General features: G+C 41.8%; 3 protein-coding genes across 5 annotated transcripts in view; all 3 read left to right on the forward strand.

Annotated features, from left to right (window-relative positions):
• Positions 1-4,052, forward strand: part of OSTM1 (osteoclastogenesis associated transmembrane protein 1) — an 11,126-nt gene extending 7,074 nt beyond the window's left edge. Inside the window, exons 4-6 of the mRNA XM_015858764.1 lie at positions 1-77; positions 811-976; positions 1,291-4,052. The exon at positions 1-77 is cut by the window's left edge and continues 88 nt beyond it. Coding sequence (XP_015714250.1) covers positions 1-77; positions 811-976; positions 1,291-1,346 — 299 coding nt within the window. The 3' untranslated portion in view covers positions 1,347-4,052. The remainder of the gene's footprint in view (positions 78-810; positions 977-1,290) is intronic.
• A 16,755-nt stretch (positions 4,053-20,807) lies between these two features.
• On the forward strand, positions 20,808-65,438 carry SEC63 (SEC63 homolog, protein translocation regulator). The gene is made up of 21 exons (XM_015858596.1): positions 20,808-20,889; positions 27,046-27,145; positions 27,968-28,082; positions 30,719-30,831; positions 32,662-32,723; positions 35,916-35,974; positions 36,709-36,759; positions 39,323-39,431; positions 40,773-40,867; positions 43,525-43,657; positions 44,761-44,853; positions 50,464-50,618; positions 51,560-51,707; positions 53,023-53,105; positions 55,020-55,079; positions 55,296-55,454; positions 56,160-56,318; positions 57,306-57,407; positions 62,437-62,535; positions 63,402-63,506; positions 63,981-65,438. Exons 1-21 carry the CDS (start codon positions 20,808-20,810, stop codon positions 64,122-64,124), a joined length of 2,226 nt encoding a protein of 741 aa, XP_015714082.1. The 3' UTR covers positions 64,125-65,438.
• Positions 65,439-71,983: 6,545 nt separating this feature from the next.
• Positions 71,984-121,268, forward strand: SCML4 (Scm polycomb group protein like 4). 3 transcript variants are annotated; one of them, XM_015858810.2, is made up of 9 exons: positions 71,984-72,665; positions 72,982-73,109; positions 88,175-88,383; positions 91,770-91,899; positions 93,959-94,159; positions 95,609-95,803; positions 108,017-108,280; positions 115,645-115,790; positions 118,862-121,268. In XM_015858810.2, the coding sequence occupies exons 3-9, from the start codon at positions 88,183-88,185 to the stop codon at positions 118,985-118,987; spliced, it is 1,263 nt and encodes a 420-aa protein (XP_015714296.1). In that variant the 5' UTR covers positions 71,984-72,665; positions 72,982-73,109; positions 88,175-88,182; the 3' UTR covers positions 118,988-121,268. The 3 variants fall into 3 exon arrangements, with proteins under 3 accessions (XP_015714296.1, XP_032299654.1, XP_015714295.1); XM_032443763.1 differs by having other exon boundaries at positions 71,984-72,453; XM_015858809.2 differs by lacking the exon at positions 118,862-121,268 and having other exon boundaries at positions 71,985-72,665; positions 115,645-117,017.
• Positions 121,269-138,094: the final 16,826 nt, after the last annotated feature.

A 138,094-nucleotide genomic window follows, 5' to 3' on the forward strand; every position in this document is an offset into this window, starting at 1 on the left:
ACAAGTTGCAAAGGCTGAATAGACATGGTGATGAGTCCGGGCACCCTGCACACTTGTGTATTGATGTGGAAGATGCAGTAAGTATTTGTGAATATTCAGCATGGAGATCTTATAAAAGTCTTAGTTAATCTGAGCCATTTGTGCTTGCTTTGCTAGGGACTGCCTTTTCCCTTTTAATTAGGGACTGGCAGTAGTGTGGATATCCTGCAGGAGGGAGGTTAGCTCCTATCCTCAGTTGGTGCAGTGGGGTATGAATGAAGCTCCTGATTGCCTGGGCACATTCCTGTTGGAGTAGCTGCACTTTAATTTCTTGTTACTGTGAAAGGGGACAGATTTAAAGAAAAAAACAAAAAACAAAAAAACACCTCTTAATCTCCTGGCTTTTAATGCAGCGTTTGCTGCTGTTTTTCTAGACAGTGTAATATTGATTCTTTATTATGGCAATAAATTATGGGGTCTACAGGATTTGCAGCGTATGTTTGGATAAAGCTTTGTTATATTGTGGGGTTTCAAGTGATTGGACAAAAGGAGTGTTGTTGAAAGTGTGAGATTAGCCCCATCCCCACAGGCTGTCGGTGAGTTCTGTGGGACAAGCATATGGCAATGTATGCAGTATATGTGCATACTGTCTTATTATTAGCTTGGCTCTCTGTAAATGGTCTGTTTTGACACTTCCAGGGATTTGCTTATTTTTAATGGGAGATGTCATGTCGGGTCATGTTTGAACACTTGAATATCTTGAGACCTGAGCATCTGCACAGCAAGAATGTGTACACTCTCTTTCACTGCTTGCTTATGTCTTTCTTTTAGATGAACATCACTCGGAAGCTTTGGAGCAGGACTTTCAACTGCTCTGTTCCCTGCAGTGATACAGTTCCAGTGATTGCCGTTTCATCCTTTATCCTCTTCCTACCTATTGTTTTTTATCTCAGTAGCTTCCTTCACTCAAAGCAGAAGAAGCGGATACTCATTTTGCGTAAGTCATGTTGCTCGTTTTGCTATTAGAGTGCTATTAGCTGGGTGTTGCCAGGGACTCTCTTGGCTCTGGTGGGAGTGGGGGCCCAGCCGGCTCTGCCTGCAGCTGTGCTGACGGCGCTAATAGCGACTATTAGTCTGCTTCTGTCCCCTGAAGAAGGGTAGTAAAGAGCTTCAGCCATATCTTTTCATTAAAGTTTTTGGACGTGAGCAGAAAGCTGTTTGCGAGTCTGTGTTGAATAAATAGAGGGAGTGGAGAGACTAGTTTTGTGGAATTCTTTGTGTTTAATTTTCATATAATTTTTCCCTTTCTAGCCAAACGTATCCAGTCAAATGCCAGTCTTGTGAACATCCAAGAAAAATACAGCTGAGCTGCAAAACAAAACCTGAGAACTGCTGCTGGTATACAGTGGGTACAATTGTGTTGGAATGAGGCCGGCACAAAAGAGGAGTTAATTATGGTTTAGTGTAATGATACAGAGCAACACAAGTTAAACAAAATGCTGTCTGACTTCTAAGCGAGGATATTAACAAACATGACAAGGCAGGGCTGTGTGACACTGTATGGACTCCAGCTTTGAAAAATCTGTGTATTTTCCAGCCTCAGCCTGAAGCTGGTGTTTTTCTGTCTCTAAGCCTTTCTATTTCTCACCACTAGAATACTTTCTTGGCACATTTTTTTTCCTCTTTAATTTATTGTATTAACTTCACAGAAACCTGTCTGAGATTCTGAATCTTTTTAAGAGGATTTTCATAGACAGGAAAGACTTGAATTAGTATTTGATATTCCTGTTTGAAACATTATTTCCACACAATAGATGGCCTTGGGATTGACAGAAAACTTTGGAAAAATAAAAACTCCCTTCTGATACCTCTTCCTTGAAACATACTGCTGCTGAGTGGGTTGTAATGGTCTCTGTGGAAAAACATGAGATCTGCAATGGAAGTGGTAATATATAATGTCCAAAGCCAGCAACAAAAGCAACAGAACTGCCAACGCAGGACGTGAGTAGCAATCATTAATGACTACAGTACTGAGCTATTTCTGAAACAGGCAGCGTATTTACTCATTTGCACACTTGAACCACTAAGTAAAATAATTGCTCTTTAGATGTTATATTTTCAGAGGGTTATTCTAGGTGTGTGCCTGGATAATTGAGCGCATCACTTTTTTTCTATTTATTGTGTTGTTTCCTTTTTTCCTTTTAATTATAAGGGTGGGGTTTTTTTTTGTGGAGTTGGTTATTTTTGGGTGGAGAAGTGAGGTTAAGTCAAGTCACTGGAGGAATTTCCTAGCCTAGAGCTTGCTGTGGCTTAATACAGAGGTGTTTACAGGAATGTAGTGGGGAAAAACACAGTCCTTTTCTACACAACGTGTATTGTATCGGTACATGAGCCAGGGGATTCAAGTCCTGCAGGACAGTAAAGATAATATGTTGGGAATTGATGACTTTCAATAAATAGTTTTAAAAAATAGCTGTTGGAACAGATGAATAATTAATATAAGGTTGTAGGATTCCAAAGCAGGTTAAAAAGCCAAAAAGTGTTATAATAACTTCAGGGATGGACAGTGCTGCTGATAGGCGGTGGGTATGGTTTTACAGGTAGCAGCTGCAGCAATACCAGAGGTTCAGTTTGGCTGATGGTAGTGCTAACTTGGGAGAGCAGCGGGGTTAAAGTGGTTTATAGCTATATCTGAGATTAGTGAATGTCTTTGCTCCCCTTTTGAAATGTGTTTTTATAACCATGAGATCATAATGAACGGCCGTCTTGGCAAAAAAAGATCTTGAAACCTGTGTGTCTGACTTCTGTCAAAACTCCTGTGAAGTCTTATGTATTTGTTTTGCTTTAGAGCCTGATATGTTTCACTTTTCCTTTGCACAAAGGCTCAAATAAATATGTAGCAATTTAATGAAGCAATCCTAAAGCATTTTGAGTTGTTGTGGTTCTTTGGTTTTGGTCGGTTTCTTTTTGCTATTTTATTTTTTGGGTCAGGTCACGCTGTCCATTTTAAAGTCAAGTTGACAGCGTGTGTTTAACACAAAGTGCAATGCCACGTTACTGACTGGTTATGTCCACACGATTGGGTGGCGTGTTTTTGGCATTTTATAACAAAATAATAGTATTTGTACTCATCTGCCTTTGTTACATGTGAATTTCTAGGTCGACAGTCAGTTTGCTCTAGGTAGTGTATAACAGTAATAGAAAACTGTTGTTACTTCTGCTTATTACTTGGTTATTCTGCAACTGGGAAAGGCACGCTGCCTTCCAAGAGGAAAAAAAGATGAATATGTTTTTGTATCTTGATCTTTTTTGTATCTCTAGTTCTCAAACTTGCACTTTCTGGGACTTACTCAGCTGCCTGTTTTAATAGCATTACTTCGATTTGGGACATCATATGATTGAGAGCTGCTGAAAGCAATCTTTCATTCACGCAGATAAAGCCAGTTTGTATGCGCGGCATTTCAGAATGACAGCTTTTATACTGTAAGCAGTGGCTTTTTGAGCACATTCGTGCTAAGTAGGTCTCAAAGTCATTACTTTGGATGTGGTGATTAAGCACTTAAAAAAAACCAACAACCAAAAACGCCAGCTTTTCTTGTTTTCCTGGCTGCTAAGCCAAATGGAAACGCTCATGTGACTTTTGTTGGTTGTTGTTTTAAGGCAGCGGTGATGTTTACACTTGAGATTTTTCATCTTCTATCTACTGTTTCTCCTTTTTCTCCAAACTTTGCCCTGCTGCCTTGCTTTACAGTGTTATATTTTTGGTAGGGTGTTGCTTATAAGAAGGAATTGGCTGAATTCTCTTTGTACTCATACTTAGAGAAATGCAGGAGCATGCAGTTTGTGTGTATGAAGGAGGCCTAGAATTCTTTTTGCTGCTAATCTTTCTCTTCGGTTCATTTTGTTTCTCTTTGGTATTATATGTACAAAATGGCAAACTTTGGCAATGCTGGTTGTTTGTATTTTTTTGTGCAAATAAAGATTTCTAACAGTGGGGGTAGCACTTTGGTTTGTATTTATACCTATTAGGAAACTTCTTAACAGCCTTAATAAAGATTGTCAATAAATAGTGAGCAGTGTGGTTACTTAATTGCTCCATTTGCAGCAGTCTTATGCTCCCGCTGTTCTGGGTTTGTGTTTAGAGGCACCTGCTTATTATTCCTCATTATGCCATTTGCAGGGAAACAGGATCAGAAAGACACTTTCAAAGCAGCGCTGCGCTGAATTACGGAACAAATGAACTGCAACTGCTGAGAAAGGGTGGAGTTTGAGCTCAGTTCAAACCTGCTGAAGCATATGGAAGGACTGCTGTTAGTAGCAGTGGAGTTTCTTGCATGGGCATACTGGCGGTGAGGATAACTTGGTGTCTTTGTGGGAGGCTTTCGCTTGCTGCATTGGCTGCTTTTTCGGCTCCAACAGTTCCAGCTCTGAATTTCTGTTGAAACTGATTTTTCTTTAAAATGACAATGCGGTGAATCACGGTGGAGAGACTTGGGCATCTCAGCTGACGGTAGCGCTGAGGTAAATATAATCTCAGTGGGTTGCATGCTAAGGGACTTCCAGAAAGGCTGGGGGAGTATTCATGCCAGCATGTAAGGGGCAGCTTCAGCTGGAAAACTTGGTACTGTTCTGCTTGCATTTGTTCTTGGGAGTGAGTGTCAAGAGGGTGTAAGTATAATAAACTGATAAGCAGGAAGGGTGGAGAATGAACCCAGGGAGTAAAAAGGAGGAATTGAGGGTGGAAATGTGTGCCTGGAATCACGCTAAAAGCAAAGCATTTTGGGAGGAGAAGCTGCTGAAAATTCACAGGTGGTTGAGACAGCCTGAGAGAGGAGGGTACAGAAGGGGCTTGGCTGCAGCTGAGCTAAAAAGAAGAGGCTCAGGCACCTAGGTACAGGTGAGGTGGTGGACTGGCAACAGGGAGATGGAGGAGCTCAGCCTGTTTCCCCACTTGTCTCTGTGATGGCACATGTAGGCCAGGAACAGGAAGGAATGAGTGGTAGGATGACAGCAGGCACTTGTGAGTTGTAAAAGCAGCTGCATTCTCCTGGGATGGTACTTTGTGTGATGCTGCAGGTAGTGTTGAAGGAATCTTCATTCAAAGGTTTACAACAGAGCTCCTGTTTTATTTCAAACATAGTGTGGGTTACTGCTTAGCAGTGAATAACTGACCTGATTTTCCTTTAAAACAAACTAAAAAGCCTTGTTTTTTTGTGTAATGGTTGCTTTTTCTTCCTTCTTTATGACATGTCTGTTAGAATCACAAAATGGCTCAGCTTCTGAATGTTTTGCTTCTGGTTCTCCTTGTCCAGTTAATCAATTGCCATCAAAACTTGCAGTTCTGCTAATTTATACGTTAGATTTCGTACCCTGAGTATAGAGCTTCTCTGGAATTATAAACTACGTGATCAGTAAAATTACTGCTTCCCTAATCAGAGTGTATGTGTAACTTACTGCTTTTGCTTCATGTTTTTGTGTGAGGTTTTCCTTCTGGGATTAGGGTAAACATTTTTAGCCTGGCTGTTGTTAAGCTTAACCGTACAGGATGCACCTTCTGTGTTTATGCCAGGGTAGAAAGCTACACATTGGAACAGAAGAGTCAATCAATTCTGCAACTTCTCTGAAGCATTATGTCTCCCAGTACTGCAATTAGTGTCTCTCGTAACCTGCTGGAGTCAGCCAAGATGATGTAGGTGCAGCTAGCGGCCTCCTGTTGTGCCAAGAGTTGAAATGCAGCAACTATCTACTTGAAAGATGATGCTGGTCCAAATTATTTTCCCCCAGCATCTGCTTCAAGGTCTAAGGAGTTGCCTGGAACGCTTCTGATTTATGCCAGAGTGCTCATGCAGTGGTGAGGCCGTTTGGTATTGCAAAATGTTTTGCTCTTTTACCAAAGTCTTAAATGTGTTTCTTTCCCTCTTGTCAGCTCTGCTTCGAGGCTGCTGGAGGTCACCTATTCCAGCTTCCTGCAGGACTATCTCCAGAGTTGGATACAGCTGCACGGGACACACAGCTGTGTTTGATTCCCCAGTTTTGGGTGTTCCTGGGTCTGCTCTGAGCGAGGTTTTGCTCCCTGATCCCCAGCACACAGGTGCTGGATAACTGGAGAAATAAATAGGAGAAAACTGGTTTGCCCTGCAGCCTCAGCAGCCTCCTGGCCTGTCTGCTGTGATTCAAGCACATAGGAATGCTCTACAGCATGGCATAGCTTTGATAGGAGTTTGAGCTGTGTTTGTGCTATTTTGCTTCTTTGTATCCCCCAAAAAGGAATGACAGGGAGGGCAGGGATGCTGCTGCAGTGTTTTGCAGCCGGATGCAAGTAGTGTCAAGTTAACAACTGCTAATGATGTATTTTAAATTACTCAATGAGTTATGCTAGAAGTTAAACAGTTAAACGACCCCTGAAAATCTTTCCCTACTCCTGTCTAATGTGAAAGTGTTGGAAAGCTATTTCAAATATTTTAGTAAAGAGAGAGACTTGCTAGTAGTTGGGTTGAAGTTTTAACTTTTAATACTGAAAATTCCACTCTGGTGCCAGCGCAGTAAGTATCATGGATTGCTGCAATTAAACCAGTGCCTTAAGTTATTCATAATACTCTTTCTGGGCAGCATTCCCACCTGCTTAATCTGTGCTCTACAAGCATTTATTAGAACTGACTGTTGAAAAACGCCAAGCTAAATCGGACACTTTAAAAAAAAGTAAATCGATATGATGCCCTAAACTGGTTTAATATATCTTTCCTCTTCAATAATCCCACACATTGCTGATTTATTTGCTGCAATGAACATGCCATTCAACCAAAACAAGATTAGCTTAAACCGCAGCATTAGGCACAGAGCAACTTTAATGCTGCTTTATGTTTCGTTGTAATGCTCAGCACTTTACAGCATTGTCTCTTTCTTCCCTCTGAAATAGTTTGTGTGAGGATCACAAGGGGCTCTGGAGTGTTTCTTTTTTACAGTATTTGGAGCAATAAATTTGAGTTTGGGTTGCAGCAGCTCCTTCATCCAACCCAAGTTGGAACCAAACTGATGAGCAGGATTAATGCATATATTCCCTGCAGGACTTTTCCAGGGTTAACCATGAAATAAATTACTTTATGTCAAACTGAAGTCAGTGTGTTTCAGGTACAGAATCACAGAATGACCCGGTTTGGAAGGGACCTCAAGGATCATGTAGTTCCAACCCCCCTGCCTGGCAGGGCCTACAGTTTCGTTCATTCCCTCTGTCATGGAAAGGCTGCATTAGACAGCCCCCTTCTTGTTGGTTAAGAAGCAGGTTGTAGTTGTTATGTCATTTGTATGTTCTCCGTAGTTAAGAAAAATGGTTAGGAATTTTCCAGGGATGCTGTTTGCAGTATGAAGTTATCATTCTTTTTCTTTGCAAGACAGATGAGTTTCACGTGTATACTTCAGCAGCTTTTCTGGGTCTTGGTGTCAAGTATTGTAGAGAAGTGCGCTGAATGGAGAGCCATTAGTCAAACACAGGAATGAGAAAAATATCAAAAGTAGAGTGTTTGTGGTTTGCTGGAGTAGGTTATCGAGCTCCGGTTGTGTTTCTGACTGGAACGCGTGTGTCCCTGGTGAACTGGGAAATCAAAACTGATCTGACAAAGGAAGAGTCAAGAGATTCAAGGTGGCTTTTTCTGTAGGTGGAGACGCGCTCTGAAAGCCTGTTTGGAAGAGCAGTCTTAATTCTCACAGCTCCACTGACAAAATATCCTGAAGACGCTTTCAGGGTGTATGTCTGGATGATGGGTGCAGGCATGTAAAGAGAAGGCTGGTGAGCGCTGGCCAAGATGCTGATTTTCCTGGAAAAAACAGAACCTCAAGTTGAATAGGAAGGGGTGCTCTGAGGGGAAAACACATATTTGGAAGGGAAAGTATCTTTCCGATCAGTTGCAGTGAAGTTGGCCGTGGGATGAGTAATATCAGACATGCTATTTATATGAAATGTGGTGGTACATTTATTTCTGTAGTAATTAGAAGCCTCCCCAGTGCCATTTGTTATTTTGCCCAGACTGCACAGGTATAAATGATGGTTGCCTCTGCTCCCTGTGTTCTAACTGCTTTGTTTTGGAGCAGGCTGTTTCACTAGTGCGGAATGAACATTACCTAAGGGGTCAGAACTGGATGATCTTGAAGGTTTCTTCCAACCCAAGCCCTCCCGTGATCCTATGGGTATGTTTTTTAGTCTGTTACACAGACAAAAAATATCTGTATGCATAAGTCATACATACATGTATAAGTGTGTATGTGTATATATACATATGTATATATGAAAATGTATTTTTATGCCTTATTGCAGCCACTCATATTAGTTACTGTAGATCTGCCCATAAGCTCCCACATCTATTTTATTTAAAGACAAAGTGATTGGTAGGAACTCCCAAATCACAATGATGGAAACATGTGGACCGATCTTTTTGATGTCCAAACATGAGAAGGGACAGTGAGGGGGAAAAAAGGAATGAGAGAGGAACACCAAACTGTGTAAGAGAAAACAGGGTAGAATGGCCCTGGGAAAACCTCTGCCTGCCTTGGCTTGTGTAACAGGGACTTATACAACACGTAACCCAATCTGACCCTGACCCTGCCAGTGTTCAGGGACTATATTTTTACTAAGATTAAGCTTTTTTTTCTTTTTTCCTGGAACAATTTCCTTGGCTTTTAGCTTGCCTGTTGGCTGGCATGGCCAACACAACCTTGCCTGTTTGTTTATATGACACTTAACCAGCTGTACTTTGCAAAAGGCAGCCCAGTGCGTGTCCAGCCACCCCTGCAGTGTCCCCCAGCAGTGCTCACCGGGGACAGGTATGTAGGTGACTGAAAAAATAGATTTCTAAATGCACGTGTTTATTTTTCTGCTAAATGCCTCTTGACTTCAGAGCACATTAGTCAGCTGCTGTGCTGTGAGTCAGACGAGCCATAAAGTGCAGTGACTGAGCTACTGACTTCCAGGATCTGAGGTGAATGGAAAGGGAAAAGGAAATAACCATTAGAGGTCGTTAGATCTGAGACTAAGAGGTTCCATTTTACTCGCTGGTAGGAAAATAAATGTATATGCTGCTAAAAGGGTATGAAAAGAGCATGAATTGCAGTCAGATGTCCCTCTCGTGAAAAATGACTAATGAAACGGCATCAATAGGTTAAAAATAGACATGGCTTTATGGGAAAACATTTAAAGAAAAATGAAAACCCAGGGAAGATGAGCGAGTTTGCCTGCCTGCTTGGGCTATGTTATTTCTTGGAAGGAAATCACATTCTGCAGGTGGTTTGAGAGCAGTGCAAGGTATGGATGTCCCATGGACAATGGCCCTGCTCATGGCTGCAAGCACCTGGGCCTGCTGGGTGCAGGGTGAGGTGTTGGGTGGCACATCAGGAGGGCAGCTCCAAATTCACCCAGTGGAGGCACCATGCGAGGCCGGCACCAGTCCCTGCTTGTTATTTCTTAACCCTTTGCTTTTTCTCTTCCGCGGTTGCCCAGAAGAGAGATTTCTCAAAGCACGTGTCCAAACACCTGCAGGGTGGGTGGTTTTTCTTTTTAAATGTAACTTATGTACTGGAAACATGAAAAGGATGAATGCAAAGGGGAAATGTTTGATCTCTGATCAAATAACCATATCAAAAGCTCTCCTCGACTCCTTTTGTTGAAACTTATAAAAGTCGAGAACTCCCAGGCCGCAAGCCAAACTCATCTGAGTGCATGGCCTGGGCCATCGCCCAGCATAAGACAATGTCACTCTGCTGATCTCAGGGGCTGTGGGGTGACTTGCACCATGTCTGTGTCCTGCCTCCTGGGATTAGAGAGGAGCTTCTGTGAGCTGTGCAGTCTGCAAAGAAATGAGGCAATGCGCTGGGAACCACCAAGGATCCACAGAGCAACAAAGATGGGAGCACACGGGGTGCCCAGAGTTGGGTGTCCAGCCTGGCAGAGCCCAGGTGGGATCAGCCCTCCTCTATGGTGCCTCACAGAGCTGCAGCCCAAAGCACTGATGGCAAGTCCCATGTTTCTCCAAGGCAAGAGGATTTTCTTTCTTCTTGGTACCAGGGAGTTTTGTGCTGAACTGACTGAATAAGACCTTCCAGCAGAATAATTTCCCTGAAAGATTAGGAAAGTCAAATATTTCTTAGGGTGTCTACCATGTCTGAAATCTCTTTATCCTGAATGTGAATTACTCTTTTTCTTCTTTTCAAACCCCGAAACGCACTGATGCTGAACACGATGCTTTCCCTCCCAGCTGTTGCTGCTCAGCTGTTCTCTCTCCTCTCTACTTAAAAACTTGTTTTCTTCTTTTTTCTTCTTCTTTTTCTTTATCAGGGAGCCTGAGGGAGGTCAGATGGAGCATAAGTGCTCTGCTTTTTTCTTTCATTAGCACAAATGATGGCTACCCATGGACTTCAAATTTGTTTCAGTTCTTACCGGGAGCTCTTTGCAACCTGAAGCAGGCATTGATTGCTGCTGAAGAGCCTCTGCAATAACAAAGACAGAAGTCATACGGCAGAGGTCTGACATGTGAGCTGTCAGAGGTGATGCCACTGGCAGCTGACCTATCATAAGACCTTTGGGAAAAGCCACCGGGCGCCTTGCTTGGGAGTTTCTAGTGCCCTGCTCCCTGCTAGTTTGTGCTTGGAAACAGATTGACTAACATAATGGAGTGATTTTGTAATCTGTCATAATACCATAAGCTACAGATCCACAGACTTTGACCCCTCACAGGTATAATGAGCTCCTTTATTCGGCTGCACATGCTCTCTCGATGGGGGGTGGGGGGGTGCTTTTCTAATTATATATCCAAAGCATATGTTTTGCCCAGAAACAAAGCATTATATTCATTAGTAAAATCCTATAAGCTGGGGTCTTTTTATTAGCCAGTTAACTAATTGACAGTTAAGAACGTGTATTAATATCACGGTGTAACCACGCAGTCACTTAATCTGACAGCTTTATTAAAATCATAGCGTTGCCCTGTAAGTTGCAGCCATGAGAGGCTGTAGCATTCGCAGTGTAAACCCTGCTGCTCGGAATTGTGTGTACCTCAGTATAACGTGGTATGGACTCGAGCCTTGCGGTGGCCTCCCTCGGTGCTTTGACAGGGTTGGGAAAAGCACTGGAGGTCCTCCCTTAAAAACCTGTTCAATCAACCTTAAGTACACCTTTGGAATCACACGAAACAGATGTTGGCACATTTTCCCTTCGCTGTAGGAAAACACAGAGCACTGTGCATCTGAAAGCAGAATGTGAAGTGTTGAGCACAGTGTCAAGGCATCGCAAGAATCAATCTTGTGTGCTTACCTCATCCAAGCGAGATTGCAGTCTGACACCAAGGGCCATCTTACTCATAGTACTCTGTGTGTGCATCCTCAGTGGCTCATTGCCTCCTTTCTCTGCTGCACTGGAGATATCCAGGGCCTAGTCTTTGTAGCACCCATCCTTGGACCTGATGTCCACCAAACTAGTTTATGAACTAGCTGACGTGACCTGATATTTGTGTGTGATGCTTCTGCTTATGTGTAGTTTCCAAAGCCTTGTAAACCTTGAACATGTTCCTTCCCACTGTTCCCTGTGCAGGGTCCTTTCCTGCCCAGTCTCTCCTTGTGAGGTGATCATAAGATGATCTCGGTCCTTCAGTTGTCCTTCCACGTACCTCTTCTTTCTTCACTTTCCTCATCAGGTGTTCATGCCAACAGCCATTCACTTGCACAGGCTGCTCATAGAAGCTGTGATGCCCCCTCCCATTCCTGGAGGTGCTCAAGGCCAGACTAATATCACACTTACTGAGCATTTTCTGAGCAGTGCAGGAGTAAACAATACCTCTAATGCGAAATCGGAGGTAAAATGAATTAGGTGATGATAACCCTTTACAAAGAGAAGGTATTTTGTGAGTGCAAAGGCCACTTGAGCGCTAAGCTTTATAATCAGCTTGGAAAATAGTTTAGCCCACAGGACCTTTGTGACTTACTTCTGTCTTCCCCACTTTACGAGGTCAACTATCAAAACAGATACTGTTTGAACAACTCCAAACGCAAAGAAATAAGTATCATTTATAAACCATCTCCCACCTCTAAGGGAAATGCTACTGCATCATTTTTAGGCTGTGTTTAATACAGCAGCATAACATTGTTAATTTAATTACCTCTCTTGGCTTCCATTCATCTCTATACAACTGTGCTTCTGAAGCTCTTACAAAGAGCTATTTTGTCAGCAGCGCCCATTTCAATGAAGTATGTCACACAAATCTGTTATCTCCTTCCCACCTAATCACACTAAGAGCGTTCTTCCCTTCTTGGTTTAATGCCCCAGATATGGTGGACTTATATAACGTCAATCTGCATTTTATTGGAAACCAGCATACCCACAGAACTGGCAAATGGTTTGAAATACATCACCCTCTTATCAGATGGGTTTAGCAGCGGTGTAAGCTGGAGGGAACCCCAGAGCAGTGTCGGATCGCCATCTGCCGGCCGTTCCCTGCCTCTGGCAGTTCTGCTCCTTGGATTTCATTGCATTTCATCGCACAGTTGTTCAGGAAGGTTACAAGTACCCACAGCTGTAGGCATATCTGTGACACACCTCCACCTGGGGAGCTTTTAACCATCAGAGCAGGACAATTCCAGACCTGGAACAGGCTGATGGGAAAAGCAGAGACAGGATGAAGCCTGGAGTCCTCCAGCCCCGCATCACAGAATGAATCACAGAATGACCCGGGTTGGAAGGGACCTCAAGGATCATGTAGCTCCAACCCCTCTGCCTGGCAGGGCCACCAAACATACACCTTTACTAGATCAGGTTGCCCAGGGCCCCGTCCAACCTGGTCTTGAACACCTCCAAGGACGGGCTCCACAACTCGCCTGGGCAGCCTGTTCCAGGGCTAACCACTCTCCGAGGTGAAGAACTTCCCCTAACATCCAACCTAAATCTTCCCTCTTTCAACTTAAAACCATCTCCCCGCATCCCTCAGCCTTCCCTCACACCGGGGATGCTCCAGCGCCCCCTGGCGTCAGGAGGATCCGGCTGAAGGCGCGGGGCGGAGCCGTGGTTGGCTGCGGCTGCGCGCTGTGTGTGACGCCACAGCGGCGATGGTGGCTGCACAGTGACACGTCTCCCGGGGGCGGGGGCGCGGCGTCTCGCGGGATCCGCGCGGCTCCTGCCTCGGTCCCTCTCGAGCCGGCAGGGCCACAGCGGGGCCGCCGTGCGGCGGGGGCGGCGGTATCGCGGCCATGGCGGGCAGCAGTTCCAGTACGACGACAGCGGCAATTACCTTCTTCTACTTCCTCACCAGCTTCGTGGGGCTCATCGTCATCCCGCCACATACTACCTTGTGGCCCGGGATCAGCACCCGGTGAGCCCGGCGGAGGAGCGGGCCCCGGGACGTGAGGGGCGGCGGGGAGGTGGGTGTGGGAAGGCGGCCGGCGCGGGGCTGCGTGGCGCTGCGCTGCGGGGCGGCCATTGTGTGCGGGCGGGCGGCCCCGGCTGCTCGGCTGCGGGCCGGCGCGGCTGGGCCCAAGGGGGAGCTGCGGTCCGACAGCGGGGGGCACGAGGTCACGGCCGGGGCGGAGGGGCAGCGCGCTTCTCCCCTCGCTCAGGTCTATTGTTTCCCTATTGTAAGTCGCTGTTAGGGGTGCTGTGTGCTCTGCCCTCTGGGATGCCGCTCTGTGGCACGAAAGTTTCTCTGAAATTTGAAAATTCCCTTTTTCGCGGTCGTTTCCCCCCGTTTTTTTTTTTGTCTTTATTTTTCATAGACGGGAATGGAGCATCGTGGCACGTTTCCAACCGCACTTCCAAACAAACAACCCCCAACTATCCCTCTTTAAAGGCACTTAAATGCCCTATGCAACCGAGCTGCCCCGTGCTGGTTGCCGCTATTGGAAGCTATTGGAGTGTTAGGGGTGCTTGCAGGTCGTGGTCTGAGAAAAGTCCCTTTATCTCCCAGCACCTTTGGGTTCTTTCACGTTTCGGTATCTCATGGCACAGATGTGGTTTTGTGTCCCATTTGCAATGGGGTGCTTTGACTCAGGTGTCATTGCTGAGTACTTGTGTGTGTTAAGCTTCCATGTAGGAACGTGTTGAAAAGGAACCAAGAGAACAAATGTCGTTTTAGTGCTAAATCACAGCTGTTTGCTGATTGTCACTGCTGGGGCTTCTGCCAGGGCCCTTGCCAATGAGGGCTGCTCCTGCCCTTTGCTGCGACCTGTTGTGTAGGATTTGGTGCTTTCTGTTGGGCAGAAAGGCCTTGCCAAGCTGATTCCTGACTGGATCTGTGTGATACTTTGTTGCTTTTTCAGGAGCAGGGGATTGGAGACAGAAGGTAACTGTATTTGTAACTGTTCTCAAATGCAACTTTATTATTTAATTCTGTAGCAGTTCCGTGAAGGGTGGGAAGAGGCAGTGAATGAGGAAAGGAGTCTTCCTCTGATATGGTAGCATGCTTGCTCCATAGTTTTTAGCAGCTTATTTGGCTTGGTTGAGATACTGTGCAGCAGTGACACTGCTGTCAGCTTCACTGTTCCAGGGTCTGATAGCAGCACCAGGATCTATAGCGATCTTGTCAGCTTTGGGAATCCTTCCGAGCATTATGTTTGATCTTCGTATGTGAGATTATTCTTACAGAATGCTACGAAGTAGCAATGTAAGTTTGCAATATGACTGTATAGATCCTACGTAGTTTCCAGGTAGGTCTTCCCACCAAGCTTTGCTTATTTCTCCCCCCCCCAGCTAGCCTTGTCTTGTGTGTGCATGGAGAGCCTACTTATTGAAACACAATGTAAATTTATCATGGTGTTGGTACAGAAAGAGTAAAACTAAGTGAAACCACCAAGCTTTGCAATGACTGGAAATAAAAAGAATGATTTCTGCCTCATAATTGTCTTAATGGACTTTAAAATGTGAGTATATGGTCTTGTTTTCAGTGTACAATTGAATTGCATGTCCACAGTCTCTTGGCAGGTGCTGTTTTCTGTTATGTGTGGCTCTTATTATGTAGAAAGTTGAGGTGTTGCATAAGATCACACGTAGAGCTTCTGAAATCCTCTCTTGCTTCATCAGGTTGGTCTAGTTGTTCAAGTGCCTTCACGCAACTTTGTATTAAGCTATACCCATTCTATGACGTGAACCACATATAAGGAATATTTAAACCTGTGATGATGCTAAATACGTTTTTAGCCATGGCTTCTGTTTCGAGAATAATTCATGAGTTTAAAGACCACAAAATCAAAACGCATGTAGATAGGAAGCTAGAGGAAGTCTTTATCTTCAGAAGGGCCAGACTGAGTAAGTACCTCTCTGTGTAGAACTAGCTAACGTTTTTTGTTTCAGGAACTGTATTTCACCATAGCCATGCTAGATCCTCTAGCACCCTTAATGCTTTTACGGTGCTGGGCAGCAGGTTGGGTGCAGCTGGATATGCTGTTTGAGCCCCAGCTCAGCCTGTCTGGGAGTGAGGAGGTGGGACTGGAGTGAACTTTTTGAAGCAAAATGCACAGCTGCCTCACTTCAAGACCTTCTGCAGTGTGAACTAAGGCACCTTAAACATGTTGTGGATTTTTGGGGGGTTAAAAATAGATTGTAAGATATTCTTCAGCCACTGGTGGGGGTTTGATTTGAGAGCAGACTAGAGGTACTCTGGAAGAAGTGAGAAATGCTTATAATCACAGAATCACAGAATGACCCGGGTTGGAAGGGACCTCAAGGATCATGTAGTTCCACCCCTGCCTGGCAGGGCACCAAACATAGCACTTTACTAGATCAGGTTGCCCAGGGCCCCGTCCAACCTGGTCTTGAACACCTCCAAGGACGGGCATCCACAACCTCCCCGGGAGCCTGTTCCAGGGCCTAACCACTCTCTAGTGAAGAACTTCCCCCTAACATCCAACCTAAATCTTCCCTCTTTTAACTTAAAACCATTTCCCTGTGTCCTGCTATTGTCAGCCCTTTCAAAGAGATAATAATGTGGAGGTTGAGCCTTCAGTGCCCACTGTTTCATTGTTTGAATGCTGTGCTTTGGATTACTGGTATGTGATTCCCAGCTGCTTTCCCATGATAGCACTGCAGACCTGGGTGTAGCTGATATTTGCTAACATCTTACTGTTAGTTCTATGCTGTGGTTTTGTAATAAATGCCTGTAGAGTAAATGAAAGGGGGGAAAAAATAGTCAGTGTTTGTTTCTGCCCCAGTGTAGTTTGGGAAGTAGGAGTATATCTGTATTGATTTATTACCTTGAGAGATCTCAAGCTGTGTTACCTAATGCCTAGTTTATAGTAGGAGAACTTTTTGGCAAGCTGTTCAGGTTTTGATCTTTATTCTTTTTAGCATAAATTTTTGAAATGCTGTTTCAGCCCTCCTGTCTTAAAGAAGCCCATGACTCAACTTCTTGCCTCTCTCTAATACTGAGTAAAGCTTGACCTGCTTTGGTTTCCTGTGTTTCTGAGCTTGTTTTTCAGGGCATCGAGAAGTCCATATGAAAGTTGCTGCAGCCTGAAGTAGGGATTGGTGTTTGTATTTGGAGGAGGGGGCTTGCTGTCCTTTAGTAGTCACAGAACGAGCTATCCTATCATTTCATTACCTCGGCTTTGATAAACCAAACAAGCAGGTAATTGACTTTGTTAAACAGATTTGTCCCAGAGACTTTGTCTCCTCAGTGTTCATTGTCAGGCTAATAAGGCTGTTGTAAAGGTTAATTGTTCAGCCTTGTGTCCTGGGCGGTAGTTTCATAACTGCTTCAAGGTAACAGGCTCTAACAGAAGTAGTTTTGTATTTCTCCCTCTTGCTGTGTGCCAGTTAGGACAGCTAACTGTTGTGGTGGACTGAAAGAAAGAGCAGAGCTATAACTAATTTTTAGCCTTTTTTTTCCCCCCAGCAGTTTAATCTTAAAAGTTACAGAAAAAGAAGTTTAATCCACATGTATTTATACTGAAAGCAATTGGAAGCAAGTCCAATAGTGAGTAGGTTCTTAGTCAGGTGCTTATCCATCCCTGGCTGCTCAGAATAAACGTCAGCATCCAGCAAGGAAATGGAGAGGAAGAGGTGAATGAATCCAGCTGAGTTGTTGGCTGTTGCACAATGCTGATGCGTCTGCTGAACTTTGTGCACTTTTGGTGTATACCTGAGCTTCAGAATAGAGACGTACAGTTATAAAACTGTCCTGAAACAGGTAGCTGTCAGTTGTGGTGTGTTTTGTAGTGAAGTCTGTATACTTTGTCACTCAGCCCAGTTTGTGAGTGGAGCTAGGCAAATATTAAACAAATTACCTTGTTTTAGGGCACTGGTTGTTCATAAGAAGTTTAAAACCTGCTGGAAAGTATAAAGGACTCTATCCTAAGCCTTTTACATTCACTTGACCAGAACAAGCTGTTTAAAACAGTTCAAAACCCCTGAAGAATAACAGCTGCATGAGTGCTGAGATTAATGTTAACTTCTCTCTGTCTCTCCCATGATAGAAAGAGAAACGGCAAAGCTGTTCTGCTTGCAATGTAGGTCTTCTTCCAGCGGAGAAAGAACAGAAAGACCTACTGTGGGAATGAAGGGGAGGGGAAGGACAAGCTGCTACATTTTTCTTATCTAGGAACAAAAATACTGACACAAAATGGAGAAAAGCAGTTTAATTGTGATTAAAAAAGCTTTATAATGCGTGTGGTTTTTAATCCTGTCCCTCTCAAGAGCCATGTACTGTACTTGTGCTCACCTTCTTCCCCTGTGCCTTCCCTTCTCAAACATTTTGGTGCCTGAGATGATGCTGATTTTCTTGAGAAACAGTTGGCTAATACAAAGAAGTGCTTACAAAATCAGGTTACAGGAGGCTGTTCCCAGTTGTTGTTTGGAAATGCCATGTCTCTAGGAAGTAGCATAGGCAGTTTGGGAAATGCTCTTCTAGTCCAGCCTTTTTGCACTGAGGCTGGCCGACATGCACAAATGGATGTGTACATATATCTATATATAAGTAGCAGCGCTTGGTATGCACACTCAAAACCTCAAATAATGGCCTTCTATATCATCTTTCTATGTTAGGAACCATACCTCTCTGCATGCCTTCCCAGCATGCTGGATATCCCCATGTAGTGGTATAGGTTTCTCCATGACTATTTTTTGTGAACTCTGTAGATCTGAAGGCTCTCTTCAGAGATCTATATTATTCCACTACTTTAAGATGGAAGTTGAGGAGCTAAGACTCCAAAAGTTTTTGGCTCTTTAAGGACAAACAGTGAGTCTGCAACTTGGAGGTGACTCAAGCCAATGTAGAGGATGCAGACAGCGTTTCTTCTGTTGTTGTATTTGTAATGGGGTAATGAGCTCTTGTACCTAATGACAGCTGTGGGAGTAGGGGATCTCAGAAGTACTAGATGTGCTGCTTCCAACTCCAGAGCAGAATTCTGTGCTGTTTCTCATCCACCTGAAAGATAAAGTTGGTTGAAGTGCGTTGACTGTGACCTCCATCCTTGCCTCGCAGCTTGTTGGAATCTCATTAACTTCAGAAGTATTTCACAGTGTTTTTAGTGTTTGATAGTACAGGATGCCGGTAAGATGCAGGATAAATATGCAGGATATCATGCTTGCTATCAGTGATGGATGGGCAAGGGTGTGAAAACTTGTTATCTGTGAATTTAAGCAATTTCTGCCCATGTGTGCATGTATATAATTTCCTGTTAATATACACTGAGGGCATAGTGTCGGGAAGTGGAAGTGGAGCAGTAAAACTCAGTTATGCATTTAAGAACAGTTATTAGATACAAATTGATTTTTTCCCATTATTATTATTTTTTCCAGCGTTGACAGATTGAGCGCACTGTGGTTAACTTAAGCCATTCCAAGTTCAGGGAAATACAGCTTGTTAGGTGACTCTTTGAAGGGGGAGAACAGAATATAATGGCAATATTTAACACCATTTAAAAAATGTTTTTTATTATAAAACTGCTTTGAAGCAATGTTATTATTATTTTTAAAAACATTAGAAGAAAGGGCAAACATCATGAGATGCCTTTAGTAGTGCCTTGCAGTTATCTCTAAAAATACATTTCAACACAGAGCTTTTGGACGGTTATCTCAACTGCCCTTTTATTTGGGGAAAAAAGATGTGCCTTTTAATGGGAAGTTTTTTGAAGTATTGTAATCTTATTATGAGCATGGTAGCAGTAAAATCAAATTAATAACTCTGGGTTACAGATTGAGTAGCTTCAAGACTGTCCAGAGCTCTTAATTCTCAAAACCTCTTTGTTGTAAGACAAAGAACAAGCTATTACATGAACTTTATCTCTTGTTACATGGACATGAAAATAAAGCTATTTCTATTTTTTCTTAATTAAATCATTGTTATGGAAGCTTATGAAAACAGTATTGTACAAGTCGCTTTATGTGCCTCTCTGTTAATGCCCTACTTTCTGCAGGGATTCACTGGCTACTATGTGGACCCTGCTGAACTACTAGAAAATTCAAACTTATGTTATTTTACCCAATTCAAGAGTAAAGCATGATAGTTCAGTTATGGCTTCATGAGCAGCACAGAATCACAGAATGACCCGGGTTGGAAGGGACCTCAAGGATCATGTAGTTCCAACCCCCCTGCCTGGCAGGGCCACCAAACATACACATTTACTAGATCAGGTTGCCCAGGGCCCTGTCCAACCTGGCCTTGAACACCTCCAAGGACGGGGCATCTACAACCTCTCTGGGCAGCCTGTTCCAGGGCCTAACCACTCTCCTAGTGAAGAACTTCCCCCTAACATCCAACCTAAATCTTCCCTCCTTCAACTTGGATCCACTTCCCCTAGTCCTGCTATTGTCAGCCCTTTCAAAGAGTTTACTCCCCTTCTGGGTGTAAGTTCCCTTCAGGTATTGAAAGGCTGCAATGAGGTCACCCCGCAACCTTCTCTTCTCTAGGCTGAACCTAGAACCTAGCAGAACCTTCTTTCAGTAGGGACGGGAATCTGAAAGGGGAACAAGGTGAGCTTAGATGGGGACCTGTAGGGTTATGCTTATTTTCATAGCTTATTGTTTTTCTCACTCTATTGTGGGTATGACCCCCACTATAAACCTGATGAATTGGGTGATGTCATTTCAAAGATTAGCGCAGGTGTCCCATTAAAAGTTTTGTCAGCACAAATGGGATGGTAAACTAATAGGGAGGTGACTATGCATAATTGTAATGTGGCACCGTGCTCCAGCAAGGCTAACCACAAGCAAAAAATCCAAGACAAATCTATATCCTAAGTTAACTTTTAAGATGTTGAATCGTCTCATGATGCTATTCAGCAAAGTAGTTAGTAACAAATACTGTCTTTTGGTCAACAAATATATGTGTAACAGTATATGAAGTTAATATTAGGCTGTTTTATCCCTTAATCTAGTTGCTGCAAAACTTGTTCTAGAAGATACAGATTGCTACTAAGGCTTTAAAAGGATCTTCTTTCTTGGAGGGAACTGCTTGGAGTTTCAGAAGCCAAGAACATATTACTCAAACACTTCTGGTATTTTTTATTACTTCCATGTATATTTATTAGACAGAAAACATCTCTTGGAAGACAACTAGGGTCAGATTATTCAGTAAACATTTGGGAGGTGAGCTTGGACATAATCTTATGGATAATCTCAAGGTAGTCTATCTGTCAGTGCTCCTTGTTGACTGTTGAGGTCTGGGAAGACTGGAAGCTTGACGATGTAACTCCCATCTACAAGAAGGAGGATCTGGGAAACTACAGGCCTGTTAGCCTGACCTCGGTGCCAGGGAAGGTAGGAAAAACTCTTAAGACTTCAGCCTTTGCGTATGTGTCTGTGTATGTAGCATGGCTTAAGGGCTGGTGACTAGCTGTTGAACAAAATGGTAACCTTCTCCTGAACCATGTACACTTGTATGTACATGTACATGTACCATGATAACACTTCAACAGCAAACTCAAAAGCTCTCAAGAGGAGTGTTTATGGTGAGCCTTGTTACTCTGACTTAGTGGGACCAATTTACCTCTTAGGAGCTCTATGCACTTGGGTCGCAACCTTGTAACTTTTATTGAGACACTTATGCTACATACGTTACTTGTATCTTTTTTTCTTAAAGCAAACCTGTTAGTTGCAGCTAAAACAAGATTCTGATGATTAAAACTTTTCTGTACAATTCCACGTGTACATCCTTCTCACCCCTCTTTTCCAGACTTACACATCTCCAATAAATGTGTTATGTCTCATTCTTCAAGAGGCTGAAAAAAAAATGAGAGAAATCTGTCTTACGTTTTCATTTGAGTCACTTGTTGGAGCCCTTGGAATCTTAAAGATTAGGTCTAAAAAGGCATAATTTGCCAAGCATTCTGAAAGATAATATAGAGCTTCCTGAATCTTCAAAACCAAGTAAATAAAACTTATCAAGCACTTCAAATAGTAGAACAGCGATGACCATTTCTTTTCCGTTGTCAGAATGGAGTAAGATAGAAAGCATTTCTAAAGTGATGGATAGTTTAGGTTATCCGGTTATTCATAATGTAACAAACCTCTTTCAGTCCTGATATAATTGTATTACTTTATGGTGTTTACTCAAAGCCAATTTGAATCCTAAATCTTTCTTTTTATGTCTTAGCATAACTAAGTTTCTGGGTGATGTTGTCATTGCCCTCAGTAGTAGTACATCCTTACTGTAGGACTGCTTTTAACATGATTCATGAATTTATACCAACATTCATGTCAAATCTTTTTGTCAACAGAAATGCTTCTGTTCCTTAGCTGCCCAGCAAGTGTCCACATACCTGGTGTTCTCTGTATTCTATTGGCAGGAGCATGTCTGCACTGTCAGTCATCAGCACTGAGGCACTGGTCATACTGTGGTAAAACAACAAACCTTGGATTTTGAAGATGATATTTGTGTGGGAAGTCAAAGACTTTGCAATTTTATAATACAGTGGGATGGGAGGTATGTGCTGGAAAGCAAGGTATGGGTGTGGGGGTGTGAGCATCAGAAATGTATGACTAAGTCAGACTTGGCTGAGTTGTAGGCCACAGACTGTGTATAAGCTATGGAAACAGCAAATCCAGCCTGTGATTGGCTTCTTTGTGTTTCTTTGCCCTGTGTTCCTCACCCTGCCTGTGATGGCGGAATAGGTAGAAACTGAGACAGACATGAGAGAGGTTGGTGTTTTTTTTTGTTTTTATTTGTTTTTCCAGTGTGAGATGATCAAACACTGGAACAGGTTGTCCAGGGGGATATCTGTACTTGAAAATATTACAAGGCCTGCAGCCAAGATCCTGAGCAACCTGCTTCTCTTGACCCTGCTGTGAGCAGTGACCTCAAGGTCTGTTTGAGCCTTATGTACGCGGTGCTTCTGTGATACTCAAGAACAATGTAGTCTTGGTTACCCACCCAGAAAACTTGGACAGATCTACTTTGCTTATTCTGAAATCACTTCTTCTGAAGACTTGGATATTCAAGAAGAATACCTAAGTTCTGACAAAACAGGACAGGGTTAATTCTTTAGTAAAAAATACTCTGCCGATGTCTGGATTGTTATCTGGAATGTACAAAAGAGAAGCTCTGTCATCAAATGAAAGAAATAAAGACCAAAGATCAAACAGTCTTTTTTGGCTCTTTTTCTCTCTTTTAAAATAATGGCTTTGAGCTTGTTCAGGTGTTGCATGCCTGTTTGGTTTCAAGATACAGTGCACTTGAGTCCATTGACCAATGATGTCTTGCCATTATCTCATTAAGGTATGTAGCCAAATGGACATCTATCCTTAAGGAAGGAAAAGTCTAAAAATATTTTCCGATTATCTTCCTCCAAGGTATAGTAACCAGATCGATGTACAAATAAACTGTGCTTTTTTTCCTTTTTCATTTAGTTACCAATAGCCAAACTGTGCTGGGGTCTGATTCTGTTTTCACTAATATAAGAATTATAGACCATGTGGAGCTAGTTGATTAAAATACCAATTAGTATTGCTGGAGATGTGATTAACTGTTTCTGACTACATGAAATAGGTGGCCCTTGGATTGCTTTTTGTCCCAGGAATTCTTTAATTTCTTAAAAACCTAAGGAGTGTATTAAGATGCAGGTTTAGCTGGATGTCCGTACACAATAAGATACTATAATGGGCACTTCTGAAAAGCCAGTGAAAGGAGAAGTTGTGCTGACAAAAAATTGCACACAAATCTCAGGAGCTTTAAATGCATCTGAAACTATTTGGGAGGAAATAGAGGAACAGTGGGATGCTTCACTGGATCACTTGCAGAAATGAAGTGGCGTTCTTTATCCTCGTCTAAAAGAGGTGCTTTAGCAATACCTTGATACACAGATTATTGTTAGTGAGATTAATTCAGAAACTCACAGATGCATTATGTCTTTGCTTTTGAAAGCTCTCTATTACTGTTTTAGGAGAGATTCTCTATTGTTAATGACTTTACTCATCAAATGAGAGTTTATTTTGACCAGAGAAAAAGCAGTCCCCCCGCAACTCTGTGTAATCCCATGTCAAAGCACAGTGTGTGAAGTGCTCTTATGCTTTGGTGGAGAGCCACATTCTGGATCAAGAGGAAACAGACCTTTTTGACTGGCTCTGATTTTTTTATTTTATTTTATTTTATTTTTTTTTCTCTGACAGTAAGGATTCCACAGCTGAAAACAAAATAAAGTACAATTCCTACTGCATGCTGCTCAGGGTAAAGCTTTGCTGCAAAATATACTTAATCCTGAATGCTTTGGGTCTGTAGGATATTGCTGCGGCAGCACGCCAGTTCTGTGCAATGGCAATTCCACTGGAGTGAAAGAGAGATCCTTGGAAGAGGAAGGCAAAGCAACCGAACTCAAAAAACCTGATTTATCCCCAGCAGCTTGCTTGTTAGGATAAGTTGCTGTTTTTTGCTAAGAAAGTGCTTACCTGGTATTCAGACTCTGGCTAGACTTTTTTCTTCTGCAACCTATTTTTTCCTATCTGGATAAGTATTTTCTTTGGTGCAATCACACAGGATGTCTCTGAATAAATAGGAATTCTACTTTTCCTAGTTACAACAGTAATGTAATGTATTTGCTACTCGTGATGATGTTTTGCCAGTAGCTTTGCCTAAACTGGGGCACTTGCTGTCTTTCCTCTTCTTTTCTTATCTCAAGCATTTGCCTGCTTTTGAATTCCAGAAGTTAATGTGTGTTTCTGATTAATTTTATCAGGAGTGCCTAGGGATAGCAGGAAATAATTTGCATGGTCTAGACTTGCTTCAGCTTGGGAAAGATTTCCTTCTCTCTTTATGTTCCAGACAGATAACTATAAACGATCATTCATCTCTTTAATGCCCTGTAGCCTTGTGTGTTGTTAATCAAATGAGACCGTTGCAATCCTAAGATTGGAAAGAAGTTAGGGATGTATTTTTGCTCTGATAGGGTTTAATCAATTGTAATTAGATTTGATCCAGAGTTGTTCATATGCTTGTGTAAAATGCAGTGGCTTCTTAGCATCATGTCTTAATTTTGTATTAATCTGAAGGAGTCCCCCTGTGCAGCATTGCTTTTCCAAGACATCATTGCCAGAGACACTCTAACTGCCTTAGGCACCATGTTTATCCTTCGAAGGGCTTAATTTTTCTCTTCCAATTGCCTCGTTTTTCTTGATGCTGTTTTCAAACTGTTTACAAAATATTGTTCCTGTTACTAGAAGGGCATTCCAAAACCTCAGTTCTCTGGTTACTACAAAACACCTTTAGTTTCTAGCCTTATTTATCCTGTGGTCAGTTTTTATTTGACCTAGGGCCAACTCTAATTTACCTTACTTAATTACTATGTATGTATTTAGTTTCATTTTTTTTCCCTTCTGTGGTGCTACGAAGCTGGCGAGGGGTCTGGAGCACAGGCCTTATGAGGAGCGGCTGAGAGAGCTGGGATTGTTCAGCCTGGAGAAGAGGAGGCTCAGGGGAGACCTTATTGCTCTCTGTAACTTCCTGAAGGGAGATTGTAGTGAGCTGGGGGTTGGCCTCTTGTGTAGTCAGTGATAGAACTAGAGGGAATGGTTTTAAGCTGTGCCAGGGGAGATTCAGGCTGGACATTAGGAAGTATTACTTCTCAGAAAGGGTAGTCAGGCATTGGAATGCACTGCCCAGGGAGGTGGTGGAGTCACCGACCATGGGAGTGTTCAAGAAACGTTTGGATGTTGTGTTGAGGAATATGATTTAGCTGGGAAGTATTGGTAATGGTTGGACTAGATGATCTTCTAGGTCTTTTCCAACCTGTGATTCTGTGCTTCTGTCTTTCCCTGTGGGCATTTTGGAAGCTTTTTGGCTCAGTAAGATGAATGGTATTGGCTGTTCTTGCAGGGAGAGTGGAGGCAAAGAAAAGAGGAGAGGATTGTCTGGCACTTGTCAGGGCTGGACAGCGGGCAGATATGAGATCTGGGGCACTGTGTCACTGTACAGTATAGATTTTTCAAGGCAAGGCAGAGCATCTTGTTGAAAGCACCCTAGCAAAAACGTTAGAAGAAGTCACATCCTGTTAGGCTTAATTTTAAAGGATTAAGTAAAGTGAGCTTTGTTACCTCTAGGCCCTCTCCAAGTTCTCTTCATCACTTTCTATTTCTCCAAGTGCAATTACAATCCATTTTCACATTAGTTCTACGTATTTCTCCAAGCAACATGGTCAGCTAAGACAGTTACCAAGCAGCAGCATCTCTCAGTTGTGCTGCAGAAATGCCTGCAGGAATGTGCTGTGAATTGGGTCACTTAGCGGATCTCAGTCAGTAGGATTGTATTGAACAGTTGGCTTCATCTGCTTCAGCACTGCACAAACAGGATTATAGACAATATTTGGAATGAAAGATTTGCAAAATGATCACTTGTCTTCTTTTAGGAAGGCGATGTAGGTGTCTTCAGTAAAAGCATCACATTGTGGTTCAGAGTTTCACAGTGAGCATTTACATAATTCACAAACTCAAAATAGTTAATTTAATTACTTTATATTCATCACTAAGATGTTGAGACTTGAGGAGGAAGATTTCTCTCTTAATTCTTTCTCCTTTAAGTGGTCTTATTCTTTTGCTGGTCAGGTACAGTGTCTTCTGCCTGTACGTACTTAAGAAGCATTGTAGGTCAGACTGCATGGCCTCTAGATGGGTAAACTACTTAAACTACTAAAGATAAAGTAACTTCAAAATATATAATTTCAGTGCTTACAGAAATTGCTTTTCACCAATTTATTTTATTATTATTTTTTCCTGTGAAAGAATTCTTTGACCAAATATAACCTGGTCTTGATGAATGCTGAAATACAATTAAATTGTGTTAATGGAAATAGCTTCCATGTTTTGTCATGGTGATTATGACAATCTGAGTACAATTTCTTCCGAAGCTTCAACCTCCTTTCAGGACAGGATGGGGAAATCTTGTGGGCTGGCTTGATTTTAATGCATGTGTTTGTACTGAGCTACATGGTTTGCAAATAAGTATTCTCTTTCCTCCCCTGTCCCAGTAGGAAAAGCCTAAATGAAAGCAGCTTATAAAAGGCAAGCATTGCAAAGAGAATGGGAAATGCATCATAATTTGAACTGAAGAATTAGCTGTTCATCTAGCCTTTTTCTTTGGTTGCATAAAAACAGTTCTAGTCCTTTTTTTGGTACACAGTAGATGGTATACTGAAATGGGAGACTCATTGGAGTTGACTATAAAATGGAAGAAGAAATTGCAGGTGCACAATAGGCAAACAAAGGCTGGATTCACAAGTGATGGTTGCTTCATGGCAACTGAAAAATATTATGGATTCCTTTGAGGTCATGGGCATAATCAGGAGTAACTTGTTGTGGTTACTGAAGGTGGAGAATCATTTATCTGGCTCAAAAGCATTATTTCTTCCACTGTTGCTGGGTTTTCTGTTAGTCTTTAAAATGACCTTCCACTGCCTTCTGAAGGATGAAGTGAGCATGTGGGAAATGCGCATGGTCCCAAACCTGTCAGTGTTGAACGTTTGAACAATGCTTGTAGATGGGTGACCTAACACTTAGGTTGATCTTTGTGGAGCCAAAATTTGAACACGGTGATCTTTGTGGATCCCTCTAATGTTTCTGTGCTTGCGGTTCTCCTTTTTGTCAGATTGATTAATCAGAATCCTTTTCATTATTTTCCATAGAGCAAATTCGATTAAAGAATATAAGAAATGTATATGGAAGGTGCTTGTGGTATCGCTTGCGACTTTTAAAGCCACAACAAAACATAATTCCTACAGTAAAGTAAGTATGTTTCATTTGCATGACTTTCCACTAAAGCAATTCCTGTATCTTACTATTGCAAAAATACATCTGGAATTAATTGCATTGTGGATGTTTGCATTTTCCTGTGTTTGAATAACACTTAATCATTATCTAGTAGTGCTTGAAATAACGTTGAATACTTTGTCCTTTATAAAATACCTGTTAAATGAAACTATAAGCCTCAGCGCTAATAAATATGTAGACAGTGCATTTATTGTTTCTTAAAATGAAGTTCCTCCCTCACAGAAACTAATGCTGCTAGCAACATATTTTAATTTAAATATTTGATGTGTAAACATATGTATTTGAATATACAGTGGCAAAAAAAAAAAACAGGTATATACAAAGCTAAAGTCTTTGTATCCTTCAGTTCTTAGTTTTTTACTCTTACTCTCAATATTTTATCTTCTGTTATGTATCTTTTTCACCTTTTTTTTTTTTTTTTTTTTTTTTTTAAATAACATTTATCTGTGTCTAGAATGAGATTAAAATCATCCTTTGGAAGTACAAAATGCTGTTGTATACCTGCTGAAAACAGACAGCTAAAGAATGGAAAGATGCTTTGTTGACAGTGGCTTGCCTGGTTTTTTTTTGTTTTGCTTTTTAAATCAAGTGTCTCATCTGTGCCAAAGGTGCTGTTATCACTGAAATACTCGTACGTGCTTTAAAATTTCTGTAATATTACTTGCTATTTTAATATTGTGCCTTGTAGACTGATAACAGATGGCTTTACATGTTATTTCAAGAGTTACACTAGACCTAATGGATTTGTACCTGTTAAAAATTCTTTCTTCCAAACAGGAAAATAATCCTCCTTGCTGGATGGGCATTATTTTTGTTTCTTGCATACAAGGTTTCCAAAACGGACCGAGAGTATCAAGAATATAACCCTTATGAGGTTCTACATTTGGATCCTGTAAGTAACAGCATTTTTCAGTAGTGCATACTACTGTAATTCTATGCTTTGTCTAGTGTTTTGTGTCTAGATGCTGAATTTAAGATTAGGTTTTTTGAATAAAGCAACTTTGGTGAACATATCTCATGAGTTTGTTCTTCTGTGACATCTGAATGTTGCTGTTGTTCATAGAATCATAGAATGGTTTGAGTTGGAATGGACCTTGAAGATCATCCATTTCCAACCCCCCTGCTATAGGCAGGGATGCCTCCCTTTAGACCAGGTTGCTTACAGCCCCATCCAGCCTGGCCTTGAATGCTTCCAGGGAAGTGGAATCCACAATCTCTCTGGACAGCCTGTTCCAGTGTTTTGCCACTGTCACAATAAAGAATTTCTTGCTAATATCTAGTCTAAATCGAGACCTCTGGGCATCTGTTAGACTGCAAGTCTTGTTAAACTCTTTTTCCTCTTAACTGCAGTACCTCGAGCAAATTCTCTACTTATGGTAATTATTTCCTACTCCTTTGAGTATTAAGGAAGTCATCTGTTCAGTTCTGAAATTTAACATGTTATATTGTCCAGTTATGGAAATGCATTCTGAATACAGCTTAACACAAGAATAAGGAAGAACTTTGAATGTATATCCATCTGATTAAACTTGATGTGTATTGTTAGTGTGGGAAAATCATAATAAGAATATGAACATTCATAAATCCATCTCTTGCCATAAATGACATAGATTGTCAACATAGGGGTAGACATCACTGGTACCGCTTTTCTGTACTATGGAAGTCATTACAGCAGATATGTAAGCTTCAGCCTGTTTCTAGCAACTGTGGTAGAACAAGACTCATCTGTCAAGTGTGAAGGCAAATTAAATTCAATTTCTGCTCAGTTCCTCTGTGAATTGACTGACTGCTGACTCAGCTTTTCTGCTGACACACAAGCGCAAGATACATTTTTTACTACTGAACAGTATCTGTTGGAGCTGTGCAGTTTAAATTTCTGGGTTAACTTTGGTTAAACAAATCTGACCAGGGAGTAGGTCATTAGTGGGTTTTCTTTTGTGTTCTTTAGCAAATTTGTACAACGCTGAGGGGGAAAAGGTTGTGTATGCACTGAAATCTAACTTGATGTTTGTTAAAGAAAATTTATGAGCATAATCAAGACGATTGCATTGTATTCAGATGAAGAAGCCAATATTGGAATGCTCTCTGTGCATAGGTAGAGCATAAGGAAAGTTGAATTAAAACTAGAGATGTTTTATGCTTTCAGAGGATGTCTGTTACATCCCTTTGGAAAAACTTCCTAATTCAGCCTGTGTGAAAGCTCACAGCTACCTTCTTCTATCCAAGTAGAACCGTTAGTCATCAGCCCTACTGATGTATGATGGTTGTTGAAGTTGTGGTTACATAATGGAAATGCTGGTGTGGTTAAAAAAAAATGAAAAGAAACAAAACATAAGCCAACAACAGCAACAAGAAAATGAGCTTTGTTTCCTAAAAGTTGATGAAAGGGTTGAAGATGCTAGCACTTGGAAATTGGTGTGCAATCATTTTCTTCTTTGCATTCACATCCACTGTTTGTATTTTTGCACTTTACAGCTTGTGCTACTCATCTGACACTTTTTGTATAGTCTTGAAATGACTGTTTTTACTCAGTCTGATTTATTGCAAATTAAATTCATCCCGTGCCTCAAATGAGGCAGGCATGCTGTTAAAATAGCAGTGGAAAATGATTGGTACACTGTATAAAAAGACATGAAGCAACGTAGCAAATGAAGCCTTAGGGTAGGTTAATTTCTGGCTTAAATTTGTTGAAACAGTATAATCACTTTAAAGTGATGTCTTGTATGCTTATTATATGCTTCAACCTGATAGACCATCCTGTTGAAGAGCTCTAGGGGATGGTTCTGTGAAACTTTAACGAACTTAGTGGAAAAAACTTTATCTGCACTTGCTTTAAAATTGTGTGAGTTTACTTGACTAATGAATTTCCCCATCCAACCTGAAAGTTAGTGTATGTGGGATTGTGCTGGTGGCATCCAGCTGTGTGCTGTGATAGAATAAAGATTGATCTTTACCTCAAGTATAAGTAATGTATTCCCTTTATTCAAGAAGTTTGAAATAATTTGTGGATAGGATATTTCTAGTACAAGGCATTCTTAAGTAGCAGGGCTATATACCATTCTTGTGATAGACAAGACTTGCAAGCTGCAAATGGGCCTTCATACTTGATTTATGAATTCTTTGCTTAAATAGAATTTAAGCAAATTAAGAATTCTTTGTGTTCTTCAGTACATTCAGGAAAAGATGAGAATTGTTAAACTGATATAAAAGCCTTGCTTTTTTATATAAATGGATGAGCAAGTCACACAGAAAAAAAGCAAACGAATATCCAATTATCTGAATATCGTTTTGTTAGCCTGTGGCTTCTAACTTGGTTTAAAAATAAATTGGTTATAGAAATGTTATTAGCAAAATACTGTAATAGTGTTTTTATGAGATTCACATGTAGTTTCATGATCATATCGTATTAAAACATAATTCTTTAAACATGAGTGATTGGGAAGAATACTGCATGATATGCTTTAGAATATAGATATAATGAATTTGATTTGCAATATTTATTAGTAACATAAAATTTTCTTTTTTAAGGGAGCAAGTATATCAGAAATCAAGAAGCAGTACCGTGCATTGTCACTAAAATACCATCCAGATAAAGGAGGAGATGAAGTTATGTTCATGAGGATTGCTAAGGCATATGCAGCGTAAGTTTGTTTTCTGCCTGCAAAAACACTAGAAGGATTACACCTGTAAGGTTGTAACAAGAGTGACCTAAGCAGCCAGAGAATATGTTTTTGGACATATTGATGATCAGAACAAAATAAGTCAAAATGTGACCAGATTCCGTGCATGCCTGTCATGTGTACAAGCTAGAAAGAGTAATTTGTTTGTTTAGCAACTGTAACAATAATGTATTAATTCCTTGTATTTTCATGTCAGCTTCCACTGTAACACAGGCTAAATCTTAAAAATGACATAGAACAAAAAAAAATGTTGCAATGTTTAAGCAACAAATTCTGTTGTGGCCACTCTAAATCATCGCTTAGACAATAAATGTACTGTTCATTTCATCTGATAATAAAGCCACAATAAGAAGCAGTATTCTAATCCTGTTCCCATCTAGCAGTGCTACTTCATTCTGGTTCTGATTGTTTTCTCTGAGCTCTGTAACATCCCTTTTCCTTTGTACCTGGCTTGCAGACCTGTTTTCTTCTGTTTCATATTATCTGTACAGTTCTTGAAACCTGACTCCTTGAAACTTCTTTTTCTCCATAGTATTTTCTTGGTCAAACTTCTGTTTGTGCATTTCTTTTTCCTTTTTTAAAATCCAGGTGTAGATATGTAATATTAGAATTCAGTGTAAACAAAGCCCTTTAGAAAAATCAGGTTATCCAAAATGAAAATCTTGGTTTGATTCTTATAATGCCATTTTTACACCGAATCTTAATGTAACTGTCATCCAAGGACCTAGCAAGTTAGTTTTAAGTCAGTTGTTTATCTGGTTGATCTTACTGAGACAGAAAGCCAATACCACGCTCACTTTGAGTAGTTTTGAATTTATTCTTTCTGCTTTTAAATAACTGCATCACAATGGAATCTCTTCAATAGAAGACAATCATATTGCTTCCTGAACTCCTGAAAAATCTCACCTTTATATTATGCAAACTAGCAATAAATGATTGGTGAATACAGTTTTATGCATATGCAACAGTGGTGGCAGAGGCATATCTTAAAGAAAAATGACACCAGAATTCCTTGGCGCTGTTGTCTGGAAAGAATACATGTTATAGTTATGCTTGTTAATAAGGATGAAACTTAAAGATGAGTAGGAGATTTCTGACTCACTGGATTTCTTTTCTGGCAAAGTCTTCGGTATAGCAAATGTGCAGTTGTTTTTCCTAAAGCAGAAACTTGTAGTAACAGGAATTCTTTGTGAGATAATCTGTTTGGCTAAAAAATGTCAATATAGAATAGGCATAGCAACTGTGAGATCTGCCTTCACTGATATGAAACAAGGTACTTCCAGAAGGGAAAGATACAGCAACAGATAACCAAACAAATGTGCTATCAGGGGCTAAAAGTCTAGAGTAAGAGAATAAAAGCCCCTACAAACAACTTCTATGTTATCAACTCATCTTGAGTATTTACCTTCTTACCTCCAAAGGCTTCTTCAACCTTTGTTGTCTTTTGAAGCTTGTACTATAGCTTGGCACTGAAAGGTGTTTTTCCTTGAGAGTGAGCAGTCAGTCTCACAAAAGTGAGATGTGATAATTCTCTTTTACTGTGAGAGGCTGCACCCTTTTATGTCTGATTTCTTTTACTGTTAGAGTGCTAAGGGAAAAAAATTGCCTGTGTATCATAAGGGAATACAGCAACATTGTTTTTCAGATTTTATATAATCAATAGAAGTGTTCTAGTTTGTCAAAGCATCTCTGAAAGAAAGTAAAATGCCTCATTTTAAAGTTTCTGTATGCTAATCACTTAAAGAAATTTCTTAACTTCTGTATTAACATAGTATTTGTTCTTGAAACTAGCTTGACTGATGAAGAATCACGAAAAAATTGGGAAGAATTTGGGAATCCAGATGGACCACAAGGTAACAACTATGGTTGACAAAAGTGCTGTCGTTTCTGTTCATTAAGTTTTGAATTTATTAAGATGTCTAATCCCTGTTCATTTGAGGAACACTTCAATCTTAGAATATATGAAATATTTTTTTCCTTAGATTTGAAGATACAGCTGATCAATACTTTGCATGCAAAACTGGTACCAGTGTGGTGGTGGGAGAAGTGTGAAGTCAGGATAGAGTTTACTTTCAAGTTTCTTTAACTTTTTGCTAGAAAAAAGGAACATGGTTTTTTTTTTTTTTCTTTTCATTATTGATAAGCCACTTCCATTAAGTAGTTGTAGTGAATTGCCAGTGTTAAACGGAGTTATAAGCAGAAAGCAGTCCGTTAATCCTTGTCATTTTAAACTTTTTTTTTTGTATTTATAATCACATACTATGTATGTAAATGTATGTAAAAATAAATTGCTAGTCGTAAGACAATAGACATGATTCAAAGGGATATATGTGAGGATGTGTGTGTACTGAGATAAATACTGTACATACATCTGCCTCCCGTTCGCTGGAAGTTGTACTTTTTGAGTGTGCCTCTATGCCACTGTCATCTTTAGGATGATGATTATCTCTATGATGACATACTGTTCCTGGGTAGGTAATTTCATGGGAATTATCCCAGTGATGGTCTATTAAAACTATGGATTAGGTGAACCAAACTAAATCAGTATAAGATGAAAAGCCAAATTTTCTTCTTCTATTTACAATTCTGTAAGTCACCTGTGTAATATCCTTGTAACAGTTGTGTACTAGTAGAAGAGTATTACTTATTTCTAGCTGCTTCTAATACTTATTGCAAGTAAAAAGGAAACCTTCAATTTAATTAGACAGATCTCCTAGATTGGAGGTCTGGCTGTTGGTGCTATGCAGTTTGAGAGAGTAAGTCATACTGCATATCTGCATAGAATGAGTTATGGCCAGCTTGAAAATAGTAAATGAGTTTATAGGATAAAGCATGACGGAAAGAGGTGTTGGAAAATCTTCTCTCATATTATGTCCATCAACATGGGAAATTAGCTTTAGAAGGAAAAAAACAAAACAGCCCCTGAACGTGTTTCAAATATACAGTCTTTCCCTTCAAGAAATACAACTGAATCATACACTGACAAAAGGTGTTTCTAGTGGCCTTAGGTGGTAGGTGAGTATAAAAGCTGTATTGTACTACATAGGCCATTTATTTTAATTTTTAACTTCTGTTTGTTTACTTGCAAAGCAATTGGGAGGACTGTCCCTCTTGCTGCAAAATGCAAGTAAGATCTTGCTTCAGAAATGCTGTCACCATCAGCAAAATGGCACTATTAATATTATAGTAAAGCTTTCTTAAGAACTTTATTGATTTTTATGTATCCAGAAGCTATTAATCTATTTTTGCCAAAGCACAGGAATATGAGTTAGTCCGTATGTCAGAGTACTTGAAGGGACCTGAAGCTGTGACTTTAAAATAAGACTTGTCCACAAGCAGATGAGATTTTGAAGGTGAGAAGATCCTTGGTTTGCTCAGAGGGAGCTTTCACGAACTTAAGGAACTCGTGATTCTTGAATGGCAAAGAGAAGTGATTCTTTCATAGGACAGGAGTTCACACTGTTAACTTCTAGGCCTTCTGTTCTACTGAAACCTTAACTCAAACTGCAGTGGAATGAAAGCTCTCTGCTACTAGATCTTGCATTATTGCTTGATCTGAAGGGTTGGAAGAAGTCTGAAATTCTCCTTTTCCTATCTTATGTAACCTGGTTCCACACTGCAATGTGAGGAGCTTTCTTTCTCATTTAATTAAATTAATCTCTTCATTTGCACTCTAATGTAAAGAAACGAAGCTGGGTTACATACTCTGCTTTTTAATTCTGTCTAGTCACAGAAGGGAGACAGATCCTTATACAGGTATATTCTGGAATGAGGTGAAGCCTGTCTTACATGCCTAAAGTTAGTTGAGGTACATCCCATCCCCTGTGCCTAGCACAAGAGAAGGACAAACTATTCTATTCCCTGTCCAAATGAATTGGAAAGAAGGTTAGAGACAGGCCAACAAGTTTATCACATCTTCAATACGATTTGCTCCTTTAAGTAAAATACTGAATGTACAGAATAATTCGCAGAGTATTTAGAAGCAGATAAATAAACCTGGAGAATAAAAATATATGCTTTAGGAATGTCAGATGTAAATTGATTCCCTCAGTGCTTCATGTTGGTGAGCATGGTAGGAGGCAAGGAGGTTCTCCAACCAGAAGAAGAGCTTTTGTATTGAAATGCAGTATTCCTAGAACAATTTGGAGCTACAATCTTAACAATCAAAAGTATTAAGTTTAGTGTCTCACATTAACACCAGTAAAAGACACATTATATTTTCAGTAGATATCTTCCAAAAAGGAATAACCATTACAGTTAGGAAAGTACCATCAGATTCTATTTACCAACCAGGGCATTTCCCGTAACATACAGCAGTGAATTCACTCAGTGTTATTACACTGAACTCTTAAGCTAGAGATATGTGCTGGGCAGATGTTGAGTTTGATTTTTTAATAAATAGTAGTTTCCATCCTAAGGACTACTTAAAAGTTATGTTAGACTTGTACATAATAACTGGTTATCTGAATTAATGGCTGTCAGAACCTATTGGAAACAGTATCAGTAATTTCTAAGTACTTAGAAGATCCTAGTCTGTCTTAATTCAAGGTGGTGTAACTCATTGCTCACTGCTAGTAGTGAGGAAATGATTTTAAAAAAACCTATTTTTAAACAATAGATGGGGGGTTTAATGTAGGCCTTGGAAGTCATTAAAGCTGTGGGGTTTTGTTGTTGTTTTTTTTTTGGTCTTTTTTCAATTTATATGTTTACTGATCTGTGTTTAAGCTGTGGACAGCCCTGTAAAGCTGAGCTTTATAAGCCTTTCTACCTGCAAAATCTTTTTCTCCGTTTTGATTATGTTAATAAATCTTGCATGTCTGTTTCATTGTGAAATGCTAAGATAAAATCATTGGAATTTCAGATGTTGCACTCACAATTTCATCACATACTTGAATATATTACTAATTTGTTCTTTTTTGTTTTGTGAAATTTGTTAGAATTTTGCTTTATGATAAACATGAGTGATTTATTTTTAGTAGGCTTAACATGATTCAAAAATCATTCCTCAGTATTATAGAGTGAATTTCTTTTCTTCCATCCTACAGCTACAAGCTTTGGTATAGCTTTGCCTGCTTGGATTGTGGATCAGAAAAATTCAATTTTGGTGAGTTAGCTTAACTTAGGTTGGTATTTTAAGAAGGCTTTTCAAGTGTTCACCTTAAAACATATGCCTGTGCTTAATACTATGTCTGATTCAAAGCATGTAGGATGTCAGTGCTGACATTCTGGGCCAAATGTGTCTCTGAAGCAAGTTCCATGAGTCAAAAATAATAGAGTAGCTTAAATTTAACCATTGAGAGCAGACCATTAATGTGCTTTGAAGGATTTAATTGCAGTGATAATTAAGTGATGCTGTGGTTACCCCTGCTGCGAAGCATGTGTTTGCTGTGGCGAGGAAACACATATGCAATTATTTCTGCTTGATGGATTTCTGTAGTTCCATTTGGTTTGCTGTAGATGCTGTAATCTTAGTGTCTATATGCTTGTTCTTTCCATTACGTTTGTTCCTGCAGCATACTCAGCTTGCCTGCTTGCTCCTTATACATTTATCATCTCTGTCCACTGCATCACAATTTAGTTACCAGCTCTGTAATAATTAAATAAACCCACCAAAGACTTAAATGGATGTCTTAAATGATTACTTAGCTAAACAAATACCCCTTATTTAAGCTCTACCCATCAGATTATATTACTTTTAAGTTGTTCTTCAGAATTAACTGCTATGCGATAAGATTATTTTAACTTGTAGTAGATTTGTGGTAATGCTGCTTGATCTTATTTTGAAATAAACAAGAGTGGTATTAAGAAACTGAAGTTCCTAATGTGATTTCTTCCTAGGTTTTGCTTGTATACGGACTAGCGTTTATGGTTATTCTTCCAGTTGTTGTGGTAAGCGTTATTATCAGATTAATATTCTACCTTCTTTAAACAAAGCTTTCTCAGACATTAGTGGACTTGCTCATTCTTTCTTTTCATGGTGACAGAGAACTTCAGTTTTTTAAAGTGGGTGTTCTCTTTTTTATGGGAAAAAAAAAATTATGTAGAGTTTACTTAAATAATAATGCAATGCTGTGATTGAAAAGGACTGACTTAGGAAAGCAGTAGGTAATTACAAGAGTTAGAGATTGGGTTAGGTAGTTTGTCTTGTCCTTTCTGTCATGTGTCGCAAGATAATTAATACCATTTGATGAACAGGAGAGTTTATTCAGTAGTGCTACAGTAGAGCCAAAACAAAGGTGTTTTTAGCTTTTGGTATGGGAATGAGTTCTACTTGTGGAACAAGTTGTCTTTTCAGTTTCTCCTGACTGCCTTTATTTTCATAGTTTTAATTGTTGTTTATCTTCTGTACACTCTGAAGTGTTTGCTCTTGAGATTTCTTTGTGTGAGGAATCTATTGCAAGATGAGTGGTAATTCAGGGCTCTGGTATTGCTTCTGACCATTGTCCATTATCCTCAGAAAATGACTCTTAGACTCAGAAAACAGAAATTCCTAAACCTTCTTGCTCTTTGGAAGAAGATTTTCATTTGAAAAATTCTTCTGGTCTGTTGAGAACTGCTCGTGTCTTTGGGTACAGGGCATCAGCCTGGCATTTTTCCTGGTCTTAGGGAGTGTTTCTGCATCATTGAGGATCTAGTCTAATAAATTTCAGATGCGTTGTTTTTGATGAGGAGTTGAGTAAGAAGTCTAAAATGCAGTGTAAGAAGTCTGCCTACGCATCTTTCTTTTCTTTTTAGGTTTCACTTGGCACGCGTTGATGCTTTTTTGTACACTCGTACTTTTAATGATTTATACCAGGTTTATCGTAGCTCAAGTGAAAGTAAACATCCGTTCTGTTGTTGTGAAAAAAAATACCCTGAGCAGGATCAAAAAACAGTCTGCCTTCTCTTGTCTCTGTACCAGATGTAGACTTCTGTATTCAAACATGTTGTTGTAAATTTCTTTTATAGTCAGTGAAGAGGAACAGACATTTTTATGGAGCGAGCTATTTTATCATTTAATTCTAAAGTAGACATAGAAGATGATTCATGCCTTTAATAGGGCTGTTTCTCTTTTATGAATCAATAAAGAAGCCGAAGTTAACTACAGTGTAGTCATTTCATATCTGAGATAGGCATCTAAAATAAAACAAGACTAGTTCCATCCCTTTAAATCCAGATGTATAAAGGGAAAATACAGATATGCTGCTCTTTATAGACTTATGTTTACCAAAGTGTTTAAAGAATGTCCTGCATCCATATGTGAAGTGAGATAATCTGCTCCTGCAAAATGTAGATAGGACTTTTAAGACAATCTCAGTCATGTAGATTTTAATTGTCTATTAATAATGTTTTGCTTCCTGTACCTGTACTTAATTTGACAAAAGACATGGAGACTCTTGGGATGATAATACAAATTATTCTGTAGAAGAACTTTTTAGAAGTTCTGTATTCTTCTGTGTGAAGGTTCATTTATTCAAAACCAGCAAACAAACATATTTTTTTATGAGGAGGATTAAGTAAATTGCAGAGTCTCACTGTGCTATGGGAGTTAACACTATTGCCTAATAAATTAATAGTAGTAACCATTGATTGCTACTTCATTGCTTGCTGCTTTTCACTTGTGATAAAATTTACAACAGATGGAGATTTATCTTGGATGTTTTTCTCATGTTAGTGAGCTTCGTTTACAGAGAGAATCTTAATAACACTTTGCATCTTATACTCTTCCATGCCACTTTTCTTCAAATTATGGAGTACAGACACTGTTCAGTGAATTTTATAATTTGAAGTCACTGGTGTACTGATAATGAGGGACTTACTGGAGTGTTTGGGAAAAACCTTTGGTCATCTCAAAGGGGGTATGGCTTAGGCTGGTGCTGGGTTACCTCCAAATTCCTCTAGCAGAAGATGTGCCTGCCCATGCCAAGGAGGGTAGAATTTAAATAATTCTGAATTCCCCTTCTGAAAAACATTCTAATTGGGTCATTTCAAGTAAATTAAAAATAATAATAATAATAAAATCAGAATGAAAGTTCCCTTTTTGGTTTTGGTTTAGGCCGTTTTCAGCCTAAATTGAGTTTGATTTGAATGCTGTTGCACAATACTACTTTCTGTGTAACTGGTATCCAGTGGATTCACTAAAATAACACCATAGGTTAACAAAACCGTGTATATGTTTGTGTACACGCATGTGCTAGGGGGAATCTCTAGGCTAAAAATTGTCCCAGAATTTTTAACTTTAGAATCTCTCAGATGAATACATTGATGCATGTTTAAAGTTTGTGTCGGGGAGGATTTTTTCTTCCTTCTTTCTGAACTTCATTTGACCTTAGTGTAAGAAAAATTGTGTAGACTTAGTCTTTCTCTTTTTGGTGAGGTATGGGAACCTGTGAACACATATGAGATGATCTTGTGTAACTCTTTTGATACTCCATTGTGGCTGACGCCATGTTATTCATGCAAAATGTTTCAGGGTTCCTGGTGGTACCGATCAATACGATATAGTGGAGATCAGATTCTCATTCGGACAACTCAAATATATACATACTTTGTCTATAAAACACGGAACATGGATATGAAACGTAAGTGAAAGGCATCTTGACATCCTTGTGTGTTCATCTGGAAATGTCAGTTGGTGTTAAAATCCTTTTGCTTTGTAAGCTTTTGTTACATTAAAGTACTGTTTCTGGTTCTTTCAGAGTGTTTCTTAAAGTTTCATTTTTTGCAGGTGAAGAAAATTTTCTAGAGAGATGATTTAAATCACATAGTGAATTTGCTTTGCTTTTGCTTGGTTATGAACTTCATGCTGGTGAGGTATCAGTGCTAAAACTCAAGACTTAAGCTGGACCAATCAAACTGATCTAAGGAAACAGTGAGACAAATCTGCACGAGTTGGTTTGTTTTAGGTATTTTTTTTTTCAGGTTTCAAGACAAATGAGTTTATAAGACTTGTTTTCTGTAAGATCTACAACTGTGGAGCTCAAATAGTAGAGAAGCATTTAGATTTGTCTAAAGCTTTTTGTTACACTCTGCTCAGGAAGTAAATAACAATTGGAATAAAAATGGCAGCTAATACTCAGAGAACTTCTTTACCTTGTTAGTAGGTGGAATTCATTGAGCACTGCAATTGGCAAAGTAACTTTGACTTGCTCAGGAAAGAACTTGCTCAGAATTTAAGAATGAGGCTTGAATAACTGTAGCTGAAAAAGTTACAGTAATGGGAGCAAATGACAAGTTGGATTTTCTCTTGTTTGCTATGGCCGAGGTATCTGATACAATTACGAGCAGAAAGCTGTCTAAAATATTCAATTTGGCTGATTTTTAATCTTAATTAGATAAAGAAGGATATTTTGAGGTACTATGGATTTTTCCTAATCATATTTTCTGCGAGAAAATGACCAATGCATTATCTTCATGGGATTTGCTTGCAGGGGTATTTATTGAACAGCTCCTCTAATCATTAAAAGGACAAAGAATGGTGAATTCTCAGTGTCACTTGAACAGAAAAGGGAGTTAAAATTTTTCCTCTTATTTTGCTCCCAGTATCTACATTTTGGTACAGCCTCAAACATATATATTGCTGAGGCAAGTGATTCTGAAAGCGTGTATTAATGATCGGACTGCAGTGCAGTGGTGTCTGCCAGTCCTAATGAAACCTAGCTATGGTTTTTTGAAGGCATTTATTGTTTGATGCTATGCAAAATGGAGTCTTGAGTTACCTCAGTTACTTTGTGCCAGGTATTTGCTCATGCCAGCTTTGCTCTGTAACAGTATAAATGGATCCATTAAATAGAGAACATGAATATTCATAATTTTTGGGGAAAGAGTAGAATTAATTTTTGTGGCTGAGATTTCTGAACAAATTACTCAGGATATTGCTGATTTTCTTTTTTTTTTCTTCATACCTTCCATTATCTTTGCAGGGCTCATCATGGTTTTAGCAGGAGCATCCGAATTTGATCCTCAGTACAATAAAGATGCTACGAGCAGACCTGCAGACAATGTTCAGATACCACAGGTTAGTTACACTGAGAGGTTTTATAACTAAATGACCCCTTTAAGGAGGATTGAAATGGCTCACTTGTTTGACCATCTGACGGAATTCAAGTTCTCAAGGCACTACCTTTGTTGAGACTGCAACTGTACCTTTTCAGAAATATGAATTAGAAGCTAGACTGGATTTAGAATTAGAAAAAAAATAAATAAAATAACATTAACTGAATGTAAAGCTTAATACTGGTAGAATCGATTTAGTATACAACCTACTGGACTGTTTTTTGGAGGAGCAGTGGACTAAATAATGAATTTAAGTGTAAGTCCTCATACACGTTGTGTATCCGTATAAAGACGTGGCTGCTGTTTTATAGTTAGTATTTAGAACTAAAACCAATTTAATCAGTAGCACAGATTTGGTTAAATATGAAATATTGAAATAAAATTATGATCTTGTCTGAGGTAATAATATCTTGAAATATTATGAAGATTCACGCATGAATATCAATTCCCTTCTGGTCACCTTTTTTCATTTCCATTCTGTCTTCCCAGCAAAGTTACTGTAATACATAGTGTGGTAAATAATGATTGCTTGCAAAGATTAGGAAATATTATCAGAGACTGGCACTTTGGTTTAAAGCACAGTACATAAAATGCTTCACTTAAAAATAGTTTGGGTTCGCAAAATGAGGGAGTGTAGTCCTGCTGATTTAAACTTTGCTTGCACACAGTGAGATTTTCAAGTCGTAAACATGTTTTCATGCTCTAAACACAAATCATAGATCATAGAAGATCATAGATAAATAAAATACACTAAGGTATCTCCTTACTTAACTGTCCTCACCTCTTTCGAATTCTTCATCTTCTTTTGTAGACTGTGAGAAGGAGCTGGAATTACGATTAGGTGGCTTTCTTTTTTGTTTTTTCAGCCAGCATTTTACTTGAGATCATGTGGCTTGGGAAGATCATCCTGATCATCAGGTCTTCTCCTGTACTGTTGCAAACACTGGCACTGTACAAGCCCTTTACATTTGGTCATTTTTCATTTAAAAGACAGTCAAGCCTCCTGTTCCCGAACTTGCTGTTCTAGTGGTTAGCAATCTAGTTTGTGACCAATTTATAACTGTAGTTTTTGTCATCATTGTTCTTGAGTTTAAGTTATTCTTGCTGTGTGTATCCTAAATGCATTTATAGACAGAAACAATAAGCCATTTGTTTTCTTTTTGCCTTCATTTTGGTTGTACTAGGACAGCTGCTGTCTTTCAATACACTCTTTCCTAAAGGGCTCTTCGTTTCCCTCATCCTGCTATGTGCTGAATGGGGTACTGTTCACTGATGTATTTTTAAAGTTTACATTACTTTTCACTTTGGCTGATCTGAACTTCCCACAGTACTCCATGTTAAGTTTCAGCAGTGCCTTAGTGGCATTCCCTGCATTTCTGTGGGGAATAACTTTAAGCATACTGTTCTCTGCAACTGTTTCACATGGGTGGATTAAAGTAATCTTCAAGCCTTAATTCTTGTTACTGTGCAGTTGTCAGCCTTACGTTTTATGCTCCTGGATTTTGTTTGGTTTCTAAAACTCCGGTCATCAGTGTCATCTGTGTTCTTTATTTCTTGGTATATGCCAATACAAGTCTCTGAAGTATCAATGCAGAAAGATACTGCTAATCATTTTTGATAGTGCATCCTGCTTTTTGGGCCACTGTCATTGTTCCCATTTTTATTTCACCTTTTTTTTCATAAACCCAATATTGACACTTTTTGTAAAACATTTCTTATCAAAGTTTTACTCTCTTGGACTGGTGTGTTACACCAGAATGTGTTTATAAGGAACTTCTTGTTAAAAGATCCTTTTTTACAAGTGCAGGGAAAGTCTAGTCAGTGTAGCCTGCCTGTTGATATCTTAACTTCCCTTTGTGGACAGAGATTTTGGAACCTCAATCTCTCCTCAGGTGACTTGTTGACCTAAAAAATGAAGCTTCTGGGTTGTCTTGATTCTTATAACTATGAACTTCAGTTACTCAGCTTTGCAGCCTCTCTCTCCAGGGTCTTCAACAAACTCAGGTGAGAGACCTGTTTGAACTGTGCATCTTGGTCTGGTCAGGATCAAGTTAGGTCATCCTGAATAAAGAACACCAAGCCTTTTTCAAGTTGGTGCTGTTTGTAATTAAGTTAAAGTACTTGATCTTCAGCCTTCAGAGAATTTAGGCTTATGAACCTTCTTTCTGTGATACTTGAAAGTATTTCTGAGGAATCTGGCTGAATCTTAGAAGAGTGAAGAGTCTCAAGGTGACACTGTTACTGGTGCATAACAAGTGTAGTATAGACAACTAGCAATATGGCTGAGTCTAGTAACTCTTGGCAATAATATCAGATTCTTAAAATACTGAGCAAGCAATATAAATTTACTCAGTGCTCACTGAAGGCAAGTTTTTTTGCATGCAGATCTCTTCTCATCCCTTCACAACTGAAACATGACAATGAAAAATAACTTGACTTTTTGGAGCTGTATTATAAATAAAAATGGCCAATGTTCAGCTATACAGATCATTTCAGGGAAAAAATACTTGAAAGCTTGCATGTGTGAATGTAACATTTTTTTCTCCTTGTAAAATAACCTCCTCACGTTTGGTTTTCTTTTGCACTAAAATAGCCATTTGTTTAATTATTTTATTTTAGCTAATAAGAGAAATTGGTGGCATAAATTTAAAGAAGAATGAGCCTCCGCTTACCTGCCCTTACAGCCTGAAAGCCAGGGTTCTATTGTTGACTCATCTTGCCAGGATGAAAGTTCCTGACACCCTCGAAGAAGGTAATGGTGTCCCTCTCTAATCAGACACTGTTGGAACAACAAATTGCTTGCTACAATGCTCATAAATGTAGTTTTTATCCATTTAAAAGTTGCATGGATTTCCGCTCAATAATCTATACATAGAACACTTTGTTTTTCAGTTTGAATTATCCTTTAAAACATTTACTTAGCGTTTTATCATTCTCTTGATAGTCCTGTAATGCTAGTATTCTGGTCAATAAAGCTTCTTGGCTGCAAAAGTGACTTCATTAAAAATGGTTATTTTTCTTTGTAATAGACAAAAAGAGATTTGACATATAAAATATTTTTCTTTCTCAGAGGAAAGAAATTAAGAACCAGCTCAGTATTGCTCTCTATCGTTTCCATTCATGTCTTTTGTGTGTTTTTTTTAAACTCCCTCCCACTATATAAAGCACAAGAGATGAAAGTAAAACTTTAAAATATCAATTACATGTGAGCTTCAGTTTTGTATTTTGCAGTTCTTCATGCTTGTGAATATTCAGACTGAAACATTTCTAAATGAATTTCTTTCAGCCATGACACCAGTGGTTTCTAAGGCTGACAAGTAAACTTGAAATATTCTATATTTTAATTCAAAATTAAAACAAACAATTAAGGTTTTTTTTTGTTCATTTGCTTTTTTGGAAAAAAAAAAAAGCCTTCCCCTCCTTGCTATTGAGTTATTGGTTGTTCTTAAAACCTCACTGATCTTTATTTACAACCAGATAGTAATTTACAAATCATGCTGGTTTATCCCCAAATTGGTGCTTCACTTAAAAATCCAGCATTTAAAAATACAAGATTACCTAAAGGATGAATTGTCTGTGACATCCCGTTGCTTTTTTTTTAATCTAATAAGTACTTTGTGTGGAAGCTGTTTGCCTTGTGTATAAAATTTTTGTTCCTTCTTAGCAGTTGTTCTTTCCTGTTTGGCTAAGGAAAGTTATAGGTACAGCAGTGAGAATAAAGTGGTATTTTTTCAGAAATACAAGAATGAATGCACGTGAAGACTGCACAATTGAATGCCCATTTCATGTAAACTATTCACTTTTTTTTTTTCATAATAGAAGTACAATGTAACTGCAGCGAGTTTTGTTTTGCAGATCAGCAGTTTATCCTGAAAAAGAGTCCTGCGCTACTTCAAGAAATGATTAATGTGATTTGCCAACTAATAGTAATGGCCCGAAGCCGTGAAGGTAGGGAAAGAAACTGTATAATTAAAAACAGTAAATATCATTCTTCATTGCGGAACTTCAAAAAGAGTCTGTGGTTTTTGTGGAAAACTTAATCTGTGATATTTAGAAATGCCTAAATGCACTTTTTTTCCCCACTGTAATGAAAGAGCTCTCTACTTTGAAGGCTGAAATGCTTCTGTTTCTGCCAAGTCCTGCTCTGAAATCTTGGATATCTGAGTTCTGCTTTTAGTTTTTTTTACAGTTTTTGCAAAAGCTTCTCCTTGAATGCTTTAAAAAACCCTTTTCTTGAAGATCAGGTCCATTTTTAGTATCATTTTTAGGATCAAAGCGCTTAGTATAAGATGTATTGTATTTATCCATCTTTAAATTGCATTCCTTTATAGCTCTTTCTCTCTTATAATGTTCATCAGTTGTTTTTTGACTCATTTGTTAGCTGTCATTTCTTGGTTTTTGTGTTGCTCAGATTTCTCTGTTTTTCTTAATTAAGTTGAAGTTTTTCCTTTATCACAGCAAATGTGAGCAGGGCATTTTTAATGCTGAATCCATGGCTATCAAACAGTACTAATTAACTGGTGTTTTCTGGACCAAATCTCACTTAACAAATGTTAACAGCCTCCTAACAAGAAGGGTTTGAGGGAAGATCTTCCCCAGTGCTGTTGCAAGCACTGCTGAAAATGGTGTTCCATAATCCAATAAAATGAGAGGATGTGAACAGTGAATCGCTGTTTTACTACATTAAAAAAGAAGTATAAGTGAATTTATATTATATATTATAATAATATAATATATTATACAGTCTCTGAGACTGCTGGAGACCAAACTTGAAACCTAGAAAGAAATGGTAGCTATATTTTTCATTGTGTAATTTATTGTATCATTTTATTTACTAATGAGTATTAGATGTTCATATATAATGGATATGTTTTTTGTGAAGCTTCTCTGGGCAAGCACCATAACAATTCTGCATTAGTGCCTCCAGTGTGGTTTTAACACTAGAAAACCAACTGCATGAAGAACAAAGGGACAAAGCAACCCCAGATGTATGTACAGACTAGGGGATGAGAGACTGCAGAGGTGCTCTGTGGAAAGGGATTTGGGGGTTCTGCTTGATGGCAAGCTGAACATGAGCAGAGGAACTGCAAGAAACCCTCCTGGCAGCTACAGCTCCTCACAGGGAGTGGAGGGGCAGTGCTGAGTTCTGCTCTGTGTGACAGTGACAGGGCCAGTGTTAGGGGAGGGTTAGGAAGTGGTTCTTCACCAGAGTGCAGTGGGCATGGAACAGACTGCCCAGGGCAGTGGACACAGCCCCAAGTGCTGGAGTTCAAGGAGCATTTGGAGAATGCTGTCAGACATAGGGTTTGAATTTTGGACAGTCCTTTGTGGAGCCAAGGGGTTGGAGTAGATAATCCCTGTGAGTCAACTTGGGATATTCTGGGGTTATATGAAAGCAATGCTTTCAAACTATTTGTTTAATAGCTTAGTAAATAATTTCATAAACAGCAAAGTAGCTTTTTTGGAAGTGTGTGTTGTTCTGTTTGTTTGTTTAGGTTTTGCTATCTCAGCCAAGCTGAGTCTATGTATTTGAATTATAAAAAGCACTTGTATGGAAACATCTTTTTTTCCCCTTCCTTATCTCTTGTATATGCCAAATACAAGCATTTATTTTTACACAAAAAATAAGCCATCAAACTTCTGGAAATGTCTTCTAAGATGTCTTATGTATATTTGTAAACTAGCTATTTTTTTTTTCCACTTGTGCAAAATAATACTACCAGAAACGTATTTTTTTTTACTGCAGTCAACTGAAAGTCTTTGACAAATGAAGAATGCTTATATCTCTTGTAAAAGCTGAGATAAGATACCACCGTACATGATACACTCTGCAATTTGACCTCCAAGTAGCAGTATTCTTCTTCTTTAGATCTATGTTTACTTAAAGGTTCTTCTTTTATTTGGTGAAGTAATGAATATTTATAGGTGCAGTGTATTTAATAAACTGCTCAGAAGTTCCAGAAAATTTATCTTATATCTTACATTTAAAAATAAAAATCAAACAGCATTTTGGAAGACAATTATGTAATTTTCATGTGAAATGAAAGTTTGGTTTTTTCTGGTAATGAAGTGAAAATAGATTGGGGTTCCGTTGTTGTTGGTTTCTCTTTTAATCAATCAGTCATTAATAACCTATACTAATAATGTATCTAAGGATTATAGAGGATCCTACCAGCCCCAACGGTTCTGTGAAGATGGATGAGAATATACAGCTGTCATTCTATATGGTAGAAGTTGCTTCCATAGATATGGAAAAACAAAGTAGAAGTATATCACTGTTGGGCTTAGTATTACTTTAGTGTTTTTTTTCTCAAAAATATTTCCACAGCTTTAAAGTGTAAATATTTAGAAATTGAATCTGCCAAACCTTTCATGAGAATATTCTAACTGCAAAATATTAAACTTGATGTCCTTTGGGTAATGTGGTACCGAGTAGTTGTTCAGGCCAATGATGATGAATTTTAGGACTTAAAAGTGAACCACTTAAGAATGTTGGGTTTTGATCCAATGGAAAACCACCATCTTTGCTAATTTGTTGCTTAGCATATCTAAACTGTTGGCTCTATTTCTAATGACAGTAGATGCAGAGAGGGTTTTACTCCCTGCTGATTCTCTCATTGGGAACAAATGGGAAATTGAAAAGTTGTTTATTTTCTTAAGATATGAATGATATCCAAGCTCCATATTGTAATTTTTGAAGGCCATTTTTTCATTATCTTCATGTGATTTTAATTATCATAAAATATAAAATGCAGAAGTTCCTGATTTCAGTTCTAATTTTCAAGTCAGTGACAAGGTACTTCAAATTAATTATCATGTGCTGTAATTAGCAATAACTGTCCAGCAGTACTGGCCTTTAAAAATACAAAGGTGAAGGCATGAGTTAATATTATCTGAAGAAATATTCTGTGGATAAATCATAACTTGTGAAAGCTTAATTGATAGTTGGATGAGAAGTCTCATTATCTACTGCATTAGTTTGTCTTGAAAATATTAAGTGATATTAGCAGTAGTAAAATCTATGCATTTGGAAGTATCTGTAAGCATTTATGTATACTTCTTTGTAGTCATCTTTTGAAGAGAAACACCTTCACAATGAAGCTTGACAATTTTGATGCTTGGTTCCCTAGTTAATTTTTAGAATGTCCATATAGCATTTAACTATTGGTTCCGTGTCAGCTGTTCTTAAAGGAGGTACAAGCAACTCTGCTTGTAGGACAACTTACATGTACCTGCAATCATTCCAGTCTGGTCAGTGTTTTATTTACTGCTATGACTTTTTCATCCTTGTGGAGAATGTGGCAGATGTGAGCCACCTTCTGATAAATTGTACATCCTTGCTGAATTTCTGTACAGCCTGTGAGACTTTTTTATACATTCTACTGCCTGAAGGGGATGCCCTGTGGCATCCCTTGCTTGTATTATTTTGTGTTGATAACTGGTAGATCATAGAGGCCTAAACTATCTTGTTGCCTTCCTTGAGATCATTCTTTAGGTAGAAAGTTGCCCTGTCAAGTGAGGAGCGAGGTGTTTGTTATCAAAAATACGATGTGCTCTGGTAACTGTAGAGAGACTGAGAATCATCTCAGTTGTCTGCAGAAGGTAAATTTCATAATTCAGATTGGGAGCTGAATGTGGAAGTTGTGGTTTGACCCATTCTCTCACAAGTAGCTATTATTTCCATTAAAACTAGCGAATGACTTCTTTCCTGTCATATGTTTTGAATGACTTTGTGCTTCATAGATTTAAGGTCATCTTATTTTGCGTGCTTTTGACAAGCAGAGGCTGTCAAAGTGTTCAGTAATGGCATTCTTATTACGGTGAGGGCAGTTGGGTGTTGTTAAAAGCTTGACTGTCTTGCCCACTCTAAAGGGATATACATTCCTGCATTAGTTTTAGGGAACTAAAAAAATTTTTTTTCAACTTTAAAGTATTTCTACTGTTATGCAGATGAGTTAATGCTTGAAGGAAAACGAATTTCAGCTGTGTGGACTCAAAGTAGGTAAATTCCCTGTGAAAGCCAGCTTGATAGAGAATGTTTTGGACTCTTTTATTAACCGAGTTTGCAGCGTGACTTTCCTTAGCAGCATACCAAAAAAATAAAAATAAAAAGAATTATTAGGGAATGTGGTAGATAGGTAAGATGAAAGGTACATTTTGTGCTGTTTAGTTGGTATGTCAGTCTATCCAATACTGTTTTTTTTTTTTTTTGGAAGGTACGAGTTCTATCTTTGTTTGATAGACTTTCTAGCCATATGGTTCCCTTTGTAATCATCTGGTGTTATTTTTCTGTCTGCTTTGCATATTAATAAACACCGTGAAGATTATACCTTGTGTTTAAAATAAAAAGTCCTGTTGTGTAATTTGGTCTGACAGCTGATTATAGCTTGGTGTAATTCGTGAGGAAACGGGCCATGTGAGAGGAGAGGGTGGCAGGAGCAGAGATGATGATGCAGTGATCTTTCATATGCATTTAACAATCCATAGTAGGTGCATATAAATATAATTTATAAATGTGCAGCAGGGTAGTGGTATAAATGAAGGAGAAAACATGCTGAAGAAGTTTTTGCTCTGTTTTTTCTTTTGGGGAAGGGGGGGAATGTGCAGGTTATGGCCTATTTGTCAGATGCAAGTAAAAATGCATTTATTCACACTTAAAATTGCTCTGATGCTGTGTTGTTTGATCACGCAGCCCTAGCAAGGTGGATATATTCCATCTGGCCATCCATCTATTTATTGAAAAATGCCTTTGTGCCTGTTGTAATATCTCAAACAAAGCTGTAATAGTCAAATCCACCTATGCCAAACATACATATTTGTATAGACATGTGTACATGTGTATGTAGGCACACAAATATTTGTATTTATACTTACATATACTGAATATAGCAGTAACAGCCAAGGTAATTAATGGTTGATGTCTTCTGGGAAAAGTTTAGAAAAATGCATACAGTGGTTTATAGGTAAACTGACAGGCATCTTGAATTATACCTACATAATATGCTCTGCTTAGCTTCAGTTGTATTTTCTTTTTTTTTCCTTGGATTGGCTCCTACTTTCATTTTCATCTCTCAACATGGTCTTAGAACCTTTTCAAATCTTGAAAATAATCTTAGAAAATATTAATGATAGACCATATTTTATGATACAAAGTACTGATGAATGTGTTAAATATGTACACATATATTATATGAATGTAAAACAAGTTTTTCTTGCTGCATTTTTTTTTTCTGGAAATTTCAAGTGGTAGAATTTTTTTTCTGTAATTGGTAGCTGAGACACACTGTACTGTTGATCCCTGAGACTATTGGATAGATGTCTTTCAGTTTCTTAGTGTTCAGCTATGACAATGTAAGGGAAGGAAATGGTTGCTGAACTATGTGACAGTAATGAGAGTAAGAATGCTGCCTGATTAATCATGCTGGACATTGAAAAATAAGTCTGTCTTCTGCTTGGTTTATTGAAAACAAGATGGTCTGAAGTCAATAACTCAAGTATACATTGTGAATGTGTTCAGAAGGGGGAAAAAACGATGTATTATTTTCCTTTCTCCCCAAGAAAGGGAGTTCCGTGCTCCATCTTTGGGATCTTTGGAAAATTGCATGAAGCTTTCCCAGATGACTGTCCAAGGACTTCAGCAGTTCAAATCTCCCCTTTTGCAACTGCCTCACATTGAAGAGGACAATCTTAGAAGGGTCTCGAATCATAAAAAGGTATAAAACTATGAATGATGCTTGTTAATGTATTGAAGTGTTTTCTTCTTCAGCCTATTTCTCTATAAGGAAGCAAGGTCATAAATTAACTAAGGAAAAAGAAAATACTTGCATTCATTTATATCTAGGTGTGCGTGTATCTGTGTGTGTTCTCAGGAATTGAGCCCAGTGCCTCCTAGATCTGTGTGTTTGTTATTCTTTTGATGTCCATCTCTGTTAGGAGGTAGGAATTAAGACTGAAGATCTAAGTCTGAAAGAGGTGTGTTGACCTCAAAAACAGAAGAAACACAATAGCAATATATTAGGGTTTTTTTCCCATGCAATTCATTTTTTAAAACATCATAGCTTCCTGGATGCAGACATGAGAAGCCTGCCTGGAAGCATGAGCTTGTATTTAAAAAAATACATACTTTTCCAAAGTAACCAAGTTTTCAAACAATTTTCTGTTTATTTTGTCTTCGCTACTCTGCTCTGCAGATCTTAAAAAATAAAAATAAAATTAGAATTTATCTGCAATTCAATGTAAAAAGCTAAGTAACTTGAACTTAGTTGTTCCTACAAATGTAAACCACAAAGTACTAAGACATTCTAGTTAAATAAAGAACTCAATTAGTGAGGTTTCTTGGCTCAGCTTTCTGAAAAAGCTGGCTGAAGTAATGGTTTTGTAATAAATTTATTCCATTTTCTTAGGGATGGCATCCTATAGAACTTGCCAATATTTAAAGCAGTTCTGTTTATTAGGTTTGAATAGAAACTCTTTGCTTCATTACTTCTCAAAACAGACTTACTGGTTTTCTAGATAATTTCCTCAACAAGAACATATTAGGTGTGTATGTATTAGCAGTGTGGGGACACAAATTACTTGAATCACATCATGTCATTATGAGTTTTTTGTGTTCTCTACTACTATGTGATTTCTCTTTTTCCTTCTCTTAATGCAGTATAAAATCAAAAGCATTCAGGATTTAGTGAGTTTGAAGGGTTCTGATCGTCGCAACTTGCTGCATTTCCTGGAGGATAAGAAATATGATGAAGTTATGGCTGTCCTTGGTAGCTTTCCATATGTCACTATGGATATAAAACCACAGGGTGAGTAGCAGGTCTTTCCTGTATTCATCACCCTTCTGACATTTTGGTAGTCTATTGGCAGAAATCTTTTGGAGGCTTCTGAGACACAACTCATAGTTATTTATGTGCCTTGAAAATGGCATACTTTCATGAGTGACAGGCTCTTGTACATGAGATTTATAGTCTGACAAGATAAAAATACGTTACAACATTTAACAGATTCCCAAGCTACCTATAGTTTCTCCTGCAGGAGCTTATCTGATGTTTCATCTATTCATTTAATATTTCATGAGCAATGTGGAATTCTGGTTGAAATAGCACTTTTATTAGCTATCTTTAAAAATTATCCTTATTCCAGAATTTATGTTCAGTTTATTCCTGTATGGAGAGTCAGTTAAGAGATCTTTGAATTAGAGACTTTGACGACATGAGTTTCTTTGTGATCATCTTTGCATGGCTTTTGTATATGGTGGAACTTTTCCATGCTATGCTTAGCTACGTTTCAAAGAGTATATAATGCTCTTAATAATGCTTAAAATTCCAGTGTGGAATATTTATTTCCTGTATTTTGACAAACAAACCTTTTCTGTCTATGGTTTGTTACTCAGTGCGTTAAAGAGGAGTGAATAATGCACGTACTTTTCTGTTTAGTTCTGTATTAATATTTTATAAAATACATAGATGAAAAACTAATAAAGACACTTTCCTGGGGAGGAAAGTAAATAAAATTTCTACCCTAGGTTATAATTATATTCTTCCCTGAGGCATTCTCAAGTTCATAGACTGCAGAGATAAAGTCCTCAGAGGCCTTCCTGTGGGTTTTGTGTTTGATATTTTAGTTAAAATAATCACTGCTGTTCTTTTACTTTCCTTTGCCTTCTACTTAAAAAAGAATTAAATGCATGATTGTTAATGTGGCATTGAAATTGAGTTGTTAATCATATACAAGTTAGGAAAATCAAAGTTACAATTCCCGGAACTAATATAACAAGGTCCTTTTGGTCGCGTGTGGTATTTCATGTTCCTGAAATGTTACGCTTTAATATATATAACGCACAATATAATTGAATTATGGTTCCCACAACAGTCTTAACTTTGATTTATTTTCTAACTTGTCTGCAATTAAAATTTCAGACTCAATGTTGCTGTTTTATAGTTTGCTGGATTATTAGCCCTCATCCTGATAGTGCATTTGATGTTGTAAGATACTTACTAAAAATATTTTGAGATTGTATGCTTACATTTAGACATAACAAAGTCGTTTTTGTTTTTTTTTTCAGACAGAAAATAATATTTAATAAGCTTAATAGTTTTCTTGCTTTTCTTTTCATGCTAGTTTTGGATGATGAAGACAGCAACAATATAACAGTAGGTTCTCTTGTCACTGTTCTGGTCACACTAACGAGGCAGACCATGGCAGTAAGTATTAAGATTACTTGTTTGATAAGCTAACTGCAACTATGTGCTAATACACAAGCTTTTTTTTTTATTATTTATTGGGGAAATAATATGTTGCTTTGCAAATGTCACTGTGAAATTGCAATTTGAATCTGAGGACTTGTGCTCTTAAAACTCTCTTATATTTCTGCTTCTGAACGAGACAGCTGTCCTGGGGTTAAAGTCCAGCCAGACCCATTGCAGCTGACTAGGAAACAGTAAAAGAATATGACAGATAATACGACCCTGTGATTTTTAAACAACAGGAAAAAAAAAACATCCAGAAACTCAGTTCCTGAGCTAGCATAGAAGTGCTTGCTCTAATACTTAGGAAAATGTTTGAGATTGATTTTCCTTTATGTGGATTCATAATGCTAGAAATCCATTGATTTTTGGACATTTATGAAACTCAGTCCAGTGAAGGGTGGCATATATACAACAATATAAAGCAGATATGCTCCTGTCATATGAAGAAATTAGGAAACAGAAATGTGATTTGACCGAAATGATAATTCATCCTAATAATTAAACTTGTGCTTACTTATCTTAAAATGTAGTAATGATGTTCTTTGAACAACGAACTTAGAAATGACCAATTTTTACTCAACATAGCCTATAGTATAAATTTTTACATCCGCAATATTCAGATAATTGTTTTAGTAAGTGGAAAGTCTGTGTTAAGCCAGTAAGATAGGGCATAAAAGCATGAGCATAACTGCTGGGGACTAGGCTGCACACTGAAGCTTAACAGAAAGTAGTCTATATATGCTACAACATTGTGTTCATTTTGTGGAATTTCAGAATGTAGCATTTAGATATAACTGAAGATACTGTAAGTAGAAAGTTGATGCACCATGTCACTCTGCAGAAGAAAGCTGAACATTGTGAGTACATAATTTTGGCCTTGTGGCCTAAAAGGCCAACGGCATTCTGGGGTTCATTAAAAAGAGCACGGCCAGGAGGTCGAGGGAGGTGATCCTCCCTCTCTACTCTGCCCTGGTAAAGCCTCATCTGGAGTACTGTGTCCAGTTGTGGGCTCCCCAGTAGAAAAAAGACAGGGATCTCTTGGAAAGAGTCCCAGGGAGGGCCACAAAGATGGCGAAGGGTCATGTGAAGAGAGGTTAAGTGAACTGGGTCTGTTTAGCCTTGAGAAAAGAAGGCTGAGAGGGGACCTGATCCAGGTCTATAAATATCTGAGGTGTGGAGGGTAAAGTGGCAAGGCCAGGCTCTTTTCAGCAGTGTGTGGAGACAGGATAAGGGGAAACAGCCAGAAACTGGAGCATAGGAAGTTCCACACGAATGTGCACAAGAACTTGAGTGGTATCTCATATTCGCCATCATTCTATGAGACGCATCCTTAAATTTTTGGATGTTTTTTTTAATGTTTTTATGTTTTGAAGTAAGATGTACATGAAAATGTTCTTTTTATATAGTGATATGCCAGTCTGCAGCATAGTAATACTAATTGTGTTTTGTCTTAATGTTTCATATTTCTAGTTTAATTGTTGTCCTGTGTCCCTGAGTAGCAGTGCAGCTGTTAGTTTTTAATGCTCTGGCAATTGGAGCAGAATTTGCATTTTATTACTGCTTGATTTTGTGATGCAGAATTTCTGTTTTATAAGACAATCAAGTTCTCTGGAACAAGATGACACTTTTTTCTCTCTTTTTTTTTTTTTTTTTTTTGCTAAATTTCTTTTTAATGCTAGTGATGGAAAAATCCCAGACCAAATGTTTGAAATAGTGTTTAATTTTGGTGTGTTAATCCCCTGCAGTGTTGTCCTCTTTAGACCTGATTTCACTGTATTTAGCTTAAGTTCAACTATGTGTTCAGCTCTTTCATTATTCACTCTTTTGGTACAGAGTGGCACTAACGCTTTTCACATCTCTCTCTGTCAGGAAGTGTTTGAAAAGGAGCAGTCTATATGTTCGGCGGAAGAGCAACCAGCAGAAGATGGAGTAAGTTAAGAACAAATGTTCCTCTTGCCTAACTGAAAGAAACTCTCTTGAGTTGCTCATCTTGCATTTCTCAAGTATCTTTTTCAGAGACGCCTACTAGGTGTCTCTTGAACTCTGCTTTCTAACTTTGGTTCTCAGCTAAAATGCTTGAAGTATAGTGAATGCCTGAAATGTTGATGAACAGAAAAAAATACTTTAAATACTGCTTTCTTGCAGCAAGGAGACAGCAACAAAATTAAGAGCAAAGGATGGCAACAAAAGAATAAAGGAACCAAGAAAGCTGCAAAATCAAAGAAAAAGAAGCCAGTGAAAAAGAAACCTGTGCCACCTTCGTTGCAGCCACCAAAACAGCAGAAGCAAAAGCAAGCTAATGGGGTAGCTCATAGATTCATTGATATTTTAATTTTATGTTCAGTTTATCGTTCCTAAACTGACAGTTTCTTTGTCTCTTAATTCTATTCTTCTCTAAAGTATGTTGTCTGAAATACTTTCTTTTCTGAAATTTAAAAATTAGTGGTAAAATTTTAGGTAATAACCCTAGTAGTATTTCTTGTGGCCCACTGGAAGTTGTGCCTATCTAGTTTAGAAGGTTGTCGTCTTCTTTGCTTTTTATTAGTTTTCTTATGCTGCCATCTGGGAGATGAACAGTTCTATACCTTTTGCTTTTCATTTTTGGACAAAAAGGAGGATGGGGCTTTCCTCCAGTAAATTAAGTAGATTTAGTACCTTTACGATTGGTCTGCATGGTGTTTTCTTCATCTCTCAGGCTGTGCTGTATGTATTTTTCTTGCATTCACTCTGGTTTTTATATAATTTCTTTGAAGTGCCACCTGAGAATCAAACTCAGTTTTCTTCTATTTATGTTGTGGATATCATACAGAAAAGAAACATTGCTTCCCTGTTGCCCCTAAGACTTGTGGACTAAAAATAATCTTCACTGTACACATTCTCTGTGACATAGGAGGAGTGTCCAAGTAGGAAGTGATGGCCATGACCTTGAAACAAGTGCTGTTAATGCCACATACTATGATAATACAGACAAACTAAGAGTTGTTTTTTTGTTGTTATTTTCCCCACTAGGAAGTAGTTGCAAAAGAAGAAGAAGAAGAGATCTCTGATAAAGGAAGTGAGTCTGAAGAAGAAGAAACAAACAGGGACTCTCAAAGTGAGAAAGATGATGGAAGTGACAGGGAATCTGACAGAGAACAAGATGAGAAACAAAACAAAGACGATGAAGCTGTAAGTCTTTTTTTTCTTTTTTTCTTTTTCTTTTCTTTTAAGGGGTAATGTTGCCACTGGGGCTCAGAGAAAATGCTTTTTAATCCTCTAGCATCCCCTCAGGCTAGGCAACACTAGAATGAAGGAATAATGTTGGTACTCTAGAGGTTTTCAGTCCACATTCTGGCAGAAAAGCTTTGTCTGTTTTAGAGAGAGCAGTGAAATGTCTTTGAAGCATGGACAGAAAGCTTAAAAATGACATGAGAAAATAACTTCACAACAATAAGAAACATAACAATCTTTCTTTCAGCTTAATTTGATTATTAACTGCTACAGATTGTGAAATAAAACCTCTCCTTTGAACTTCATTTTTTATATACAGTTATTGTTGCATACTGTTGCAAGTATCCAGTAGTTGAAGGAAGTTGTACATGCTTGATATGAAAACTTTACTGTTAATTATTGGCTTAGTCATTTGAAACTGTGGCTGAAGAGCTTACAATTGAGAATGAGGCATTATGGGTGTAGATGGCTTCTGCACTGCAGGTCTTGCAGTAGAAGACTCGATAGGCAGCTGGAGGCCTCATAGAGGATAAAAACAAGCTCCTGATTTGAAAAAATAAAATCATCAGGACACTTACAGCTTAGATAGTCAAGTGCTTATAGGTAGTGATGCAGAGGAGGATTCTAAAGACTGCGCCCAAGACCTGCAGATCTGGGATTTGTTTTTGTGGTGTTTTTTTTTTTTTTTAAATACTTATGAGTGATCTCAAGTTTTACTGTTTCTCCATTGCTTGTTGGCTTTTTGTTTTTTTTTTTTTAATTGTACTTTATAACTTAATCTTTATGCTACTCCCTTTCATAATATATATAATGTAGCATAGTGTAAGAACTTGTCAGTGACAGCTTTTTCATGGATAAACATACTTATATTTTTATATATTGTTATATGTATTGTTGCCACGAGATGGCTAGTGCATAGTAACTCTTTAAATTTCTGTTTGACAGGAATGGCAAGAATTACAGCAAAGTATACAGAGAAAAGAACGAGCCCTTCTTGAAACCAAGTCAAAGATAACACATCCTGTTTACAGTCTCTTTTTTCCTGAGGTCAGTAACAGAAAACTTTTACGGTTGTGAATCATGAGAATTTATATAATTAATTGTTCTCCATATATTTGTACAGAAAATTCGAGGCTTTTTAAAGAGTCTTTTTTAATACTTGAAAAAGTTGCTAACCTTCAATTTAAAAAGTCTTAATTTCTAAAATCCTCTTAACTTCCCTCAGATATTTTCATAAAATCTACTGATGCGTTATTCTTTCTCCCCAGAGACTTGCAAAAGTTCTTTCTGACAGCAACAAAGCTAAGGTTTTTTTTTCTGCTGATTTATTGCATAAGGATAAAATCAGAATTAATTTTTTCTCCTACAGGGTTCTAATTTATAGTACTTTTCTTCCTTTTGTGCTATGGAGCATGAAAGCACAGCAGCAGCTCTAATACAGAATTAAGGTATAACAATACTTGCTCTATAGCAAAGTGGTAGGATCTGAGAGAGGGGAGTTCCTGACCTGTCCTGTGAACAGTAGTGACAGCAGAAGTCGATTAGAGCACTGGTAGTTCTGGCTTGCTGCTTGACTTCTAGTCTTACTGCAACAGTGTGGTAGCATCACAAGGGTGAAGTTGGAGAGGAAGTCATGGAAGTTGGAGAGGGTTAGCAAAGCTGCCCCTGTACAAGGGTGTATTCTGGAATTGGGTCAAGCCAGTCACAGACCAGTCTTGTCTGTTGAGCTTAAAAACACAAGGGCAGGTTTAAGGAGGTGTCAGAGAAAGGAGATGGAGATGTATTTAAGAATAGTGCTTTCAGGACTGGAGTGTTTGGGCTTGCTTTTTCTCTGGGCCAGTAGTTCAAATGGTTCCCTTTGCTCCCCTGTTGATTGACTTAGGGAGCTAACCTAGGATTTCTTCTGCATTTCTCCAGTTTGGTAACTGGAGGGTATGAAAAGCTTGTGCTTCCTTTTCTGGTTTAAAGGAGTTGACTGGGATGAGGAAGAACAGGAAAACATGGGTGAAGAGTGTTGTGTATTTATTTTTCTTCTTCACTCCCCAAGACTCTTTTAGCACATGCCTGTTGCATGTGCAGCACACACCTTTTTGTCCCTGTGCTTGAGTTCCTATTATTCCTGTTGCTTTTCACCAGATCTGCCAATGTTAGGAAGCAAAGTGTGGGAAAAATGAGTCTTCTGGACCTCAGCAGAGGTGAGGGTGTAATTGTAAGATCAGGGATTTGACCAATTAGCCTTTATTTTCTTATGTGATTGCTTCTTAATTGTTTCTAAGGAGCCAGGCAATATGTACAACTATACCAAAGAAACTGTCATCTTAAAGACCTTAGGTGAGAGTTGTGCTGCCTCATGATGTCCAATTTTGTAACAGCTAATCTTAATGCTCAGTGAGTAAGTGCTAAGCCCAGGGCCAGAGGGGTGCTGACAATTAGTATTTCTCTCTTTTATTGCATCAAGGTTTCCAGGCTTCAATCAGAGACTTTGCTTTTACTTGCTCTTAAGTAATAAGCTGCCTAAACCTCAGCTGTGTTACACACAGCTGCTGATGGATTTTGTGATTAAAAACAAAACGCAGTACTGTGGCTAAAAAAAAAAAATATATAGGACTGAACTGAATGTTTGAACTTGAAAGATACATGTGTTATCCCATGGTATCACAGTTAGAAGTTTTCCAGTCTTCACTGATTTCCTGAAAGTTAAGTGCAGCTGTACTTAGTACTGTAGTTGGAGCATATTCAAACTTGTAAAATCTGAAGAACAAAACACTTTGGGTAATTCTTTTTCCCCCTCTGTGATTTCTACTGTTACTTATATTGTGGTCACTGCCAGTTCAGAGGTGTTAAGGATGAAGTGTTGTATCAATCCCTGTATTTCCAAGGTTTATGGATGTCTGAGTGTAGCTGAGCCTCATACAATGGTCCTCAGGTGGCATTCCTAACACCATCATCTAAGTTTTTAGGCAGTTGATTACTTTGCCAGTGATGAATCTTTAATCTATGCAGGTTCCTAAATAATTATCTTCTGCTTCCACATCCGTAAATCCAGAAAGTGCACAGATTGTAGTTTTGACATTTTTAGGTAGAAACTGGTCCTAGTATTCCAATTTCATGAACATATTGGTTCACTAGCATGCCAAACCTTGCACCCATCTGTTAAAGGGCATTTTGCCCATTTGCCTGTTAGCTTGCCAGATTTTCACAGGCATAAACTTGAAATTCTACCCAATGAGAGAGCAGAAAATGACACTCTTGCACAGTTGTCCTTTCTGTAAAAAATTACTTTGTGTTCAAGAGCTCTACTTCCAAAGAGTTTACTCCGTAGAATCCTTTGCATGTTACATTAATTAATGTCTTTTTGATCTATAACCTGGTGTCAGCAGAGATAGTTAAGTTTCTTCCTAGTAGCTGGTATGTTGCTGTGTTTTGGGTTTAGGATGAGAATAATGCTGATAACACACCAGTGTTTTAGCTTTTACTGAGCAATGATGACACAGAGTCAAGGACGTTTCAGCCTCTCGTGTTGCCCTGCCAAAAAGTAGCTGGGAGGGGTCAGAAGCAGGACAGCAGACCCAGGGTGGCCAGGGGGATAATCCCATACCATGTGACATTATGCTGAACAATAAAAGTGGGGGGAGTTAACTTGTGGTGGTACTTGTAGGCATCATTGTGTGGTGAGCAGTTGCACTGTGCATCACTTATTTAACTTACATATGCACAACTTACACTGGTTGGCTTTCTGTTCTTAGAGCCTTCTTGGCCAGGAAGTAAACATCTCTACTTCTTCACTACGACTGCTAAGGAAATGGACAATGTATTTATTGCTGAAATTTACAGTTAAAATAATTTATGACTTGTAATCATATGGGGCAGTTACAAGTAAAATCGCTGAGAATAGTTGAAACAAAAGCTGCTTTTAACTAATTCTGGTCCCCAGTAGCGGCCAAATAGTTTTGTATCCTGTTCTGGGCCTGCTGTTGTAAACACACTAAGTAATGAAGTTGCTTTGCTGAGATACAGTTGCTTTTACTTTTATACATTGTAGAATGGACATTAACATATTGAGTTAATTTTATATTCCTTTGCTCTGGGATGGAGCGGTGCCAATCAGGGGCTTTTGGTTGATGGTGCATGTTCTGCTGTTATAAATCTATAGTTTGCTAGTTGAATATTTCAGTGAGATGATGGTAATCCTTTCTTGCATAGAAATTAGCCACTAGCCAATTTTAAAGAAAAAAATTAAATTATTCAAGGTTTTTATAAATTATTTTCTACCATTATCATTTAGATTTCAGACCAGGTTCTAAAGTGTTCGAAAAGGGAAAAAATACCACAGAATTTTGGACTATATAGGGGGGGGGGAAAGATCATCATCTAATTCTACATGTTAGCAGCATTTGATTTCCACCTGTGGAATTTGGACAAGGCTCAGCAGTGTTGTCAAAGCCCTCCGCACCCTTCCAGTTAGTCCTTCCAATATTGTTAGATTTAAATAAAGAACAAAAGAGCAGCATTCTTGAAGCACTGAAACATCCTACGCTGTGGTTGGTGTTGTAAATACACAAAAATTCTGCTTTGGAGCTCAACTTGCACAGCTTTCATAAGACATCCTCTTTAGGGCTTCACTCTGTTACATACCTAACCAGTTACCAGACTGTCAAGAGTGTGTTGAAATTGTCTCATAACACAGCAGTGTAACATTTGGATCATCTAAAGGGCATAGGGTGTTTTGTCCCCATTTTCTCCTTAAGGGTAAGTTTATGCTGTTGTGACTATTGCCGAGCTACTTCTCTCCTTCTGCTCCTTATCCTCACTGTTTTATTTTTGTCTGTCTGTCTCTGTACTATTTACTTTACTCTTTTTATTATTTATTTGTTTTTTGAAGAGATGATTTAACGGGATAATTGAAACTTGCATTGTGATACTAAACTAGCCTTCCAATAGAAAGCTTTTATTATTTTATTAAATCAACACTGATGATTTTGTTGCTCTAAAACATGATATTAGAGGGTTAGCCAAAAAGGAGTGGTGCTTAAAGGAGTGATGGTAAGGAGCTGTACAGTCATTTCCCATTTGAGAGTGGTTGCTGCTGAACTGCACCACAGTCTTAAGAATCGGACTCCAGTTAAGGGATAAACTATTATTTCTTCATGGCAACTTGCTGTCTTTTATGAGGGGTGGCACGCATTTCATTTTAATTTGTTTAGGGATTCTGCTTTAGTACCTTGAAACCTGTAGTTCTTTGAAAAGCTGTGTATGATAAACAACAGTCCAGTGTCTTTTACCAATATCAATATTGCCTACAGTTCCTTGAAGTGGAACACTGCCCTGTCCAAATTCCAGCTTTCAGCAGGTTCCCATCTTTTGGAGGGGGAGGAACAAACTGAGGCAACACGTGCTTTCCTGAAAATGATTCTTTACTGGGAAGAGTACATTAAACTGTCATGTTGCATGCTTTGCTGTGCATGCTTTTCATCCACGCTGGGTTTCTGTCAGAAGACCCAAGGTACTATTATATGGAATGGATGGTGTTGCTGCAGTATGAAATTTGCTCAGTAATCCTCTGTGGGCACAGTTCACAGAATGAATCACAGAATGACCTGGGTTGGAAGGGACCTCAAGGATCATGAAGCTCCAACCCCCCTGCCTGGCAGGGCTGCCAGACTTACATGTTTACTAGATCAGGTTGCCCAGGGCCCCATCCAACCTGGCCTTGAACACCTCCAGGGATGGGGCATCCACAACCTCCCTGGGCAGCCTGTTCCAGGACCTAACCACTCTCCTAGTGAAGACACCATTCTTCAGAATGGTTCTGTGACTAACACAGTATCTTAGGCTGACTATATGGAATGAAGCTTTCAGAGTCAAACAGCTACTTGTGATAACCTGATTGCTTTTGGTATGTAGCATATACTGTTTATTTTTTTAATACAAAAGTTTTTAACCCCTCCTTTCAGCTTCACCCAATGCACATAAACCTTTGTATTGTGAGACCCAGTGAATCGTAACTACCAGTTGTAAAGTGTAGAAGCATCTGACTTTCCTTTTTTACTATTCTATTTTCTTTCCTTTATGAAAGGAAAAACAAGAGTGGTGGTGGCTGTATATTGCCGATCGGAAGGAGCAGATGCTAATATGTATGCCATATCATGTTTGTACACTAAAAGATAAAGAAGAGGTAAGTACTGGAAGAATTTACTTTTTGAATACTACAGAACCACACTGGAGCGTCTCACGGTGTGCAAATACACTTAATTGATTTAAATTTTAATTGTCATACTTCATACCAGGAAACAAATGTCACTGTTCTGATAGAAGCAGACAGGAGCCTTTTAAGTGTGAAAATTGCTAATGGAAAAAAATGAAAAAATAATTTAAGAGGCCTTTTAACTTTGTTTCCAGATCGTAATTTCTTTTTGTGATATCAAAAGCTGATGAAAACAAATATTCATACAAAACGATCATCTTTAGAGAAAGTTATTGGAATGTATGAGAAATACCAAGTACCCTTTTTGTGTAAAACAGAAGCTGTGACAGATTAATTAGCTGCAGCTCGTATGAGCCTTTCTGAGACCATAACTTTGTTCTGTGCTCTGGTTTTATTCTGGAAACTGGAGATTTGGTGTATTTTGTACTTTCAAAATGGATTTTGTGTTCCAATTCAAATAACAGGAGAGTTAAAGCTGATGCTTCCAGCAGACCGATTCTTAAACCTCTTTGGATTTTGAAGATTTATGAAACATACAACAGGGTGATGTCATGTACTGAACAGTGTAGAGCTACTTTGGTCTAAATCGGGGGGGGGGGAGGAAATGATTCATTATCTGTCTTTAATGGGAGTTACTGTTCTTGGGAATTGCGTTTCTGTTCTGCAGGCGTTTTATTGTGTAGAGATTCTCAGATATGTGTCGCTCATAAGAAACTTTTAAAAGATATATGTATTTTTATGTAGTAGTACATATTGTTCATTACAGTACTCGGTTATTTGTTTTAATGTGCTACTACAAAGCAGTAATAACTCATGGAGCGATTTCTGTTTTGCAGGTAGAGCTGAAATTCCCAGCGCCAGGCAAGCCTGGAAACTATCAGTACACAGTTTATTTAAGATCAGATTCGTATATGGGGTTGGACCAGATTAAACCATTGAAGGTGATGTTTAATTGTATTGTGTGTTGGCTGTTAAAAAGAAACAACCAAAACCAAACAGAAAGCCCCATTATCTTTAGGAATTCAATATGTTCTAATTTTAATATGTCTTATTTAATCTGCCTGATCCCAGTGGTGGAAACACTATGTTGGGTTAAATAGAACTAAGGTTTGTAATGCTTCCCAGTGTGTGCATTTTAACACTTTTTTTTTCTTTCACATTGCAGAATTTCTGCAATATAATTTGCTCTGGCCTTGTGTCTCGAGCTCTGCCATGCAATTTCTCTCTGCTTACATACATCCAGTTAATGAGAAAATTTAGCATGCCTTTTTACCAGAAACAGAATCTTTTTAACTGTTAGTTTTATGCAGCATGTCCTTCTTACTTTTGCTTTTATTCTATCAAAATGGTTTGTATTTTCCATAACTGTTTTTTCCCCCTCTTTTCTTTCTTTCTTTTTCCTAATTCAATTACAGCTGGAAGTTCATGAAGCAAAACCAGTGCCAGAAAATCATCCACAATGGGATACAGCAATAGAAGGTGATGAGGACCAGGAAGACAGCGAGGGCTTTGAAGACAGCTTTGAGGAAGAAGAGGAAGAGGAGGAAGATGATGATTAAAACAGTACCATTAATTAACTACGATATCTGCACACACTGCAAACTCTTGGTCTGACTGTGGAACTGTACAGTGAACAAGAAACACAGTGCAGAAGCTTTGAGAAGGCTGAATTTAATTTTTCTGTACCAATTAAGAGTGCATTATGTAACTTCTCAGTGGAGGTGAAACAAATCTGTTGCCATTGATACAACCTTGGAATATGCTTACGGCTCATTATAGCCTTCAAGTGCAGGATGGTGCATTTGTTTCAATTCAAAATAAAAGCTTTTTTATTATAAATATCTGGAAGTGTGGGCTATGTATCGTCTGATGAGTTTAGGGTCCAATTTAAATAAGAGGTACTACTAGCTAGGAGGAAACTGAAAATCCAATTTTCTGCATTAGAAGTTTATTTTAGAAGACATTTTGGTAAAGTTGACATTTCACATCTCTGTTGACTGAAACGACGTCTGCTCAACTTTCAAACTCGATTTTGTGGTATTCTTTCAATATTTTGCTGTGATCCTGCTCACATCATTCATTGCTTTAAAAAATCTGTTTTACTTAACTCGATGAGTATAAATTAACATCATACCTATTGCCGCATTCCACATATACCAGAGGGCTGCTTTTTTAGGACTCTTGTCTTTTTATGCCCAAGATAATCATGGAAATCAAACTTTTTTGACTCTGGCTTAAAACATTTTTAAGCCTTTATTTCACCAGGCCAGCAGAAGCTCTGAATCTTTTGATAAATGAAATGCCTGAAGGCATCTTTGCGACCATGTGCTACATAAGTTGGAGGCTTTTATTTAATGCCTTTGTGAAAGGTAAATGCTGGAAAGCCAAAAGTACAACATGCGGAAAGAGTGCACGTTGTGTATCAGTTTAGAGTTCTCATCCAACAGACTGGAAAAATGGATGCCTGTTTTCAATTGTAATAATGTGCATCTAATAAAATTGGAGGTATTTTGTTTTCAGTCTCATTCAGGTCTGTAAATAAGACAGTGATTCTTCCCAACCCATTTAGAAAGAAGATTAGATATTGAGTTCAGGGAAGAGAGATTCAGGACCGTTGATTTATTGAGTGACTTGTCGAAAGCAACAGACAGATCCTTCCTCTTCTCAACTATGACAGTGTGATGGTGTGAGACATGGGATAAGTTGTCACACAGAGAAAACTCCATCCTATGAAAATCACCCAAGGCCAGGTCAGCTGTGCACTAATTTGTGACCTTGTTTATTAAAAAGGGATGTCACTTTAAATGCAAATTTACATTGATATATTCTTTGTAATTGCAATAGTTGCAAATAAAATTTGAAAATGTTCTAAATGAGGTTATGGTATCTTTCCAAGTACTTCTGAAGTGCAATATCATACAGGAAAAGCTTGTACGGCTTTGACAGTGTCAGGTGTTCAAGCTCAAGTGTGAAGTCTAGGTCTACTTTAAGTGACTTGTACACTTGTCATCTTTTAACTCTGTGTTTCATTTGCAAAATACAGTAAAGAATTTGCAATAAAAAGCACCGGTTGCATTCTAGTCTTTCAAGCCAGAAATTGCTCTGGTGAGTGACGTGCATGAAGAATAGGTGTGGGGTGCTACCATCGAGCAGGCAAAATGAATGCCAAACTTGCATTGTTCTACCAGAGCAATGCATAGTATGTGTGCTGTTGTGAAGAGTTGGAAAGAGTTAGGAGAGAACAATGATAATAAGAGCATGGGAAGAGGGGGGCGCACTCTCAACTGCCGGTTTCTATATTTTACTATGAGATGTTGAGTGCGGTAGTTTCCTAGGCATAACTTTGAAGCATCTACTATCGCTTCAGCATAAGTAGACTCTCTCCCTTCTGTTGGAGATCAGAGCAGGTCCTGCCACTCAAGCAGAGGAGCTGTTGTTGCCTCCAGGGCTTATAGAAGCCAATTCCATGGACACCTGCTTGGACTGGAAGAGGCAGGTGAGTGGTGCAGCATCTCTGGCCTCTCTTGCTTCTGGCCCAGCTTAAATATCAGTGTGGGAAGCGGTGACTTGTGGCTGGCGGATGTAAGTACGAGGAAGTAGATGTAGGGTGGATGAACTCTGCTTGGTGAAATGTGGGCTCTGTTTGAAGTAGATACATGTAAGTAAAAGGGACAAGTTATAAAATTGACTTTTGTTTGCATAAAATGACATAAGCCTCCTGCCTCCCAAACGTTGTCAGTGGTCAATTAACACTAAACAAAATGTCACAGTACCTCTTTCTGGTCTGCTGCACGATGACTATAAAGCTACAGTCGTGTGAAATCGTAATAGACCCTTTCAGAACGTATTTGTGAGAGAAGAAACTCTGATTTGTACAGAAAAAAACAATACTTCTATTTAAAATCGCTTAATTTCAGTAATTGCAGCTTTTCCTCCAGCAGGGGGAACCAGGGGTACGAATTTCTTCAGGAACCACTGGAACTGTTCCATTGGATGCCTTGCTGGTTTTTATTCGTGGCTTTGGTTTTGTTTCTCTCCCCCCTCCCCCTTTTATCTGGAGGTGAAAGGCATAGATGAGGGTTTATTTAATCTACCTGTTTTGTTTTTCACTGTTGCTTGTTTAAGACTCCTGTTTTCCCCTCTCTATATGTATTTTTTATGTCTGTTTATCGGTATCATTTAAAAACTAGTGAGGAAAATCCATTCTAAGATAGGAATACTTATAAAGTTATTTAAAGATGGAGCCCATGGGATGGGAAAGGCGGTTTCCTTTAAGTATCAGGAATTAGTGTATTAACAAACCCATCCTGAGGCTTAAGTATTACCTACTGTGTCATACTGGGGCCTTAGGAAGTTGGGGAACAAGCACAAAGAAAGGTGTATGGGATGGCTTTGGGTGATTTCAGCTGGGTATTGAATCCAGATGTGATATCAAAATTGCTCCCATTGGATATCTAACCATTATTTAGGTGGAAGAAATAATTTCCTGCAGATATCATTCATCTTTGTCACTTAGTTAACAAGTGGAACAGTTAACAGCAATGAAAATCATCATAAATCTAATTAGCATAATAGATTGTAAGGCTAATTATAATCTTTTTAAGCCAAGTTACTCACACTCTACTTAGAATTTAATTTCACATGTGTACTGAATCAAGAAGCACTTTCAGCTCCTGTGTACAACCCTTCCACATGTATGCTCTGATAATTAAACAGGGAAGTTCCATCGCTGATGTCAAATTTAATGGCACAAAGGAGACTTCATGGGCCACCTCGAGTAATTGTTTTAAAATCACCCGCTATTTCTTCCAAATAAGGTATGAGAGCTTTCCTGCCCATGGTCTTTAGGACCCCTCCAGACCCTGGCCATTCCGTGATCTGTGCTGAGATGCCATTCACCCGACAGTAAGAGGTGTGGAAGGCCAACAGCATGTTGTTTATTGACTGTTCTATTTTTTCTTTCACAGCATGCAATCATTTCTCCATGCCTTGATCACAGCTATGGAATTTGTGCTGTCTAATGTATGCATGTGCAGTAAATTAAGCTCAAATTGAATGACCGATTTCTTTACAGCTGAAGCTCCATTAATTACCATGCGTAAATCACATTAGATGAGATTAGACTGTAATGGCTGTAAAATAGGCGCTGTCCATGACAGAGTGGTGAGATTCAGAGGCCCAGGTGACAATCAGTTGTGTCCTTTTGAAATGAAGGGATGAAATGTGGTAGTGCTGCCTTTGCCTTGCACAGGGTTTCGGTCTGTTTGACACACCCAGCTGTGCAGGGCCTTCCAAACAAATTCTAGCTCATGACAGCTGGCTGTTCTCTTGGTCCTGTACACAATGTACAGGCTGCAGAGGCCTGGGGCCCCCCTGCCTTCCTGCAGCAAGACCTCAGGAGATGCCTTCAGCAATGTCTGTGAGATGGCACCAGGGCAGCAAAGAGTCAGGTGAGCTGCCTGCACTGCCCAGAGAGACCTGCCCAGTGCAGCAAGCCCTATGCTTGCTGCTAAAAGCCAATTAAAGCTTAAAAATAGAGCTGTGTTGTTCCAACCCCAGCATCTCTTGAAAGGGAAGCGTGCCCCCCTTGGTCAAATGTGAGCCTGGGAGACCTGCAGGAATGACAGCAATTAATCATCGCCTTGCTTTGAGTCTCCATGTAAGTGCTGAGTGTTAAATATTACAACAGCACCGACATGGAGGTTGACACCAGCCTTTGTGCTGCGGGTCTCTGTAGATGTGAGGTTGTAGGCTAGGCAATGATAAAATAATTCCACTTGTTAGATGCAGGCAGAGCTTGTTGGTATGCACATCGTGCCAGCCTGAAAAGGATGGAAGTGTCAAAACAGCGGAGGAGGGGGAATAGAAGGAAAACCCTAAAATCAAACCTTTTATTTCAGAAACATCATCACTGAAATTAGATTAGTTTTATTACAGCCACAGTGTGATTTCTCAAATTCAACTTGGAGCAATTAATTGACTGGCTCAGATAACTTCTGTGAAAGGTTCTTTGATTCTGCTTTTCTTTTTAATTCTTTTCCTGTTAGCAGCTATTCCACAGCTGGAAAGAAAATTCATCCCATCTCTGGCACCGAGCAGAGGCCGCTTGCAAAGCCTGAACCTTCTTTGCTAGGTCACGTAATTGCTTCCCTGTGACTGGAACTGACAGCTCTCTGCAGAGCTGCACATGGGAGAAGGACAGCAGAGCCTGTATGGCAGATTCGAGATGCTTGGGTCTAAACTATGCTTCCTTCTCTTCCATACTTCCCAAAGCACAGAAGCTGGGACTGGAGCTCCCCCGGTCCCTGGAAGCACCAGCAGATGCTGCGTGGGGAGTTCCTCAGCTGAGTTTGTGTGCAAACACCACACAGCTCCCGGCTGATGGTGGCTGTCCAACTCCCTGGCTAATTAAAATCTATAAACTAAGCTGCCATATGTAATTTAAAAAATAGCTAGACTATAGGATAACTACGCATGCAACATAGACTGAAAATAGAACTTGCCAAGAGAAAAAAAAAAAAAGAGATAATTTCAGTGAATTTGGATAGTTACTGATCTTAATTTTTTTCCCATTGAATTAAGGAAAGTGAGTATGCAAACATATATGAAGGCATGTATTTTTACTGCTTTTATGGCTAAGGTGAAAAATCCATCCTGCTGGCCTTAGATGTACTGATAAGAAGCTGTTCAGTGCTGGTAGGCCACAAGTTCTTCACAAGATGGTGGCCTTGGCCCTCTGCCTGCGGCCTGCTGCAGCCATGAGTGTTCCCATTACTGCAGCTCTCACAATAAGAAGCTGATGTTTTGGTGCATTGCCTCACAGACAACAATTCTGGTGCATAAGCGGCGAAGAGTTTGTAATTCAGCCTTTCACTGCCTTATCCTTGTCAGGCACAGCTAATGTAATTAGCAATGGAAAGTCATGCAAAAAAATAATCCTGTCTCTTTCTTGATCTCCACACAGAGCGCCATGCAGCAATTGCCACCACCTTGGTGTTTCTGGAGCAAGATGCTCTGACCAGCATCTTCTAGGCTCAGTGCTGGGCAACATACATCCATTCCAGTGGGTAAAGATTTGGAAACCTCAGCACGTGGGTAGCATCAGCAAGGCAGCAGATAGACGCATGACCTTGTGCTGCTTCTGGAGGTGCATCAGGGTTTGAGCATCACTGCTAGTACTGGGCTGACAGACACAGTTCATGGGAAGTCCATGCTGTATAAACACATGGAAAGTGACCATTTGAGTCAGGCATTTTAGCCAAGAGGTGTGAAGGGGACTCTGCTCCTTAGCTGTAGCTAGCTGTGCTGGTTCTGCAGTTCTGGCCGTGGTTATTGTACCTTATTTCACTTGCCTGCTTCAGGTGTGGGGGTCCAAGCACTCTGCTTCTTGGGTGCTGCCAGTCTTGGGGTTTGCCTAAAATAAGCTCAGAAGAGGAGGGAGATGCGATTTCTGCAGCTCTGAGGGATTATTGCTTTTATCACTAAGGATGCCGCGTTACTTTATTGCCTTTCTGAGCTCTTTAACACAGCAATAAACGAGATGCTAAAATATTTTTGAATCAATAAGTGTAATAAAGAACCAAGCAAATTACAAAACCTGCCCTCCGGTAGCAGCTCCTACACCCCAGGCCCTGCCCTGTTGGTCTTGTGCCCATGTGCCTGGTGGGATGCTTGTGCATGGGCTGGTTGGGGACATTTAATTTCCTTTCTCTCTTATCCCGAATGCTTTTGTAGAAATCTGCAAGTAATTGAATGTAATCGTTTAAACAATCAAATCATATAAATTATAGGGTGATTCTCGAAGTGAAATGGTGTTCTGTGTGAGTATATCAGTGTCAGTGGCGCTTTTGCTGCCTGGTATGGAGGTTTGGTGTGAGACTACAGACCCAGCAGCTCCTGTCTGCCCTTGCCCCTCACAGGGCACCCTGAAAGCTCCATCCACCTCCAGGCTCTACCCAAAACCAGAGTGTGAGGGGATGTAGGACACAGCAAAGAAGGGAGACAGAGTTTGTGTTTTTGATGTTGTGTTGTTGTGTTTGTGACATGTGCCAGCAACGGGTGTGATGAGCTGCAGCCACATGGGAAGCGATGGGGATGGCAAAGAGTCACACTCAATGTTTTAAACAGCCCAACAGAGCAGACAGGCTGCTGGAAGGTCTTGTCTTGATTGTATTTAATCACTCTTTTCCCCATTTATACTGTCGGCGGATGTACAACTGAGATTTGTATAGGCTTCCAGCTCCATTCCACTTGATTCTTGGGATCTGTGAGCGCTGCCCCATTGGCCCCGATTTAAAAACAGAGCAAACAAAAAACCAAAATAACAAAAAAAGAGGGAAAAAAAATGGCTTGCAAGACTTAGGATGAAGGCTGAGCTGTGCCTTTTTACCCAGCACCTTTGCAAGCGCTGTGGGGTTCTGACACCAGCAGAGGAGAGCAGAAACCAGTTGTTCTCATTCTCTGCTGATAATACATTTTTTCACACCTATGGTATCTGCTGAATTTATAGAAATGCAAGCAAAAAAAGAAAGGAAAAGAGAGGGAAAAAAGGCAGCCTCGTTTCACCAAGATCTGCAGAACTTCTATTTGTGATTTTTTTCATTTTAGGGGCACAGAGCTTTTCTCTGGCTATGGTAGAGCACCAGCTGTCCTGCAGGTGCGTGCCCTTGCTAATGGCTGATGCTGGTGGGAAGGCACAGGGACTGCATGCCTGGCTCTTCCTCTTCTTCCTCAGCTTCAGCCCTGTCCATGCTGACAGGACACCGGCAGCATCCCTAAACCAGCAGTTCTGCTGTGAAACCAGAAGAACTCTCCCAGCTGCAGCCCTTCCTTACTTCAGTGCCACGGGCTGTCCAAGGAGGTGGTGGAGTCACCGTCCCTGGAAGCAAGACATGGAGATATGGCACGGAGGGACACAGCCAGTGGGCACGGTGGGGGTGGGTTAGGGTTGGACTAAGTGATCTTGACGGTATTTTCCAACCTTAGTGATTCTATGATTCTAAAGCCAGCAAAGCCAGGCTGGTGCAGAACTGGAGAGCAGGGACCACAGCCACGAGACAAATGATGAGACCTTCACAGGAATGGGAATGAAGGGAGGTGAGAAGCAATAAACGCCACGTTACTGATGTACACGAGCGTGTGAAGTGGGCAGTGGGGAGCTGTGTGGCACTGGCAAACAACTGCGACAAGCCCCTTTGCTGGTGTAATTTGATCAAGAGCGGGCAATGGAGCGTGACAGGGTTGTTACGACCATTATTACATTATTATATTATAAATATTATGGGCTTTCTTTTTCTGTTTTTAGGTGAGAGCTGCCAGTGATGTGTTGAATAAGGAGAGACTCGGCTCCATCTCGCAGGTGAGCAGCTGGAGGGGCAGTGACAGCCTGTACCCATGCACTCAAGGCACTGCAGGCACAAAGGTCCCGAGTGCTGCTCCCTGGATCCCAATCAAACAATAGGCAAAATAACGCTCCAAAATCACAGAGCGAGTGGTCCTCCCCATTGTAAGTGCAATATTGGGCCACACTGCTGCATGATCGGGACAAAGAGACGATGATACAGGCTGGTTTCTATGGCAACAGAGGAGGGGTAGCTAAAACAGAAATGTTGCAAACACGGGCGCTGCTCACCGCACCGCTGCGCAGGGCACCGCTGCCTGCAAAAAGTCCAGATGCCTCCACCTTTCGGCTCGCGGAGTTCTGACATGCACAGACATGGCAATTTGTTCTCCGTTTAGCTGCGAAGAGAAAGGGAACACCACACACACGGCCCCCCGTTTTCTGTGTGCAAAATGTGTGCGTTCTTTAAAAGGCAGTGGTTGGCTGGTTTTCCGGACATGATGTGGTTGAAGCTGTCATCGTAATGGAAATTCATTGCTGTAGCTATGGTAAATCGAGTTTTCTGCCTGTGCTGAATGCATTAGTCTAATGAGATGTTTGCAGCTGGAGAGCGGAGCTGCTGGAGGCTCGCGCGGTGCTAGGAGGCAGGAGAAGATGGCTTGTGCTGGGCTCCGTGTGCATGTGCTGAAAGTCCTGTGCCCTGTGGCTCTGGATGCCCAGGCACTCTAAGGGCACAGCCCAGGCTTCTAACAGGCAATAGGTAAGGGGAAAGCATGCTTTTTCTTCCTGATTTTTTTCCTTTTTCTTTTTTTTCTCTGTCTGATTCTTGCTGTTGAACCTGGTTTTTGAGCAGTTCCTCTTCTGCTTGCATGCTTGTTAACTTCATGGGTCCTTGCTGGAGCCTGTGGGAGGTGTCAGGTGCCGGCGTTCCGGCTCCCGTCCCATCTTCAGACCAGATGCTGAGACTAATTATCCCCTGTTCCCAAAACTAAAGGAAGCAATGCTGTTGGTGTGCCAGCTTGTCCCCAGATCCCAAGGAGCGTACCTCAGCAGTGCTGTTTGTACTCACCTTCCAGGTGCTTCCAGGACAAACTGGGGAAGGACCCTGCGCCTGGAGGAGATGCACACGCGACCTGTCAGTCCTGTCAGCTGCCATCCAGCCCACAGCCCGTCCCTCATCTGCCACTGGTGAAGGCCAACGCAGGTCCGTGAGTAACCCAGCACCCAGCACCACAGATGGCAGTGATCTGTCAGATAGGAGCTGCCTCTGGTGGGGTGCAAACAGGGCTTGCTTGGAGATGGCAAGGGCACGCAGCAGGCTATGGAAGAAAGTTTAAATTCTCTGTATCAGGGGGAGGTGTCTGTTTAGTGCTGATTTTCTTTCTTTTGAGAGGTTTCTGGAGACGTTTTGCTCAAGGATAGACCAAGGGCTTTTAGAATTAGGCACAGTGAGGGGTTAAGTAGTTGGAAACTGTGGGAATGGAGTCATTTGTGGGTGTGGGGATGCAGACTAAAAAGTGTCTTTGTGCCACAGCAGTGCTTGCAGCCCCCTGACCCTGCAAGCTGCCAGCTGTGTCCAGCTGCATGCAGCCAGGGTTGGGGTCGGTCAGCATGGTCCCTGTGTGATGTCTGGGGACGGGCTGGGAGATGGGAAAGTATGCATCATGGGGCCTGGTGCTGGTTGAGGGCTTCGGTCCTGCAGGCTGCAGTGACTACTCACTTTAATTAAGCTGTCACAGTGATTTTCCCAATGAGGCAGAACCCCTCTGCTCCATCTTAAAAAAGTTACTTGGCTTGTGCACGTGCTGCTCAGGTCAGAGAGGTGTCAGGGGAATAAGCTTGCTGGCATGGGATTGTGGAAATGTGGCAAGACAAAGCGCTATCAACCATATCAACTTGATGTGCTACAATCAGAAACTCAGCAGCATTGATAAATGCTTCACTGATGTCTTGCAGTAACTGATATTGTGATCATTTCATTTAACTATGCTTAACTTGAGTACTTTCAAACTTCTTGAGGAAAAGAGTGGGCAGAAAGAGGCAGCTTTCCTCCTGGGGCAAGGACTGCCATGCCCTGAGGTTCCTCACCTGCTGGTAAGCTGCCCGTGGTACCTCAAGAGAAGAAACTGAAGAAGGACTTTTCCCCAGTCCTTTCCTTAGTGCTGTGTTACCACAAAATACATATTACAGAAATATTATTTGAGCAGTGAAACACTACAGAGCACCCCATCACAGCACACAGTTGATAATACCCCAAGCTTTAGCAGGCTGAGGTGTGGCCTCTCCAGAGAAAGATACTCCAGGCTCCTCTGAAAGAGAACAATGAATGGCATGAGTTTAGTTGTGCCGTAGCAAGTTGCACCACAAGGAACTGGTTTTCTGTGTGCAAGAAGAAAATTTTCTCTTTGTTGCACTGTGTCGTAAGAAAGGTTATTGGAAATAGCGTGTCTGTGTGTCAGGGGGTTATATGCTGCTCTGTGAAACAGAATCACAGTGACTGGGTACACCAAAGGCCGTGTCTATTGATTCACAAAACTGAAAATAACCTACAACCTAGCAAGTGTCTTTTCACCAAGTTTTATTATTGATGGGAATGAAGGAACTGACCAAAAAAATAAGAGGGGCTAGGGGAGGGCTAGGTGCAGGGAAGCTAGGATTAAATTCTACTAATTAAAGATGCAAACTTCTGATATTCCACTTTTGTAATAAAACCTTACAAAGATGATGAAACTGTAAGTCGTTCATTAAGATTGACTGCTCCCTTTAGGAACTAGTGTAAATTTGGCCAGAATAAAGAATTGCCCAGAGACAGTCTGGATGTGTAATTATGCTACGCTGAAGGATGAATAATTCCTCTTGAACTGAGCAGTTTGCTGCTGCCCTGCAGTTTATCCTGACCCCATCTTCAGAGGTGATTCCCATCCTACGGGAAAAATGCTGCTATAAATGCCAGCCCTTTGCTCTCTGACTGTTCGATTTGCTCCATTCGTTTGGGGCGCCGGATGTCAAGGACAGAATTTGTTTTCCATCCCTCCTTCATCCTCATCCCCACTTCACATTTCCCTCTGTCACAGCTCCACAGGGCAAGGAGACAGTCCCTGGCTTCCTGCTCCCTTCTCCTGTGTATGCAATGGATAGGCAATTCTGTAAATGGGGATGTACTGGCAAAGCCGATCCCCAGAGGTAAATAATCACCTCCCTCCTTGAGACCCCTCTGATGAAGTGTTCTGAATGGGTGTAGCTGTCTGTGGATACCATGCTGATGTGTGTTGGCCCACCACAGATGGCTGGAGAGAAAAGCCATGTTCCCGTGACACAGAAGTCCTTGATAACAAGAAAGCTCTTAGCAGCACTGACTCAAATTCTAGACCAAGACCTCATCTTGCACCAGAAGATTTATTGAGACTTGTGATCACTGCTATCCCAAGAGCCTCCAGCCAGTGTTAAGGTAGCCTATAAACCCACCACTGAAGGGAATGTGCAATTCAAATGCTTCAAGTAAACCCCGGCAATCTAGAAATCAATCCAGATTTCTCTATCTGAAAGACAAACCGTGTTTGACCACAATCTCCAGGTGACCTGACCCTCTGACATCAACCATGAGCCCCAGTGGCTGCTCCAGCCCACCCCTCATGCCATGCTGCCAGTGTTCTCACTGCTGTGCCATCAAGCTTGGACAGACACACCAGCCTGGAGCCAACACCAGGGATGGTGAAAGGCTTCAAATTCGCAGGGATTTCTAGAAAAAAAAAACAAAAAACACCATAGCTTTCAATAGGAATGCAACCCAGCAGGGAACAGTGAGCCTCAGGGGGCAGCTGCTGTGCAGATACACAGCAGAGACACAGGGTGAAAATAATCTGGGGAGAGAATGCTGCACAAAACTGTTCGTGACCATTATTTATGTATATGTGGGACTCAGTACCCTTCCTCCTGTTACCTTAAAAAAATGTTTATGGTGTTTATCTCCTGATTTCATCTGGCAGCATCCATCTATTTATTTCTGTATAAATGATGAATGAGAGGTTTGCCTAGTAACTGTCTCTTATGGCTCAGTAAATACTTGAATTTATTTGCATATCAAGTCAGCCGTGCTTATACTGCGCTCACTAAATGCAGCACCATGAAATACCACGCAGGGGAGGCTAGCTGGCCATTAACATGTTTAGGATTTATGTGAATGACTCCCTTCAACATTAATAGACGTTATCTACACAAATGGCCTTCCTATGAGGGAATAGGCCATAACGTATCTAAATACTTATTATTCACTCTGGTTTAGTCATTCAAAGGGATACCCAGCAAAGTAATGTAAAGCTCTGCTGCTCAGTTTTCGCTATAGCTTGGAGACGGAGGGTACTCCAGCAGGCCACAAAGGAACCTCACCCCATCCCACAACCCTCCTCACCTGCTGATACAACTGGTGCAGCTCTTTGGGGGTGAGACTCATGTTGTTACCCATCTGTCACCGCATCCTCAGTGGCTATCCCAAGCAGATAGTTGCTTTATTTATTTGTAAAATCTGGGCACCAGAGCCTCTATTTTTATGGCTTCCTACTAACATGAAGGTGAAGCCTGGTGGTTTTGACTGAGTTTCACAATGAGCGGTGGAGGGAGACCACAGTACTGAAAGCAAAAGTCCACAAGCCCCAATGAGGTGAAATCACACCGTGTCTCAAAGTTGTGTTTTTTTTTACATGACTTTGACCTTTCTGCATCTCCTGCTACCCAGGGTGAGCAACGTCTATTTCATATCAGCCAGTGGGGCAGAGGTTGTCCAGCCACATGTAGCCAGCTACATGCATTGGCCACCTTCTTTTTCTGAGGGACCCTCACCACACTTGTTCCCTTCCTCCATGCAATGAATGTAAAGTGAACTCCAAGTACAAGCCTTGAAATTCAAAGACACTGTCATTAACAAAAGAAATTCATGCAATCACACGTGCTTCAGAACTTATATTAAACCTACCTGCTATGGTTGCCACAGGTGATTTTTAATTAAGTGGTTATTAAACAGGGAGACAACACAGCAAAAATTATCATCGATCTTGTGTCCTCTGCCAGTCTTTGTACACCATCAGCTGTGTCAGTCTGTTGACAAAGGGGACTGATGCTCAGCCAGGAAAAAAAAATGAGGTTGCTTATTGCTGTTGGAGAGAAAGGTCTGCTCAGGTGAGGCCCATCAGCTTGGTGCTGGATCTCTGACCTACTGAGAGCTCCTAGGGTAATATGGTCTCTCACAGAAAGGCTGACACAGGCATTTCAGTGCCCTGGTAGCAGGAGAGGCTTCACTGTGGTGGTTCATAAATGTGAATTACTCCCTTGTCTTCTCCCTGTACCTGCCAGCCTAGGGGGAGAAGCAGGGCCCTCGGGCTGAGAGCAGCTTGCTGGCTCCAACCCAGAGGGCAAAAGTAACATTTTGCTGCCGCTGAGCCCCAAAGCTCAGGCAACTGATGAGGTTTTGTTTTTCATTTGTTTGTTTTTCCCCTTCCTGAATTCTTACCAGCACTGGCACTATTTTATACAAATGTGAGCTGGGGCAGACTGGGGCAGGGCGTAGCTGTCTTATGCTTTGATGCAAGTAGCTCTCAAGCCAGCCCTAGGTTCCTGTGGGGGTCCTAGGTGTCATCTGTGTTCCCAGCACCTCCCCAGGGAAAGGGAGGGATGCTCCTGTGCTGCCAGGGAGAAAAAAGAAAGATTGTTGGGGTATGTGGTCTGGGGGGTGGCAAGAAGGAACATTCTCTGCTGAAAAACAGGCAACCAAAGCTGCTTCTTGATTGATTTATTACATTGAATTTGGAAGTGAGGCAGTTCTCCTAAACTCATTCCTATGCAATCCTACATAGTCCCATGTGACAGGAGTCTCCCACAGCTACCAGGCACGTCTCCATGCAGGATAAGCCACAAAAAGCTGTGCACCACTCTTTTCTAATAGATTTTAGCAACAGAGGAATTAATGACAACAGAATAGATAAATAAAGCCAGCTTCTGAAAAGGTCACATTTGCCTGCACTCACAGCTGATGAGTTTCTTATGCTAATTTTGGGGCAGAGAAAGACTGATACTATGTCCCATTGCCCACTGTTTGCTAGAAAGAGCAGTGCAGGTGGGCAGTAAGGATGAGAGTGTTAGAGCATCAGGGGAGAAATGATGCACTGGGAAAGCTGAGGGAGTACAAACAGGGAGGAAAAGGGAAGGAAAAAATATAGTCTGAGATCCCTCCAGGTGTATATAGGGCTCCCTTCATCATTCACTGTGCAGGGCACCCTACTTCAGCCCCTTGCAGGCTCTATGCAAGTGTGGCAGTGTTCTGGTAGAAGTGCATTCAAGTTATCAATTGCAAGATATGATAAAGGAGCTAAGAAAGCTTCAGGGCAAAAACAGGATAAACTCTGAGTGCAAAGAACGTGGGACATAGTGATTACATTGGTGGTGTTGGGTCCCAACTGAGTCAGAGTGATAGAGAGAGAATCTACACTGGGCATTTAGATGCAGAAGTAGGCATTTGTAGTAGGGGACTTCACCCCCAGCTTACTACAGCCACCTTAAGCACATCCGATCCCTTTGGCATTTACCCTGGATTTCCAATAGAGATACAAGGAGAATTCCAACCTACCATTTTCTTTCCCTTATGATTTCAGAAAGCTTTCATTAAGAGAGATACACCCATTGTCTCAAGAACAGTACTACCCCCAATAAGAGACACATACCCAGCATCTCAAGAAGTGCACTATCCCCAAAAGCTCATAATAAATACACCTCTGAGTAACATGGTGTAACACCACAATGTGATGAAAAACACAGTAATACCAGCAGGGTAGCAGAGTCCCAGGCTGCAACAAGTGAGGATAAGCAGCTGTAGATGCAGAAACAAAGGAAAAAAAGCATCTCACCTTCAAAAGGCCTCACATAGGCAGAGCTCTCCAACAAGATGCCCTCACCTCCACTGCCAGACCTTAAATGAGATCTGAGAGGGGGTTGATCCTGGCTCCACCCCTTCTGGTCATTTAGGTTCCCTCCAGCACCTGCTGCCACTGAGTATAGAAACCTCAGTGCTAACTCAGAACATGACAGAATTGGCTGATTTGTCAGCATCAGAGATGCTTCATTCCTGAGTCTGTCAGTGCAGACACTTCTTCCTCAGCAGCTCCAAGCATTTCTGAAATGTGCTGTTTTCACAGTTCTGAAAGGTGAGAGCGGTGTGTTTGTTTAGAAATTAATTACAGGTATCATTCACTGTGGCAAATACAACTCTGTGTGCTGTAGTGACCAGGTGCAGCCAGTAGGCCTTACTGTCCAGCCACACTCACCCAGCCCCACTGCCCTGCCCACCACGTTCCCATGATCTGAGCTCTGAGATGCTTTGCAGCTTCCCAGCATATTTTGGTTCCAGATGTGCTGGAAGGCTCTGGTTTCCCTCCTGAACCCATCTGAGTTTAGGGAAGGAGTTGGACTGCATCAGAGTTTTTCCTCTCACAAGAGAAGTCGTGGCAGCGGGGACTGTTTAGTCCCAGCAAACACCACAGACTCCAGCAGTGATGTACATCATTTTGTTTTTGTTGTTGTTTCTGAACGCAATGATTAAATAAATATCCTTTTATTTTTGTCATTGATTCCAATGTTACAATGCATTTGAATAAAAACATGCCTCCCGTGTGTGGAAATGAACGCTTGGAGCATCTTCAGAAGCTGTGGTTGCTGAAGTCCCTAAAGGCAGAAACCTAAGAGCTACTCTAGTTAATGCCAGAAAGGCATGGATCTTTTATAAGTATTATTGCTCAAAATGTAATATAAAAGTGCAGAATGTCCCTGAGGAATAAGGATAACTTTATGTGAGAAATGAGTGAAATTCCTGCCCTGCATCTAAGAAAAGATATTTCCCTATTGACTTTTGTAATATCACTTCTTCAGATTTAAGGGATCAATTTTATTTCCTGGGGCATCCATCAGCTCCTCTGAGAGACAAACACGTTTCTCACAGCTCAGCTCTCCACTCTGTGCCCTGGCTGTGCCCATCCCACAGTGGTACAGTGGCCAAGTGGTTCCTAGTGGCTTGCGGTGGCTTTTGCTGGCTCTCTGTCACTCGCCCATTGGGAGGACATTCACTGGGCTTTGCTGCAATGCAGCATAATTAGTGTGAACCAAAGGCGCTGCTGTGTGCATGGGTGAGTGTAATTAGTGTGAAACAGAGTTTCTGTAGTGTTCAGTTTTCCTATAAAGCAGATTTTAATGGGAAGGGGTTTCCCACCTCTTTGTGCAGTATGTGTATAATAGTCCTGCAGACATGTTCACACAAAGAGGGAGGCATGGAAGTTTCAGTCCCAGCAAAGCAGGGCATGATGAAGGTGTACCCAGGACTGGGGCTGCCTCTGTGCTAAAAATGCATTTACTTGCTAAAGTAATTGAAGAGGACAGTATGTAAGCAATAAAGAAATACCTAGAGTAGCATGGGAGGGAATAACTCCAGAAGAGAACAGACAGGCCACCCCAAGCAGCTCATCACAGCAATTTTCTCTTTTCCTCTATAAAATCGACTTGCATTTCTTACTACACTGCTGGAGGTCTGCTGGAGCTGGGGAAAGAGGGAGTTTTTCAACTTGACTGGAGCCTTTGTGCCTGTGACTCTTTTCCTGCTAATTCCAGACGATTTCAGGGATCAGTTCCTGCCTTGCTGGTTGACAGCCAGGCGAGCTCCAGGCAAGCGCAACTGCTGGCATTTGTTTCCAAACTCTTCTGAGATTAATTAAACATTCATAAGCCGTGTTCCTGCAGCTCAGGACCAGTCTGGAAGCACTCTTATAGGAAGACCTGTGGCTGGTCTCAGATGCTAGTGAGAGGAGGGGAGCACCTGTGCCTTGAGTAAGGGTGAAGCTGACGGGGAGGACAATCCCAGGGTTAAATTCACCTCTGTATGGGATACAGGTCTTCCAGACAGCTGTGACAGCAGACTATGAGAAACTAGGACTTTGTATTAGGTAACCATTCACCTTTAAAAGCCAAGTCATCACAAGAGGTCCCCTCTTGTACAAAGGTTAAGAGTCTAGGAACCTGCTTTAGTGGAGGGTGAGGGGTTGGACTAGACCATCTTCTAAATGTTCCTTCCAGTTCCTACGGTTCTGTGATTCTATGATTCAAGAAACCCTTCTTGCCCTGCTTAGTGCTGGCATCCCTGGTGTAAACCAGGCTGCCCCATCCAGTTCTTCTGAGACAGGTCTTCTGCATGGGGCTAGCTTTGGCCACTAGGCACCACACCCCAAGCTCCAGAGATGGGCATTAGTCCTGCTCCTCCTCTTTTATTTAGTGGCATAGCTGCAGTTAGAGAGATCGTTGGGTCCTGAGCATGATGGAAAACAGTCTCATGCTCCTGTGTAACAGGGGTAACAAGTCCTTCTTCTAGATCAACGTGAATATCAAACTTCTTTTCCTGTAGGAAAGGCAATGTACATCTGGTTCAATAAAACACTGGAAGCATTTCATAGAAATTATCTAGGTATTTGGATCCTTCTTGGAAGGAAGCTTTGTGAGGCTTATTCGTGCACTGCAGAAACTGCTTGAAGATGTCCCATAAATGCAGAACCTGCAGAAAATTAGGGGGAAAAAAAGGCAAGCAGATATAAAAGCAGAGTACTGCCAGATGAGCAAGAGGGAGCAAATATGAGCATCAGCCAATTACAGACTCAGCTGGAGAACTGAAATGGCCATAATATAAATGTTGCTCATTTCACATTCATTTGTTCCAAATCTTTGCTCCTGAACATTTAACAAAGAGCATAAGGGGTCTTCTGTGGCTTATCCGTGATGAAAGCTTCTGGCTTCTGTGCAAGACACAGAAGATGAGGAAGAAAGTAACTACATTCAAAAAAGAAGTTGGTGTTTTCTTTGCTGGTCTGAAGGTGGTAGATAAATAAGATCGCTTTGTGTGCCTTCAGTTCAAGGAGAGTTAGCTTGTTAACTGTGCAAGTTCCCTGGTAACAGAGCTAATGGCAGGAGGGGACTCCTAGAAAGCAACCTGTAAATCACACGGGCAAAATGTATGATCAGAAACCAGGATGTCTGAACCAGCCACTGCTTGACCAAATTTGTAAAGCAGGCACTGCTAAAATACGAATCCCAATTTAAATTTAATTTCTTCTTGTTCAGAATCACTCATCCCTGGTTTTGTGGATTGAGGTCCTGTCAGGGCTATGGACACTTGTGTACGTAATAAAAGATTTGTTTCAGCATTGCTTAATTGGTTAAAAACTTACTAGGCATTTTTGCATCTCCAGTATCCTCATTTGCAGCTGAGGAAACACAGGCTGGAGGATTCTGGTGCTGGAAATTGTGTTTGGCAGTTTGCAAAGAAGGGAGAGATGGGCAGACTAAGGCCCTGTTTTGCCTCTTGCCTCTCTACACTACCAGAAGCAGCTTTGCCAGCTGCACCCTATCTCATGAGAGCCAGAAGGAGTGACTTTTTGCCTTGTTTTCCTCCTGCCTGATCTGCACAAGCCCACTTTGCACACGTGGCCTGCCCACCTAGCAGAGCAACCATGAGCACTCTTGTGGCCACCTTGCCTCCATTTTCCGATCCTCCCTCCCATGCTCCCTGCTCATGCTCACTCACACTCTGTGAAGTCTCATCTCCTCAATCCCCTACCACAAGCTACTAGTCTGCAACAAAAATGTCAGGCCAAATGAAGAAAGGTGGGCTGGGGAGGCAAGGCCAGCCTTGGCTGCTCCTGAGGGTCCCATTCTTGCAAGGGTTTTCAGGTTCTTCTGGCTCATTTAGCAAACCTGAGTGAGCAGGGGCAGGCAGCATGGCTCTACCTGCTGTCACCAGGGTGCTATCCTTCAAAGGATACCTCCTCAAGGACAGCACCATCTCTGCCATGGAATTAACTTTAAAAAATAAAGCAGCGTGCAAGATAACACTGGGAATTATTATTATTTTTTCTTTCTTTCTTTTGCTCTTACTAACAAGGAAAGGAGCAGACACCATTAATCCTCTCTGGGTTTTGAAGAAGCCAGTGTCCTGCCTTAGCCACTCCTACCTCTTTGCTGAGGAACCCAGAAAATAGGAGGTAAGGGCAGGGTGCATCACCAGCTGCTGCTAGTGTTGTGCCTGGTGTTCTTCCACCTGAGATGCCAGCCACAAATATAAGCAGCCAGCAAAGCACCTGTGACAGAAATGCACCTGCCTTTCTGCTGCGTTTGGGCATGTTTGGGAATAATTTTTTTTTAAATGCAAAGGTAAAATGATATTTTCTTGTTTGATGTGGATCCGTTGGCAAATTGTTTAGTAAAGCTCGATGCAGTATAACCTGCAGCATTTCTGGCAGTGATGTGCAGGTAAAACGCTAGGTGTGAAGAGAAACGCTATTTCCAGAGATGCAGGCAGCCAGACAGCAGCATGCCAGCCATGTCCAGGCTAGTTGGTTCAAAGCAGGCAAAAAGCATGAACACAAAGCAATTAACAAAGATCTTCTGCTCTCACATGTATGAATACTCTGGCATCTTGTAAGACAGACAGCCAAAACTGGGGACCTGCAAGTGTGAGCCTCGCATCTCTACCAGTTCTGTATTTCTACCAGGCCTACAAAACATTTCACCCTTTCTTCTTGTGCCCTATCTGGTCTGCTTGAAATGAGTTAACAGGTTCATATGAGTTTGTGGTTACATCAACTCTTACCCTGCAGGAAAGTAGAACGCACACCACGTCTTTGCCAGTGTATCTCAGGCTCAAAATGACTGTGCTGAAGGAAATGTTTTCTACCTCGCCCTCTCTAATGCTGCCATTCTCCCTTTGCCTCTCTGCCTGAAATGATGGCTCTGGGGCAAGGTAGACAGGATGTAGGCAGTGATGGATACTGATGTATGGTGTTCTGGATGCTGCTGCCACTTTCCGTTCTATTGAAGAGAGTTAAATCTCTGCTGTGCTGCAGGGAGAAAATGATCTAACAGAAGATTACAGCTCATTAGAAAGCCATGTTTTTACAGCCTAGAACAAAAGCATATTCATTCATCTTTGTGTCTTACAGTTGCTGCTGTAGCACTTCTCTGTGGGGAGGAAGTACTCACAGTTACTTCTTTTCAATGTCTAAAGATCGGTCTCTCCACGAGTGGTTCCCAGCAGGAAAAAAGTGTCCATAGCTGTGATTACTCATCAGTAACCAGCAATGGAATTCACCTGGGCATCATAGCTGTCCACATCTGCATTTGTTTCCCTGGGATCCTTCTGTTAACATAAGAAACACGTATTACCCTCTTCCCAAAGTTGGCTCAAAAATAAACAAGTCAAACCTAAAGCTATTTGAAATTTGTTTAGTTCCATATGCTGTTGTCCATAAAGAAGTTGTGAAGTTCCCACAGTTGTCAGATTGGACCTGGCATGTGGATCCTAGAGCCACTAAGCCCACCATAAAGCATGTCCACATCTGTCCAGCTGGTATTGTGGGAGGTCACACATTCAGACCATGTGGACATACTTTGGGATAACTGTCTGAATGTAGGCATTTGGGTGTAATCTTTCATTGAAATCTCCCCTAAAGCTATACCTGGTTAACTAAGATAGTCTTCTAGTGCTATCTGAGGTGACCTGGAGTGCCTAAGACATTTTGGCAGATGTGACACAGGGTCTGAGAGATCTGAAATGACAGGAGGTACCTATGCTGAGGCAACTGACTAACTAAGGTTTGAAATTAGGCAAAATGAATCCCATTCTTGATTCCCACAGCCAGGAAGAGCAAACGGGTATAAGCTTTGCTTCCGGCTCAAGCAATGCTTCTCATATTACTCACCCACTGCACAGGCTACCATCTTGTCAGGTGGTCACTGTGCAAGGGCTACCCAGCTGCATGTAGAGAAGGAAGAAAAAATAGTCCTCTTACTGGCTGAAGAATATCACTTTCCTTCCATTTAATAACACAGTAATCCCCTGCAGACTGTGCTTTCCTGAACAACAGCTGAAGGAATACCACACAAGCTTATGAGAAGTTTATCTTTTCCAAGTGCAGATGTTGGTAATGTAGGCCTGGGAAATGTGCAGAAGGCAGAAGTCAGAGGCAGGGCTGCAAGTGCTGGCAGGAATTCCAGGACCTGGGATTCCTGGGTCTCTACAATTGGGACCAGTGACTGTGCTGGGAATGAAGGGGATTCTCTTTCAGCTGCTTTGAGACTGACACCTTTCCTGCTCAACTCACTTTTACACCTTGCTTTGGATTAACACATGTACAGTTCCCTTCTTCCCTAGGTATTATCTCTGTGCCAGCCCATGCACAGGTTTGCATAAGACCTGGTGTAAGCCAAATGTAAATGATCATCATCTGGAATTACTGATATAAAATCTTATGCCATATTTTTAGCCCCTTGCAGTTACTGGAGCGTAGGTTAAAAGCCACATTTATTACAGGCATTTGTTTTTATTAAGTAGAGATCCTTGCAGTCCATCAAAAATCCTCAGCTTAGGAGGAAATACACTGTAGCTCCCTCCACTAGCACGGTGTTGCCAGTCACTGAGCAAATATACCATCACACAATGCAGGGCATGCACAGCGCAAAGCACAGGCTGTTGGAAGCATCCTGCAGTGCATGTGGAGCTGCCTGGGGTCCCTGAATATCTTCGTCTGCCCAGATGGACTCATACTGCAGCACTCCCCTCCCTGCGCCTGCTCTTGGGACCTGAAGGGGCAACATGGGTGGCAGGGCTGGAAATAAAATCAGCAGACCATATGGTTTGCGAGGATAAGGGAAGGTTGCTCTGCGCCTAGCCCTGCATTAAGTGAAGAGAAGCTATGCATGTAAAACAGTTTCCTGATGTTATTTTAAACCGAGGAAAGGAAAGTGATAGACTCGGGTCATTCTGAAGTGTCACCATGATGAGGGCTGTCCAAAGCTCCTGCCCTAGGAAGGGTACAAGGACAGGGCAAAGAGCTGCAGATTTTCTTCCCCACGTACTGCCCCCAATTATTTGTGCCACAGCTATTCCTTGAATCAGGGAGGCGTCTTTGTTAGCAGCCTGTAATTTGCTTCCTTGTATTCACCCTTAAGTGGCATCAAGTTTCCTAAGACAGCAAGCTTTGCAGGAGCTGAGCTGAGGGCCAAGCATCATTGCTCTGTTTCCCCACTGCTGGGGAGCACACTTGTCTTCCAGCATCTGCAGCAGTGTAGCACAGTAAATGCCACTAAAAATGTATTTCCTGAAGCATAAAGGAAAGGAGAGCCAAGTCATGGCTGGTGCAGTAACAACAGCTTCTATACTGCCTCTGATTTTTTTGTCTTTGTTTTATCAGCTCAAATACTTTACACTGAGATCATTTCGTGCATGGAATGGCTCCTGTATGCCAGCACATGTGATGCTTTTAACCCTGAAACTATACGCTCCGTAGACACACCAGAATTCTATTCAGTAAAAACAGACCTTCTCAGTGGGCTTTCACATGTTTCTTGAGGTGGTTGAGCATAACTGGAGGATGCAACCACGGTGTCCTTGGACAACGTGGTACAAGGTGGCAGTTTTGTCATGCAGTGCTCACTCCAGCCTGATGATATACACCCAACTTTTGCATGAGAGTTTTAGACAGTTGATGTTGAAGACTGGAAATTGTATATTCAAACGATAACTCCTGCCATACGTAATGGATCTGCCTGAACATAGCAGATAGCCCTAATGTTATTTAAAAATCCATTTCTAATATATTTCAAATAAATGCCTTTACTGGGAGTTGGGGTTGGGAGCTCTCTATTTTTGCTCATCCGGCAACTGATTCTGTAAACTACAGAATGGGTAAGACCAGAGGAGAGAACTAGCTGTCAGTGAGACATACTTTCCAAGTTCTGACCAGGCAGAACCTATTTACCCCTGAGATAGCGGATCCCCAGCAGCAGATGCTCCTCACCAGGCAGCCCCTTCGCATCACGCAGTAGCACAGCCCCATTTCATTGCCAGCAAGGTCAGCTCTGCTCAGTCTGATCATGCTGGCTTCTGAAATTATCAGATTTGAATTTGCAGTTTGTGGATTTTGTAGAAATCTGTAGTTGTTCATAGTAATGAACAAACCTCTGCTTGCTCTCTGTTTCTTTTGAGCATCGAGGACGCGCTGGGATCACATCTTCAGGCTTTTCTCCTTAAGCGAGAGGGCCAGGAGTCAGCTCTGTAAAAACATAAAGCGAGGAGTCTTCTGTTATCACTGGCCTGGGGGAGCATGAAATTGAAAACGTCAGCCGTAGCAAGGCTTATCAGAAAAGCATGAGAATTGCTTATGCCCTCATGCCTAGCAATATATGCTGGCTGGGGCCAGGGTTAGCATTCTGCCCACACTCAGGAAAGCAGATGCCTGCACAAACCAACATTCAAAAAGCTATTTCTGCATGGGTTTTTTATTGACCTTTGTTAGCACACGACCCTTGCCAGAAGCTATGAAGAATGCTGTGTATTCCCTTGATACTTTGTATGGTCGCATATTTGTTTTCTTTATTAAAACTTGGACGGAGTGGATGGACCAAATTCCACTCCATTACCCCTGTTCAACTTCATCAGCTGTGTGGAGTTGTGATGAAATAACAGCTTTTGATGGAGTACATCCAAAAGCCCACTACTAGCATGCGCGGTAACAGATGCTATAAAATTGCAGAGCGTAAATGTTTGGCAATCCTCCTACTTTGTGCCGGCAGCCTGGCGGTCCATCTCTGCCTCCCTGTTTGGGAGTGCTGTGCTTTGTGAGATGGGGGGAGGCCTGTTTGATGTGGGCAGTACTTCCAAGGCGAGGAAGGAGCTGCAGAATCAGTGGGTTGTAGAATAATGCAGGTTGGCAGGGACCGCAGGAGGGTATCCCACTGAAAGCAGGGTGGGAACATTCAACACAGAGTGAGTTGCTCACCAATTGAGCTGGTTGCTCACCAAACCTATGACACTGGCAAAATGAGGACTCAACTGAGACTTTTAAGGATGCAGGGTAAGGACACCACTGTGGGGTTCACTGTTAGCCACCTGCAATAGAGGCCTTGCCACCTGATGCAGCTCCCTGCACTGTACTCAGGGTTAGTAGGGAAAACTGGGCATGATACCTAAGAACTAGTCTCACTTTGGAGCAGCTGAGCTGAATGTAGCCTGTGAATTGCACCCAGGAGTGCATGCCTGTAGCATATTTGTTTCTGCTTTATGATTCACAGTAAAAGACAAAATGACGATGTGAGAAAACATGCTACTGCTCGGCATGCTGATGAAAAGCCATGAAACAAAAACTGAGTAGAAAACTCTTTTCTTCTTCCTCCCCGCTTCTGGCTGACCCACAGCTCCTGGGATGAGCCACTCACCACCCCTGCCCACCCTCCGGGACCCCTCAGCCATGCCATCCCCCCGCATCGCAGGGAGGAAGCGAGGCCGGCCCCCGCTGCAGCCTGCACCCATCAAGGTGACCGTCCAAAGCCTCTTCTCTGCACCCAGCGGGGCTCTGCCAGTAGTAAAGATCCCAAAGAAGAGAGGGAGGAAGCCCGGACACAAGGTAAACATGTGTTTTTCACACTCCTCCTTCCCCTCCTGCTATATAAGATGTTTTGTATGTAAGATGTTTTGCCCTAGGATCTCAAGGGAAATGCAGGAAAGGAGGCAACAGGAGGCAACTTTGTGCAAGTGTTGGGTGGAGAAAGCAAGAGGAGACACTTCCTCTTCCACCCCATTAAAAAAACACATAGTGTATCTAGCTTGTGGGTAGGATTTTTGTTTTTGTGAAACATGGCATATGGAAATACTGCGAAAGTATTGTTTACTTCACTATTAAGCTAAAACTTCAGGATGGAAACATCTGAATTGATTTACTTCAGTCACTTGCAGTTACCAATGCTGTTATCAGTGATGCTGGGTCACTTGTAGGCTCTTTGGATTAAAACTCTTCAATTCTGATGTAATAACACGGTGGAGATGTGAAATGGAGCCCTGAGTGGTGTACCAGATCTCACTGTGACCTTGTGCATGGCATGTCAGCAGCCTGTCTGTCCATTTGCAATGGATCTGTAACATGAAAAAACATGCTGGTAGCACATTCTGCTCCACACCAATCACACCCCTCCTCCTGTGAGAAAGCCTTTTGCCCAACACCAGTCTGTGCACAGGAGAATCAGAGAGGAAGGCTCAGATTTGCCATGGTGCTGCCATGGTGCTGTACTTTGGATCACAGTGTCAGGGCAGTCAGGCGCTGCCATCGGGATGATGTTATTCCCCAGGGAGTGGCAGCTAGCAGCAAGAAATTCTATTACAATTGATGGCTCAGGGTTCGGAAGCAGACACTCGAGGTCTGTACCACCCGAGGTGTCTGGCCCTGTGCTATTGTTTTACATCATAGGACTTGTACACCACAGAAACCTTTTCTGGGAGGAGCCTTTGTACGCAGTGCACTCAGCTGAAGCGAGCTGCTCTGTCTGAGCATGAGTCAAAGATTGCCTTTTTGATGGGGAACTTGAGCTTGATTTAATTAGCTCACTAATTGTGCAACTTTCAGATGCCGTGAGACTGAAATGCATTTTTAAAAATCACTGTGGCCAAGTGGCAGGCAACCAAATTCTTTATAGCTACCAGATAGCCGAATTATTACAGAGCAGATGGAAAAATACTTCTGAATTTTTAGCAAACTAGGAATTTACAGCCTAGATTTAAATGTATTTTGACCAAGATGTGAATACCATACATTTTTAATCACGTACTCCTTATAACCAGATGACCCATTGCCTGTTTCCGTAGGTATTAAAGCAAATGGCTGTGTCTTCTAAAACTGACATCTCACCCTGCTTCACCTCAGAGCAAAGCCCTTTTCCCTGCTCACCTGTTTATTCTTTTTTGCACATTCAATTATGAAATGTCACTAGCTCTTTTGCCAAAAATCATTTTATACCTGATGCTGGCTATTTGCCAGAGAATCACAGAACTGCAGAGTGGCTTGGATGGGAAGGGACCTCAAAGCCCACCCAGTCCCAATCCCTGCTGTGGGCAGGGCTGCCACCCCCCAGCTCAGCTGCCTAGGGCCCCATCCAACCTGGCCTTCAGAACCTCCAGGGATGGGGAACCCACAAGCCATAAAACACTGCATTTTTGTTAAGCACAGATTTCTTCCCAGGATTCTAAATCTCATTAGGAAGAGATCTGTCAGCCCTACTAGAAGTGAGAGGATCCGGCCCTGCTCCTTGCACTGCTGGAGCAGTACTGCTGCAGGGTGTGTGCGATGCTAGAGGGCATCCAAGTAACAGGCAGCAGAACCTGAAGGGGGAAGGACTGTATCTGGGAAATACTGTTGCCCATCTCCCTGCTTTTGCTACAGGATGGCAGAAATATCAGCTCTGCTGACTGCCCCATGTGGGTGTGCAGGGCATATCAGAAACCCCAGGGCTCACCAGAGTCACCCCCTGTCATGATGGCTGAATACTCAGATCATCACCCAGCCTGCATCAACCAGATGAAAACCCACATGGTCTCTGTTTCTTAGCAAGACACAAGGACTGCTGTGGGTTTCAGTACCCAGGAGGTATTTTAGCCATGGTCACTACTATGCTGTCTCTTGTTATTAGGCACTGTTTAGTTTCGATCACATGAAGGCATAGTCTTTTCCACCTCTAATAAAAATGGCATTTATCTGGACCCTAAAGCTGAAGAGCATGCGCTGTTGCAATTAAGTTTGCAGTAAACCTCTCACTACACCAACAGACTGCCAGGAAGGAGCTTGCAGGCTGCTGAGTGTTGACAACACTTGCCTTCTCTTTCTTTGCTCTTGAACAGCAGCCTGCCCGTGCTCCCAGCACTGGGTACCAGGTGGAAGATCCTGCTGGGCACTGGCAAACCTCTGCCTCTACAGACAGCACATGTGAACCTGTGCTTGGGGCCATTGAGCTGTGAGCACGGGGACAAAGAACTAGGGTGCAAGAAACAGCTGTTTTGTTTGCTTTGATGGGTAGCATCCCTGCACTAGCTACCATGCTACTGAAAGCAAGAAAGACCCCAAAATCCTCTTACAGTGAAGCCTTTGCTGTGATAAGCCAATACCTGGGGAAGGGCCCAAACTCCCAAAGATTTAATAACAAAAAACTCCCTTTGGTGGAGGCAGACCCAGCAACCTCCCCTCTCCCTTCCACCATTTCCTGTTCTTACTGTCACACTGACATAGCAATGCTTGTTTTACATGGTTGCAACCATAAATCATGGGCAGCATAAATCTTTATTCCAAATAACCTCTAGTCTCCATCAGGACTACTGGAGGTTTGGGTCTGTAGCTAATAGTCTGGCTTCATTTCTACCTAAGATACATGGTGATGTTGTGCTGTAAATTCACACAGGTTTTCTTCTTCGAGCCAAGCTGTGGGTTGTGAAGATTGCTGGATGTAATAGTGCAGTACTTGTTATTTACTGTCATGTAGCAGCACACTATGGACCATGGTCTGAGCTTATTTACACAGGTGCCAACCCAAAGGAGCCTCATGGTGCCGCTGGATCCACAGAAGTTCTATACCCCCATAATCAAGAGCAGAATTTAGCTCTGAAGTGTAATGCGGATAAAACACCTACATCTCCCCTGTTCTGAATCACTGGGAATTATTTACATGCACATGAAACAGGTTGTAAAATGCCATTGCTCTGATTTGTTAGAGTCTTATGCCCAATTTGCTCAGGTGTAAATAACTGCCCCATGGGTGGCATAATATTTGCATCCCATAACTGGAAATGTTGCTACCTGCAGCAAATCAGCCTGGCTGTGGGCTCCTGCCTCCTACCAGGGTAGAGTTTCCAGCCTGTGGCTGCAAAATTGCTCCCAGGTGGGAGCTGCTGGGGAGGGACACACGCAGAGTAAAAACTGGAATATCTGGTGTTTGTTTTTGTTTCCAAAATAATTGTGGGTTTTTTTTTCAGCTGAAGTCTCGTGTCCTGATGACTCCCCTAGCAATCTCTCCACCAAGAAGCACGCCAGAGCCTGATGTGAGCTCAATCCCACAGGATGCAGCCACCATCCCCAAATCGACCACCCCACAGGCTCTTACAGGTATGTGGACTGAAGCATGCTGCAGCAAGGGGGGGAACATATCCCACAGCTGGCAGCCAGCTGCTGTGCTTTCCAGAACAAGCACAGCTCATGAAAATGGGACTTTTCCAGATCAGACTGATGGCAGTAACACACAGCAGAGCTGAGTCTGACAGGACTATGCTTTGGCAGTACCATGTTTGGCAGAGACCTTGGGCCCATTCTTCTTGAAATGCAGATATCAGCATCCTATGAACACCCATTGCCATGTGAGCAGGGTGTATCTCTTACCTACATGGGAAGAGAAGGGCAAAGAGGGAGTTAACCAGCACCTAGACCCCAGTGGTTCACAGCAACAGCAAACCTGCTCATTTCTGATGGTAGTCTCACTCCTTTTTGCTTATCGGAGCAGAAGGAACATAGGTCAATGACTTTAAACTGCTGTAAATGAGAAGAAAATCAACGAGACAATAGATACACCCTGAGATTTCGCAGAGAAATTGATTAGATAACATCAGGTTCTAAACTAAACATATAAATCCCATTATTTCTTAGCTGGGATGCACAGAGGAGAAGTTTTCCATCTGCTCTGGAAGCAAAACGATACTAAGCATGGTGGCGATAATAATATATTTTATTCTCATTTGTCCTGTCACATCTGAAGCCTACAGAGTGCCAAGTGGCATCTCACATTGTGCTGCATTAAAAGATGTGGCTGGTGCATGAAGGGTCTGGCCAGATCAGGGATGAAGGGAAGGAGGCAGGCCCAAGCTAGCAAACCCGGTGAGGCTTGGTGCCTAGCGAGCTTCACCTGACAGCCTCCTGTAACCCATGCATGCAGCTCCTGTCCCTGGGTGTGCTGTGCCTTGGCTTGCTTGGTACTTTGAAGGTGCACAGTGCCATGTAACAATAATTATGATGGCTGTTATGACCCTGTTTACCCAGGATATACTGCTTGAGCCCCTTCTGCCGCTGGGTGAGGGATGTGGTGGCAGTGTGTGCTGTGACAGTCGCACTAGATTTTCATTATGGTGATGCAAACTGTAAATTATTTCCAACTTTACGCAGCTGTCATCATGTCCTCCGCATTGCTTGATGTTTTTTTGTCACATATCTGATTTCTGTCAGAGGATAATGTTATATTGTCTGAGAGATGACAGCTCCAGTGCACTCAGCCAGCTATTATAATACATCTCACTTTAGCCTGACTTCAGGCTGTGTCTCGGTCGCCTGTAGTTACCACAACACCAGCTCTGTGCCTCTGAGATGTGGTTAGCCCCAGCCAGGCTTAGAGATGCTTACACAAGCACAGGGAGAACACTGATTTTTTGGCTATTGCAAGCAAGTCTGATGGCACTGAGAAAAACTGCCTGCTCCACCTCATGGATTATACTGCATCCTTTGCAGATGTGCCTTTGTGATCCCTGTGGGCTTGGTGCTACAGGCAATAGCTGTCCCATTGGTGTGGTGCAGTACATGGGGGGGGGAGGGGGTCAGAAAGGATTGGACATGGAGGGTCAAGAACCTCCCACAGCCTGTGGTGTAGCACTGCAGCGCAGTGTAGCCCCCTGAAATCACCCTCCAGAAGCCAAAGCTTGAACCAAAGTCTCATAAAACTAAGTTCAGATCAATGTTTCTCAAAGGGCAACTCCATGAACCAGACCAAAATACACACAGAAAGAAAAAAAACAACACAACAAAACACCTCAAGGTAGAGTTTAGCTGTTGTTGAAGCATCTTGGCTCATTAGTATCCTTCACTCCCGGGGCCCCTGTTGTGCTCACCAGCTGGGTGCATGGACAGTCTGCAAAGCCTAGACCCTAGGCACATACAGGGCACTTATAAGAGCTCCTTGACCTCAGCGTGTCCTCATCTGTGACTATGAGCAAAAGCTCAAGCTTCACTAACTTCACTTCAGCAATGGGTAATTAGCAGAGGGAAGCTTGACTGTGCAAACACAAATGGCAACGATTCAGGAATGAAAGAGCTCATGAAATTAATAGAAAGACATAAAGCTAGCGTTTGTTGGGTGCTCTGAGGGCCATTTTGTAATAACCATATTGGGATTTTGTGCCCACAGTCTGCATTTACATCAACAAACAAGCTAATCTGGGGCCATACCTCGACCAAAAGAAAGTGCAGCAACTGCCAGAGCACTTTGGGCCTGAGAGACCTTCCTCAGTCCTCCAGCAGGCTGTTCAGGCTTGCATCGACTGTGCGCTGCAGCAAAAGACTGTCTTCTCACTCATCAAACAAGGATATGGAGGAGAGATGGTGTCAGGTATGGTATTTTTGTGCAAGAGTGGGAGGCCAGTAACAACCCCAGGGGTTGGTACTGGGTACAGTCATGTTTAACAACTCCATGAATGCTCTGGCTGATGGAGTAGAAAGCCTCTCCAGTAAATTTGTGGATGACACCGAACTCATCTGGGAGCTGTGCTGCCACCCAGAGGTACCCCAGCAGCACAGAGAGGGGCTGACAGGAACCTCAGGCAGGGATTGGACCAGATGGATGCAGAGATACCTGCCAACCTCAGCAATCTTGTAATGCTCTGGGTTGTGAACAACTGGAATGTGTTTGAAGCCTTATCATGATCCCTAACGTTGCCTGTCCTAGCTGTCCCATTTACATGAACAGGGTGGCAACCAGCTTTGAACATCACTTCTGCTTGTGTAAAATGAACCGCTGCACCAGCATCAATGTGATGGAAGTGTGATGTCCTAGTAAGGAGTGTTGCAGCAGTAACTTAGAGCTGGAGCAGGACTAGCTTCAGAGCTCACTGCTCACTGCTCAGGCTACATCTATAGCTAAGCTTTTCATGCAGTTGTACAGTGAAGAGCCGCATTGGAACCCCGCATGAGGTTCACATGTTGCTCTGAAGGAAAGTGCACAGGGTTCAGCTTTTGATGTGTTCAACCACAGGCCCGGAGCTGAACCTGCTCTCAGCTGTAGGAACTGCAGAAGTCCTGCAGCAGCCTCCAATGGAGCATCACTAAACAAATAGATCAGAGAGAACCAGAGATCAGAGGGAATTTCCCAGGAGCTTCTCATCTTCCCAGAGTGACACTTCTCGCTGTATCTAGATGACCTCTCATGTCCCACGCAGAGGCCTTGGCCTGCTTCTCAGTCTGAAGAGGGAATTGTTTTGAATCACTTCAGGAGATTTGTGTCACAACGTTGTTTTGGCGTATGCGGATGCAGTGAAAATGAAATGATGGGAGTGTGGAAACAACACTTTCTGAAGAGCTGCTGCAGCTGAGTCAAGCCAAGCACTGCTAGCCCCAGTTATAGCAGTTGTACAGGCACCATGCACTGTGTGGAACAGGACATCAGTGCTGCTTCATTTCCTTTCCTCTCATTCTCCCATGTGCTGCCTAACTACAGGTGTGCCTTTTCTAAGGGACCTTAGAAGTATGCTAAGAATGACACAGATTTGGTCAAAGAAACATGAGACTGGAGTAATTTAGTGCAAAACTTCATTGTTTTTTCCTGGTTCTGTGCTACATGTTTTTCATTGCAAGCAGGAAGGCTGAATTTTTCAGTGTTCCCAGGGAAAAGTGAGAAGAGCTCCTTAAGCTTTTCTAGTCTGCTTTGAACTTCAGGTGGGGTGATTGGGTAAAATACCTTGAGACACACAGACGAATATTAGTGTGAAATCTTCTTCCCTGCTCCCAAATTATAACCATACATACCTTGCTGGGGATTGAATTGCTCTTGTTTGCTTTCCAGTCTCAGCGTTTTTTGAGGGGAAGCAGCACCTCCTGAACCTGCTGGCAGTGAACAGCATCGGGTACGTCCTGCGCTTCCTGAAGAAGTTATGTCGCAGCCTCCTGTGTGAGAACCTCTTCAGCAACCAGCCCTCCCAGCAGTACAGCACCATGTCAGAAAGCGTGCAGGTATATGAGGACAGACGTATCGAGGCAGGTAAGCTGTCTTATCAATGTATGCTCCAAGTTTAGTAATGTGGAAGAGATATACTAGAGATATGCTAAAGCAATGCAGGTCCCTGGGAGATCTTTCCAGAGGGAAGCAGCACACAGATCCACAGTGTCTTTCCAGGTGGCTGTAGAGGAAGTTCTCAGCTGAGAACCACTGTGTTGAGGAGTCTCGACATTGACAGGGGCAATCCGTTGCTTGTTTTATGCCTACTTAATCTCTCTTTCTAAGGAAACAAGGATTGTGTAGCTCCATTGTCTCTGTTTCTACTGGTTTTCTTCCATAAATTCTGGCCTCCTCAACCGTATCCGGCCCTGGAACTGGAAGAGGGATGCAAAGTTACGGCTTCACTAGCAGAACCACCCAAACTTAAATTATTTTGCTGCCTTTCATTAACAGTGACATGGGTGCTAAGGGAGCACACTCTCTCATGCAATCAATTGCGTGTTTTCATGTCTACAATGAGAGAAAGGTGTTTTCACGTCCACAACTGCATTCCACAAATGGCTTGTTTGCCAGGGCAATTGAAAGGCATGCTTTACACACTAAAGCTGAGAGTGGGGCGTGCACACGGGGCAGAATCATTTCTATGCAGAGAAATCCAGTAGCACTGGAGCCTGAGCCCCTGAATCTGTGGGGTGTTTCATTGCCTAAATCTCTTTACCTCCTCCCTGGAAGCCAGAATTTCTCTGCAGCAAGGTCAGCACAGAGGCCCCTCTGCTTCACCAAGCAGGAACAGGGGTTCTCTGCAGTGGCGATAATGAAGGACAATGGGAGGCCTTTGTGCAGACAGGTCTGAGTGAGCCTCAACTGGGACAGATCTTGCATAGAAGCTTCAGGGCCATAATAAAGCACCACGGGAAGTCATGCAAAGCAGCCCCATTTTTCATTGTGTCTGATTTCCAGCTCATAATCGAGATGTTCTTTTCTTTAAAACCATGCGCCTTTCAGCCTCTGTGTACCAATGAATTTAACACATGTATTGACTTCAGTGCAGTTACTCTTGATTTACACTGGCAGATGTGAAAGGCGAGGCCAGCATCGTGTCCAGTCATATTAATCCACTTACACCATACAGGAGCCACCTTTTAACCCTGCCCTGCAGCACATGCCCCTGAGCCATTACTCACCTGTGCTTGCAGCCAACTGCCAGATGTTAATGGCTCACGTGGGCCAGGTGGGATTTGTTGATGCATGCGTCTATCACTTACAGTGATGCTGACATGCCTTGCAGCTAGCACCCAGAACCTGTGTCTGCAGTCAGCCCTGCTGACACTCCATCACCCTCCCTGTACCTGAGTTAATAATGCCTCTTGCAACTCATGCCTGCTCCCCCTTCCATAGTCACAGAATCACAGAATCACTGAGGTTGGAAAAGACCACTAAGATCATCTAGTCCAGCAGTCATGCCATCCCCACCATACACGCTAATCACAGTCCGCAGGTAGAGACAGTCTGCTACATCAACAACCTTTTGTGTCAGAAGGTGGGCTACTCGTCTGTACAAGTATTGAAAAGATGGTTTGAGAAGTGGTATGTGCACTATGAGAGTGTGAGCAGCAGGCGATGCACCAGGCTAAGTTCAGGAGCTGGGTTTATCAGAGACTTTGCCATTGATTGCATGGAACCTTCCTTGCTGTGCCTTTATTTGAGTATCTGTCCAACAACAGCAGCAGATCTTGTCACCATGTGCAAAGCCCTTCTAAAACTGCTAGAAGAAAAAGAATAACATGATAGAAAACTACATATTAGTGCACTCAATATTGACTGTTCAAAGCACCAAATAAACAGCAGCTCAGAAATTTCAAGCCCTGAGAGGACAAGAAAAATGTTGTCTGTCCCCTTTCAAGTACTGTGGCTTGTTTAATCTTGTCTCGTTGCACGCTATGAGGAATGGTGCTTCTGGCTTCACAGCACATGTAGAATAAATGGCTTTTATGGCTATCAGTAGCTTTGGATCTCTTCAGCATTTAATTACCTGCAAAGGCCATTTATTGCCTCATATATTCCTCTGGCATGAACATTATCCCTTAAACAATAAATAAAATTCTAAGGTCAGACTTAAAGAAGGAAGCACAGACCATCCAGCCATGGTGAATTCTTAAATTTAATATTGGCTCTTCCTCCAGAAGCCTGCCCAAGGGCAAGTCTCCTTCCTCCTGGGTGGTGTACCTCCATAGACACAGAATCATAGAATCACAAAATCACTAAGGTTGGAAAAGACCACTAAGATCACAGAATCACAGAATTGTAGGGGTTGGAAGGGACCTGTAGAGATCATCGAGTCCAACCCCCCTGCCAAAGCAGGCTCCCTACACCACGTCACACAGGTAGGTGTCCAGGCAGGTCTTGAATATCTCCAGAGAAGGAGACTCCACCACCTCCCTGGGCAGCCTGTTCCAGTGCTCCGTCACCCTCACCATAAAGAAGTTCTTGTACACATTCATGCGGAACTTCCTATGCTGTACTTTCATCCCATTACCCCTAGTCCTGTCCCCACTCACTACTGAAAAGAGACCAGCCTCACCACTATGGCCCCCACACCTCAGATATTTATAAACCTGGATCAAATCCCCTCTCAGCCTCAGATCATTTAGTCCAACTATCAACCCATCATCACCAGCCCACCAATCCATGGGTGCCAACCTCTTGGCTTGCCTGGGCCATATTGAGCAAACAGAAGTTGTCTCGGGTCGCATATAAAATGTACAATATAGTTAATGAATATAAGTTAAAAAAAAACCAAACAACTCAAAATATTTTTTATTGAAATGTAAAAACAAAAAACCAAAAAAAACAGAGAGCAACAAAAACATAAACCTAGTGTGGTATTTGACCTTGATTCTATGAAATTAGTGAGTCAGTGTCTGTTTAATGGCAGTGGCTGCAATTCTTCCTAAGTTCTCAAGGTGTCTGTCAGAGATTTTTGATGAAACATTACTCTTCCTGTACTTCATTCTTGACAGTAATTGTTCACGAATGTTCGTACTGCCAAAAAGTGACAATATGAATATGGCATGATTGTGAAGTGAGTGATACTTTGCTCTGGTAAGATAAGACTTATAAAAGCTTAGGAAAGAGATATGACCAATTTTTTCTTGGAGTTGGATGTTTGATTGCAAACTATATATTCCATCTGAAAATTCACAGGTAATGCATCTATATTGACTGAAAACGCTGTTGCAGATATACCAAAACATTGATGATTTTTTTGGAGATCTTGAGAACTGTTCTCAAATTCTTCTCTCAAAATGGAAAGCACAGCTTCAGATCTTTCACTATTCACAGGACTGTGCTTAGCCAATGTATCAAAATGCATAAAATTATTTGCCATAACTTGAGCTTGCCATAATTTAAGTTTCATTTCAAATGCTGTTATGGTTTGAAACATAGCACAGATGAGTTGATTTTCACCTTGAAGATGCGTGTTTAACTCATTTAAATGAGTGATCAAGTCACAGAATCATAGAATCGAAGAATGGTCTGAGTTAGAAGGCATCTTTCCACCAAAAATGCTGTAACTGTGAGCGAGTTTTAATCTGTACATTCTGGCACAAATTTTACTTATAATTCCATAAAGGACATTATTTCATTTCACAATCATAACAATATTTTAGCATTTTATCCCAATTTAGCCACCTTTCTTCAGAAATGTGAATGACGTCCCCATAATCATCATCCACACTTGTAAGGAACTCCTGGAATTGGTGTGATGATTCAGTCCCTTGAACTTTAATAAACTGACAGCTTTGATGACAATTTGCATGACATTATCCATTTTTAAAGCTTTCACAAAATAATTTTTCTTGATGTACAATGTGGTGATATTTCATCAAACACGAGCTGCCAGTGTCAGTGGCATCACCTTGTATTAATTTTATAAGCCCTTCTTTTTTACCAGCAATCACTGGTTTGCCATCAGTAGCCATACCAGATATGTAGATATGTTGACAAATGGCAAAAGAAAATTGCTTTAATGTATTTTTTTACTGCTTCAAACAAGTCAAGAATTTTAGTTGTATCTGTCAATGGCACCAAAAAAAGCTGTTCCTTCATTTTTCTTGAATATGGAACAAGGCTAGGAAGTAGAATTTAGAGAAAGGGAAAAACGTGTTTTTTACTGTATTAAAAGGTATGCATATGGCATGTTGATAAAATGAGGGGCATAAGTGCATGAAGCATAATGGATGAGGTGATATCTACTACAGATAAAGTACTGCTGGGTACAAGCATTAAATTCAAGCCTTACATGCTCCATTGCATGGAGGAAGTACAGAAACCTTTTGAGATCCCTAATTGGGTAAAATATGATTGCAACTTTGTTTTAGCTTCAGGTACATCTTTAACTATATTTTAGATGCAGAGCTGTATTATTCCTTCAGGAGATACCTGAAGTTAGGAGCGCAGTCCTTGATTTTAAAAGATTTAAGTGAAGGTTGAAACAGGAATTTCAATTACTAAGCTTGTTAAATATTGATACAGATATCTGTTATTCATCATCTCCATATTTTATGCAGTCAGATTGACAGGCATCACACAGGTATCTGCCTACAGCCAATAGTGACAAAACTTCCACCCATCTCAGCACAGAGTGCATTACCAGTGGAACACACTGTATTTCTTGCTGCTCCTGAGAGGAAAAGGATGATCCTTAAGATCATGACTTTATGTCAAATTAAGGTGTTCAGTGTGCTCCATGGCTGAGGAGAATGTTCAGAGCACTCTGTGCTGTGGGTTCCCTCACTCGCAGGGCTGCTAGCAATGGGGCAGCTTGACTCTCCTGGGGAGAGAACAGAGCTGAGGGGAAGGAGGACAAGGGGCCCTCCTAAGGTGCCTAAGTCGTTTTCATTGGACAGGTTTTATAGCAAATTTTAATTGTATTTTTCAAGGGAATGGTCTTGGATGTCCTTTGTCTTTTCAGCTCTATTTTTCTCCTGTTCCATGTTGCCCTCTTTTTTAACCCTTTAGGTTAAAAGCTTAAAGAAACTCTTCTTCCTTTATCTGTCTTCATTTAGCTTCTATTTCTGTCTTTCCTTTTCCCTTCTGCTACCAAATAAATGGAAACAACTGCATTTCCAGTCTCACCATCCAATTTTTCTCAAGATTTGTTGGGCTCAGCTCTACCGGTGGCACTCCCCAGGAATTATTTGTCAGCAGTAATTATATAGAGTACATCAAAGTATCTTTCAGAGAGTAATAATATTCAGCATCTGTTTGAAGAACATTCATCTGTTGGCAAAACGAATGCAGAGCAGGAGATTAAAGTTAGTAAGGGAAAATCTGCAGCAAAATGCAGGGGAACCCAGTTGGGTGCTGGCATTGAGATGGTGCAGGCTGTGGGCAGCAGCAAGAAGGGGAAGGTGCAAGGTGATGGGCAGCACAGCTGGGAGATGGGCATGGCAATGAATCTCCACCTCAGTGAAAAATAATACAAATGTGGGTTGGGGAATCACCACATATATAATGCCTAGGGTGGGCTTCTCTATGGATTGGTGAAGGAGAACAAGGCATTAGGGCCAAGCTATGGTGTGTTCATATCACAGAAAAAAAACAACATCAGAAATACCAGAAAGTCCATCCGAGCATTGGGCAGAGAGAAATGAAGTGCAGACTTCATGAAAGATCTTATACCCACATATAGATACGTGCACAGACCCATGCTCTGCGTGTGCTCCACCTGATCACCGAGTGAGTTTATCAGTTATTAAGGGGCAAACACAGCTCATTTTGCAGTTACTGTGCTTTGCTGTAGCCAACTCATGTGATGTGTCTCAAATAATTTGTTTTTCAAAGAAAAACACTGCTGTTAAATATTTGAAGTCAGTACAGTGCAAGGAGATTCATCATGGTGATAACAACAGAAATGCATTCAGCACTTTATCTGTAGAGAATGCCAGTACATAATGTGCTGCAATTTCCAAATAACATAGTTGTTTTTATACAATCTATTCTACACACAGCTTTTTGTGACTTTTATCAATGCTGATTAATAAGCTTAAAGGCTACACTGAAAACTACGTGGATAGAAAGGAAAAGCACCTGAGCGCTGCTGGAGGCTGGGGGCAGAACAGATGGATGGCAGCCTCCTGTCTCCCTCTGCCTATGCAGAATTTTGCTACACTAATAAGGCACAGAGTGTTGCAACCCCAAGAAATCCTCTTTTCATGATGTGTGGCTTGGTGTAACATAAAGGTGAGGGAGACAGGGTCTGAAATCAGGAGGAAGAGATGGAGGGAACACTTTGCTAAAGACTCGATCCATGTATCACTGAATTCACCTTCACTCGTGGGTATTCAGTACTTAAACAATTCGCCTGCACTGTGGAATAGGACTAACATGTCTCTACTGCAACACAAGACGTTTATTCTGTCATCCCCAAGTACTTTAAAAAAAATCACCTTTAGGTGATTTATACACACGAGTACCTTTTATTATTAAATCTAATTTATTTGTCAGCAGTTAGCTTGCAAATTTACTCTCCCTTTTTACTCACTTTGGACTTATAAAGCCGTGTAGATCTGTTCCCAGCCAGTTTCATTTCCTGGTTCTACTGCATTAAACACGATGCAGCTCTCGTCTGCACTGCAAATACTTAGGGGAAAATGAGGGAAAAAAATCGCCTATGCTGAAGTCTTGTAAGCAGGGCAACACTGCATTTTGCAAAACGCTCTAAAATATTTAGGTCCTGATGCTAGCTGACTGGCAGCTTCCCCCTGGGGGACTCTGCATTTCAGTGGGCAGTGAGTGTGCAGCAAGGAGATGCCTGGTGCAGCAAAGCCTCAGACTGAAAACTCATGGCAGCTTTCATCTCCATGGTGAGACCGTGACTCCTCTGTTCACAGTACCACAAGTGGATGAGGCTTATTTATGCCTTTCTGTTCTGACTGATGAATAACCCCCTTCCTTCCCTTGTGGGTGCATTTGTGTGAATTGTGTGCTCCTGTAACTGAGGCAGTTACCCTGCACTGTAGGAGCACCTGCTAAGGGGTGACATCATATTCTCATCGCACTGCATGTCTGAACAGCGAATGGAGCTAAAAGGAAAGGGCTGCGCTGTTATCCAGGAGTAAATCACAGCAGGATGACCAGAAAAGCCTTAATCCATCATAGGAAGCTCTTATCTGCAGATGGAGGCAAGTAGGCTCAAGCTACACAGCAGATAAGGTGCATGGTCTGTTTCTGACAGGGTGGAAATATGTGAGGCTGCTTGGCAGGCACAGGAAAAGATATCTTTTTAATCTTTTAAGAGCTGATGTTAAAACAGAAGATAGCAGTACAGAACCAAGGCAAATCTTCACAGTGTTTAATACTGTTCACAACTCTGCTCTCTCCCTCTCTAGCTTGCCCCAGGTGGAACTGATGGCTAAACTCACCTGGAGTGTTTTTCTCTGCATTTGCTTTCTGTGTTTTTCACACTTTACTTACCATTACTAGAAGGCTGAGATGTGGGTTTTTAATCCTTGCTACCTGAAGCTCATTAGACAAAAATATGGGAAATCCTTCATGAAGAAGACTGCTTACATGGATCCAAAGTGTTGGTTACTCATGCCAAAAGTGTTGTAGCTAAAGAAAAAAAAGACAGGAGTGTGTAGTGTGGTGAAAGAGTTGGACAGGCCGTAAGATTGGTGCTTCCATTAATCTGAACAAGTGGAAAAGAAATGCAGATATTCAGAATTTGTAGGTGAGAAGCAGAAAAATTTGGTTGTTTCTTTGGAGAAACACTGTAGTGAGATACCCACTTCTTGGCAGAAGGAAGTCAGTAAGCTAAAGAGAAGGGCGAAAACAAAATTCATGATGCGGCCAGTGGGACTCAGCATAATGCTGTCCTTTCTTGCTTCCCAACAGCACCCATCAGTGTGCAGGGAGCTGGAGCCAGGACTGGGGCATACAAAATACAGGGGAAAGCCAAAATGTGTGAGGAGTCTCTTGGGGAGATTCTGTCGCTGTAGTTGGCTCCTCTCAGAATGACTGGGGGATGACACAAGGCTGGGAGATGACACAAGGCTGGCCCTGATGGAAGGAGAAGAGAGGTCTGGGGGAGGTATGATATCATACTACTTAAAATATTGAGTTCACAGCTGGTCAACCCATTATGGAAAATATATGGTAGCACTTAAAAAGGTGCAGGGAAGTGTCAAAGGGCAAAACCCATCACTAAGTAATATGGGGAATAGGAGGCAAGATAAAAAAAAATGAAGAGTGGCAGTGAAGGAAAAAGAAAAAAAAAAAAAGCGAGAGCGAGAGGAGCAGAGAGAAGGAGGGGAGGAGGGGAGGGGAAAGGAAGGAAGAGGAGAGGAGAGGAGAGGAGAGGAGAGGAGAGAGAGGAGAGGAGAGGAGAGGAGAGGGAGAGGAGAGGAGAGGGAGAGGGAGGGAGAGGAGAGAGGAGAGGAGAAGGAGAGGAAGGAGAGGAGAGGAGAGGAGAGGAGAAGAGAGGAGAGGAGAGAGAGAGGAAGGAGAGGAGAGGAGAGGAGAGGAGGAGGAAGGAGAGGAGAGGAGAGGAGAGGAGAGGAGAGGAGAGGAGAGGAGAGGAGAGTTACTGTGGGGCTTAGGAAGAGTTTTTGCCCACAGGAGAAATTTTAGTGGGGTTTTATTTATTTATTTAAATGATGAAGAGAGTGAAAGGTTATATCTGCTCAGAAAAATGTCAGGTAGGGATCATCTTTCCTGAGTATACTCTCTTCTCCATTTCCTGCTTCACTTGCAATTAATTTTCATTTGCTTTCCTAATGTACAATGGGATACACAGGGTTTTTTTGTCTTTCCGGAGTGCCTCTATTCTCAGATGCTATCAAAGGTCCGTTGTATGTGATCTGCATTCACACACGCACTGTTAAATCCATGTGGCATCCTGTAGAGGTGTACAGATACCCCTGAGGCAAATGACTTACCATGCAGCTGAGGTGAGAGATAAAAAAAGTACTTTTCTTCATGCTAAAGGAGAATTGTGGTCCAGAGGTGATGGATAACCTGACCAAAGTCATGCAGCAGGGCTGGGATGTGAGCTGCACATTGACTCATCCTCAGGAGTTTAGCTGGGAAACATGCAGGCTGCTACTTTCAGAACCTCAGCTAAATAAACCTGAGTTTTTAAACTGTGAAAATAGGCATTGCTTTTGCTGGCTAAATTTTGCTTTTTTTTTTTCTCTCCTCCTTTGCTGCATTTTAATGCGTGTTGGATGTAACAAACTTCCACTTCTCAGTTTTCCTGTGAACCATTCCAGGAAAGGCAAACTAATTCACAATGGCTTGAGCATCTCAGGGTAGTGAAAAGTTGTAATGGAGAATACTGTGCTCAAAGCAGTTTTGCAGTTTTATTTTCTTCTGCTGCCTGAGAAAATATGTTTTCCTCAAAATATGTTGGTCAGAGTGGGATTAGTAGATGTAAAACCCAGACGCACCACCGCCTGAGCTGCAGATTGTGAAGCTTCTTCATGGTACAACTAACAGGGATCCAGATGGCTGTGAACACAGAAAGCTTCCACAGTCTTGTCTGAGTTTCTGGATGGTTCAGCCCATTTCTCTCACTGCCTCCAGTGCCACTGTAAGCAGCCCAGCCTGTAAAGTCCAGGCAGGCAAGCCTGTTTTCAGCCAAGATTTTTATGTTGCTATTCCTCCCTCCCAATACAGTGTGCCCACTAATCCTCCAGCTCCCTGTTGCTCTTGGTTGGAAGACTCTCCATCTCCTTTTGGTTGAGGTTTTCTAATACTTACTCCAAGATTTTTAGCTTCCTAATAGCGGCCAACATGATGTTTTTGCTAATATTTGAGTCTTTTTTGCTCTGGTGATATTGAGATGGTCCCAGCTAGAAGATGTGGTTGCTCCAGTTGTGTTGGCTAGTGCATTTTTACAAAGCAGCCCACACTCAGCGGGCAGCACAGAAGCTGACCAGCACCTTTTAAAAATCAATGACTTAAAACCTGTAACCACTTAAACCTGAACCCCAAGTCTCCTTTTTCCCAGTCTGTGACCTGTCTTTCCTCATGAGCTACCTGTGAACAGTAAGGGGTAACTCCAGCAAGTTGCTGTTCTATCCTACTGACTGCTGATGCCTATCTGAAGACTGGGAGTTCTGAAAAGGCTTGCTTAGAAACCTGACTGTGTAAGATGATCTCTGCTCCACCTTGCCTAATGACATGAGTTGCTCTTCAAATTGCCACAACATCTTCATCTTGGGCATGTTGCAAATGAGGCTCTTGCTGATCTGTGGCAATAGAATCATAGAATCCTTAAATTTGGAAGAGACCTTTAAAGGTCATCTAGTACAACTCCCCTGCAATGAACATGGACTTGCACAGCTACATCAGGTTGCCCGGGGCATAGGCATCATTACTCCCATTGTGGAGCCCAAAGCAGAGATAGGTGGAACAAATTCATAGAATCACAGAATCATTAAGGTTGGAAAAGACCACTAGTATCATCTGGTCCAACCATAAATTGATCCAGATCAAGGAAAGAGTCTTAGGCAGAGTTGGTAACAGAAATGACAGCATCTGGTTCTTCATCATAATTTCAGACACAACTCATACACTCCCTTCCACTGGGAGATTTTCATCCATGCAGGTCTTATTTTACATAGATTACTGAGCATCTGACATCAGTCAAAAAATCCCTGGTGTCCACTCACGGATTTAGGAGTCATTTATATCCATAGTAATAAAAGCTGTATGCTGTTTATTTAGCAGGGCTGTTCTAACGTGCTGTTTGTTGTTTAGACAGTCTGCATCTTCTTCATATTGTAATCATATTAAAAAAGCATTCTTTTCCTGAAATAAAGAGGTAATGATTCACAAGAGGCATAATTATTCCATGCGGTGCAGGCAGGATGCTGCAGAAAGAGCTGTCTTCTTTATGCATAAGAGGCTTTTATTGCAAGTGTTCTACACAGTAATTAAATTCCTTTGAATGAGAAGGCTTGATTGGATTTTCTTTGGTTTACGGGGAGGAGTCTGAAAAGCAAGGTAGTTATCTCAATTGCTATACAATTTTGACATCTGTTGAAGGCTAGGGAGAAAGGTTCGGAGTGCCAGATTCCCATCTCCCTTCTGCCAGTGTTATGTTAGCTGAACTCTTGAATTCAGCTGTATTGCACTCTATTCATATTTGGGTAGGAATAAACCTCTTGGCAGAAAGCAGTAGGCTACCTGAATGCACTCTGCGAGAATCCAAATTATCTAAGGGAAAAAAATATAGTTAGAGGAATGTTACTTGCAGTTACTAAAGCAAGTGCCCAAAAGTGAGAAAACTTCACATTCATGGCTGTCCTTCCAATGGGATGGTTGCCTCATTGCAAGTCCAGCCTTGGCCCAGAACAGGCCAAAGTTATAAGAGACAGCAGCAAGCAAATGAAAAGTCAGATAATCATGCAGTAGGAGTCTGTGCTGTGGCTTGGCATGTGAGCCAGGATGCTGGTGTGGTACAATTGTTGAGTATTTGAGTTGTCAAACTAAATCGCGTTTGTTTAACATCAATGGTTATACGCAGCTTGCAAAGGGATTTTGCAAAAAAAATACTAAGAATGTAAATTAAAAGAAAAAGACTATTACATACAACCTCAATATGTATTAGCAATGGGGTTTGGGTCTTGTAGCATAAATTACAGTATAAATTCACCCTGTTACTGGGTGCCAGGAGATGTGTGACACCTTAGAGGTGATTTCACTCAGCTTGGAGACTTTATACACAGTAAGGACAGCAGCAATTTTAGCAGCTCAGAGAAACATCATGGGGAAAAGGAAGGCACTTTCCTAATCTGCGGACTCCCTGCCTGCCTGATGCTGATGCTTTGTTTCACCCAGCTGGAGTGGGAACCTCTAAGGCAGGGACAGCATGTATGTGAAGGGGCTGGATTCTTGAAGCTCCTCATCCTCATGCTGTCCATTAGACCTCCAGCCTTGGTGGTGTTCAGGGAGCACCATGAGGCAAATGAGACCTGTCTTTGCCTTCCCACTCAGTGGGAGTGGGAAGTGGTAGGAGAGTATTGCCCTAAACTGACACGGGTTGGTTGCATCAAGCCAAAACTTCCCTGTCATGATTCTACTGACTTCTGAGAGATTGTGCTTCTCCTTATTGTATACTAATTCTCAGAAAAGATGCCTCCTGTGTCCAGCCTATCCATGCCATCCAGCTGTCTGTACTGAAAGTCTGAAGTGAAGCTAAATGTTGGTTCCATTTTACCGATTCTTTCTTATCTTGTTGAGCAGAAACAGTCATCCCTGAGGATTACCTGGATCCAGCTAACATGAAGCGGTACAGCACGGATCCTACTGACTCTGCCTTCAGTTGTGTGGGCTCCACATACGCCATGCGGCAGAGTCCTGCAGATGGACATCCTGCTGGAGGCTCCTCTTCCTCCTGCGGTCATCGTCCTGCGCCGGTGTCCTCAGGGAGGTCCTCCTCTGCCAGCCTGCGGCACCACACCTCCAGCCCAACAAGGAATGGGACCTACCCTGAAGGAAACACAAGTGGTAATATAATCATATTGCTATTAGCAATGTGTGCTGCTGTGCTGGTGCCATGCTGGGGTCTTAACTCATTCCTAAATTCCCAGGAAAGTTAGCAAGGTGCACTTGCATTGACATGCATTCAGACCGTGCATGCTTTCACTTAGAAGGAGAAATAATAACCTATGTAAACACAAAATCAATCTGTTCATCATTAAGTAAAACGGTGAATGTTTTCTAATGCAGTTATTAATTATGTAAACGTATGTATTATGTATAATCGAGTGGCAATCACAACCACCATTATCAATTTACAGATATAAATATTAATATATAAGGCATTTCTCCCCAAGACTGATACTGCTTACAGACAGGTTAATTGCACGACACCAGCTGTGTACAAAGCACCATACAGAACAAACTCAAATATTAGTGCCTATCAAACAATTTAGCAAAAGATTTTTCTTTTAGATGTGTAGCCAACCCTGCCCCCATTAAATACAAACTACAGCAAATTTTGTTTGAAAAAGACTGCCCAGAAAACATATATTTTTAGAAGTCACCCAGCTCACTGCTCAAGGCTTTTTTATCCTTTAGGGAAGAAAAGTCACAAGAAGTTTATCTGCAGATCCAAGAGATGCTACAGGAACCACTGCGTTCAATAACCCTTCCTCTCCCCTCTCTTTGTATTTTTGTCCAGCTATCCTCCTAGGCTTTAGACTCATTGGGTTGATTGCTCTGCCCATTAAGGGCACCGTGCTGGTGCCAAGCCCTCTTAAAATGGGACTCGTTTCAAAAGATGGCTTCCCTCCAGGAAAGCTTTCCTGGCAGCTGAGGTGAGGGGAGCAAGTGGGACTGCAGGAGCAGCCTGGTGTAAGGCAGCACAAGGCAGATACTCACAGATACTCAGCATCAAGAGAGAACTAGCTGAGGCAGTGGCAAGAGTGCTTTCTAATCCTGGAGTGTATTTGCTCTTCACCAGCTTTGTGCTATATTCCCTGTCAGCCATGGCTTCTTTCACCCCAGAAAAGACCTGGGTTCATCAAATGGATTAGGTGATTCCCTGAACTTCTGCTAACTTTGTCTTTATTTGCATTTCTTCATTAACAGGTCTTTATCAGTAGCCATTTGAACAGTGTCTTCACCCCTTACTAATTATTCAAACTTCATTTATGCATTTTTCATCTTGAAGGTAGATCTAACAAAGGAGTTGAATATCTCAGCCATTTTCAAGTCATTAATTTCTTCCCCTTCCTCATTTATTAATGGAATCTACTGTCACTCCGGTTACTTTTTTTCCTCATGATATATTTGCTGTAGCCTTGCTGGCTCCCCCTAACCCTTTTGTCCAGCATTAGCTCCTTACATTGTCTTTCTGCCCTTGTATTTCCCCTGGAAAACTCAAGGGATTCTGCAATGAGCCAAGATTTAACAATGTTGTTAGTTGCCTGGTTTGAAAATCTTTATCATTCTGGTTATCTCTTTGTAACATACAGGAAAAGGTCAGAGCAGCTGAGGCTGAAGTTCTGCCTTGCTGTGCATCTTGTCTCCAGCATGAGGAATTCCTTAGGGCAGAGCTGAGTGCAGGCACAGCAATGCTCCTCCAGCACCCTCAACACCTTCAGAAATTGGTGACTAAAGGACTTTGAGCCAGAAGTGGTGGATTTGTATTGACTAATCTGTCATAGGTTTTTCTCCCTTTTATTACCCAATGGCTTATTGAATACCTTGCACATTTTCAGCATGAATAATAATAATAATAATGCCATGGTAAAGTTCCTGTGCTTAAAAAGTGCATTATGTGAATAAAAGCCTTTGTATAATGGATTTGAATCTATGTTCAGGAGAACGAAGCTGAAAAACATGAGGGTCTGCACGTTCAGCAGCAAGCATATCCAAATAGAGATGGGTTTGCCATCAAGGTCTCCAACAGGAGGATTAGCAATTGCCTGTGTTCTAGGTGCTCTGTGCACCTCTGCACACCTGCCCCAGTGATTTGTGCACGTTTGTGTCACACCATCCCCCTTCTCCAGAACATCTTCATTGCCCCTGGGGCTGCTTGCTTAGAAGCAGAGGAGAGCAGTTGGCTCTTGCCTATGGCCATGTTTTCAGTGACTGAGATGTACAACACAGTGACAACCACGAAGTCAGGGTGCCCACAGATTTATTACAGCAGCCCTTCTATACTTAGAGAAAAGGTGCTGCTTCCAGGCAGTCTGCTTTCATTTCCTTCTCCATTTGCCATAGTATCAGTTCTGTAGCACAGCTCTGTGCTGCTGGAATTCCCATCGTGAGTTTCTATAAAGCACTGTTTGCTTCTCCTTAAAGGCAGAGAATCTATTTTTTTCACCGCTATCCTATTTTTCATGTATTTTTATCTTTATACTTTAATAGAAATCACAGCCTTCTAAATATGTATCTTCCCACGATCACTTCAGTGTAGCTACGCTAGAGTTTGATTACTGTCTTGGCAAAATCTCTCTCAAAGGTCTTAGGACTCAGTGCTTCTGTGTATGCTTTTCCTCTTTCTAGGGACAATTCATATGGTGCTGAATCATAAACGGGTGAAGATGAGTAATCGGTGCCTACATGTATCCGTTCTAATCCTCCTTTGTTTGCTTACTTAAAGACAGGGATGGACGGGGCTCATTAAAAGGAGGAAGAATTTCTCTCCAAAACCTCAAGCCGATCCATTTTATGTATTGATATATCAGAAAAATAGCATGCCTTATTTATCAGGGCGGGCAAACATCGTGGAAAAAAAAATCATAACTGCAAAGCATATCTCAGTAAATAGCAGAACGAGCTTTTCAAGGGGAATGGATGAGATTAAAACCCAAAGCTCTCATTAATGTGATTGGAAGCATGATGCCTAATTCTCTGTGACTATGCTAAAAAATTCCAAACAAACAAACAAACAAACAAATCTCATTTCAGAAAGCCAGTTGGGGCTGCTAAGAGATAAACATGCACTTTGCTGTCATCATCTGCCAAACTGAAGCTCTTAAATCTGGGAAGGAATAGTCAAGGACATCGTAAACCATAAACCTTTCCAAGCCTGCTTATGTAACAGACAAACAAACCCTTTATCCCGAGAGTGGAGAATTGTGCGTTCAGCCACGGACACAACAGCCTCAGCCTTGCCTGTAGCCTGGGGGCTTTATGCAGATTTTATTATCCAATATTAGCAGTTAATTATTACCCCCGAGGGTCTTTGTTAAAGAGACAGTCCCACTTGCTTAATACATTTATTTCCTGACAGCATTTCAGGCACAGGGTTAGAAGGTTGTTTGTTGCAGACGAATGCTGCCAGCACCTTGCAGGGGAGCACCTCCTCCAGGCAATGGCAAGGGAAGAGAAGCTCAGCCCTGGTCCCACTTCTTCTGTATGCACTGCTTGCCAGGTTTTGAGGTCACTTTCACAGCCTGGAAGGTTCAACACCTGCGCTGAGCTTTTCTTTTTCCCCTTCAAAACAGAAGCAAGAAAAGCACCAGCAAGCATTTGCCACCAGTTTATGGCTGGATCTCAATCAGCAGGGCTGCTCTGGCAGTCGTGGCATCACGTCCCCATGCCACACAGCGGGTGCTGCCATCTTCTCCAGCCTGCTGTCTCAGGAAGCCTCTCCTGCAGAGTCCTCCTGTCCTTGCATGCAGTGGGAGGGCTTCTTAAAGAACCGTTTCCTATCTCTCTGTGCCTCTCATTGAGGGCCTGCTACTTGTGCTTGCTTTCAGTGGATCTGCTGCTCCTCATTAACTTCTCCAGTACGATCAGAGAGAGCCTTTTAAAATTTCATCCCCACCCCTTTCCCCTGAGGCAAAGAAATCATTTAGGCCTGCAGCAATATTAAAGTTCATCTGTCACTTCCTTTCCACTCTTATCTATCAATGGCCACACTCCCTCGGGGCTCTGTTTGTTTGCCAAGAACATATTTAGGGAGTCTGTTGTTTATCTTCCCTTCTTTCACAGGTTTAACTCCACTTTAGCGTTGTATTTCCTCACTGTGGTCCTGCAGCCACTCAGCTGTTGGCTTTCCCTCCTTTCACCCTCTTTCTCAGGAACATCTGGAGCATGAAGTGGGCTCAGAAAAAAGGCCTGAAGGGCAAGAGCTCAGCCTCTGGCTCCTTTGCACCAGGACTTTCTTGCCATTGGCTTCACTGGGTGTTGGGCTTTGATACTGTACTTCCAGCCATCCCTGCAGCGGTCTCAGCTGGGACACCCCAAGAGCCTTGCCCTGCAGGGAGCCCCTTCCCCATCCTCTCCAGTACCAACACAGGCAGGAGGGGGAGTGCTTCCCTTTGATTGCCTGAATTTCCATATCTCATTCCATTAATTTGACAATATTTTTTTTTTGCCACCTGTCAAAAACAGGAAATTGGATTTGACCTAGATTACGATCTCTAAAAATAATTATTGGTCCCGAGCACTCCCATCTCTTTGTAATCTGAGTATTCATTATCATCTTGATTAATTCTGATGACAGGATGGCATAGGATACCCAGGAGACATGAGACTTCCTCATTTATCTAATTCTTAGGTTAAATGTGAATACCTTCAGATAAGAAAAAATGTATAGTACTTGCCCTGCTGCCATCAAACACTTTTGTGCTTAATATAATCTCTTAGCAAAGTGATGCTATTGAAACAGAGAACTCATGCCTTTGTGTAGGCATGAAATGATTCATTTTTTGTTCCCAAATAAAGAAATTACACTTACACGGGTAAATTACAAAGTTAAAAAGACAGAATAAATTATTAGGAAACAAAATAGGTTTTAAAAGATATGGAAAAAAACAGGTTGCTTCCAATCTCACCAGCTATGAAATGCTTTTGAGACATCTGTCTGCAAACTGGTGGTATCCCAGCTCTACTGACAGCATTTAAAGGTAACCACTTACATGCAAGGAAAATAACACAATTCATGAAAAAGCAGTAGAGAATATAGGACACGAACCTAGGTGTATATATAGATTTAAAATAGAGTTCATGTCTATGCACAGTTTTCATTTCTACATAGTTATATGATACTTCAGATAGGGGTTTGAGAGGATTACCTTCACTTGCTGGAGGCTGGAAGAGTTCTGGCCATGTAGACTCTTTGGAAAGGTCATTTATATATTTCTCTAAAAACATCAGATTTATGCTATTGATTGCTAGACTGCGGAGCACTGAGTAGAGTTCACCCTGTCATTTCAACCTTTTCTTCTCACCCCACTTCCTTATATTACCAATATTTCTAATGCCTGCAGAGGCTCCCAGCTGTTCCCAGGGGCTTGCTACTTCCCTTTACCCTTTCCTGGCATTTCTGGAAGAAGGGCATTTCTGGAAGCAGCGTATTTCAGGCAGCAGTCACTTGGGCCCAGGGCTGCTCTCCTTTCACCCAGCGCGAATCCCAGGCAAAGCCCTCTGGGGTTTCCTTGCAGTCATGCAAACTTAAGGGGAAAAAAATGTGTGATTCTTGGTACATGTTCCCTGACCACACTATTGCCGTGGTGTTGAAACTTATGCAAACTTTCAGTCGCTGAGTAGCCTTTCTCTCATCTCTCTATTTTCCCTCTGGTTCACAAGAGCCTGTTTTTTCCCCTTGCCCTTGGTTCGTGGTGCCCACACTCAGCTTGTGCTGCTGGCATATCAGACTGCAGCAGCCTCCTGCATGCGCTGGCTCTTCCAGCTCCCAGGCAAGTCGTGGTTCTCTCACTCATCCCTGACAAACTTGCTCAATATTACTGATGATCCAGGGGCTGGCTGAAATTGCCCCGTGTGTTTTGCACTCTTCATCTTCATCGCTTCGTGCCAAAGAGTCCAGATGGTGTCTGTACCACTGTGTATTGCATTTATTCTGAGAGCGGAGCCCAGGGTCGCATGAGTCCTTATGAACACAAATCCTCGCTGTCTAATTAAGAGGACCTGCGGCTATTCCTTGTCCTTTATATCCAGAACAGTGACTTAGCAAATGAGAGTGTAATTATCATGATATTTACATCACATCCCATTACAAAGCCCATCGACCAGATTCACACATTCATAGCACTGCTGCTTGCTACAGTTCATCCTTCATAACTGCAAAATATACCTCATTACATTATGTTGTGGGATAAGAAAAAAGGACCAGAATGCATATAAAGCCATTATTGTGCATGTATGGGCAGACCCCTGCTCACATAAATCAGCACAGCCCTATTGAAGTCATCAGAACAAGGATTTACATAAGCCACCAACCCAGCCCACTGCATTTGCTCATATGCATTATCATGATGCTTTGAGCCACGCGTGGTATTCTCATACATTTTATCCATTGTTATAAACTCTGAATTTCTCTGGAGGGCTCAGCCCTTCTCAGCAGCTTGAAGCCATTTTGGTTCCCCTCTTTGCTACCTGGGGACTCTCCTGGCTCCAGTTTAGTTGTCCATGGTGTCCCTCTGTTTGCACTCTTCTGTTTCCCTTTCTGTCTCCTGCAGTGCCTGCTTGCTTAACACTTGCACATTGAAAATTGAGCCTTAGCAGAAACTGATGAGCAGGTCTCGGCAAGTAGCATCTCATCCATTTCTGTGCTGCTACCTGCTAATATAAAGTTTGCATTGCATGGATACAAACAACAGTAAACAGATTTCCTGTAATGTAGCATAATGCAGTGCTTGGGATAGTGAAGCAACATAAGGGTGTGTGTATGTGTGCAAATTACACACATCTAAGGCTAAGATTTATAATTCCGCAGAGACTAAGAATAAAAACATAAATGCACTTTCCTTCCAATATGCCTTTATTCACTTGATTTAAAGCTACAGCAAGTCAAAGTGACCTTAAATCATCCAGGGCTTACACCATTAAAAAGTCACATGTGCGGTGTTCATCTCCATGTGTTTTAGTAGGTCTCCAAATAGGCATTCACTGGGGACCCTCAGGTGAAGCTGAGCCTAAGATTAGCAGAAGGTTCACTAGGATCCCACTTCTAAGCTCCAAGAAAAATCTGAGTGTCTGAATGCAAAGAAGAAAAAATATTTGTTAAATCCTTATTTTATCTCCTAGCCTTTGCATTCAGTGGCAAGCTCCTTTGTTTAATGCCTCCAGGTGGGAGGGTGGTGTCTTCTGGAGCTGAGATCCCCAGTGCTTGCAGATCAGACAGCAGGGGCAGCTGGCACATTGTTCCGTCCTCAGCAGGAACCTGAGGGTTTCATGTTTTTTAACACAGTTCACCAGCTGGGATCATATCTCCTGGTAAGCAGTTAGATCCAAAACTGCCAAGTCCCTTCTTTCCCTCCCCATTAGCTCAGGCTGATGCATACAGAGCCAGTGTCCAACATGTGGGGCTGCTGCACTGCTGCACGCCCACAAACCAAGGAAATCACTGCATGCTTTGTAATGTGCTGCTGTGGCCTTTTTTGTACTGATAGCCTCCAGTCCTTCACCAGAACGACAAGACGTGGCTCGGCCATCAAGCAAGAATCCTTTGAACTGGACTGTGGATGATGTGATTTGGTTTGTGAAGGATGCAGACCCACACGCTTTAGGTCCTCATGTGGAGCTCTTCAGAAAACACGTATGTAAAGCAGAAGCCTGAACCAGCCAAATTTGCGGGTTTTTAGTATTACGTAACTCCACAACCAAATTTAAAAGACTTCCTGACTCACTGGGGGATATGATAGTTGCCTTCATTAAGCCATCTCTAGTGGTAGAAATTCTAATTAGTAAAGTAGACTGTAAACACATATCTGATCAGGACTTTCTTGTTTCTGCTGGAGTCGGTAGCACCACATCTAGCTGCATCTTCAGTCTCATCCAGCCTTCCTCAACCAATTCAGAGCATGAGCCTCAATGGATGCTCACCGCAGTCAAGGGCTGAGGCCATTTGACATCTGCAGGCAGGGCAGTGAGATGAGAACAGAGCAGGTGCAGCCATGCTAGGATCAAACCTGTGACTGCAGACCAGGTACTAGCCTTCTTTCCTTGCCTTCTGCAGAGATGGCCCACGCTGGCCAGGTAGGTAGCAGGAAGATGAATAAGACACATGTAGACTTAAAGTAACTTGGTTTGGCATGAATTTTTGAGACTAGTAGAAGGAGCTGTATACCAGCAGAGAAAATTGCCCTGGTCTGTGAAGCACACGCTGCCAGGTACACTCACAGGAACATTATTTAATCTTGGCTCACTTGGCCTGCTGCTCTATACCAATGCCATGCCACAATACTACCACTGCTCTGCGAACAAAGAGACCAAGCTAAATATCTATTGAAGACTGTTTCTGTCAGCCTTTGTCAAGCACCCAGCACCTATGGGCTCTACTCATTATTGGTTTCCTTGTAAAATATGCAGTAGATTTGAGAACCTGGGTAAGATTACCACACAACTCAATTCAATTATGCCTTGGAGTTATATATACCCCTGCAATTTTTCAGCCTTCAAATCTCATCTGGATTAATACAGAGACCCCAGGGGTGAGAGACAAGTGATTAGTCCATTAACCTTAGCCATATCTTCCTGTATATTCAATCTTTCTATGAAGCAGGTGCATAATTTACTTAGAAGCACTTACTGTCATTGACAGGGCCCAGTTATCACCTGAAATTGTTGCTTTGGCAGCCAGCTCATCTGAGCTATGACACTGGGAGGGAGAAGGTGATGGGGCCACAAGGAGGGGAAAGGTGGGGAGGTACCTCACATATGGACAGAACTCTTTCCCATTGCTATATTGGGAAAGAGTATACTCCACATATATATATATACACTATATATACTCCATGTGAGTACTGAGCACAGTGCCCAGAGCCGTTTTCCTGGTTGCAAGGAGCTGTAGCCTGCATTGGCCACAATTTCAACACATGCCATGGGGTGACCATGGCTCTCACTCTGCTCTCCTCACCAGGAGCAGAACTGTGAATCAACCACCAGGTGAAATCCTTGTGCTGAAGGCAAGGGACTTGATCAGGGTCTACTCAGAAAACATGCAAGAAGCTGGCATGAGCACAGCAATACCCACTCTTGCAGTTGGAAGCTGTATGTTCATACTCACTGTATCTTTATCTTCCAGCTTATATGTTTGCTGTCCTCATATCTTGCAGGAAAACAGCAGCACTCTAACTTGCAGTGAGCCAGATCTCAACAAATGCATGTGAAACAAGCTAATTGCACTGAATTTAACAGCTCAAGATCTACTGCAAACTTGGGAACCATGCTATAGAATCCCACATTTTTTAATCAATTCTTCTTCTTCTTTTTTTAAAAGAACTTACACAATACCGGAGAGAAGTCAAGCCAACAATGTGTATAGGGATTTAGCAAATATGTGGGTATTTGATTAGATATGAATTCTCCCTCTGGCATACTCTAGTCATGGAGTTTAATTTTGACCTCTGCTCCATCGTAATAGAGGAAATAATAAAATATTGAACTCAACATTAAGAAACAGTTGCATTCACACCAAACACCTTGACAGTGTTTTTATCCATTGGCATCACAGCTCCAGGTGTATGGTTTTCTTTCTTGAGAAAATATTAATTTAAATGTCATGCTTAATCTTCCTTTCCTTAGCTTCTTTAAGATAATGGGAAGAAGAGGGGGAGAGTAAAAAGAGTTTTTGTAATGGATGGTGTGGGGGTTGCAGAATGAAGAGCATCAATTGATTGAGTTAATCAGAAAGTGACCTTAACAGCTCATCAGCTAAATCACCTGCTGAATGCAATAATAATGATCAGGGCAAATTAGGATCCATAGTATTGCTTAATTAGTGGGTAATGGATCACAGAGAAAAGACACACTGTGAAAACCATCAAATACAATATATGCAGCATTAGCGCTCCTGTCTGTATTTATGCACTCACATTCATTAGTAATGTTTTAACTCTCCAAGTAACAAAGTGAGGTGAAGACCAAGAGGAGAGGTAGTATTTTTAAGCAGATGCCCTAATATAGTTGGGAAAACAAACAGACAAGCTCAGGAATTGAAGAAGGGCATTGTATGGAAGCTTTTGTGCCTTACAGTCATAGGAGAACCCACAGTGAAACGGCATCCACCTCTCCATACACCAGTGCTATTTGGTGCTCAGTACAGCACCTTGTATTTACAAAAGGTTTTTCAAGCCAACAGATGTGGTATAAACAGTTTCCACCAATTATGTGGGAGTTAAATTAAGTTCGAGTAAATTTCATTAATAAATCAAATGAATTGTGGAACTACTGACTTCAATTTAAGAAATTAATTGCTTGTATCACTGGGTGTAAGAGCACTGTGGAGACACGAAATATGCAGGTAGCCAGGAACAAAGCTGGACCTGAAACTCAGAGTGCTATGAGCAGCTCATGAGGCCACATGGCTCTGTGCCTCCATCACTCACACCTTTCTGTCAAGATCAACCTATTTTCTGCCAAACCTCATGGTTCCTTGAAGAATAAGTAGTAATATTTGATTAAAGGCTCATTTGAGTTTCCTTTTATCCTATTTCAGCCTTCAATTTTTAAATGAAATTTCAAAATTCATGACATTTCCATCTAGGAAGAGCTGTTTCTGATCCACCTTGGGTAATGCGTCAGGACACAGTGCCGCCATCTTGCTTTTGTGGTGCTGGAAGCAGGGGGTTCACTTACTTTGATTCTCTTTCTCTCTTCTGCAACCAGGAGATCGATGGGAAGGCGCTGCTGCTGCTGAGCAGTGACATGATCATGAAATACATGGGGCTGAAGCTGGGGCCCGCCCTGAAGCTGTGCTACCACATCGATAAGCTCAAGCAAGCCAAGTTCTAACAGCTTCCTGAACAACAGCAGAATCTAACTTAAATCTAGACAGAGAAAACTATAGGTAACACGCTGCCTTACAGAGAATGCATTCCTTTGCAGATTGTTTTACCCTCTTTTTTTAAACAAAGACTTTGTCTTTTTTAACATTTGTGCATCTTCACTTTTTCTTTTTTTTTTTTTTTTTTTTAGTCCAATGGAAGCTTTGGGGCTTCTTTGTGTTAATAATTTGCCAAAAAGTGTATAATTACAGTAATTATTTTGTACCATTAATATTATTATGATTATATAACTCCTATTTTTGTAATCAGAAGGGGGAAATAAGAAGCAAACTGTGACTGCTGGCAGAAAGACCACTGGCTGTCCGCTGGGCAGGGATGGGGTAGGATGCAGTGCTGGCTGGGCTGCTGTGTTCAGAGTGTTTGGGGGATGTGTGCCCTTTGGTCAGCCAACACTGAATAGGAATCACCCTGTGTCTTGCACTAACATCTGGAAAACTTGAATTCTTCAGTTTGGGGGGAAAAATAAAGGCAAGAAGAAAAAAGAAGAATGAAAATTAAGAGGAAAAAAAAGTGGGTGTTTTTTTTTATTTTTAGGAAATAAAAAGAGGGAAAAGGTTTTTATTGCAGCTGAAGTACCTTTTCCCACTAGAGGGAGCAGCCCTAATAGACTTGAGGCTGGAGCTATGATGACATGGTGCTTTCCATCTGATGAGCTCTGACCATCTGACTCTCCTAGCCAGCACATCTCTAAATACCCAGGAGGAATCGCAGGTTCCCAGCAGGACAAGCCGTCACCGTTTACACTTAATTATTTCAAGAAAAGTCCCAATGCAGAAAGCGTTTCTGACAGGATGTTTCCTGTTAAGCTGAAGAGGGGGTGGATGGCTCCCACGGTGTCTGACACACTCAGCCGTCATCTCCCCACCTTTCTGCCTGACGTATGATTTGCAGCAAAGAAAAAGAACCAGAATTTCTGGGCTTGTTCTTGTTTGCCAAGTGGGAATGTTCCCTATGAGGAGGGCACACCACTGTGCACTGTGGCAACTGTTAGGGCCAAGGTGGGTACTGTAGGGCCACTGCCTGGTTGCACTGCTGCAGAGGACGATGCACGCTTGCTTTCAGCATATGTGCACATGTTTTCTAGTAGACTCAAAGTAATGCTCTCTTACACAAATATGAGAGGTGCTCATTGATATTCTAGGTAGCCAGGCCAGGAGAAAAGCAGGTCAAAGGGTGAGGAAGTGATTTGTGGAGTGGGTATGCCCTCATCTTCATCCTGCACAAATGGAGGATTATGAAGGGACGCATCCATACAGTTTAAACACTTGGTGCATGACAAGGAAGTTGTTTTGGTGCTCACCTCAGCAGAATTGGGCAACAGAGCCCAAATAATAAGCAAGACACAAGCATCCATGGCAGCTTCCATATAGTAGAATATTACAAAAAAATACCTCATGGAATGAAATTCATTTGGGTGCATGTTGCTAGAATATAAGTCATATGAGAATGTACCACTTCAAGATCTAACCCTGAAAGTCCTTGTTCCAGCCTGGCCTTGAGTGCCACCAGGGATGGGCACCCACAGCTTCTCTGAGCAGCCTGTGCCAGTGCCTCAGCACCCTCTGCGTAAAGAATTCCCTTCTAATGGCTAAGCTAAATCTTCCCTCTCCAGTTCAAAGCCATTCCCCCTTGTCCTATCACTATTAGATCATCCATGATATGACTAACAACATCCCACGAGACTTCCAGTAAACTCCTGTGAACTGCCCCTGAATGAACAAAGTAGTCTGCATATGTTTGCAGAGTTGGATGTTGACGTGACTGGATGGCTTCCTGCAGATCTTGTCTCCACATTAAAACAGTTCTATGGCTTCGATGCTAGAAAACACCACATTGTCACACTCAGAACTCTTCCTAGAAGTCTGTCACTTTCCAATGAGTTTCCCTATTTAACTGAAACTGCAGCTGTTAATAATGTCAGAACCTCATTTTGACATCTTGGAAATGGAACACCTTTGTTTAAGAAAATGAATTTTGCATTTCATCATATTTTCCTGGAGAAAACTGATAACATCACAGCAGTGGCAACAATGTTCATACATTTAACGTGCTGGAATAGTTTTCATGTATGTATCGAATGTATACAGTCAGTGGTGCTATCTATCTCATTTGATATGGAACTTTTAGGCATGGCAGGCTGTTCTAGCCATGATATTTAATGTGTTGCCTTTCACAGAGGAGGCATTTAGTGACTTGGTTTTACATGAAAGTAAAGCTTATGTAAGAAACTCCATGCTGCATGTTTGGTTTTTTGGTGTTTTTTTATCTTCCCCTCACCAAAAGGCAATCAGGATGCAATCATTATTGCAATTATAACTAGTTTTTCCTCTCCTAAGTCTTGTCAGGGAGAAGACACTGTACTGTGTGGAGTGTGTCAGGCCCAGAGCAAGCCATGAAGAGTCACCTAACTGGATGTAATATTATAATGTGGTGGAAAACACAGCAATGACAGCAGGGTAGCAAAGTCCCAGGCTACAGAAAGTGAAGATAATCCCAAATGCAGCAGCCATGGATGTAGAAACAAAGTAAAAAAGCTGCTTGCCCTTGGAAGGCCTCAGGCAGGCAGGGATCTCCAGTAAGATACTCTCACCTCCACTGCCAGCCATTAAATGAGGTCTAGGAGGGGGTGGATCCTGGCTCCACCCTCCCCATCACTCAGGTGCATTGCATGCACCTGAGCTCATTTGGGTTGGCCCTGCCATCCACTAGGTGCTCAATCACTGTTTCAGCTACACTGTGTTAGCTGCTGTTCACATACTGCTGGTACAAGTTGCTTTGTTTGCTATTCTGTTCACAGCTCTCACTTCAGACTGCATCCAACCCCTTGCATTTCTTAACTCTTCCAAACAGATGGGTGGATGTGTTTGTCCTTTGTGTGCAATGTATCTGCCTGTTCTTTACTTCTAAATGCAGCTGCATTGGAAGGCTCTTGACTTGCTTAGGCAGTTTCAATACTTCATGAGCCTTTGCTTTAAGAAAAACATAAAAGCAGGCAAAGTCTGAGGAAATGGGGAGAGCTCTTCCATTGCCGAAGTGCCAGCTGCAAAGCATGTTGGAGTAGCAGAACTGGTGGCTGTAGAGCAGCTTCTCCTTTTGCCCTCACGTTGGCTCGCTGCCATGGCCCCATCTCCCACCCTGACAAGTGCCCCCCTCCCAGACCTAAGTGGGTTTCCAGAAATGCCCAAAGGAATGCTTCCACTGCTCTGAGTGCACGGTCTTGCTAGAGGAGCACAGTGCCCTTTGCAGAGCTAGCAACTCAGGCCACTGTGATTAATGCAGCCAGGCACCCTTGAGACAGGCATGCAAAGCATCACTCTGGGCTGTTACTGCCCTGAAACAAATTGCTCAATTTCTACAGCTTGTCAGCAGTCTGTCAAGAGTCACACATCTTTCTTTCTTAAGGAAAAGCATCAGTCCAATCCTAGGTAGATGTGGTCTCCACTTCCCTCCCATCCTCCCTTTGGAGCTGGCATTTTGGGACTGCTCTGCTCTCTTGTGCTGCTTCCATATCAACAGGCTTGGGGTTGCTAGGAAAATAGTTCATAGTAAGCAAGCTGGGGGCAAAAATCTTGGGAAATGGCAGATTAGCAAGATGCTCTTTCCTCTTCTGCATGCAGAGCCTTAGCATGATAACTGCAGAGCAGGTCCCAGACACTGCTGCCCGTAACTGGTTGGATGGAGTCGTATGAGTTTTGCTTCTCTCACCAAGAAATGGGGTCCTGAATCTGCACCCTCTCACCAAAGAAAGTGGGCAGATCTCTGCACACACTGCCTCAGCACTTGCAATAGTCGCATGCTGCCTTCCAGTCCACACTCCCTTCATGGACAATTGGAAACCGATTCCCCTGGAAATCTAAAATTTTGCTTGAGAAAAAATCACTTTTATTCACTGCCATGAGTTAAATATTATGGAAACATGTCTGCTAACAATTTGCTTTGTGTAATTTGTACTAATGCTAATAAGCAACAGCTGCAACGCTTCCTGCTGTAAATTCTTTTGTGGTTGCAGTGGTATTATCACATATGTACTTCACAAATATGATAGACTCTAACACAGTTCTCTCCTTCTGGCTCCAGCTCCAGCAATTCCCCTGCCTCAGCACACAGCAAAGCGGACGTGCATTTACAGCCTCTGTTTCCTTTTGTTCCCCGGTCCAAGCTCCCCACCAGGTGCTTGCGGCCAGTGGGGGTGTGGGGACAGGGTGCATGCATGGGGATGTCCCCCAGCAGCTGTGTTTAGTGAGGTTTGGGCATAGAGGCTCTGGTCGGAGGCTGAGTGCAGAAGAAGTAAGATTCACTTAAGAAACGGAAAGGAAAAAACGCGTGCAATGCTCTGCCACCATAAGGCTTCAGCTGAAACCCAAGAATCTTTCAATTGTAATCTCAAGAAAAATATTTCCCTCGCTCACGATGTTAAATACAGCACGTTAGGCCAAACCCAGGTCCCACTGAGGTCCACGTAAGTTTTTCTATTGAATTCACAAGACCGGGGTTTGGCTAAAAAAGCAGGTCAAGCCTCAGCCATGTCCCACAGTAACTAGAGCCTAACACGCGATCCCAGCCCCCTCACAAAGAGCAGAGACAACCAGTGCTGGCCAGCCCCATGCCTCTGCCCCCAGGAGAGCTGCTGGTTCCTGGTAGAGAGCTCTTCCAGCTGCACATCTACCTGACCCCGACACTTTCTCCTGTTTGTTTGGTGTTGTAGCTGCAGGCTCTGTGGAAGGCGGTTTGCATTTTCCACTTAGCAGCAAACCAAAGCGCTGAGGATTTTCAGCCGTGCTGCTCAGCAGAAACTCGCCCTAATCTCAACATGACTTCACTGAGAGATTTCCACAAGTTCTTGAGGAGAAGCCCTCGGTGGAATTTAAAAATAAAACTTCTCAAAATCAGCCATGCTGACCCACAGTTATTGGCTCCTTTAGCATCCCCAGCACTTCATCATCCTTCAGACAGCTGAGTCTCTTGGAAGTGCCATAACTGAGCAGGACGCCGGGAAGGGCTCCATTTCTGACTGGAGTCTCACTCCTCTTGGCCTATGGGCAGCTGCCAGAAATGAGAGCTTGAGCTCGGACAGGCGAGTGTGTGTGTGTGTGTGTGTGTGTGTGCACATGTTGCCTGGCTGCAGGGGCAGGCTGTGAATGGAATGAAAATAAAGCAGAGTAGAAGATGAGCTTCAGAAAGTCCCCGTTGCATTGGTGTTCCCACATTTTGTGCCCTGTTCCAGAGCATGTTTACAAATTGAGCTTTCCCTGTATATAGCAGTACATCTTCACTAACCAGTTTTCTCCTGGTGCTATAAAGGACTGGCATCATGCTACTCTCTTCTTTCTGAACATGAAATATGAGCAACCAGCTTCCTATTGCCAGAGATCTCTAAAAGATAATAGGAAAAAACTGGGGACCAAGTAATACAGGGATGAGGACAGAGTGGAGCAGTTACGCAGCTTCCAGTGTCTTTCAGGTGAAACATAGGAGAGGATGGGGAAAGCACATCTGAATTGCAATGATTCCAAGCCAGTGATTAATTTTATTCCTCATGTCAATGATTTCCTGATCTGTAATGTTGGCCCTGAGCATTTGCTGCAGTGACAGTACTGTCCACGTGCCCAAGTTCCACCAAAACCAAATGACTGTCTCTAAAACCTATCTGTCTTCCTTATGACATTGTTCCTATGTTGTAGCAGGCAGAAAGCTTTTGACAAACGTGGTAAGAGTCAGTATTTAAAGAAAAATACCTTTTAAATCTTCTTCATAACACAAAATCTCCATTAAGCAACTATAACTGTAGCTGTGTTAGCAGTTTAATATTCACCAGCTTTTCATTTTATGCCTCTTAGAAACCTCGTAGTAAAAGAAAGTTTCTTGCTTACACAGTTCATGTGATTATGGGAAGTCAGTCTCAATTCCAGCAATCTGCTGCCGCTGCTGTGAATTTAGGAGACTCGTTCCACATTTTTAGCAGTGTAAATGAGATCTGTCTGACGCTGCTAACTGTTTGAATACAGGCAACTTAGGCCACTGTTGTCAAAACACATTTATTTGTGTTACAATGGCGTGTAGAGATTGGATCTGGTGCTGGGCAGATGTATCGTGAGAGACTCAGCCTGCTCAGGAGAGCTGATGGATGGCCTCACAGGGCAAAAGGGACAACTGAATGGGAAGGTCTTCCTAGAGGCAGTTACCTTTTGTGTTGCAGATAAAGGCTAAAAACAGATAGAAGTTGATTAAATGGATTTTGTACAGCCACTTGATGGAAAAAATAGCAGAAGGCTGAGAAAACTGAAGCAAAACTTCTATGAAGGGTAACTTCATTGCCTGCTTCCCAACACTGCTAATCCTGACCTTTGCTGAAGCCAGAAGTTCCAACCCAGACCTCCTGGTCTGGATCCAGCGCCTTATCCACCAGACCATCTGCTCACACTGTGTTCCAGCCTTTCTCCCTGTGCTCTCCACATCGTATTTACTCCTCATGTAGTCCTTGCCTACACTTTATATGTGCCCACACAGGCCTTTAAAGGTCAGTTAGTCCCTTATCCTCACTTTTCTCCCTTTTAATCCTCTGCCCTCTAGTCCATTCCCTCCAAACTTCCCATCCCCATCCTCTCCCCTTTGTAGTTACACTGTTTTTTCTCTTGAGCTCCTCACTGACGATATCACTTCTTTTCCTTCCTTTCCATCTATCAGTGACCATATATGTGCATCCTTCACACCTTCTGCAACTCCTTCTCTACCTTTTAGCTCTTCTCTGCTCTTCCATTCTCTAATTTGTTTCCGCTCTTTCTCTGTAGTTTTCTTCAAACTTCTCTCTCCTGTCAACCGAGTGCCCCACACAGGAGGTTCTAGTGCCAGTTCTGTGTGATACAGACCATCGTGCACTGACATCTTTGAATTATGCTGCCTGTGTTTTGTTGACCTCCTCTTTATCTTGCACAAAAAGCCTTCCGCTGCTTTCATTCACCAGCATGAAAGGCACTTTTTGAGGATGATGTTTTTAAACTAGTTGGCTGATTACTATTTGCAATAAATACTTCATTAAGCACTCGGCACTTTTACACAGGGTAAGCGTGGCTTTCTCCGCTTCCTTCCATCTTTCCCTGTGCAGCCTTTTGATGTTCAAGCTGCTTAGATTCTGGTTGGCTTGAAGGGTCCCACTTACACTTCCCACTGGGTTGAATCCTGGGCTCAAGTCCCAGAACTGATACATGTTGAGACCACATGGACCAGGCTGGTTGGAAAGAAGAGGTGCCCATTGTCAACGATAAGGACAGCAGGAGGTAGGAAAGTGGACCAGTGCTGGACAGCTGGGAGGCAATGGCAGGACAGAATCTGCACTTGTATGTCTATATTAAGCATTGTGAGGGTATCCATGTGGCAACTGGCATTGCAGTGTTTACAGCATCATCCTTCATCCTGAAGTACGTGCAACAACGCAGGGCAGATTCACACATGGACGCATGAGTGTGATTTTAGAGTAATGACTGTAGCTTCTGTGGGGCTACTGCATACTTCCAGCAGTGGGAATGAGATCAGATTTTGGCTCTGGGTCTCTGTTTCCAAACAGCATGAAGGATGAGAGCAGAACAGTTTCCATCCAGCTGGAAAGTGACAGCCTTAAATCAAGCCACAAAGCAGCGCAGGTCCTGCTCACACTTCTTTACTGGTGCTCTGAGCTCCCTTCCAGCTCCTCGGCATCAGCTTCCAAGGCTAGTGAAGCATGCACGAGGTTTTTTGATGTATGCGCAACTACCAATTTTTGTACTGCTAATTGGGCTCGAAGTGTGTTCGCTTTGATTTTTAATATGTTCTGTAATTTGTTAGATAAGCCTCAGTCTCTGTAGCAGCTGGATAAGCACGGCTGCTCTCATCACATCTTGCAGGTATTTCACTATCTTGATTTTTTTTACATATCTAATACATACTGATCTAGTTTTCCTCGAATAGTTTAAAACAGTTCTTTCTCTGTACTGTACAACCTTCAGAAAGGGACATCAGATATCAAGTAAACGTGTAGAGCTATTTTCATCTTTTTCAAGCATGTACAAAATCTGCCAGAGAAAAATCCAAATATACCAACAATTTATTTGTAATCAAGATTTAAAACTCACACTGCCTTGTATTCAATCGTCCCTGAATTTATTACAGTCCATACTACTTAAAACTGACATATCATCTGAAAAATGACTGCTCTCATCCAGACCCCACAGAAGCTAGAAGACCATCCAGAACGTGACACAGGCTTCTCTGCTGTGACTTGTCTTCAGATAGAGCAACCAGTTGGTGTGTACCCACTTGCCAGGCTCCCTTCCTCTGCCAGTGGCAATATTAAAATGGGACTCTTCAAGTTGACCAATTGACATGGTTTTTTGAACCCAAGAAATTTCTAGTTTTGTGAAGCCTTTGCAATTCTTCTACTTCATGCTCATTCTGCTGTCTGTTCCTTTTAGCTAGCACAATATTTTAGTATTAATTTATTTTCCTATTATTGTCAGGCACTGAACAATTTCGGGTTAGAGAAACAGCTTATATGTCTATGACTTCTCCTAATGAAAGTCTCCTCGAATTTCAATCAAGAATAGTTACTAAAGATGATATACAGGGTGTATTATTGATTATGCCAGGGTTCTCAGATGATGCTAACAACAACCAGGGAAAAGATATCTGCCCCTTAGTTCCACTTATTGGAAAATCAATGCAAACCCTTTAATATGTTGCTGTTTCTCAGCTATCAAAACCTTCGATAATAAATCATCTTCATGATGAACATTACATTATATTGAATAGTTCTGTATTTGCTTTGCGAATATGCAAACAATGGAGAGCCGAGGTAAAATAAATGTGAAGCTTATGGATGAGAATAACATGACAATAAAATATCTGGAGCCCTGGAGCAGTGGGATTATGACAAGCAGCATATTAGTACTACTCTCACCTCATTTCAAAGGGTTTTATTGAAATGATTTGTCTTCAGTTGTGGAGGTGTGTGTCTTTCTATGTGTGCGTACATATGCATCTGATGTTTGCACACATATGCACCTGCCCAGTGTATGCATATGTCCTGCGTATTTTCACATACAAGCAAAAGACTGCTCAGTTAGCATGTTCTGTATGGATGGGTTCAACATACCCTTTCTTGATATGTGTAGAATTTCAGTACATGGGCAACCATTTCACACAGTGTCAAACTGACATTGTAAAAAATATTTGTGTGGACATTGTTTTTTATTATTTGTAACTTAATCCTTCCAGTATATTCTCCATCGCTAGTTAGAAACGTTTCAGTGTACAGAGGTATATTGACCATTCTCTGTGCTGCATGCCACTGCTTGTAACTGAATTAAACTGAGTATCACTTGTCTTAATGTTCTTAATTTTGTACAACACACTTTTGTTTGGGTTTTGCAATTTAGAATCATAGATTCTAGCTTGGGTTGGAAGGGACCCCAAGAATCATCAAGTTTCAACCCTGTGCTGCAGGTATAGCCACCAACCTGCAGATCTGGTACTAGACCAGGTTGCCTAGGGCTCCATCCAGCCTTGTCTTGAACACCTCCAGGGACAGGACATCCACAGCCTCTCTGGGCAGCCTTGCCTGAGCACCTCACCACTCCCTCTGTGAAGAACTTCCCTCTCACATCCAGTCTAAACCTTCCTTTCCATGCAGCATGCTTAAGAATGTAGTATTGAGAGGGACCAGCTGTGATAAAGCCAAATGGTCCCTAACATTCAGATTTATGTTTCATAGAAAAAACTGGCACTTTCTTTTACAATTGCAAAAATATTTCTGTATTTTTTTAGTGAAGAATTTTATTTTTTGGTTCTACATATATTTTATCAAACAAACTGTATTTTTTTTAAAATAAGGGCCTGATCTCACTTTGCACACCTGCAGTTTGGACACATAAAGCATTTTTATCTACCACATTCCCTGTGGCAGAGTATGCATCTCTGCAAATGCCAGAATTACCTCCTTCTCTGTCCAGCGCAGAAATGATCTCACATTTTTTATTCACATTTCTCTGCTATGCAAATAAGAGATGGATAGCGAGGCGTCAGCCTATTGATAAATCTCCACTACTATACATTAGCATCAATGCTCATTTGCAGGGCAAGCAGTTTCTTTGGTTTCCCGCTGAAATAAGGGTAGGGTGTCAATTTAAAGCAAGGGTGCAGCACACAGGCAGACTCCTAATGTCTCAGGCTGCATCTACATGTGCAGACCATTTATGCTCATGTGAATCTGAAGTGGCTCAGCTGAAGTCATTACTGTTATTCTGGATTTACACTGGGGAGAAAACAAGAGCAAAATTTGTCCCAAGACCATAATATTTCAAGGTTGATTTGCCCACTTTACATGCTAGTGGAACACTCTAGCAATGTCTAAATAAAAAGCCTAAAAAAGAGCCAAAAAAATCTCAGCTCAGCTACCTTTAAAATACTTCCCTCGAAAACAAGAAATGCTTTCCCTGTTATGTAGAGTCGGCTCTAGCTATCCAAGAATTACACTGCAGTGAATGATTCCCCTTTTTTTTGCCCTTTAATTACACTCTCCTCTATGATACTATCAACACTACAGCATGATGAAGTTTCCCTTGAAGCCAATTCGACATCCACGTCAGTGAAGGTGAAAATAAGTACCTGGATAATAGGGTTTGGGCCTTATCTTCTTATTGCTCTCTGTAATCATGCAGAAATCAGCTGCAAAAACTAGTGCTACAGAGAAGGTATCTGCACATATCCAAGAAACACGAGTAGAGAAAAGTGGGTTCAGGTCATCCCTTGATTTCTGGCCCCTCTTCATGAATCTTGAATTTGAGGTACACTTAAATAAACGCTTTAAAGTTGTCTTTCCTCATGTCATTCCTTTTTGTGCAGAGATCAAAGGTGAGGCCTTGTATGATGGGTAGCAGCCCAGACACTGCTCACCACCACCTGTGTGTCTCTCTTGTGCCTCTAGTCAAGGGACAAGAGAAAGAACAGGAAAGAACCTGTCCCTGTGCACAGCAGCCAAAGGCCTTGACACAGTCAGCATGAATCTCTGGGCCAACCCCTGCCAATGGCTGCAGTGTCCTGTCCCATGCTGTGGGTGCCCACATGGATGGCGGTAGATCACTGCATTAGGCCCCAGTTTGCACCTCAAGCCTGACCTCAGTCACGCACTTCCTCATGACCAAAAAACAGGCTACAGCATTTGGTTTCTTCTGGCTATGAGAAATTTGCTTTTTCTACCAGACAGTTCTTTTATCTCCAGGCTTTAAAGCCAGAAGGAAGGTTTCCTTAGAACTAAATATATGCAGAAGCTGCCTGAAGTCGTTTATAGCCTGGTTTCTGAGGTGAAGCGATTTAATTTCACAGTTAGCTTATGTGTCTGCAAAGTGCTCGGTTTCCTTGGTTTGAAGCTCAGGCACTGTCTGCAATAAATATCACGGGGAGGGAGAGAGATACTTCCTTTGATTACGACAAGCCTATAGAGTAGAATGGACTTCTGGAAGCCAGCATTGATCTTGAAGATCACTGAGTAACATAGGCTGCGCTGCAGTTTCATTTGCTATTCTCTCTAAAGATCCCAGCTGGGGCCCACAACCCAGCTCCATTAGGAACCACATAAGGAAAACAGACATCAGCATTCCTGTGCTGCCCAATTCACACGCCTGGGAGTTAGACTTCAGGCAATGGGTGAAAAAATATATAGATACGCACGTATGTGTAGAAACATACACATGCATGCATATACAGATACATAAACATATAAACACCATGTGCCTGAGCTTGTAGTCCAAAGCAAACAAAAGATTTGTAACCACTTTGTAATTGTTATGTGAATATAGCAGGCTTTTCCTAATTACTTGATGTGACGATCTGACAGTTCTTCCCCATAAGAGAAGATGCTCCATACGGGACCAGTCAGTCACTTAGAACCATCCAAGAATTAAGATATGAGAGATGACTGAGTTTTATGCAGCTCCCACAGTACTAGGGGAGAACTGAGCTTCTCTGTGCCAGAGGCATTCCAGCCTGTTCTGGTCTCTGCAAGGGAAGCCTGCCAACCCTGCCATGGTCGCTTACACTGAACAAGTTTGGGAAGGATCTTCATTTATCCAGGTTTTGAGGAAAACTTCTGGTTAGAAATATATGCAGGCAAGGTGAGTTATTAAGCTAGAAAAAAGCTGCCGAGAGACAGGAGTTGTTTCCCATGCCCTTGACTCACTCTGCACATCCCTGAGAAGAACCAGGTTTAGCAGAGCTTTACTCTGGAGGAGACCATACGTGCTAATCCAACCCTGTAAATAAATCTAGCATTGTGCTGTACGAAAGCAGTCAGGGGAAAAAAAAAACCACCCTCCGTTCATGCCCTGGCAAGGAGACTAGTCCTATTGAACACATCTGTCTGACAGTGCCATCTTGATGGCACGCATGCCACCAACAGCTGAGCAGAATGCTCCTTCCCAGCTGTTTTTAGGCCACTGTGACATCTGGTGCAGAGGCTGAGGAAAAACAGATGTATACTTCTCTTACTTGCTCTGTGCCCTGCTGGAGAGCGTGAAGGAGAAAGAGGCATCCTGAGCAGTGACAGAGAGATAGGTCTGAGGGACAGGGACAGGAAACTGAGGCAAAGCTCTGTTAAGAAATCAGAGGCTGGGAGGTGCTGCAGAGAGCACAGCCCCTCCAGGCTGCAGACAGACTCGTGCCCCCATGTCACTGTGTTGGCAGCAGCCTCCCCATGCAGGGCTGGGGGCCAGGAGCACAGCAAGCCCGGGGACACAAGAGTGCCACTCCTGCATGACTCACTCCTAGCAGCCCCGTTTCTGGCTTCACCTTGACCTCAGGCCTTTTCTTCCCATTTCTTGAGTTCCCCCTCAGACTCATTTTTGTCCCTCTGGCTTTTCAAAACGATCAGGATTCTTTGTTTGAAAATAAACCATCTTTTGAAATACCGTTACTTCTCTCCTTGAACTTTTCCCCGTGAATGACTTGACATTAAACTGATAGTTGCTCTTAACTAATTGTTAACCTATTAGTTGAGATCATAAAAATTATTGAAAGGCCAAGGCTAAAGCTGTTTAAATGAGAAATGTTTCTACAGAACTCCCTCGAGATGGAATAAAAAAGCTCCTGCCGACAGAGCGGCTGCCAGTTTCAGACTAACGGGTCTGAAGATGATGTTTTGCTAACAGCAGTTAATCAGTAAATTCCCATTACTAATAAGGCCATCACTCTTGGCTGAAGCTGCAAATTACATGTTATGTATCTCAGTGCTCAAGATAAAGTGTTCCTTAAATTTTGCATCTGCAAATGTAATGTTTAGCACAAAACCCCATCAGGAAGAACAAGAGGAAAATTGAAAAGGTGTCATATGCATTCAGCATCAATTTGCTTCTCTGTCACTGAAATTACACATCTTTTTTTTGTTTCGGTATTTACTGCCATCTTGAAATTTATATTTAGGAGGGGAATGAAAACCTAGAGGGCTGAGTTTCATCTCAAACACACTGTTGCTGCATGACAGCAATCCTAACAACAGACACAGACCAATGTAAGAGAGCACAGCGTGGACCAGGTGCTTAGGACAATATTAAAAAGCAAACAACCCCAAAGTTTCATGATAATGTTGCATCGTGATTGTCTGTCAGATCTTTCACTTGCTGACAGTGCTGCAAGACTGGCTTCCTTCCACTGATGCAGCAGTCATTCCAGATTTCAGCTTTCTTAGCAGAGAGCAGGATTTTTGCTATTAGTGTCCAAAGAAGAGTAAAAGAATGTACTTTATTATGGCTAGAAAGCTAAAGGAAGCCCCCGATTACCAGTCCCTTTCGTACTTCTTTCCTTGTCCCAGGCACAGCTGAACTCAGAGTCAAGCAAGTTGCTTGGAAATGGAAGGAGAAAAATACCAATAGCAAAGTAGATACCGGAGCTTTTTTTCCAGTGTGAAATGTTCTCTATTTGCATTCCCAGAAACAGCTATATGAAAGTCAGCTACTTCAGGCAAAGTTCCCATCTCCAGTGCCAAATGGTCTTTGCAAGGATAGAGTAGCCTCACCTAAGCTGACCACCCCCTACGAAACCCTGCTGCCTTTGTGTTTCTACACCCCTGGCACCTCCCTACTACCTTGAGCAGCATCTCCGGGTTCACTTGGTTGGCTATGTGAGAGATCAGGATCTTGCCCTGCACACTCAGTTCTGCATAGAAATGGTGAACACATATAGACAGACACATGCCAGTGGCAGCAACCATGAGTGCACACGTCTGTGTATGCTGGCTTGACTGTGGAGCAAACTGTTCAGCCTCCATGCTGAACATGAGTGGGTGCAATCAGGCAGCCCTCAGCATTGGTGCTGGTGGGGGTGTTCCTTGCTTCTCAGCGCTACTGAGGTTGTGCTTGAGACCAATGGTATGTTGGTCTCCAAGGCTGTGGGCAGCCCCTTTCTGGAACACAGACAGAGCTGTGGTCCCCTGGGGAAGGAGAGATGCTGTAATGGTGTGCAGGCGGCAGACAGGAAATATTGTGCTTCAGTCCAAGAGAAGCCAATTCCCTCTCAGGGAAAAAGCTGAAAGACAACAGTTTTGAAGAAAAAGCATATGTGGCCCTGGAGAATATGCAATATGTTGTGCATACCATACACCCTTGCTGCGGCGTCAGAAGTTGAGAAGGGCTCAGGACCACACCGTCAGAGCCCAACTACCAAAGTGCCTTTTGAATTACTGGTGCTGTGTTTTCTTGGCACTAAAGAGCTCGCCTGTGAATTTTTCAGTTGAGATTATGCCGGCTGGTGATGTCTGGTGTTTTCTTCCTCGCTTTCTTTTCTGTTAACACATCTTCTGCTTTCTCTAGTATGTCTTAGAGCTACATACAGTTTCCTGTTGGGTGGAACTTTGTGTTTTTTGGCTGTGCTGTACCCTCTACATTTTCTGCACATATTTTCCTTCTTTTGCTTGCACCTCTGTATCCTTCCTTCACTTAGCCACTACCCTTGTTTAAATTAGGACTTTCCTCTTCTTCACTCTCCCTGGTTAGATAAAACGGATTGGTTCTTCTCTTAAGCTTCTATATATTCCACCAGAAAAACAACAACAAAAAAAGCCCTTCAAGGTGAATCGTTCTTTCAGGATCGGTGTCTAGGAAACAGGATCTTCCACCTCAGTCATGACGAGCTGACAGGCATGAAGTTCAAGTTCCAGGGAGCGTGTCTAGGAAACTAAGAACTCATTTTCTGTCACAGCTGTACAACAGGAAAAGGTTTGTGTGGCCTCAGGGCAGGCCAGTGAGCTCCACTGCGGTTCTTAATTTTCCCTTTCCTGTGGCCAAACCAGCTCAAAGTTCTCTTGGTCACATTACCTGATCTTTGTCTCAGTCCACCTACCTGAAAAGGGGCATTCATACTGAATCTTCTCTTTATCAGCAATTTTAGACATTATTTCTCATGTTCTGGAATCCACCTGAAGTCTCCACTGTTGTAAGCTTAAAACTAGGCAAGGTGAAGTTGTACAAATTGTGTTATACTGTCTCATACATATCTATCTATATATATATACATACACATATAAGTGTCTTTCTGGACCCCTGGGAATTGATCATGAAACATGGGAACCTGCCCATCCCAGAGGCAATACATGAACCTGGCTGTTGTTTGGAGCCTCTCCTGAGCACCCTGGAGGTCATCTATGAAGCATTCATCTTTCCCAAACTGCTGCTTCCATGCCTTGCACTGACAAGGACACTTAATCCGGTGCACACCACTGAAATTCTCACCTGATTTCCTGAGATAGAGACAGTGTTTTGCTATTGATCTCCTTCTCCCAGCCCACCCAGATCCACTGATAAAACTGAGCCAAAGGGTAGAGCCTCAGGGATCCTTGAAGTTTTACTGATGGAGCCTTCACACTGACACAGCATTTTTTCTCTGCAAAGGAGCTGGCCTTGCCATTGTTATGACCAATGTCTTCATTGCCATGAACAGCTACTTCTACTAGGGACAAAGGTCCCAAACTATGATCCTCAGAGCTTTCTCTTAATGCCACCTCCACCAAAAGTTGACATAAGTACCTCAGGATGTTCCCTGGAGGGCCTAGAACTCAGTTCAGGGCATCATCAGCAGTTCCTAAGCCTCCACACCTTACTCATCCTGAAATCTTGAAGTATCCATAAAATAAGCATTCGTATAGCTTCTCTTGTCTGCATGGTTGTTTTTTTTTTAAGCTTCCTCACTGGACTGAAATGTATTCTGGCTTATTCCATGCCTCAGAAAATGGTTTAGTCACCAACATGTCAAATAAAGGACCTGACTCCTTGGCACCAAGTTGTCTTTTAAAGGACTGATCTCCTCTGAGATTCTGAACAAGCAGGATTTACTCCTTAGTTACAGGAGGTTTAGGGCTGTGAATTCTAATTCAAACGGAGCAACTCCTTCAGCTCACATAGCTCTTCCACCCTGGAGGGATATAACATTTAAGATGAACCCATAATGTTTCCTATCAGCAAGCTTCAGGTGATCTCTGCCTTCACAGACTTGCAAATTAAGGGACTCTAGGGTCCTGTGCAATGACCAGGAACATAAAGTCAGATCTTAAAATTTTCAGTACTGTTATGAATCGAGTAATTTACAGATCTCCTCCTAAGCAGTTAACATAGCCAACTACGCCTGGCGTGAGTCAGGAGAAAGTCCTCGTTGAAAACAACAAAATCACAGTGGATTGGGTGTGTGGGGGAGGCAGGAAGGGGATAGATTTTCTCAAGTCTTTTTTTTTCCTAAATTTCCATATCCTGATTTTCCATTTCCAAATGTGAGGCTATCTATCTCCTGTGTTTTAATTATCCAATTTGAAGCATTTTGACTTGGTCTTGATTGTATTGACTTAAGTATTTTTGTTGGCTCCATCAACAGCCATCAGCAGGGACTGGGAATGGGTCCTTCACAGCCAAAACCATATCCTGTTACTGCCTGAGTGCAAGAAGCACCACCGATAGCTATGGGCAGCAGGAGTCTTCTATCTACTCCAGGCAAAACCTACCTGAAAGACAATTCAAACCTCTAAGCCAACGTGTTATAAAGAAATAATAATAAAAATATTAGAATAGATTACTCCGAGTTTCCTTTAGCAGTTACTGGAAATGTTAATGAGATCATTGGCTGTTTCTTTTGCAGAGAACTGTGAAGCGTGGGCTTTCAAATGTGAACTGGTTCATTGTAAACCAACTGCATAGCTCCATACACCAGCTGCATAGATATAGACTGCAAGCATTGCTTAGCTCAGAAACCATTTCAGATGAACCATCTGGGGAAGAGACTACAGTTTAAGAAGTAAACTGAATTAAAAATGTGTGATGAATTGCTACAGATTTCTCTGCTTTGCATTCTTACCAGAGAAATCACAGCACCTACATTTTGTGCTAATAAAAACTTTATTAACACTAATTGATTTTTACACTGTAAATTTATTACCTAGAATTTCATCCTACGTAGCCATGTGATATAACACTCTACTGCCCACAAACAATCTACTGTTCTGTGTCAATTCTCCACAAGAGGATATTACAATTTCCATACCCAGCTTTGCAAAGCCCAGCATGATAGAGGTCTCCAAACCTCATGTGACCTGTGCTCAGGTGATTAAAATAGTCACAAGGCTGACCACAGAAGTGCTGCTCCACTGGAAACACCAAGATCTGGTCAGTTGCAGGTCACAGAGAGAATCCCAAGCCTGAAGCCATGGAGAAAGATTTGGGGGAATGGGAAGAGGGAGCTGTGGGCAATGAGCATTGGCTGAATATGCCCAGAGCTGAAGGGAAGGATGCAGAGAAAAAGACCGAGTGAAAATGAGCTGGATCACTTCAAATAATAATAATAAAAAAAAGTAATATTTGCTCACTGATCCAAAAAATTCAGTGTCCATAATTTCTGAGGTTGCAATAGCTGTGTTTGCTTTTATTAAATTTTGCTTTCTTGAATTATCACCTCTGCCTGTGTGCTTCCATTTCAAAAAGAGCCGAACCTTTTCTTTCCCTCTCTATTTTCTTGCTCCAACTTTCCAAATAAAACCCTTCCACCTTCATGTAGAGAGGAGGCCTGGAAAATTTCAGCCTTCTAGGTGAAACCTTTGGATAGCCACAAGCAAGAGAAAACAGGGAGATATAACATAATGGAAACACTTTGGCAGTCCCAGTTGTGGCTCTCACTAACACTCCAGCCCTAATGAAAACTTTCCTGAAGAAACGCTGGGTTGGAAACATTAACCCAAAGAGGGCCTTTCCTGACCTCCGCACTGTTTAATGGGGCACAGAGCCCTCCAAGACAGCATGCTGGTGGCCCTGTCATCCCTGCAGCAGGCTCCAATCAGGCCTTCACAGACATGGTTAATCTGCCCAAATTGGGCTTTCTCCAACATGCCCCACGTTGGAAGGGGCTTATATATGTAAAACAGAAAGTTATTTCTATCCAGGGTTTAGTGCAGAGACAGAAGCAACTCAGCTATTATGATTTGCCCATGACAAGAGCTCTGTGTGTTCCTGGTTTGCAGGAGGTCTGGTCTGGTGTTCCCCAAGTACCATCAGTGCTGTACTGGACAGATTCTCTGGACCCGCCATCCCATCAGTGGCCAAGTTTCCATGGAAAGGATACTCAGCCTCGCCTGGCAGGAGCCAGAAAAGCTGCTCACTAAGCTGCTGGACTCCCAGCAGGGCCAGAGGCCCAGACAAATAACACCATCCTGCAGCTCCATCAACCTCAGCTGCCAGGTTGTCCTCCCTTGTGGGGCAGCAACCAGCAAGGTCAAGAGCATTAGCCCCAAAAGCAGGTTCCCAGCCAAGGGGGCAAGGCCCCAACAAGGCTTCTCATGGCTTTTCCATAGACAGAGCTGCCCCAGGCAAGCAGAGTGAGCTGCCCCATCTCCAGAATGGATGGAGAAGGCTTCAGAGACCCTTGATAAACTGATGGCTCCAAAAAGCAATGTGTTTGCTTGAGTTGGCAAGCTGGCCCTTCTGCAAAAGATTTGTCAACAATGTCAGCTAGTTTGTAACATTCAGAGCCAAAATTATCTTTGTCTTTTCTTTTTTTTTAATCT

Source organism: Coturnix japonica, chromosome 3 (genome assembly GCF_001577835.2).
Source record: "Coturnix japonica isolate 7356 chromosome 3, Coturnix japonica 2.1, whole genome shotgun sequence".
NCBI classification, from domain to species: Eukaryota; Metazoa; Chordata; class Aves; order Galliformes; family Phasianidae; genus Coturnix; species Coturnix japonica.

What these genes read in the sequence shown, in the direction of transcription:
- SCML4 (XM_015858810.2), top strand. Translation starts at nt 88,183, where the DNA reads ATGAGCCACTCACCACCCCTGCCCACCCTCCGGGACCCCTCAGCCATG. An exon ending in CACCCCACAGGCTCTTACAG is followed by an intron (nt 91,900 to 93,958) that starts GTATGTGGACTG and finishes TTGTGCCCACAG; the next exon opens with TCTGCATTTACATCAACAAA. An exon ending in GGACAGACGTATCGAGGCAG is followed by an intron (nt 95,804 to 108,016) that starts GTAAGCTGTCTT and finishes CTTGTTGAGCAG; the next exon opens with AAACAGTCATCCCTGAGGAT.
- SEC63 (XM_015858596.1), top strand. Translation starts at nt 20,808, where the DNA reads ATGTACACTTGTATGTACATGTACATGTACCATGATAACACTTCAACA. An exon ending in TTATTCTTCCAGTTGTTGTG is followed by an intron (nt 36,760 to 39,322) that starts GTAAGCGTTATT and finishes AAAATGTTTCAG; the next exon opens with GGTTCCTGGTGGTACCGATC. An exon ending in AAAACAAAGACGATGAAGCT is followed by an intron (nt 56,319 to 57,305) that starts GTAAGTCTTTTT and finishes TCTGTTTGACAG; the next exon opens with GAATGGCAAGAATTACAGCA.